The sequence below is a fragment of the Mercenaria mercenaria genome, chromosome 3 (genome assembly GCF_021730395.1).
Source record: "Mercenaria mercenaria strain notata chromosome 3, MADL_Memer_1, whole genome shotgun sequence".
In the NCBI taxonomy this organism is placed as follows: Eukaryota; Metazoa; Mollusca; class Bivalvia; order Venerida; family Veneridae; genus Mercenaria; species Mercenaria mercenaria.
Window position 1 is genome coordinate 33,752,042 of NC_069363.1, and position 144,179 is coordinate 33,896,220.

Sequence of the window (144,179 nt, forward strand, 5' to 3'; positions counted from 1 at the left end):
TGTGGGCATATACTTTCATGGGTTTGGCATAAATAGCTATATCTTACTGATAGGAAATCTAGGATTTCAGTTTTAAGCCCCTTGCTATTAAAAATGGGGGCTGGGGTGTATGACAATAATAGTTATGGACGGCGTTACCTGCCCTTGTGCAAGTGTTCTAGTTCTAATTGTACTCTAACCAGAAGTCAGAACCACAACCTCTTTGTTAATATTTACCTCAGCACCTTTGAGCCTCCAAATTACAGTTAAATGTTGTATCTATCTTAACGTTAGCCTATGTTATATATTGCGCTTGTGTCAAGGTACTTCTTAATCTCTTTTCAGAAACGCAATTATTCACTTTACCAGAAGCTGTTGTTAGATGAGGTGAGATAATTAAATTGTTAAAGAGCAGTAAAAACTGTTGCATTTACTTTATGAATTGAGGAAAAAACGCCTTTAAGATGTTTTGTTGCAGATTTTTAGACTCACAACTGAATTAAAAAGTCTGCGTCCAAGATATTTGACCATTTTCTTTGCATGAATTAGGAATTGTGGAGTTTTTTCTACAGTAGGGGAGTCCAGCAGTCTATCTTCTTGTCACTGCATTCTGGACTTACACTATCTTATTTACCAGTAGATCTGCCCTAACTTTTTTTTGTAAGCTGCACACTAAGAGTTCTAAAGTTTGAAAAAAAGCATGAAAAAGTTATACCTGTCTAAATATAGGTTGCTTCATAGATGAAGTGTTTTATAAATATTTCTAATACTCACAAGTCAGTAATTGTTGAGGGACATTTTAGTATGTGTATACATTTATTGAATGGCTTGCCAGTCAGCCAGTTTGGTATTCCAGCCAGCTGATTTGGTATTCCAGCCAGCTGATCTGGTATTTGTAAACAAATTAATAATGCAGATGTAATGTCTTGATCAAATTTTACCATCAAAGCTGCCTACTTTTTCAGGACAGTAATGTTGTCATCATTCAAAGAAATGCTATGAAACTTATCTCTGTCTCGGCTGACAGTTATCTGATCTCTTCATACCGGCAGTATTTACTGTCCCATTCCATGCAGTGTAAAAAATATTTATTGAATATTAAAGGGGCACATCTCCAGGTTTATATTAAACTTTTCAAGATTATTTAGACAAAATTTACTTTTATTATTAATTTTAGAAAAAAAGGAGAAACACGTTACTATGATATCATGGATTCTAGAAAGCATCTGTTTATTAAAGCTTGCATGTTACATGCAAAATATGTAGAAAAACATCACACACTAAGCTATGTTGTAAAATACATGAAATTTAGCTTTATTTTAAGTTAAACTAACAGAATGTAAGTAAGGCTGAATTTTGGTTTAGATGTTGCTGTGTACTCACTTTTCATATGATGTGTATCTACAATCTGCTCCTTTAACCCTTATCATGCTGGACACGATTGATTTTACTTTTGCGACCAGTGTAGATCATGATCTGCACTGTTTGCCATTCAGTCAATATCTTTTTAGTAAGCACCCGTTTTAACAGTTAATGGTACTGTCAAAATTGAAAGATGGATAAGTTCATTATAGAAATTTAGCAGGGTAAGGGTTAAAAATATATGCATATACATGACTTCTGATATAAACTGCCATAATTTTGATTCCATATTTTGTGCTGTTGACTAGTCTGTAGTTCAGCACTAAATTTTACTAGGCTCAAGTCAAACTCCAAGAAATTAGTGTGAACATTTATTTCTTATGTGATACAAGAAAAAACTTAATGGCTTGCTTAATGCTAGTCAATAGTCAAAACTATTGGCCTTGTGTTTGACTATTGACTAGCAAGCCATTAAGAGAATGTTATTATGTCTCCATATTGTTTTTGCCCTATCTGTCCGTCCGTACGTCACACTTCATTTCCGATCAATAACTGGAGAACCATTTGACCTAGAACCTTAAAACTTAATAGGGTGGTAGGACTGCTGGAGTAGACATCCCCTATTGTTTTTGGGGTCACTCTGTCAAAGGTCAAGGTCACAGGGGCCTGAACATTAAAAACCATTTCCGATCAATAACTTGAGAACCATTTGACCCAGAATGTTGAAACTTCATAGGATGATTGGTCATGCAAAGTAGATGGCCCCTATTGATTTTGGGGTCACTCTATTAAAGATCAAGGTCATAGGGGACTGAACATGGAAAACCATTTCCAGTCAGTAACTTGAGAACCACTTGACCCAGAATGTTGAAACTTCATAGGATGATTGGTCATGCAGAGTAGATGTCCACTATCGATTTTGTGGGTCAGTCTGTTGAAGGTCAGTGGCACAGGGGCCTGAACATTGAAAACCGTTTCCGATCAATAACTTGAGAACTGCTTGACCCAGAATGTTAAAAGTTCATAGGATGATTGGACATGCAGAGTAAATGACCACAGTTGATTTTAGGGTCACTCAGTTAAAGGTCACAGGGACCGGAACATGGAAAACCGTTTTCGGTCAGTAACTTGAGAACCACTTGACCCAGAATATTGAAACTTCATAGGATGATTGGTCATGCAGAGTAGATGACCCCTATCGGTTTTGGGGTCACTCTGTTAAAGGTCAAGGTCACAGGGGCCTGAACATGGAAAACCATTTCCGATCAATAACTTCAGAACCACTTTACCCAGAATGTTAAAACTTCATAGGATGATTGGACATACAGAGTAGATGACCACTATTGATTTTGGGGTCAGTCTCTTAAAGTTCAAGGTTACAGCAGACAGAAAATGGAAATTCATTTCTTGTCAATAATTTGAGAACCATTTGACCTAGAACCTTCAAACTTCATAGGGTGATAGGACTTACAGAGTAGATGCATGGCCCCTATTGTTTTTGGGGTCACTCCATCAAAGGTCAAGGTCACAGGGGGCTGAACATAGAAAACTCTTTGCAATCAATAACTTGAGAACCACCTGACCCAGAATGTTGAAACTGAATAGGATGATTTGACATGCAGAGTAGATGACCCCTATTGATTTTGAGGTCACTTGATCAAAGGTCAAGGTCACAGGAGCCTGAACAATAACTTGAGAACCGCTAGGCCCAGAATGTTGAAACTTAGTGGGATGACTGGACATGCCAAGTAAACGATCACTACTGCAGCCAACCATTCAGTGTCTCTTTGACTTTCGCTCCAGTCCCCTTTTGCCTTCTTGCCTATACAACTATGCATTGGGGGAGACATGCACTTTTTTACAAAAGCATCTTCTAGTTAACCCATTCAGTCTTCCTAAAGCATTGGTGATACAACTACAGTAGGGAACTACAACAGTAAATTGTGTAAAATGTAGTACTCGGTAGTTTCATAAAAATGTACTTTAATGCCATCTGTTCAAAATACTGGTAAATGTTAAAAGTGTGGAACTTGGTGTTGAGAATTATTTCAGATCTATAACTCAGTAAATATATGTCGAATATACCCGGTAGGCTGGTTATGTAGTACTAAGTTTGGACCATCAATTTATATATTTAGTCATGTACTGGTAATATGAATGGCTTGCCAGTCAGTAGTCAAAACTATTAACCTTCAGTCTGAGGTAGTCAAAACCATTGCTAGAGGTTAGAAGGACAGAGGTCCAATAGTTCTGATGGTTGACTAGCAAGCCATTCAATAAATGAGCCGCACCATGAGAAAACCAACATAGTGCGTTTGCGACCAGCATGCCTCCAGATCCGCAGTCTGATCAGGATCCATGCTGTTTGCTTTCAAAGCCTATTGCAATTAAGAGAAACCGTTAGTGAACAGCATAGATCCTGACCAGACTGCGCGGATGCGCAGGCTGGTCTGGATCCATGCTGGTTACAAACGCAATATGTTGGTTTTCTCATGGTGCGGCTCAAAAAGTTTTATTACATAACATCAGAAATGCATTTTCACAGTTTTAGCTAAATATGTATTGCATCTTGACCAGTCATGTAGCACAACTGCGGACCAGCAATTTATTTAGGTAGTTTTGTAATACATATTGTAATTGTAAGGCCTTCATTTTTTTTCAGGATGAAAATGATAACCCGTAAATTACTGATGAAGTGAAAACAGATCTGTGATAATCTGGTCAACTGTGTCTGTAATGAAATGTGAAATCAGTTAACATTATCTGTGAACGAAACCAGTTTGATGTGATTCTAGCTGTGAGGGAACATTTTACTCATACGTAACTACAGTGGAGACGTGTGATTTTAATTTTGAACTTTTTAACCATGAACTTCCGTGTTTCAGTTTTTGTTGCTACTTGTGTACAAGAGACCATATTCATTTAGAAAAACAGGTTATTTGAGCAGTATGTATACACATGTTATTGTTTAATATGGACCGGTGAGCCAATTACTTATCAAGACTACATTAACTTTCTGTTTACTGACATCTCTGTTTGAATGATGGATGTGTTCATGTAAGGCACCTTTGAACTATTTATCATGAAAAGGGTGCTATATAAATCTGGTATAATATAATACAGGGTGTCAAGTTACCTATATTTACCTATATTTTCCTATATTTTAGCCCTCTACCTATAATAACCTATAAAATCCTATATTTTGCCAAAATACCTATAAATACCTATAATCTGGAAATTTTGTTGTAAGCAAGGAATACAAAGGTCATTCAAACCATTAAAAAAGAAGTAATTCTATGATAATTGAGTTTATAAATATGCTTTTACCTTTTAGGCATTGAAATTTGTATTCCTTTCAGGTGTAGCGACCCTGCCCAGCCCAGCTTTAGGAAAGCTTTAAGTAATGGAAGTTCTTTTGTCAATTGGCCTCATAATGCCTGCTAATAAGAGTCAGTTTCGAGATAGGTGGCTATCAGAAGTAGATGGCAATGGACATGAACTGAAATTATGGTGTGTCAAGGGGAAGAGTGACTCTTATGGTCACTGTACATTGTGCAAAACTGACATAAAGTGTGATAATGCTGGACTGAGACAAATTCTTCAACATGCAAAAGGCACTCAACACAAGAAATTAAGTAAAGTTGCTTTCTCATCAACACAAGCTAAACTGAAATTTAAACCTCCAACAGCTGATGAAAACCCATGTTCAACTTCAGAAGGAACAGTCCATGGTAGCATTAGTGAATCACCAGCTTCCACCTCAAAGCAAAAGCAAATTTTAAGCTATTCATATGCTAAAGATGATGTTATTTCTGCTGAAGTATTGTGGGCAGCAAAATGTGCCTATTCTAATATAAGCTTTAGAGCCAATGATGGAATTGGAGAAACATTCAAAGCCATGTTTCATTGTCCAATAGCAGATGAATATGTTGTTAGCAATATGGCTTGGTTTGCCTAATTCCCTGTTAAACTGATTTGAGTACCAGTATTGGTAAAGTTTTGTCTGTTGGTGAATTAATAGTTTATTATGAAAGTAAGATATATGTTAAAATGTTATTTGTTTAAAATCATAAAAGTAGCCACTTTTTCTGTTCCTTTGTATTTTATGTTTAATAAAAGAGAGTGCTGGTAGGTGGTGGAGGAGGATAAAACACTTGTCTGACTTGTTTTCTTCATTATAAGCAACCTATATAATCCTATATTTCTGGCCCCCAAATACCTATATTTCAGGATCCTACCTATATTTTTGACTCCCAAAAGCACTTGACGCCCTGTATAATATGATATAATATATCGGTTATAACTAATAAACATGTGCTGCCATGTTTCTCTAAATGATAAGTATTGACACTAAGTTTAGTTTGAGTTGTATATTTATGTAATGCACTGAAGGTACGGTTGATAACTACTTATAGTTTAGGACAACATGTCAGTGAGCGAGTGGATATAATCACATTTGAGCCGCTCCATGAGAAAACCAACATAGTGTGTTTGCGACCAGCATAGATCCAGACCAGCCTGCACATCCACGCAGTCTGGTCAGGATCCATGCTGTTCATTTTCAAAGCTTATTGCAATTAGAGGAACTGTTAGCGAACAGCATGGATCCAGACCAGACTGCACAGATGCGCAGGCTGGTCTGGATCCATGCTGGTCGCAAACGCACTATGTTGGTTTTCTCATGGCACGGCTCATTTGTTATTTGATAATGATTGAACCATTTACTTAAATATTAAATGTATATTTTGATTTACTGATATCATTGTCAGACAGATTGCCATGTTCAACATATGTAGTATCAGATGATAAGCATGTTTGTATCTGTTTGCTCTTATGTCTCTGTACGCTAAATGATAAGTAATGTTTACCAGATATTTTACTATATATACATTCAGGGACTAAGAGTTGCCTAACTATAAATGATCTTACTAAATTTGAATAAATCCAGTATCTATATGCACAAATTAAGGAGTTAATATGTTCTTTTGTGGATTTATGTGAAGGTCACAGTTCAGAATAAATAATATTATTTTTGAGCAGTGTGATTGTTTATTTGTGTATGTTTCATTCATTGTCTACATGAGGTACAATTGTGAGTAAATGAAAGAGTTTACACATTATGTAGAAATATAAAAAAATAAAATATTTGACAGAATAAATGTAATTTGTTTGAAATTTGTTGAACTGGAAGTGAAATCAACTGAAGTTTTTATTGAAAAAAAAAAAACAGACAAATTTAAAAATGCCCTATCTATGCTTTTAGAAAATTTGATTGAAGAAGATTTTTGTTATACACCATATATTTATGAAATAAGCATTTTGAATAGAGGCATTAAGGTGGTAATTTGACTGTGCTAAATGAAGCATGAGGACTGCTCATGAAGCTTCAGCTTGGAAAAGTTTTATTCGGATATACAGAGATTCTTGTTGTCGCCGGATAATATCAAATATCCTCTTCAGTCATTGCATGTTAAAAGATAAACAAATTGACCAGTTTGTACAATGATAAAAGGATAAATTGAAATTTACGTTGCAACAGACCAACAGAGGTGACATTGACATAATTTAAAATGTTCATGTGGTGGTCACACTTAGCCCTAGAGCCGTAACCTGTCTAGTATAGTTTCTGTGGTAGAGCAGGTTGATGTTTGATATTTTCGTTAATAGCATTTCAGTAAAAATTTTGAAAAGTGCCTACTTTTGAGAAGAATAAAAGTCAATACTGATTTTAATGAAAAAATCTTTAATTTGATAAAAGTCAAAAGATTTTGGTAAAAATGTTGTTCATGAGTTTGTAGAGGACTTCAGAATGTAAAAACATGTAATTTTTATAAATGCACGCTCAGAATTTTAAATAAGGTTTGGTAATTACAGCACAAGCATCACTTGCACATGCGGCAATGGTCCACAAAAGAAACCACCATACCTGATCAGATTTAGTGAATACTAATAGGTGAATATAAAATACTTGAATATAGTATATGTTGCAGGAGTGAAATGATTGCCATATATTGATGAGGTATGTTTTAAAGCCCTTAAGTGTTTAGATGAAGGGGAAATAAACCAGTATATAATAAAGCTTAAGTTAATGGTTCAGCAGTTCCACCCATTCAAATCTTGATACTAGGTCATACAATTTCATTCAGTAGTTCTAAAGTTTTTGTACATGCACAAAATTAAATGTTGGGAATTGGTGTACAAAATGGGGAGATAAATTGAAAACTATTCATGGTATGATTATGGTTCTTGCATTTTGATAGTTATAATGTCTCCCATCACATAGTGGTGTGGGATATATATTGATTTACTGCTGTCTGTGTGTCCGTGTGTGTGTGTGTGTGTCCGTGTGTCTGTCTGTCACAAATCTTGTCCACGCTTTAAGTTAAACAGTTCTCATCTAATCTTCACCAAACTTTAACAAAATGTGTTTACCAATTAGTCCTTGGCCAAGCTGACAACTAGCCAAATTGCCCCAGGCACTTCAGAATTATGGCCCTTGAATTACCGAAAATCGCTCTGTACACACTTGTCCGCATTTTAAGTCAAACATTTCTCATCCGATCTTCACCAAACTTGAACAAAATGTTTGCCAATAAGTCCTCAGCCAAGTTCGATAACTAGCCAAATCGGCCCAGGCACTTCAGAATTGTGGCCTTTGAATTACTGAAAATCACTACACAGATTCCAGTGATACATGTATTGGTGCATTATTGACTCAGATACATAACTATTCAGATGATTAGGCAGTTGTGGGAGACATGTGCTTTTCTCAAAAGCAGCTCTAGTTGCTTTCCTGTACTTGCCATCTATCATTAGATCCACAGATACAGCGTATAATATGGGGGCTGTATTGGAGACATGCACGTTCATCCATTGGTTCATCCTCCATTTGTAATTTGTGTCCACTCCATATCTTACCCGCTGCAAAAATGTTCAGGAAACCTGCATTAATTATCAACCAGTATAAACCTAGATCCAAGATCAATGTCACACTTCGAGGTTTAAGGTTGAATAACTAAATACTTTATGTCTGCTTCATTATACTTTGTGCCTGCTTCATATTTTCTTAACCAATTTGAAAATTTTCAGAAAACTATCATCAAATATTTGCCTAATCAAATTGACATGTAAGGGCACAGCCGGTGACTAGGTCTAATGTCAAGGTCACACTTGGAGGTCAGTGGTCAAATAGCTTAACACTCAATCTCTCCTAAATGCCTTGGTTAATTTTCATAAAATTAATATTAAGTAGTAGCTGCTTCAAGTTGATACCAGAGCACATAACCAAGGGCATAAGGTCGAAGGTTAAGATCACACTTGAAGGTCAAAGGATGAATAGCTTCAGTTTGTGTCCACTTCATATTTTCTAATCCACAGAGAAATTCTTTTTAAAACTAGCATCGATTATTTACCTAATCAAGACAATATCAGGAGCACACTTTCAATGTCACTATACATCCATGAATCAGGTCACATTTCTAAGTTATTTGTAAGTTAAATGTCAAGATAGCCTGATCATTTGTCCACTCCAGATCTTCTAAACTACATGGAAGATATAAAACAAGTGCCAATGATTTATTTCATGTATAGAGCAGTCACTTAAGGAGGTAGGTTACCTTGTTACTAGGGTAAATTCAGATTAGTTGAACCGCAGCATTTTTTTGTATTTCGTGTAATATGAAGTTTTAACTGTTACAATCTCAATTTCGTTTGTCTCTGTCCCTTCAAGTTCAATTTTTATCCAGGTTTAAAGAACGTGACCCTCCAAAGGTATTTCATATTGAAAGAAGAAGGAAAATACGGATATTTAACACTTTTCAGTGTATTTTAGTTTCATTGATATCCGTAGAAGTCTGCATAATTGATAATTTTACTAGTATGCACGTTAGCTTTCAACTATAAACTTAAAATGTATATGTCGCGGGGCTCCTATTTCCATGGTAACGCATTTTCTCTCATTTTTAAACAACTAAGTATAAAAATAGGGGGTTTCGACGGCTTCAGTGCCATTCTCCATTCTGTTTATGACCAACATGGAATATTGGGTAATATTATTAGCAAAATACCAAGCACTTTACATGGTACCCTATTTTTCTTAAAGTTTAAAGTAACCATGGCAACAGAGATGTTTAAAATAGCTTATATCTTGCTTTTTGTCGTAATTTCTTTTAAAAATATTGAATAAGATTATCTTTCTAGTTTATGTAGCTTTAAAACATTATTTCTAACGTAAGTTATATTTTCGTGTTATTTGCATTTATTCAAACAAATTTCACAGCTTAGAATGCTTTATTAGCAGTACCCTCGTCTGGCATTTTTCATGGAAAAATCGTTCAGCATGCTGCTATTATTCTCATGTATATTGTTGAAATGAAAATAAAAAGCCGAAGCTGTGTTTTTTTAAATAGTCCAGTGTCAACGCTTTTGAATTTTACATTTAGATACATAGGTCATGGGCTTCATTTCCATGGTAACATCAATTCAATTCAAGAAACCACAATTTTCTACTGAAATTTGAACAATTTTAGATATTTGTTTTAGTATATAAGTAACAAATTATCAATGGAACCTGAAAAATAGGTATTACAAATCTAACTACTAGATTTTTTATTTGAAAATGGCCGTAACAAGTAACCTTTCACCCAACTATATTCCAAATAACATTGGTTACCATCATCCATTTTCTTACATTCCGCATAGCATTTCAATATAACTACATAAAAGAAGCAAAATGTTGCAGCGCAAAAGACTCATAAAAATATTTCAGCAAATAATGGTTATTTGAAAATAGTTAAAATAAAGAAAATGCACAGAATTACATACTTTCAAGATAAAAGCTATTAATTTTGCGCGGTAACTGACACGAAACGTCATGACGTCAATGACGTCATTTTAAGGCAACATTGTTTTGAAGCATTTCTGCGGCAATTTATTCATTATTTCTGCATTATTAAACCATAAAGCAGCAGATCGAAGACAGGTTCATGATTTGTTTTCAGCAAAATGAATATACAAACACATTTAGTTTGTTGTAAACGTCGTCGTAAATCGTCACGTTAGCTTCCGGTTGGACATGCGCACATACAAATATAAAGGTAACCTACCTCCTTAAGTCCAAGGTCAATGCCACTCTAGAAGGGCAAATGTCAAATAGCTTCATTTTATGTCCACTCCATAGTACCAGAATGGATAAGAATTGCATTATTGTAAACCACATCCAGGCAAATGTAGAGTGCACAACACTAGGTCCAAGATCAAATAGTTCAAATTTGTGCCTGCTCAATATCTTCTTGATCACAGGAAGGATTTTCATAATTAAAGCTCTCCTCAGTTGTTAACATTAATTGTCAAGATGGAATACAGAGGGCATAATCCAGGTCAGAAGGTTCAAGATCAAGGTCATACTTGAAAGTCCTGCTCACATTTTACTTTCCCTTTATCAAGGTGGTATCTGCATGATCTGGTTTACCAGTTATAACAATTTAGTTTCTTTAATTTTCCATTGGCAAAGTTACTGTTAAGACCAATACATGTTTTAAGAGGGAGATAATTAGGATAAGGTTCAAGGCAAAGTTACCCTTCTTGCTCGCTGCAAGCAGTCTTATTACTGTTTTATTGTCATTAGCTGAAATTTCTTTGAGTCGCAGACAGAGGAAACTGGAAAAAAGTAAGATAAAAAAATGGAAAATTTGAAAAAAATTCCATACACAGTAATTGTTTTTGTACTCTGCACACTTCCTTTCATTCTCACCTTTCAGTATGACAAGTTGCTTTAAATTTCTATCAGTTGTTGCGAAGTTATTGTCTAGAATTTTAAGTTCAAAAAGGGTTGTAATTTGAAAATTATTCAGTGTAGATTATGCTTCCTTTGCAGTGTAATTAGTTTTATGTTCCTCTCCAGAGAAGAGTCCAATATATACTTTTACTCATGCCTGTCACAACAACCTAGACAATTTCTTCTCTCTAAGCTACAGAGAAGAATAAAGAACGTTTCAGAACATCTCTATACATAGAGCGTGACGTCACACATTCCGTCTGTCAGTGCGACAGTATGAAAGCGCTACCATAGTGTACACAATGGCCAAACTTCATATGGCGGATGCTTACGTCAGTAGGTGACGGCTTTTGTTTTGAGGGTCAATAGGTCAAATTCACAGTGACCCTGAGACTGAAAATTATTTTTGCTGAATAACCATTGCGTCCTACTGTGTGAGTAGGTCATTATAAGTTGTTGTTGGTCTTTAAATTCAATGGAAGGGCGCGTACCTCTCTCTTATCTAGGATTTATACGTGCGCTAGAATCTGTATGATTATTTCGCACTGTCCATTTAAGGTTTATATTCCAACATGTGCGGTCGATTTATTTTGTTTATTCTCTTGGAATGTACTATTGCGGTTATAGTGGCGTCAAGAACTAACGTTAGTGCAGATGACTGTTCGACAAGACTGGAATATCTGGAGCGCGAGTTCGCCAAGTTAACAAGCATTGTCAAAAAACTAGGTGACGTAAGTCGACCTCAAGGTATAAACGCTTTCGTCTAATACTTGTTGACTTTATGGACGACAGGATTGTCGTACATAGGAATCATCAAAATTGGTGAAGCTGAAAGTGAAGATTCGGTTTCATTACACACTTCAATAGTTCTTCTGTAACAAAATCCACCAGAAGATTTTATGGAATGTTTTCAAACAAAATAAAAGCAGACTCGATTTAACTGAGTGTTCATGAGAGGTAATGAAAAGTCAACACCCCTCACACACCTACGCATCAACGAGTTCTTTACGGCTGACACACTGCACTGTGATAGTTAATTAAATCTAAAAAATATGAAAATGCGAAGTAATCGGAAATTTTATTTGATAGCACGCTGCAATTTCATAAGTATAACCCAAACACTCGATCAGAGAAACAGAAATAGGCCAATGGAACCTAAACGTACAGGAACAAGCAGGTCTATAGAGGGGCTGTTTTAGCCTTTACTTGGGATGTATTGGCAGCAGGAGGGGTCGTCATGGTGTGCATGGTGCAATCTTCTGTATGGTATACACACCAGTGCTTATCAGTAGTGATAAAATCGCGGAGTTGTATGGGGCTGTTGTAGGTAATCCAGAAAGAAGTAGTTGATCCCCCTGAAGAATCTTCATCATGCCTTTTCTCGCTTTCCAAAACACATATTTTGAGAGCCACCCCCTCTAACAGTTCGTCAGGTTACCGCCCGCCTGTTTAGCTCAGTAGGTAGAGCGTTGGTCTACGGATCGCGGGGTCTTGAGTTCGATCCTCGGGCGGGGCATATGTTCTCCGTGACTATTTGATAAACGACATTGTGTCTGAAATCATTAGTCCTCCACCGTTGATTCATGTGGGGAAGTTGGCAGTTACTTGCGGAGAACAAGTTTGTACTAGTACAGAATCCAGGAACACTGGTTACATTAACTGCCCGCCGTTACATGACTGAAATACTGTTAAAAACAGCGTTAAACCCAAAACAAACAAAATCGTCAGGCTACCGACAGCTGTACTCTAATACCGAAGAGTTGAATATGGACCTGTTGAAGTAAGATCCCGGATGAAGTAGTCCTGACCTACTTCTGTTGTTGTCATGTGCTTATACTGCAACGTGCACGCCCCTGAGAAATGAGAGAAGTTGGAAAATTCTGATGTTCCCTATAGGCTGGGCATAATTTAAAACGCATACTCGAATAGTTTAAAAGTCCCACCTCCTTGTCTGCTGTGGAATAAGCTAGTTAATAGTTTACCTTTGCAGCGAAGCCTTTATACAAATTACATTATCTTATTGTATGTGTGAATATTCTGTCTTAAAAATTTAGTGCGTTCGCGTGCGCGTATGAGAGAATATTTCTGTAATATACTTTCAGTGAAACGGGAAATAGAGAGACCAGTGGCGTTTACAGCATATATTGACGCCGATGTACATCATATGGGGATAAATCAACCAGTACCTTTTAACCAAGTGGTGTCTAATATCGGCGATGCATTCAGTGTGCATACGCACATCTTTACAGCACCAGTTACCGGAATTTATATATTCACAATTGTTATCGCTGAAATTTCCCAATCCGAAATGGTAGCTAGACTAGTACTGGACGGACAAAATATCGTAGATGCCATAACGAACCCAGTGGCTGCAGGTCATGATCAGCAAGGTGTTAACAAAAGTGCAGCTATCCAGGTGTAAACAATCTTTTTCACAGTAAAATACAGTAGTTAAGTTTTATTTGTAGTTTTTAACTGGATACACTTCATATATCATATGTATCTATGAATAAACTTTAACACTGAATAAAAGCTACAGATACGTTTCTTTAAGGTATATCGATCAGTACATATGCGTTTATTTCATGGACAAACACATCCCGGGCAATGTACTCGATATCTTTAGTTTTTGATAAATACAACATGATCATAATACCTAACGTAATGAATGTCATTTCACTGTACACATCGACACTATCAAAGTTATTTTTTTTAAATATAATATATAAACTAGGAAGTCTAGATTGAATTGACCTGTTACATCTGACAGGGTAATTTGACAAAAAGAAAAACAAATGTATGACTATTTTGCCAGCTTCGATTTGATTCCATCCTAATGGCAACTAGAACCGAAAATAGTATCATACCAACGCAATGAAACACAAACACTATAACGCAGTGTCCACCTAAAAGACTATCGAATTAAAGATTCCATCAGTCGCTGACTAGCCTCATCGGATGAATAAAACCTCAAGCCACAAGTTACCGCAACGCAATATTGAACAGGGCACAACCAAGGACGTAATACTATATGATACTTCTCCCAGATATTGTTCTGATCTCAGGTCGACCTACTCTGACAGAGAGCTGTCCTAAGTGTTTTAAGTTACGAAAAAGCCGCGCCTAATCACATGTCGGTCGATGGAATTTCATGGCCAAAATAAATTATCAAATGTATACCCTAAATTCCTATCAAGCATCGTGAATGTACACTTCACTATTACTATCTAAATAAAACACCAGGTCAACATCATTTAAATGAAACTCAACAAAACGACAAAAAGGCCGTTTTAGCGTCGATATCTGGCCTGACAGGCCACTTTCCCCTGAAGACGTGAACAAATTCCTGCCTATTCTGTCAACCAATTTAGGTTCGGTTTTCTATCACCAGTCACCTGTCTGACGCTCTGTCCCGAACCTTCCTCTGCAATATGTGTACCCAGATTGCAGTAGGCACAGGAAAAGCGTCACGGAGATAAGTCACCTCGGTCCGAATAATATCTTTGAGATCTAAGATCGAGGTATTACCCAAATTATTTCCACTTGGATTAAAATAACTACTATAGGAGGTAATGAAAATAACACCTGATTTTGTATGGGACGGTAGTACATCCAGCGCAGAATGCGCACATCCAACCATTCTATTTGCGTAGAGTTGCCTTGCACGTTCTTTCGACCCAGAAAGGAACTGTGTCGTTCAAGACCCAGTCATCGGGATATAAACAAAATTGTTTTATTTTAGATGAAATTGAGATGAAATAAGTTTGCGAAAACTTGAATTTTTTTATTGATATTTGACATGTTTAATACAGTTTATTAAGTAAATCGTATTCTCGCTTAAACTTTGTGCTCTGCATCACTGAATACTAATTTAATGATATTTTTGTATAAAAGTTATATTGTGCCTTGAAGATGGCCTAAAGAATGACAAAGACTTTTGCAATAAATGCATATACATGTACAAACCTGTATGAATATAAAAAACAAGAGTGCCAAAATGTCGCAATATACGCCCATCATATCAAATTATTTTTGACTTCTAAAATGCTCTAATTTAGCAGATAAGTTGTTAATTTTCACAATTGAGACTTATTAATTGTATAAGGAGCATTTCTTAACTGCTCCTTTCAGAGCTGTTCTAGATATTCGGAAATTGCATTGGAGAAAATAAAAAAAGATTCTGGAGTGTTTATTTTATTTACACACACAATGGAACTTTTGCAGGTTAACAAAGATCAATCTGTGTGGGTCGAGAACTACAATCGTGGTGACATCTCTGTGCACTCCCTTGATCTCTACAGATTTACCTCATTTTCTGGTGTGTTAGTTAAAGAGATATGATCAGTGTGGACGATGACGTAAATTGTATTTTGATCTATTTGAATAATATGCAACCGTTTTTATCGAGTTTACAACAGATATTGTGATCCCTATTTTCGTTCTAAATAAAGTAGATCACTGCTTTTTGTTGTGTTAATTTGGATGGAAATGGTCAATGTCTTTTTGTCTATTTGGTGTATTTACACTGTCTCGCCAAACACGTTGAGTCAAGGGCAAATGTAAGGTTGACATTCCACAAACACGTTTTACCATCGGGTTCTCTTTCCAAAGATTACTATGATGTTCCAAGGCGGTGTCCCTATTTTCAACTTATTGTCAGTACCATTTCATATGTTATACATGTTGCCTTCAATGCATGTAGGTAGTATTACCCCCACTCCCTGTCCCATGTCCCCCATTCTTCCCCTTTTAACCTCCACCCCCTAGCCCCAATTTTATATAGTTTTCATGTAATTCAAAATGTATTTTGTTGGTAGGCATTTGAAGCACTTCCTCTGCTTAATATCTTTAAAGTACGCTTTCCATTTGTGGCTCTGGCTTCCTTTGCTGTACTCATTATATTCCAAGGATTTTACTATTACCTTTTTGCTCTTCTTTTAATTTCATGCGATATACAAATGTATACCAAAAGGAACAAGAGAGAACGAGTTTTCTATTCAGTGGTTAGAAAAGGAGGTGATCTCGTGTTATTTTCTTGGGTTTTATCAAAACAGCCTTTATCGTACGCAAACAAATCTTCAGTTCTGTCTCATAAAAGTATTTACATAAAACCAAAGAAGTTCCAAACGCCTTTATTCCAGTTATAGTGTAATACAATTAAGAGGAAGTAGACATTTTAATACAAGAACAATAATTTGATTGAAAAATGTAAACTTGTATAATTTTGAAAATGTAAAATTCATTCGTTTTCTTTTCACATACAAAAATATAATAAACAGTGTATTATTTAATTTTGTAATTATTTTATAACATGTTATGTTTCATTTTGTGTTCTTACTTGGACGGCCAGCATTGTTACCATTAACCACATATATACCAAATACCAAAAATACCTTGCGGCAATACATTTATGATACTGTAAAAGCATAGGCAAATGAGCAGTATACAGGTAGGCATATAGTTACACTGCTGGCCGTCTAAGTAAGGACACAGAATGAAAAATAACATGTTACAAGGTAATTACAAAATTAAATATAACATTTAAAAACAAAATAATTACAAAAATGCATGCATGAACACAATTATGACTATCAACTGTCATGGACTATTGGCAGACAATTTGCAAAACGAATACTATTGGACTTCTGGATAAATAAAAATTGATATTGATATATACATCGCATACAAATCAAGATACAAGTATTTATATAGCGTCAAGAAAAGTCTTACAAAAAGTATTTACAACAGGAAGATCAGGCACTTTGTATTTGCCTACGACTTTAAAATGCCAGCAGTTAACACACAGTGAAACAATATTCCATTGTCAATAAATATTATTAAACTTAAAATATCGTGACAAGGTTTTCCCTTATTTTTTCCTTTTTTCCTTTTACAATTTGAAAATACCTTTATTAGTTTTGAATTTATCGTCAAAATGATTTTGATGGGGGTATTTTCCACTGTCGAGTTCAGCCATTTTTGACACTGATTTTCTTTTAAATAATCATGTTGCTAGTTATCGATAAAGCGAGTAAACTAGACAAATTATCATACGGCAGAAATATGACATCATACCTTATTTCTTAATGGATAATTATAAAACGTACATATTATTTCAAAGGTAGCACAAAAGCAACAAAAGAGGGCCATTATGGCCCTAGATCGCTCACCTGCTTGCTTGAAAAGTTTTGGTAGATATAACTATGCAGGGAAAATGTTTGTGAAAATATTTTGAAATAGTATATTTGTACAACCATCGTAAAAGGCCAGCAGTTTCTGACAAAAAGACTTTCTAAGGTTTCACTATATGCATATAGGGAAAAGTGACCTCGACACCTGGCGCCTCTCACCGATGTAGGTTCGAGCCTCACTCGGGGCGCTGAATTCTGGCTGGCTTACGGAAGGTCGGTGGTTCTACCCAGGTGCCCGCTAGTGATAAAAATAATGCACGGAGAGGCAACTGTCAATCAAAGCTGGAAAGTCGCCATATGACCTATAATTGTGTCGGTGCGGCGTTAAACCCTGCAAAAAAACCCCTGACCCCAGGTGGCCATGTTTTTGACGAATCAGAATAATTTGAACAATCTCCATAAAGGGTCACCAAAGGAACATTTGTGTAAAATTATTTTAAAATTTGACCTGCAGCTTTTGACAAGAAATCTCCAATATATACATACAGGAAAAAGTGGCGGCCATGTTTTTTGACGAATCGGAATAATTTGAAAATTCTTCGTACAGTGTCACACATGGACTATCTGTCTGGAACTATTTTAAAATTGGACCAGCAGTTTCATACACGAAGATTTTTAAAGAACCACTTTATACATATAGGGAAACTTTAAGTGACCACGTCCTCTGGCGGCCATGTTTTTGACGGATCGGAATTGTTTGAACAAACTTTGTACATGGTCACACAAGGACCATTTGTGTGAAATTATTTTAAAAATGACCTGCGGTTTCATGCAAAAAGAGCATTAGAGTTTCCAATATATACATATAAAGAAAAATGACCATGGCACGCCCCCTTGCGGCCATGTTTTAAACAAATCGGAACAATTTGAACACTCTTGATAGAGGGTTACATAAGGACAATTTGTGTGAAATTATTTTGAAATCAGACCAGCAGTTTAGGAAAATATGTTGTTTTAAGATTTTTCTGTTTTTAGCTTTGGTGGCCCCTATGTGCAACCACGCAGTACGGTTTGAGCAACTTTAGGAGAGAACCACCAAAGGAACATCCAGGCCATGCTCCATCAACTTCCATCGACTAATTTCAGAGGAGATGTTTTTAAAACAAAGTGTGGACGGACGACGGACGGTGAGTGATCACAGTAGCACACCCCGAGCATTTAGTGCTCAAGTGAGCTAAAAGATCTGGGTTTTATAATGAAAATTTCCCCGATTTATACAATGGAAAAATATATTTTTGCCATGAAGTTGACATTATTGCAAATATTTTGAGAAATCAGAAAGATCCTACCGCCACCCTTTGAAACCATGAGTATGATGATTGGTTTATATCTGGTTCTTGCAGAATCAAACCTTAATTTAAGAAAAATCGCGACGGTTTAGCTGGATAAGATAGTAACATTTTATTGACGCTAAACAAATGTAAAGTATAAAATACTTAAAGTATAAAATACTATCTGTATAGATCGTGAAATTCTTTTGCCACGCACACGTCAGTGGCTTGCCCATTTTAACGACTTCAGACCTTTGATAATTCGAAAAAGTCGTCTACATGTTATTAACTAATCATTTAATCTTTGGAGCATGATTGTAACCAAATCTGTCGTGTCTATGCTCTCGACTTTGAAGACAACCTTACTCCATTGCCTCGCAGGTGGTAGCGGAGTGCCATCTTGAGCCTTTAAACAAATGTTTTTTATGGCTAAAACTGGGAAGTCCATCTTTTTATACTGAACGATTCCTCCTATTTTGTGTTTGTAAACACACATCTTATTTGCACAGAATGTATTACCACCCATTATAATTTCGTTTGTCTTGTCCACATGTTTTGGCGTCAGTGAACGTTCCAGAACGATTTTCTCGCGGATATCAGCAACAACAATATGGTGCATGCCGCATATTTTCTTAACATCCTCCGAGCTACATATCAGAGTTCCACAGTTTCCGCAATGCAGGTTAACTATGTCATCTGTTGCAGCAGCTTGTCGTTGTCTACTCTGGGCCTCTCTTACTTCTTTTGCATACCTTTGCATCTGCAGAATTTCATCTTCCCAACTATTTCTATTTTGCTCCATGTACTTCTTTAAAACTGGAATTTACTCCTGCATAAGCGTTTCACACCTGGCATTGAATTTCTCCTTTTCAATGAGGTCTGAGCCTTCCTCCGTCAGAACATAATATTTACTATTTGGAGCTCGAGCTCGGCCTAGAAATAAAAGAATCAAACATGACTTAAAGACAGCTGTGGTAACTTTTTATATACCTCTGAAATGTTCGAAATACTAGTAATATTATTAGTTTAGATATTACAGAACGTGCATAGACACTCTTCTGATATATATTAACAACTTCGCCTACCTCAACCACAATTTTGACGAGCTCTAATGTCATATCAATTCAGGGGGCCTCCGTAGCCGAGTGGTAAATGTCGCTGACTTCAAATCACTTGCCCCTCACCGATGTTGGTTCGATTCTCACTCGGGGCATTGAAATCAATATGTGATGAAGCTATCCAACTGGCTTACGGACGGTGGTTCTACCCAAGTGCCCGCTTGTGATGAAATAATGCATGGAGGGGCACCCGGGGTCTTCATCCACCAGCAAAAGCTGGAAACACACCACATGACCTATAATTGTGTCGGCGCGAAGTTAAACCCAGCAAAACTAGCAAAACAAACATAATATTTTATTACAAAAAGATGATAATGATTGATACCATTTTTATTTTATTATTTTACATTAATAATCAATTTTTAATATATTTTTCGTTCACGTTCTGAGGTCATCGCTCTTGGAAAATGACAGTGTTGTGCAATTTATTTCGAAATATTACAAAAGTATATTTAAAATTAACCTTTTAACTGAGAAAGAGCTTTTCTATGAAGAACGGAAGCATAAGCAGTAATGCATCGGAGACGAACAACTATCATCCATATAATTTATTTAAAGCACGGTGAAGTTTCATTCATGTATAGTGGCCTTGACGTTTGAACTATTTTTGCACTAGTCTCATTCATTTGTGCTAAGCAACAATCAAATAATACTCTATAAAGTTCTGACCTGGACATGAACAACCGTTGCCACTATATAAAGTTTATGTAGGAAAAAATACCAAATCATTATTATTTATAGACAGCTATTTCGACGATAAAGTTCTCTGTTAGGAACACAAACATAAACACACCCGCACTCACGTGCACTCCAATATGGATAACACTACATATACTTACCATATGACATTGGCATAATAAAACCTGAACACAATTTGTGACATATTGTTACTACATATGTAATTTTACATACCTCTGCACTGAACCCTCGCCCGTTCATTTGTAACATGTTCGTATTTGATAACAAGATTGCATATCGCTATATCCAGGCCCTCTTCTGCAACAGTAGTTGCTAGGATTATTTTATGTCTCCCGTTCTTAAATAGTCCAAGTACATTTCTTTGTTTGTGTTTTGACATTCCTGTAAAATAAATACTAGTATCATACCTTGTTGGATTTGTACTAACTTCATTTGCATAAAGGAGATCTCTACAAATACTGCTCCATTGCAAAAGCTTAAATCAATATGTGATTTGCCGATCAAAGAAAATAGAACGATATACAAAACAGAAACAAATACTAGTATGCTAAAGCAAGGTTATAAAAACTTGTCATACCGCCTTCTCCAGTAGAAACTACTTTTCCCAAGTAAGCGTTTGCGTTCAGTTTCTTTAGCTCAACTGTTTCATGCATCCACAACTTCAAAGTCCTTGCAAGAGCTCGTGTCTTCACGAAAATAATTCCCCGAGCATTTTCATCACCTCTCATAGTCTCAAGAATAAGTTCCTTTAGTTTTAATAACTTGGGATTTTCCGGCTCATTCTTGTATGATCCTGACCTCAAATCTGAAAGTAGAAATGTTAATGCTATCTTCAAACATCCAGGTATAAGTAACTTGTAAACTCGAGTTATATTGTTTTGTTCAAATATCGCAAGACACCTGCGATAAGCTGTGGTTCAGAGTATACAGGGTAGATAATCAACCTTTCCTTCATCCCAATTCACAGAAAATAAAGCTAAAGTTTGACTATATATCAAAAGGAAAATGTCTATTTTACTCAAAACGTTAAGTTTTAAACAAAAACAGAAAGAAAAATTACCTGCCACTCTTATGTTGTCAATACATGACACCAATGCTTATTTTGCAAATATTTATAATGATAAAAATACATCAAAGTAACCAAACTTCCTAGCATATTTACTGTTAAACGAGAGAGTAAGATACAGTTTGTTCAAATCATTCAGCTTTTGAAATTTCTAAAGAAAACTTTTTACTCACTACTGCTTTTTACATATACTTACCTATTTAGTCGGGTATTATTATTTATTCTAACACGATCCCCAGCAATTGCTATATAAACATATAGCGAAATCGCCTATACATGAATCTACGATAAAATATGGTTGGCTGTTACATTTCACCCCCCTACGATTGTGACATAAGAGGTTTTACTTCAGTTCCATTACATACGAACTATTTAAGGGCCAAACGGTTGCAAACAGCATTTCAAAAACATAAATATGATACAAAGTCATACTGACTTATGTGTAGGACCGTAAAACACGTTCTGATCTCTACGAGCGAATTCAATTAGCTCAATTATGATTCAGTGGTGACGTCATAAATGTATGACATAAAGTATGACGTCATAATGATGTGACGTCATATAAAAGTTAAGCTCGTAACTGGTAACACAGGGTCAACCCGCCTAATTTGATGATTCTGTTCATAATTAGTTTGCGAGCTGTTAGATTACTAACTGATAAATACTTCTCAAAATTCTGATAAAAAAGAAACAAATATCTATACGTTCCATTGGCTATGCAACACTTTCCAACCATAGGGGGGAAATTGTAACAGCATATGACCCGAATGACGTACGCTGAAAATGTAGTACTGTAAAATGCGAATTAATTGCGGTGTTAGAATCGAAATAATAAATCTGTTCCAATAATTTTATCAATTAATAAAACATAGGCAGTCGTTTGGATGCGAATAATTAAATCACTCGTGCTACGCACTCGTGATTTAATTATTACGCATCCAAACTCCTGCCCATATTTTATTAACTGATAAAATATAGGAACAGATTTATTATTTCTTAAATAAGTAAAGGTTAGCATTTATTAAATGCAAACACATCTATTTAGCATCTATAGCCTAAAATCCACTATACCATGAGGCCCAGTATGCTAAGATTGAAGATCTCAGTATACAGAGGTCAGATATTTCAAATTCTAACATGACTCTGATTGTTTTCTAGTTAAACAAAGAAGGAAATCCAGCTCTGTATATTCTGCGATAAACAACGGTTGACGCGCGGACCGGTAAGAGAGCATTATGACGTCAGTTATGACGTCAAAATGCCGCATGACGTCCGACACATTACTCCTCGGGTAAATGAAGTCCAGCATAATATGTATTAAAATATTTCAATGGGCATGTCAGAATGAAAACAATCAAGGCCTTCTTGTGATTTATCGTCTAATTTACCACGGTTCATCGTTCAGATGCTTCAGTATTTAACCCAATTCCTACGCATCTGAACTCTGAACCGTGGTAAATCAGACGATAAACCACTCGAAGGCCTTGATTATTTGTTAAATATATATTGATGTATGTCTGTGTGAAATAGTTATACCATCATATAGTTGCAAGAGAAATTCGTCAGCTTCGTTGTTATAATCCGCTTGACGGCGCTTGTCAACAAATCGTTTGAGACTACTCAAAGCGTCCTTTATTCTTGCGTCGTTATATAACATAACTGCTATGTGGTATTGCTGCAAGAGGAAATAATTTTTGAATAAAGTATGCTGATACAATAATGCAGGTGATCGTATCTGCACAGGACTATGAATTTGACAAACCGATGGTTTAACGTACTTGTGACCGAGACAAAAGTTATTCGCCTAAATGAAAATTTCACAATGTGTTATGATTTTGCAAATGCAGTAAAACGAATTAAGTCTGATTAGTCCAAGTCCATAGAACCGATTGACCCATAACCACACGCACCAGGCATTACAGAAATTATAGATAGCTGAAAGGTGAGAGCCAATATATATATCATGATACTATCACATATGTAACGCCCGAAGAATATTAATCTAGATTCGAACAAGCAGTAATTTTTGAAAAATACGCACAATACTCACATCAAGATAACTCAAACATGGATGTAGTATTTGTCTTGCGTTATCAGATTTCAGAACAGAGAGACCATGTCTAAAACCGCTGAGCCAGGACTGAAATTGAGATTTCCCTACATTTCTCGTAGGCACTCTGCTAATTGTCTTCATATATTTGTCATCTTCTTCTAACTTGGTAACATCTGACAATGAACAAGCAAGACAATTTATAGTACTTAAAATATGGTTTTAAATGCAATTCTTCTTGTTTAAACACTACTGGAAAGCAAATATAATAAAAGAATGTTTTCCGCGTGTGAAAAAGAAATAAGCAATGGTCTTGAAACAATCATTAATTATTCACTTAGATTTCTTTTGTTCTATGTTGTAGTTTACGCATGACAATAATTTGTATTTAGGGTAAGCAATGCTTCTATAAACGTTTACTTCACGATACTCTATTTTTCATGAATAAAATATCTAAGCATTTGTACGTGGATTTTTCATCATGAATGTGTCAATTTTCTCCACTGCATCTAGAATGTCTTCAAAAAAACGTTCCGTCGCTCTCTTTGGAACAGCCACAATTTCTGAAATCATAATAAATTGAGATTTTTCAAAATATCAAATAATATTTCCATCGCGTTAAGCAAAGTTACATGTACAATTTGATTAATGTTTGATTAATGATGAATTTTCTGGCCCGAAACTATTAAAGCAAAACTTAATGTTACATGAATGAAGTATCGACAAACAGTGCATTGATTCATTTTATATTATTCAATGCATAACTGTTTTTTCATTTCTTACAAAGTTATATTTGTTACATTTTAGTTACCAATTTACAACAACAAATATTATTTATAGATTCTTACTCTCATCGGGGTTTTTTATAAATCCCTTCATTTCTGCTTTGTCGTCTTCATCATCAACAATGCACAACACCTCCGCATCCAGATTCGCAGCTATCTGCTTCATGTTTTCAAATGCTATATTTCTGTCCAGTTTGCCTCCAACACCTATAGACGCTGTTAGACCAACGATCTGAAATGTATTAATTGGAATGAATACTTACTAGGAATGTTTCATATGAAAGGACAGGTCACGGTTGTGGAGATCTTGAAAAAAACGAGCACATAAATGAAAGTGCCTATTCTCTATGCTGAAATCAATAATAAATATGGCGACTTTCCAGCTTTGGTGGTGGAGAGAGATGCCCTTCGTGCATTATTTTATCACGAGCGGGCACCTGGGTAGAATCACCGACCTTTCGTAAGCCAACTGGATGGCTTCCTCCATGAAGAATTCAACGCCCCGAGTGAGGCTCGAACCAACACCGGTGAGGAGCAAGTGATTTCAAGTCATCGACTTTAACCACTCGGCCACGGAGGCCCCTTGTGTAAAGGTAAATAATATTATTTCTTTCTATAACCTAAATTATGACTATATAAGAAGACGACAAGTACCAACCAAACATCTTTATGAAATATACGTCGTATATCATTTAATCTATATATACATGCCATACAATGGAAACGACTCTTAATTGTGAAAAAAAGGAAAAAGGTCTAGATGCTAACCTGCGGTTTAACAATAGCGTTTTTCAATCTTTGTTCAAAATAGTTGTCCATTATTTTCTTGTATGGGTGCTTTTTGTCAGTATGGTGACATTCGTCAAAAACAATGATGTCAAATACATCTAAGCTTCCGATATCTTTAGCTTTGAGATAATTCAGCAAAACCTGAGCTGTTACCACAAAAACGTCTCTTCTGAAAAAGGAAACAATTGTATTTCCAATATAGGACAAAAATGCAAACCGTAATTCTAATTTTTTGTAATCTATTTGTTGACATTCATTTCATGTTCACCACAAATAATCTTTTGTTGACCTTAGAAATGAAAATATTTCGGAGAAGTTTCAATACTGTAAGTGTTATATTACAATTTTAGCACTAGACCGAAAACCGACATATTTTACTTTTAGGACAGTTTGATGAATCGACAATATCTCGAATGCTTTTGCATTTTCCTAATGGCAAATTTTCTGGTATGTTATGACTACTGTTGTTAATCATTTGTTGCCAAGTGTATCGCCATTTTACGACAACATGTCAAGTGATATGCTTGGTGGCAGGTATGATTGCTTGATGATACTCCTGCGCGGAGGTTGGTTTATACATCTGTTCACAGGAGCTTATACTTACGTGTTGAAGTCTTGCCAACTTACAGAAATCTTTTATTTTATGTTTGCAGTGATAAAATGAGCTAATCAATTGTTCTACTCTTACAAGTATATATGCTGCGGAAATAAATGCACTAGCGCACAAGCGACTAACGCTTAGTGCGTTGTAATTAATACTGCGCTAACATAACATCCATTATAGTAATTATTTTTCCTATCAGAAATAAAGACAAACCTCTGTACATAGTCCTTCAGATACTGGTCTTTACTTTGTTGGACATCACCAGTTACAACCTTGGTGCGATAAGAAGGAAGTTCTTCTTCAAATACTTTGCCTTGCTGGAAAGCTAGGTCCTCTCTTTCCACAACAAATACAGCTTTACCCTTTTTCTTCTGTTCTTCACAACGCTTAAACATGGACTGTTATGTGGAGTGTGAAAAAATCATTAAATCTTTACTGAGTTTAAGAAAGTGCAATTATCAGTAAGTGCAACTATGTCTCTACAGTGAGTCTACGTATCTTCTCTTAGTTATAGAATGATCAAAACAAAATTCTTTTGGATTATTAAAATGAATACAAAACCAGCACAATTATGTAAGAGATATACTATGTAGACTGTTGAAATAAATGTAGTGTGAAAGATGTTTTTTTTTCTGTTAGGCAATACGAAATAGCATCAAAGCTGCAATCACCGTATTTGTTTTGCTAAAATCTGTAGAATACTGTAAACGCATAAATTATATTTTCGCGGGGTCAAAATTTCACGAATGTGAAATTCTGAGTATGTTCGCGAGGTTTATATTCACGAAATTGTAAAAATGGTATCCTGCTTGAATTAGAATTATACTAATGGTGAATATTTACGCGAGGATTAGTTTTCGTGAGATGTAGGGCCTCGCGAATATAGCGAAAATTAAACGCGAAAATTTCTGCTTTTACAGTACATGTTAAACAAGTAAACTCGCATCGCACAGATACATCTGGATACTGAACACTACAGTTTTCGAGTTTCCACCGCTGTTAAAAAATTAGTATTATTCAGGGCAATTTATTTTCAGTTTTCGCGCTAAAACATGTGCTTTGTAAATTTGTATGATAATAATCGTTGTAAACCAAAATAAGATTGCGATTTGTTTAAAGCCCTGCTCCGTGGCTATTCAAATTCTATTGTGTTTATGCAACCCATGATTATAGTAGGTAACAGTTAACGGCCACGCGCCACACTTTAGCACGCAAAACCTCAGGTATTTTATATAGAGTTTTATATAAAATGGATCTATTTTGACAGGCGTCACTGTTCTTAGTCAGGATTTTCATGCTTTTTCAGTGACAATTTAAGGTTAAAAGGTAGGACTGGAGCAGATCTTTAAATGTGTTTCCAGATGTTCCATACATAACAATGATTATTTTAAAATGAATTTGATTTTTTAATGACACTTCTTGGTTAAAACGGCGAAAAAACGGTCTTTTCGAAAATATCGTTGAAAGTAATTTGCCACGAGAAAATTATGTTCTTAATATAGATTTCGAATGATAACCTGACACTTGTGTACATAACAAAATACCAATGACACAACCAAAAACGGTAGGACGGCTTAAGTTTCCCTAGTTTAGTGATATAAAGGATACCTATTAAATGTGATTTAAGTGATCTTCATTTAATTTTTTACTTAAATTTATCCTTTATTTGACTTTTCCACGTACTTATAATCATCTAATTACCATCCTTTATCTACAGCCGACTTACACAACAGCCTCGAGGTGAATAATAAACCTTTTTTCAACTTGCTGGATAAACTTAAGTTCAAAAAGACAGTAACCTAATATTCTCTATTTACGCTGTATCACTGTGCCCGGTTTACATTAACTAAACAGTAACAAAAGTTATACTACTTACAAGAACAATTTGACATGCCACTTTTGTTTTACCGGAATTTGTAGGTGCCATGATTATTACATTTTCTCCTTCGCAGCCTTTCTTGGCCAGTTTCTTCTGATACCCACGAAGTTCTATTTCATGCTCTTCTGGATTTGTTATTTCATCTAAATCTTAAAGTAAATAAAAATATATCCAGACTGACTAGTAAGGCAATTCGTTTATACAGTTCAAGGCGGTTGCTACAACTATAAATCTGAAACTGTCAAATATACATGCTTGCAAGTTATGCTGGGAATGTTCCGTATGCTTGAAAAACAAACATATTGATATTTAAAACCAAAAATGATTTCTTAACTTGACTGGAATAATGAACAGGCTTTACCTGTTTCGATATTTTGTGCATAAATGTCATCAGAGTCATCGGCTTCCGATCCAGATTTATCTAGATCGTTAAAATCTAAATCAGCGTCCATATCATCTGCTTCGTCCGGCGATTCTTCATCTGTGTTTTCAACGGCTTCTATCTCTTTGTTACTTCGTCTGAATTGTTGCTTTAGTACAGTAACATCATCATCTTCTAGTCCAACATTTAACAACTGTGTGTTGTTGATTTCCTTCAGGTCGTTCTTAGCGATATTCATACTGTCTTCTTGTTCACATTGATCACCATGGCATTCTAAATTGCTGATTTTTAACTTTGTAATGTCTGCCTCAGTGTCAGGTGGAGGAGCATTTTCAATCTTCAAGCTGCTCGGAACCTCAAGGATGTCTGAAATAAGGAAATAAGAGCGCCAACATTAAATCGCCCCTATTGGATGTACGCACGTGTTGATATAAACTATACTGAGAAAAGGTTATGGTTAGGTTTAACATAGGTTTAAAAGTGTACAATCAATGGGTACGTACACTCAATGCGTGAGAATTAATGCTGACGGAAATAAAAGTTCAAATATATTAAAAAATGAATCATCGTTCAATAAAATAACATCTTTCTTTTTGTTCTGCCATTAGAGCGCTCTAAACAGACATGGATTACTGTTCTATCTTATCTAAAGAATCACTTTGATGCACTTTAATACACAACTTTTTCACTTCTATTTATTACAATGTCATAATTATTAAATAATCTTAGAAAAGTTGTCTACCCTTCAAGTGCGTTCTTTGAAAGTGGCCTTTCTTGATGAACTTTTGTCCTAGCGTTTTTACTTTAATTAAAGTTTTAACAAAACAACTTATCTTAAAGGTTGAAGGTATATAGTTTGAATTTCAACAAAAAATCTCTTGTTCAAAAAACATGAAACAAAGTAATATAATATGAATCATGAGTAAATATTATATTTAAGAGGGTAAGACAATAACACTAGACCAGACTGTCGATCTAAAAGTTTACCGTCTTGGACATGTTCTCTTATGTCGTCACGTGTTTCGTTTTCAAACGTGTCTTCTTCATTCGCTGAACTAAATCTCTTCTGGGCTTTAATTTCTGAAGGTAGACAAGAACGTGCCAGCAAAACGAGATGCATGACAGTGATTACTTTGTGATACCATAATCATTTATAGCATATAATGAAATATTTAGATTTTTAAATTATATATAGTAAATATATCTTATCATTAAATGATTTTTTTGCTATACATTTGCATAATAGCCGTTTCCAGTGCATTGCGTTGAAACTATATAACTGGGTTGTGGAAGGTCGTCTGTGATTTTACCACAGGTACAGTCGATGCATGAACTGATTCAAAAGATTCATAATGACATGGTTTACAGTGTGTTTCCAACATTTTTTCTTATGAACATGAAATATACCGTATGTGTTTAGTTAAATCCTATTTTCGATATTATTTTCATACATGGTTTTTAAAGGTTTGAATACTGAAAAACTTATTTGAACCTATTAAGAAATTCATGGCTTTTGATAACCTCCCATAATCGTTTTGTCTGTGTAAGTTCATATGCAGCATTGAAAGCAGTGCTTTTCTAACCATGTAATTATGCATACTGAACTTTATTTGCTGCTTTATCTGTTTTAACATAACATTGAAAGCCTTGTATGTAACTTTAAGGTCGAATATCTCCATGTGACCTGAATGGTGTTCGTGTGTCTGAACACGTAACACATCAAATAAGCATTTAAACTTGCGTTAAGTAAGATCGGTAACAAATCATTACTTTCAACCAGGTCTTGGTCCAGTCGTTCAGCAAGGTTTTCACAATCGATTTCGATCAATGACATGAGAAAGTATTTGAACCAATCTTCAACATGTCTATGTATATTTGTAACGATATTAAAAGCAGCTCTTGTTAGTCCAAAATTACGCTCATCCGCTCTCGCTTCTTCAGCTTCCTCTTCCGTAAGAACATTGTATTTTCTCAGGCAAAGAAGTAACTCGATTGGCTGAATCTCTCTGACGATCGATTGTGAGAAAAGTGTAATGATTTTCCTGTAGTTCTTATCGCATTTGACAACATCTCCCTGAAGCAGCTTGACAATTTTCGGGTAGTCTGGAAATGTTTTCAAAACAGTCAAAAAAAAAAAAAATAATGCAAACTACAAACTACAAAAATCAAATGTATTACAAGAATGTAATACGTGCCATTATATTTTCGTTGCGGCTGTATATATATATATATATAAAACATCATAATACACAGAATGTCGTTTAGTATTTCCCCAAAATCTCAATTTCAAAATGAAATTGTACATTGTATAATGTTTAACACCATATGTTTAAGCATTGTACGGATATACATGTTCCGCAAATAAGCCATGTTTATGTAATGAGTTTGCTGCCCAAAAGAAGACAAGGTTCAAAATAAAAGGTTGTAAATCAATGGTTACTTTACGACAGTAAATGAATTGCACTTACCCAGTTAAAAAAAAAGTAACATAACGTAAACTTTGTCAATTTGCAAAACAAATACATCAACAATTTGGTACCGAAATGATATAATTTGATTTAAAAAATGGAGAGTGTTAGAAATTTAACATGGAGATTGAGAAAAAAGCTCTAGACTGCATACCACAATATTTCTACAACGACAAAACAAAATTGTAATATGGGTTACGTTACAGCAACTTGGAAGCATGGATTACAAAATTTTCGCCCCCAGGCAGGGATACTGCTAAATTTGGTATCTCTAAGGCATTTACCATCTTGTAATGATTCTAATAAAGCTGTAAATATCCCCGGCAATTCCTTTTGCATCAGAATGTCAAAAGCCTTTCTTGTTGCACCAACTGGATTAGATTTCGCCAACTGACTGATCTCACGCCTTTGATCTGTAAATGCAATAATGATAAATGAAATGTCAGTTATGAAAATACAGGAAGAATGTCAAGATTTAGACAAAATGAGATAAAATTATCAGCCTGCTTGCCTTAGCAGTGATATATCTCGTTAATACACATGACCGGCCTTCAATACATGTTTTAAGTAGACATTTCAAATAACGACGAATGTAGAAATAGCTTGTGTCATAAACAAGGAAAGTAGCTCAGGATAGCAAATTTTAGTTATTTTTTTTTGTTTTGTGCTGGTACTGCAGTTTGTGCGGAGGACGCATGGCAAACATGACCATATGCGTTCAATTATCTATCTTAAAGTGAAATTTAGAATATTGCCGATTTATAAACATACCATCAGAGTAACAGTCAATGTGCTGCAACAGGTGGATAGCATCCACACATTCACAGATGTAAGAAAGATAAACCTCTAAGTTGTACTTTATATTCGCATCTCTTGACACACTATCCTCCTCCATTTCTGAGTTGGTTTTCTACAAAATATATTCAGTAACGTTACATACGTCCTGCGAACCCTGTTACATATGTGTTTCGAAACTACCTAAACATTTGTGCTTTTTAGCTCACCAGAGCACGAAGTGTTCAAGGTGGGCTATTGTGATCGGTTATTGTCTGGTATCTACCGTCGTCCGTTAACGTTTGACTTGTTAACACTCTAGAGGCCATACTTGTAATCCAATCTTTATGAAACTTGGTCAGAATGTTTGTCTTGATAATCTCTAGGTCAGGTTTGGAACTGGGTCATGTGGGTCAAAAACTAGGTCAGTAGGCTAGATCAAAGGAAAATCTTGTTAACACTCTAGAGTCCACAGTTTAAGTTGGAAACTCATGAGAATTCGTCAGCATGTTTGTCTTGATAACCTCTAAGTCAAATTTGAATCTCGGTTATGTGGGGTCAAAAACTAGGTCACGCGGTCAAATCAAAAGAAAAGCTTGATAACACTAGAGGCCACAGTTGTGACCCAATTTTTATAAAACTTCGTCAGAATGTTTGTCTAGGTTTTATAAAACTTCGTCAGAATGTTTGTCTAGGTCAGGTTTGAAACTGGGTTATGTGTAATCAAAAACTAGGTCAGTAGGCCAGATCAAAGGAAAATCTAGTTAAGTCCAATCTTTATAAAACTTAGTCAGAATGTTTGTATAGATGATCTCTATGTCAAGTTTGAAACTGAGTCATTTGGGGTCAAATACTAGGTCAGTAGGCCAGGTCAAAGGATATTCTTGTTAACACTCTAGAGTCCACAGTTTAAGTTTGGAACGCATGTGAATTGGTCAGCATATTTGTCTTGATGATCTCTAGGTCAAGTTCGAATCTGGGTCATGTGGGGTAAGGTGCTAGGTCACCCGGTCAAATCAAAGGAAAAACTTGTTAACAATCTAGAGGCCACAGTTGTGATCCAATCGTTATGAATCTTGGTCAGAATGTTTGACTTGAAGGTCTCTAGGTCAAGTTTGAAACTGGGTCATGTGAGGTCAAAAACTAGGTCAGAAGGCCAGATCAACTGTGGTGAGCGATATAGGGCCATCATGGCCCTCTTGTTTATTTCAGTGTCAATCGAATTTTGATACACCGGTGTCTAATTGTTGTTTGCATTTTGTGCAAACGTTTTCAATGCCATGATAGAGACAGAGATATTTGTAAACATGAATTGATTACTGTTCTTGGGTAAAATAGCCTTGACCAGATAATCGTTGTAGTATAGTTAAAATCTAATATAAACTTATCAACAGTAATTAATAACTCTTATCATTTTCAAGATTAGCATATGATGGTCCCCTTTCTCAAAATTTTAATTGCTGCTTCTGCAACCACTAGGGATATCTACAAATTAAATCAATTTAAAAAGTTCTAGTAACGAAGAAGTTCTTACCTATGTTTTTTTTTCCAAACACAATTTTTTTACCTGTATATACTTAATTACGTAATTGGTTCTTCTAGGGTAATTCCAGTTAGTAAAACTGGAATCCCCCAAAGGATTTCACTGTTATGCATATGAACATGTTCCCAATGCGATTTGCACTTACACGAAAATTATGTTCAAGATAGATCTATTCCAAGACTATAAAATTAATTATTTTATAGCTCTATATATGTAAGAAAATCGCGTTCCTTGCTTGTTATCAGAATCAAGTATATCAATATTTTGTTGAAGGTAATGATAGAGTAGATATCCAATGTAAAGGTTTTCATAACTGTGAAAACGTCTTATTTATCAAAAATGAAAACGAAAGTAGAAGTCAGTGGAAAAACTGATCAAGTTTGATCAATGACAAGAGTATTCTTGTTTGGAATGAATAAACAGTAGTTATGAATTGTACATATATTTCTGTCTGACTGCTATATCACCTGTAGGTGGGTTGGCTATTTTTGCAGAGGTAAGAGACTTATTTTCCAAAAATGACTTATACTAGTCCAAATAATTAGACGTAAAAATATTGACAGTTTACGTTTAACATTCAATATTTTGATATTTTTTACACTTTTACTATCAAGGCATTCTTCGACATAACATGGAAAATAAAAAAGTAAAAAATCTATTAAAACGAAAGTAAAATGTGATATGTGTGATGTCACATCTTATATTTAGGACTAGATACCTAGTAACGAATAAACAACGGAGCACTGGATTATAAGTATTGGTGTAACCACTGGAACGTCAAAGCTACAAAGTAACAGTACATTTTATATGACACAAGCTCTTGCTAGATAAATATCAAAGCACTAATTAACACTCTACTATTTTTAGCGCGTGGAAATACCCACTAGTGGTCAGGCAGTAAGTGTATCCGATATTATCATTATTTCTTACAAGACTAATGAAAAATCTTTATGTTATTTTTCATTTAGATATAGTTGTTGTTTTTTTCACTTTGTAATATCAGACTTCTTCACTTTTGCGTTTCGATCGATTTCCCTAACAATATTAGATTATTCATAGGTAAGCTTTTTTAACAGCTAAAATGAGGCTCGTTCGTTTTGGTTTGTTTAAGGTTAAGCGCCGTTTTTCATCCATTTGAAGAAATCCGTTTCTTGATATCAAAATATCAGTTACATTTCTTGATATATGAAGATTGATTTCTTGAGATCAAGAATTCATTTTCTGATATCAAGAAATGCTGTCCATTTTTGATATCAGTAAAAATAGAATTTTTTATATCAGGAAATGAATTTTTGATATAAAAAATCGAATTCTTGATATCAAAAAATCGTGTTATTTCTTGATTTCAAGAAATAGAATTATTGATATCAATAAATGATTTTCTGATATCAAAAAAATCGACCTCTTGATATCAAGAATCAAGCCTGTATTTATATAAATGTTTTTTAGAAAAGGCGGGAATTTTTTATATCAAGAAATACTGGCCACTTTTGAAAATCTAGAAATCGACTTTTTGATATCAAAAATCGAATTCTTGATATATAAAAGATGTTCATATTTCTAGATATCAACAAATTATTTCTTGATATCTAAAAATGATTTTCTGATATCAAAAATTAATTTCCTGATATCAAAAAATGGACAGCATTTGTTGATATCAAAAATGAATTCTTGATATCAAAAATGATTACTTGATATAAGAAATTCGATTTCTTGATATCAAGAGTCATTTGTTGATATCAAAAAATAATTCTTGATATCAAGAAATTGAATTTTTGATATCAAGAAATGTTTTTTATTATATCAAAAAATGCCTAGAAAATAGTAAAACGGCGCCCCGTAGAGAATGAAATGACTCCTGGCACACCGACGTCTATTATCAATCGTCACGGAGAACATACGCCTCGCTCGGGGATCGAACTCACGACCCCGCGATCCGAAGATATGAGCTAAGCGGGCGGACTAGGCTCGTATATGGTTCTTTGTGTAAGATGAAAGACAGAAATGGAAGTCTGTCTTGTGGAACACCTTTTCTTCATTTGTTTCTTTCCGCGCCATTGTGCACTCTGTTCATGATGATGGTCGCGCATGATGGGTGAAAATATCTGCCTCTGTTGGTCACTCAGCAGGCGATGTTGTGCAACTGGTAATTAAATTAGGATTTCACACACACATACCAGAGTTTTGGCCCTTAACTTAGTCAAAATATGCATAGAAGGGCATAAAAGATTGTGTCGTCTGCATCTCAAAATGTATTTGACTTAGAGTCGTAAAACATTACATGATTGTTATATAGCACTTGAAATTGTGCACCTGGTGTTCTGTTTTGGGATTCATTCAGCCAGACCAGGGTTATGGTTCTTGACTTTAGTGAAAAATACATATTAAGTGCTAAAACGTTTGTGTAAGTTGCATATATCTTATAATATATTTGACCTTCAGTCATGATGACACCATGTAGGAATATAATTGAGCATCTTAGTTTTGTTTTGGAGCTCACTCTGCAACACCAGAGTTATGGCCCTTCATTAATCAAATATTTACATTATGGGTTGTGCCACATGTATCTCAAAACATATTTTACCCGGAGTAATAAAACAATACAGGATTGTTGTACAGCATGTGCTGTGCATCTAGTGATCTGTTTGAAATTTCGCTGAGCCAGACCAGAGTTATATGGTCCCTGACTTAGTAAAATACGCATGAAGTGCTTAAAAGTTTATGTTATAGGCATGTTAAAAATATTTCATTTCGAGTCACGAAACCATTTACAGTAACTGGAAGGGGTGAGGATTGTATTGGAGGCACCAGTGTCCTACGGGCACACATCTAGACAAAAATAGAATTAACGAAAATATATAGCATAACCATATTTTAAGATATTTATCGCGACGACGAGAATATCTTTCTTTTGCAAAAAGAGGAAAGTGGCAGGAGGTATTGTTTGGAAACAGGAATGTATACACACATGTATCTGTTCCCGGGCTATGTGCTGAAAGCCACCTTTTAGTTTAGCAATTTACAGTTTTGCAGGTGTCTAAAGATACAGGACTCAAGATGAAATAAAGAGGTTTTAATTGTCCAAAGTTAACATTCAATTTTAGTTGTAAAAATGGTATTTTTTTTTGTATTTGTAAAATGTTTAGAAATTTAGGCATTGTTGATACTAACAATTTATAAGGTTGTACCAAAACTTTTGTGGACGAGCTAGAAAATAAGTTGCTAGTGATTAAAACTGATAATTGCAAGAAACCAATAACAAGGGGTAATTCAGTAAAAGGAAAGAAGAAATTTCAGACTTATTAATTAAGACTTGAAATTGCGTTTTATATGGTGTCAGAGTCACTCCGTGCTGTGGCAAAGTTTAGACGGTGTGTAGAACCAATAAAAAAAGAAACAGGAAGATATAGAAATGATTTATATCACTAATGATTAGGCAACACCGTGGATGGGAGCATATTTAAACTTTCTTTCCTCATAAAACTTATGTTTACCAAAAAATGTTTTTGGCTTATAGCCAAAGTATTTTTTTTATAATACAGTTTGCATGAAATAAAATATCCTTTCATTGAATAATGTGTATAAAATACTGGCAGTATTTTTTAGTTTCAGATAACTGTTTTGACGGTATAATGGAAAAGGGGGATTTCGAACCGAGTGAAAAGGAAACGGTTTGCCGTAAAGATACCAATCTTGATACGAACTATAAAAAGTCGATGGAGAAATCTGGCCTTGATTCATTACTAGATGACCGAGGCAGTTTGAAGATTAACAATGTACCACTATATAAATTAAGTACGAATAAAGAAGAACAGTTGACAAATAAATTCGGAGATGGGACTAATATTTGTTCATTAGAAATCAGCGAGCATGAGCGAAGTCGAAAACACAAAACTGAGATATCAGGTAAGTCGATAAAATGTGTATGTCTTTCACTGAGACATATTGAAATGGTTTTACTTTTTTACGTTATAATACGCAGTGGAAACACAGGCCAGTAATGTACTTAGAAGAACATATTTCGTGAGGAATGAAAAGTATATATTTATTTGATTTATTCTGTGGTAATTCAGTACTACAGAATATTTATTTAACAGTTTTACTCATTAAAGTTTATTGAACTGAACTACATATGGCCTGACATATTCTATTAGTCTGAAAACAGTCTGAAAATAATAAAAACATGTTCTGTAATTGGTTGCTTCAGGGAAAATCGTACAATATGACCGGGAATTTCTACTTGCGTGTAAAGACTCTCCGTTAACGAACGTCTTTCCAACAGAAGTTGAGCAATTTCCTGAAATTTTGATACCGATAAATCTACCGAGGCTTTTTGGTTTGTATAAGATCGTCATCATCATTCAGACAAACCACCTATAACTTTTGATCAGACATTATTACATTAATTGCATTATTCTACATTACACCTACTCCACTGCAGGAACCTGGGTCACTTTGCTTGGAAACACTTCAACAGTGTATAACACTACGCTTAGTCATTAAGCCATCATATTCTATATACTTTACATGTTGCTCAGGTGGCTTTGTCTAAAAGTTAAAGCATGCCTAACGTAATTCCATGCAACACCAGCAACTTTGTCTTTCAGTCAGACAAGTTTCACAAATAAAAAAAGACAGGCGTAAAGTTGTCATCCAGACAGAAATGTTAAATAAAGCGCGTGAAGGAGATATTGTTTTATTCCCCTGCATTTTTACTCATTGCCGTCTATCATTATCTGGACCTTTAGTAGAGTTAATATTAAAGTCCTAAATTAAGAGCAACGGACGAATAGAGACGCGCGTACGGGCTGCATTCATGTTTCCACATCTGACTGTCGCGGGGATTGGGGGAAGGAGAGAGGGGAACAATTTTGCTTCATACAGGAGTACCCAAAAAGCATATCTATACCTATAAACTTCAGCTCTTTCGCCGATAAGAATATTCCCAGAAAATTTAGACTAAGAAACGTACATGGCTATTTTTTCATCAATGACTTTACAATGCTAAATTTTCAAGTTTTCCCGTTTTGACAAAAATTTGCATGAATTTGTTTAACCCAAACTCTTTAAGCCATAGATAATTAAATTCTAAAATTGAAAAGTGGAAACTCACAGGTCGCTCAAAGCGACAAAAATGAAAAAGTTGAAGGCTCAGTTGAGTGAGTTTTTCATGGACGGTAGTTGAAATGCATGCTACCCTCCTTGCCGTCTAGAGCAGAACTCAACACTTGTACAGATTACAAGCACCAGAAACAATTGAGAGACAGCCTAAATTTCAGACGAAGAACGTTTATGAACGTTTATGAATCTGAACCCAGATATCACAACTTCCATCATCATATTAAATCATCGTCAGTATATCTTTTATCATGATCGGTATCACCAACACCATTATCATCATATTGTCTGTATAATTGAAAAATTCTAAACGGATAAAGACTTTCAATATAGCATAGAACTTAGAAAATGTAATTCAGTTGAGAAGCATAATAAGTAGATATTAAAAAGAAACTTAATAAAAGGAGTGTAATTATAAATTGAGAATTGTAATAAAAAAGTTGATAACACAATGTGAATTAAAAAGAGAAGTATATCTTTCATATTTTAGTAATCAAACAGGATTCTCTTATGTAGTCAAACATTCTGTCACAATAATTTTAAAATGCTAAATATAACCCATAGTATCCAACTATTCAGAGAGTGAAACATGGAATAAAGCAAGGAGAATGTCACCTAAATCAGCCGATACATCTAAGGACATGGCTCCACAACAATCCGAACTTCTGTATGGGAGTGATTTTGAAGGTTTTGCTGCTAGTACAGAGAATAATACGATAGATGCGGATACAGAGTTGCTCGACTTTGACTTTTTGCTGCAAAATAATGTCAGCACTGGCCAAAAGAGAGATAATGTCGATGTTAATGCTGCATTAAAAACTGACAATAATAGAACATGCTTTGATGGGTTATCTTCTGCTGGAGATTCTGAAAGAGACTTAGATGCAGAAATACTAGGCCAGAAATCAGCTATAGAACAATCTGAATGGGAAGGTATGTTGATAAATATGTACGTTAGAGACAAGATCATGATGTGAGAGCAGGCAATGTTGTACTAAAAAAATAATTATATCAAAAAATCTCTGTAAAGCTAACCTATAAAGCTTTGAATTGTAGTTCAACCTGTGATTTAGTTAGTCTGCGGACACATTGCAAACTAAAGCATAAAATGAAAAGACTCTTGATTGAATTATTCATGACAGTTTTTTAAAAATACATCATAGCGATGAAATTTCACCTATTAAAACTGTGATGTTGCAGGAATTGGGTATTTCATAGGACAAATTGGTTAAAAAAAAAACTCATCTTATTATTTGAATATATATTATTTAAACAACCAACTTATTGATACGTTCTCATATCGACCGCAAATTAATTTGATAATCAGTATCCAAGAATAAGCTGTTATGTAACTGCGGTTAATGCTTACCTTTATATGTGAAATATAGTGTTAGCTAATAGGCGTCGTTTTTTAACATTGCAGAGAAGGCGGCTGGCAACACTATGGTCTTAACTGGAGAACAGAATGACCTTGACGTCGAAGGAGGACAAACTAATCAAGAAGAGATGGACTTAAACATACCAACAGGTTTGTTAATATGATGAATAAGTGTACTGCAAAGACGTAGGAGCAGAGGAGAGGACCAGATGGTAGGTTACCCAATTCCAACTTTGAGAGTGGGGGCAACATTTGTTTTGGCCCTCCTCCTCTTCAGCTTTTTGGTCTACAAACTGATTAGTCACAGAAATAACTGTAGATGAAGAGAGAAAACGAGTTTGAGAGAGCATTTAGATGTACTGGTAAGAATTATATGTCATGCGCATTGTCAATTATAAGAAGAACATACATTTATAGTTGTCCAAAAATTTTCAGGGAAACTATCGATATGTTTGATTGGTCTCTTCTGCTTTTAAATTGTTCATATGCTACTGTACTGAAATGTAAAATTTTAACTCACACTGAATCCTTCAAACTAAAACACAGTGACTGCATTTGTAAAAGCACATGCGATATATGTTTCACATTGCAGTATTGGTCATTTTAGAAACAATGATAATTATCCATAAAATTGTACTTCTACATTTATTTCTAAAAACACGTGTACAAATATTTACGGACAGTATGCCTATAAATATTTGTACAAAAATACTTCTAATTGAAAAATCAAAATTTGCAGATGTTGATTATATCGACGCGGATGATGAGGACATTCCACTGAGAGAATATCAGAAAGAGTTGGCTAAAGAGGGTTCAGAAGGAGAAAATGTAATTGTACTGGCGCCTACAAACACTGGAAAGACCAGGGTGGCCTGTAGCATTATACAGGTTGGTACAACTAAACCATATTAAGTACTTATACCAGGGAAAACATTATTTTGCCCTATGTAGTCAACAATTACCAATTAGTTTTGTAACTTCTACATGTGAAAAAAATGCTTTCATTTCCAAACATTTTAAAAGATGTGTATTTAAAAGTTCACGATATTATTTCATTATATTTAAGTTCTAGTAAAGTGTTTTGATATCCCACATTTGAATTTCAATATTGACAATAAATACCTCATAGACCATTACTATTCACGGAATATGTACTGAATGTTCAAAAGAAGTAGGAAGTACTTTCTACAATGGTTACCATTTTTGGAAATATATATGTTGTCTTTTATCACATGTACTTCGAGCGTTCACATTCTGTTTTGTAGTAAATTTCAAACTTTGTAAGGTATGTTTCTAACTTATTTATATACTCCTAGTAATATAAAATGATTGTATTATGTCTATTTTAAAATATAGAAACAAGGAAGAATATCCAACAGGGAAAGCCACGTTCCAAAAACGCAGCCTCCCCAAACGCAAACCTAGCACGCTGACGCGTACACGACCAACACACACACACACACACACACACACACACACAAAGCAAACACACAAGGACAAAACAAACACATAATGGAACACAGTGGGGCACCGTCTTGGAACGAAGTATTTTGTAATTTTGACATCTCTACATTCACTTTCATTTTGAAAGTTTGCAGATGTTTGTGATTTATATGTTTTAAAATACTTTCATCACTCGGGGTACCTTGGGAAATATGTAAGACACAAAACAATTAACATAATGGAAAAATATTCTTTAAACAGAAGGTAAACACAATGTGATCTGTGGAATACGAAAGGCCTGTGAGATAAAATGTCCTAAAAAAACACATGAGGGGAAGTTTCAAAACACGTTAATTGAGCTTTAATTATGTCTCCCACCCACCCCCCTCCCTCCTGGGGAGACATATTGTTTTTGCCCTGTCCGTCCGTCCGTACATCACACTTCATTTCCGATCAATAACTGGAGAACCTTTTGACCTAGAACCTTCAAACTTCATAGGGTGACAGGACTTATGGAGTAGACGATCGCTATTGTTTTTGGGGTCACTCCGTCAAAGGTCAAGGGGTCTGAACATGGAAAACCATTTCCGATCAACAACCTGAAAGCCACTTGATCCAGAATGTTGAAACTTCATAGGATGACTGGTCATGCAGAGTAGATTATCCCTACTGATTTTGGGGTCACTGCGTAAAAGGTCAAGATCACGGGAGCCCGAATAAGGAAAACCATTTCCGGTCAGTAACTTGAGAACCACTTGACCCAGAATGTTGAAACTTCATAGAATGATTGGTCATGCAGAGTAGATGACCCCTATTGATTTTGGGGTCACTCTATTAAAGGTCAAGGTCACAGGGGCATGAATATGAAAAACCATTTCCGGTCAGTAACTTGAGAACCACTTGACCCAGAATGTTGAAACTTCATAGGATAATTGGTCATGCAGAGTAGATGACCCCTATGGAATTTGGGGCCACTCTATTAAAGGTCACTGGGGCCTGAACATGAAAAACCATTTCCGATCAATAACCTGAGAACCACTTGACCCAGAATGTTGAAACTTCATTGGATGATTGGACATGCAGAGTAGACGACCCCTATTTGGGGTCACTATGTTAAAGTTCAAGGTCACAGGAGTTTGAACATGGAAAACCGTTTCCGGTCAGTAACTTGAGAACCACCTGACCCAGAATGTTGAAACTTCATAGGATGATTGGTCATGCAGAGTAGATGATCCCTATCTATTTTAGGGTTACTTTATTAAAGGTCAAGGTCACAGGGGGCTGAACATGGAAAACCATTTCCGGTCAGTAACTTGAGAACCACTTGACCTAGAACCTTCGAACTTCATAGGGTGATAGGAATAACAGAGTAGGCGACCCCTATTGTTTTTGGGGGTCACTTCATCAAAGGTCAAGGTCACAGGGGACTGAACATAGAAAACTCTTTCCAATAAATGACCCCAAATGATTTTGGGGTCACTTGATCAAAGGTCAAGGTCACAGCAACCCGAACATGGAAAACCGTATCCAGTTCACAACTTGAGAACTACTAGGCCCAGAATGTTGAAACTTAAAGGGATGATTGGACATGCCAAATAGGTGATCCCTATTACAGCCAACCATCCGTGTCTCTTTAACTTTCGCTCTTCTCCCCTATTGACTTCTTGCATATACGACTATGCAGTGGGGGGAGACATGCGCATTTTTACAAAAGCATCTTCTAGTTAGAATTGAAAATCAATGAAAACAATTACATAAAGAGATTCTCACTTCTTTATTCCATAGGTCCATTTACGACGCCAAAGACGGTCAGAAAATATTGGTAAAGTCGTGTTTCTGGTAGAAAATGAGGCACTAGCATTGCAGCAAGGGAAAGTCTGTGCAGAACTGTTACCTGCCTACAGAACTAAGGTGATCAGTGGAAGCATGCAAAGGGACAAGAAACAGTTCTTGAAGGATTTCATTGATAAGTAATAACCTTTTTTATGAAAAAAGAAAAGAATGCAAAAATCATTTTTTATTATAAAAACATTTACTTTATGGAAGTATGCATTTTATAACGTTATTGTTAAGGATACATAAAATGTTGACTTAACACTCGTAAACTTGGCTGTATCAGGTTTAAGAGGCACACTAGTATGCATATATTCATTTCATCTCATATTATAACAATTTAGTATTGGCCTTTTTATTTGTCCTAAGATGGTCATATTGGACCAAGACCAAATACGATTGCCTGGGTCAATATGAAATGCCTTAATAAATTTTGTTATTCAGTTCGTACTTCCCCGGTCCGAGTAACTATTTAAAATGTTTGAATAACGTACTGACCTTGTTTTCTCGTATTGTCCCTGTTTTTGTTTTCATATTAGCCCTGGTTTTCTTATGTTGGCTGAGTTTCATTTGGCATTGGCTCGGTCTATTTCAAATGATATGCACAATGTTTCTAATTTTGTGTTCAATATTTCATAGCTGAATAATAATATACGTTTAAGTATGTCTATTACAATTCATCGTGTAATAATTAACCATTATGACTAAACATTTCTGGATTCCCACTTGTTTGCGAATATTTCTGATAATATTTTATGAACATAAAGATTAAAGGTTTTTATTTTCTCTAGATTGATAAAATCAACTGTATATAAAATAAGGAGACTATACTGAACTTGTTTAACAAAGACGATTGTTGTATGAATATATTTGGCTCTGCAGAGTGAATTAATAAATCATCATCAAAGATAACTTCTTATATTGAAACTTGTAGGTCTGAGAAATAAATTAGGAGATTAATTCTTAAATCATTTTCTCCACACTAGTCTTTTTTTCAAATTACATTTTCTATACCATTTTTATTGTACTATTGCATTATTCAAATGTTTTTGACTGTAAATCAATGTAATTTTCACAAACAGGAGGGATATTCTGGTTGTAACTGCCCAGGTGCTGCTAAATGCTCTTACACGAAGGGAAATAAATAGTTTGACAGCATTTTCTATGATTGTGTTTGATGAATGCCACCACACTGGTAATCTGCATAGTTTCAATGAAATAATGAGTAAATATATGGATCTGAAACTGAGGGACAATTTGGATGTTATCTCTTTACCGCAGGTATCAGAAATATTCATTGTCTTCAATTTTTCATTTATGTTTTGTAAGATCTCGTATCATTTAATTGAATTCTATGTTTTCGTGTAAAAATGATTCTACTTGTTATTCCCGTATTTGAGAAAATATTACTAGTAATGAACTCCAACAGGAGAAAAATACGACTGTATTAATTGTTCACAGATTATTTACCCGAGATACTGTGTGAAATTGTGCTTTGAACACTATAAAATGGTGTGTATACAATATTTTCAGCGTCTGCTTCTGGCATTTTTGCCAATTGTTTCAGAATTAAGTTAATAGGTAAAATAACATAAAAATCCTTTATAGTTGGTGTAATCAATATCTATTTGAATATCCTATCCCTTGGAATGATAGAGATGCCTGCCCGCTTAGCTCAGTAGGTAGAGCGTCGGTCTACGGATCGCGGGGTCGTGAGTTCGATCCTCGGGCGGGGCGTATGTTTTCCGTGACTATTTGATAAACGACATTGTGTCTGAAATCATTAGTCCTCCACCTCTGATTCATGTGGGGAAGTTGGCAGTTACTTGCGGAGAACAGGTTTGTACTGGTACAGAATCCAGGAACACTGGATAGGTTAACTGCCCGTCGTTACATGACTGAAATACTGTTGAAAAACGGCGTTAAACCTGGAAACTTGGAATGATAGAACGCAACTAAAAGGACGCTCGGTTTGACTGAGTTTGTTTGTGAGCGGGGTTATGAAAGGTGCAACAACAATCACGCCCGTTAACACCAATTTAATCTGAACTCTATTATAATAGAAAAATGAATGGTATCCATGATGCCGAAGAACCACCAATAACACCAGTTAAGTTTAAGATGTTAGTGAGTTTTCGTAACCTACAGTTTTAATTTAAATAATTCAAAATCCAAAATATTAAGAAATTTCCATTTTTTATGACCATACTTAGTCTTTTCAACATAGTCTTGCGGACGATCAGTATTTATTCATTTCATATATGCAAATACAGCGTTGAGTAGGAACCTTTGAGCTTGTTCATAACTCTTTCATCTTCCTGTGACTTTTTCTGTCTCGTGGACGCCTTGGAACTGCATACATATGATGATTTAGATCTGAAAGTCTGGGAGCCAAACATATTGCATGTTCAGGAACTTTCTAACTATCGTCATAAGTGGGACTGTCTTCAAAATAAACTCCTAAGGACCTCCTAATATTTAGCCGAACAAGCCTGCATCTAAAAGAGTGGATGGAAATGATGGTTCAGAGCCAAAGAACTATAAAATCGGGTCGAGTAATATAAACAGCTGTTAGTCTTAAATAAAATGTAATGTTTTTTGTTTAAACTGTTTGTATACATGGCTTCTGTGTAAGACATCTAATGTCCATCAGTTGGTCTTGTATTTCGATTTCGGGAAGAGCAAATCATATGGATATTTTAACTTTGTTATATGATTCCAAAATTTTCTCTGTATTTATTGTATACTTTATTAACTGTTTGTCCATATTAGTTATTTCCCCGAGGCATATCTTTCTTCTTTCAATCTGATGAAAAAACATCTTCTTCTGAACATTCAACCTGATAAGTTTGTAACTGAGATATAATATACGTAAACTAAGTAAGCTGAGGTTGTTTTAAAATGTAAAGTTTTTAAGAATTTTAGAATAATAAAACATTATATTTTTGCCCCTGTCCCTTAGAAGAAAATGTGGAATATTGTTTTCAATTATTGTATGGAAAAAGCTTGGCCTTCTGACTTCAGCTAATTGCTGTCAAAATAACACACTTTCTCTGGCAGACCATAACGAAGGCATTTGTTTGTTTGTCAGCTGTTATTAAATTGCTACATTTAATGATTTTATATGATGTATAAACACAAAAGCATCAAAAGTAAACAGAAAATGATTTTTTTAATATTTTGAAACAAATGTTCCCTGATATTTTAGCAGGTAAAACACCCAAATTGTTTGCCTATTTAAATACCGAATATCAGTCATTAATAAAAAGGCATCAAATACATGTATTTCCAACAAATGTGGGTCATTTTTACCAATTTTAAAAACATGTATTAATAAATAGATTTCATATAAAACTGTCATATTTCCTTTCCTTTTTGGTTGTTTGTAATTTCCGATGCCACTGTTGTAAAGAAAGTATCTCAGTTGTTCAAACGAAAATCTTGTTCCCTTAATTTCCAATGTTTTGTCTTTCAACAACTATCAGTACACTCTTCTCGGTGATTTTTCTTGTCCTTTCAATTTCCGATCCAAGGAGAAAGTTTATAATGAAGGTTGTTTTGTTAGGTAATTGGTCTAACAGCTTCTTTGGGTGTTCGAGGAAAAACAGATGCTTCTGCTGCTATTGACCACATGAAGGGCATTTTGGCTAACCTAGATGCAAAATATCTGTGTACAGTAAGACAAAATTTTGAGGAAATGAAGCTATATGAAAATAATCCAAAAGAAGGTAATACTTTGTTTTTATAATTGTTTTTATATATGATGAATCGAAGGTTTTGATTTGTCGCTCCACTTAACAGATTAAACTGCTTATTTTCTTTACGTGTTAAAGTTGTTTACCATTTGATGGAAAACAATTTTAGTTTCATATCACAATTGACAATACTATTTGTAAAACTGGAGTTATCTCATTACATTTGTATTTTTGGACTTGATATATTGCCACTTGTATGTAAGCATATTCGAAATATCGACTGCTTGCAGAAATAATTACCGCCAAAAACAGACAAGATGACCAGTTTAGAGAAGCCATTCTGCATGTTATGGATGATATAGACGAGTACATGAGAAATCATCACAGTAAGTTGATTTAGTTAATAGTAATAGCTCTTTACAGTCTCATAATTGCACCAAACAACATATTCATAATCAATATTAAAATAAAAATGTTGAATGACTGTAATTTGAAATGATCTTTTCTATGGAACATGCGTTATATAACCTCAATCATAGAGATTTAAGACATCAATCACAACGTTGCCTGTCAAAACATAATTTTCTAAATATTGAATAAGCACGATTCCATGTATAATCTGCTGGTATAGCATCGCACACGTGGTAAGTCTCTTAAAGTTTGGAGGTTAACACAAAAAGTTGTTAATTTTCCTTAGGATCGCACATGTTGAATAAGAATAATACTATTCAATGTACCCTAGTGACATATTTCTGCCAACTACATATTTTCTTATTTTTGTAGGGATTTATATAATAATGTCACATATCCAGTTACAAAGTGTATTTTTATGGGCTTTAAACACTGGCTCCCACTCTTTATTTACGGAGGTGAGCTGAAAAAAGAGCCAATGATACTTCCGAGACGGCGCTAATGACCGGAACTACACGAGAAATGTAAACAAAGACAGAGGGTGAGTTTATTTTTTACTGTCTGTAACAAATTTAAGTAAGGAACAATGTTATTCAACTCAGAATTGGTTTAACTTCTTATGTATGCAGGTCGATCTATAGGGCAAAGGCATTTTTTGAAAGTTGTGAAATAGGACCGAATTTAACCGAAAATGGACATATGTCTATGTATTTTGTCCTAATTCACAAAAGTCTCTGTCGTTTAAAAGAATGTGTCATAACTGTATAATCTACGTGATTTGTTGTCCGATTACTATCAAAAATACACATAGACGGTAGTAATCGGCCAACAAATCACGTAGATTATACAGTAATAAGACATTCTTTTAAACAACATCCCAACGACGACTTTGAAATCTCTGACTTATGCTAATTACATCCACTTTTAGGTTTAATTCGGTCCTATTCCACAACTTTCAAAAGTTCACACGTCAAGAAATGCTTTCGCCCTGCAGATCGACCTGCATACATAAGAAGTTTAACTAATTCTGAGTGAAATAACATTGTCCTTGTTTTGAATAAGGACTTACATTTGTTACAGAAAGTAAAAATATATACTCACCCTCTGTCTTTGATTACATTTCTCGTATAATTCCGGTCATTAGCGCCGTTTCGGAAGTATCACTGGCACTTTTTAGCTCACCTGAGCCAAAGGCTCATGGTTCAATGTCCGTCGTGCGTCGTCCGTCTAAGACGTGTGTCCGTCAACATTTTCTAAAAAAATCTTCTCCTTGAAAACTACTGGGCAGAATTTCACCAAACTTCGCAGGAATGATCCTTTGGTTGTCCCCTTTCAAAATTGTTCAAAGAATTTAATTCCATGCAGAACTATGGTTGCCATGGCAACCGAAAGGAAAACTTTTTAAAATCTTCTTGTCCGCAAGACTTAGAGCCTTGATATTTGGCATGTGACATCATCTTATGGTCCTCTATCAAGATTGTTCAAATTGTGCCCATGGGGTGAAAAGAGGCCCCGCCCCGAGGGTCACAAGTTTTACATGCCATGCCTTTTTGTTTCCATTACGTCTGTTAGAAATTCACCTGGAGGGGATTACTTTTATTTACACTGTCCCGTGTCTTTGGAACATGGTGGGGGTAAGAGTGAGGTTGGGTGCGCACCATAAACCGGTTTAAGCTCCCCAGAGGTGTTTTTGCCACTGAACGTTCCAAGGCGGTGCCCCACTGTGTTCCTTTGTTTGTTCCTTTTGTCCTCATGTGTTGGCTTTGTGTGTGTGTGTGTGTGTATATGTGTGTGTGTTTGTGGTGTGCACGTCTGCGTGCTGTGGGTTTCGTTTTGGGGAGACTGCGTTTTTGGTGCGTGGCATTTCCTGTTTGATATTTGTCTTTGTTTTTTACATAGACTTGTATAGGAAAAAAACTTCGTTTTGTCTAAAACCACAAGACCTAGACATTTGATATTTGATATGTAGCATTGCCTTGTGGTCCTCTACCAAAATTGTTCAAACTATTACCCTGGGGTGAAAAGAGGCCCCGCATCGGGGGTCCTCAAGTTTTACATAGACTTATATAAGAAAAAAACTTTAAAAATCTTCTTGTCTGAAACTGCAAGGCCTAGGCATTTGATATTTGGTGTGTTGCATTGCCTTGTGGTTCTCTACCAAAATTGTTCAAATTATTACCCTTGGGTGAAAAGAGGCCCTACCAGGGGTTCAAAAATTTAACATAGACTTATGTAGGGAAAAAATAAAAGTCTTCTTGTCTGAAAGTTCAAGGCCTAGGCTTTTGATATTTGGTATGTATCATCGCCTAGTGGACCTCTAACAGGATTGTTCAAATTATGCCCCTGGGGTGAAAAGAGGCCCCGCTCTGGTGGTCACCAGTTATATGAGTTATATAGGAAAAAATACTTCAAAAATTATCAGATCATATTTCCTGGACTGTTTAAATATATTTACCTGTTGTATCCAAGTGATTACGTGTCACCTTACTGTAACTTTGACCTACTGACCTACTTCCTTGTTTTTTTTTTTAGATACAGCCTTGATATTTGGATGACATGTACAGTTTTGCATACCGATCTTAAAACTGACTTTCAGTTACCATGAATGTGACCTACTGACCTACTTTCTAATATTTTAGCATCAGTTTGCCATTTTTAAAGCTTTAGCTAGGAAATTCGTTCAAGAAAACAACTCTACTCAGGTGAGCGATATAGGGCCATCATGGCCCTCTTGTTTCAACTCACCTCCATAAAGAGTGGGAGCCAGTGTTAACAGCCCGTGATTTTTATTGCAAGTGGATACAAGCTTCGTGATATCTCGATAATTATCCAAACATAACAAAACTGCATTTTTAAAATAGAACCCACTTCTGCTACTACTTATTCACGTAAATAAGTGGAATTGTGAAAGTTTCTCTGAAAGCAAGTTAGTTAGGAATACGGTAGTGCGAGACGAACTCGCATATTCGAACTCGCGAGAGTTAACTTAAACCATTCCTTATAATCATATCGTACCTGACCAGCGGCGGACTGACTAAGGAGGTAATAACAGTTTCCGAGCTTCTTGGATGGCAGTCGCCTACAGTACTTTCAAAACTCCACACACAAGTGTGCAATCACACACTTAAAATAACAATATTACAATATTTATTTGACTAGATCTATATGCGTCTCTTTTGATACCGGTGACCTATGATTTTTATTGCATTTTTTTTTTGTTTCTTAGATGGTTGTCCTTCAATATCCAAAGTTTGAAGAAATTCTGTTATTGGGAAAATTTTCGCAGCAAATTCTAGCATACGTCCTTAATTTATCAGCTTGAGTGTCATTTTCGTAAATAAAGTTGCATTAGACCGTGTTGTCAATTAAAAGGTTAGACAATTCATATAACCCGCTTACCTACTAAGAATCAAAGTACTGATAGAACAGAACTGATAGAAGGTGATTTATGTTAGTACGTGTATGAAAAGAATCCATTCCAAAAATGGCACAAGTTCTTACAGCGCTTTGATAGTTAGAAACCCAATACATATAGGATTTGATTAGGCTAACTATATCATCAATATGACACGGCGCCTTGGTGATATATAGAGGATATTTGTTTGTTTTGAGTGAATATGGAATATATCTCACTGAGAAGTGAGAAAAATTCAAATATTTTCACGAGCGCGTAGCGCGAGTGAAAATGTGAAAATTTTCTCACTTCGAGGTGAGATATATTCCATATTCACGAAAACAAACAAAGTTTCTTTTTATTTTATGCTCAATTACGTTGAGAAATGCATTTTGCAACTGTTTTAATCTCAGCGCGGGAAACAGACGCGCGTAAACAGACATGACGTCAGACGTGATGTGACGTTATGAAGACGCATGCAACAAAGTTCCATTTTGTTTTATATTTTGCTGCATAACGGTATGAAATTCTCTTTAAGTAAAATAATTTGAATCGAGAAATATACTATAAAGAACAAAACGCGACTATAATTTTCATCCTGTTTTAAGCAAATAATTTAAAATTCATACACAATGTTTGAGGGGGCGGAGCTCATATCTCTCACAGTGTGAAAATATAGATTTCATATTTTCACAGTGTGAGCGATGAGATATGAAAATATTTAACTGATAGAATACAGTATTTCATTAGTTAGCATAAAATAAATACAGATATGCATTCAAACCCCCCGTATTTGGCTGTAAAGTAAAAAGATGTGAAGTAAAGGCATGCAGCCGATAGTTATTCGTAGTAAATTACTGCGCCATTGGTATATATTCAAAGTATATTGAGCTATTTTTACTGAGCATAAGAACTTGTTATTTCGTGATCAAGTCCACGGCTGCCTCAAAGTTGGTGATATAGAATAGGCCAAATTTTCCGGTCTGTAACGATAATGAAGTCAGAGGTAAATTTTTCCGCATTGAACTACATTTTGCAGCGGATAGATACGAAATAGTTGTTAGACAGTCTGTTCCTGATTAGACTCTGCGCGGTTACACAGAGAAGGTGAGTTTGATACATCACCTTCCAAATATACTGCGTTCCGACACCGATGAAAGTAGCAATCAGTATTTTACTTTTTTGAAGGAAGTCATCTAAAGTTTTGGAATGTTTGTTTTTGAATAATCAGGCATGATGGAAGTCAAAGAAAAATATCATCTCAGCAAAATTATGTGCCAAATGTCATCGTCCAGGGGCACAGAACAATTTCTACAATGGCGTAGTGCATTTAAAGATGCGATAGCGAGAATCAGATCCGATGCCGCACGAAGAATGTTGAATCCGTGCAGGCTACATTTAGAAGTATGTACAGTATATTATCAGCACTAAGACAACTTGAAATTAATTGATTTAATATAAATATGTGGAACATACGTTACATATAGGATATATGTTTTGTCAACTAAAATCAAAGGAAATGATGTCACGAATATTGGTATACATGTATTTCAATGTCACATGCTGTGCATTTATGGTATTTTGAATAAATGTTTTCGTACAATGAAACAATATTTTACTTTTTTTATCTGAATATTTTATTGTGAAAGTAATAAGAGTACGATCTATGGAAACACGATGGTTCTGATAGGTGTGAGTGGGTGGGGTGTGTTTTCAGAGCCAGTCGAATAGAATCTGCTCATTATGGATGTGTGCAACCAGTTTCGAAATATAATTCAAACTCTTTGATAATGATGAAAATTTCAACAGAAGAACTTTGCTTTGTATGTTACTGAAGTCAGGGTGTAGAAGCCGTGTAATAAATTTTTACAGGAAATTTGCCATAAGTAGTTACACAATATTAAAGCAGTGAATTTTAAACGTTGCAATATTTCTTTATTCAGATTTAGCTTGTTCCTTCTTGACAACAATTGAACAATCTTGTTAACTAACGATACAGGTTTTGATATTTTGATACCTGCATTGTCAGTTAACGTTCTGTGGGGCATTGGTAACTATGTCCTGCTTCTTTAGGTATTAATATTTTAGCAAATGGATTGAAAATGCCGTATGCCAGAATTCGGCTGAACAAAATGCTGTAAAATACCATTTAAGATTTATCACCATGCTTCTCAGTCAGGTAAAATTGAAGCTTTACTTTTAAATTACATAAATAATTGAGGCTGTTTTGCATTAATAATATACTCCAAAAACAAAACAAACATGGTTGTTACTAGCTGTTTCTGTGAATATTGCAGGTCTACAACAAGGCACTGCTTATTCATGCAGATGCAAGAATTAAGGATGCTGAAGCTATTCTTGAAGAATTTATGGGTTCTGAGATGGAGATTGATCATAAAGATGAAACAGACAAATTGCTGATTAACCTTTATAAGAGTAAGTACGCATATGCTTTATTTTATCAGATAATATTATTATATTGAAACATTCCTAAATATATAACTGTCATGTGCTTACAGTAATAATCAAAACGGTATTCCTTTAAGAGCGATCCTATGGAAAATAGAATGAAAGGGTAGTGTCTGTATGTTGTGGACATTATCGGATATTTATCCACTTGTATATCGTTTAGTCATCCCGAAGGTCTAAAAATGATTATTTTATTTGCCAGGAAGAACATTTTCCTTCTGGCTTTATCGTTTCATTAAGAATGGCAATGCCCAAAGAACGAAACATATTACGTACACGAAAATACGAGACAGTTAACACATTTGGTCAAACACATGTTTTTGATATATAATCTCTATTTAAGACCTGAAAAGAAGAAATTTCAATGACGAGCCTGAAAATCCAAAGCTTCTAGAGATGCAGAAACTTCTAGTGAAAGATCTAGGCAATAATCAGGATGCTCGAGGCATTGTATTTGTTAAATCCCGCGAGCTTGCCAGGGCACTGATAAACTGGATGCACGAAGCAGAATCAATGAAGACATTAAATGCAAGAGAATTTGTTGGTCAGGTTGCATCAGCAGCACAAGGCGGTAAGGTGATCAATTATTAATGTTACAGTTGAACTCAATTTTTGGTTGGGTTTCGGGTTGGTTGGCATTAAATCTCCCGCATTGAGTGTACGCACGCATTGAACGTACACTATTAAACCTATGTTTAACCTAACCCTAACCTTTAGTCAATATATAGTACACTCAATACGTGCGTACATCCAACAGGGGCGATTTAATGTTGACGGTTTCGGGTTACACCAACACAATGTAGGCCAAATAGGTTCTTTAAACAAATCCAGCTTTTGATGGTTTAGGAAGACCCCATGTGCACCTCCAGGCATGAGCGGGTACCTGACTAGAATCACCGGCATTCCATAAGCTCGTTGGCTGGCTTCCTCTGATGAAGAATACTACTCTGCAAGTGAGGTTTCGAATTTACAACGGCGAGGGGCAAATGATACAAGGTTATAGACGGTGGCTCCATTGAGATCGTTTAGTATCCCATGAGTTTTGCCGAAAGAGCTTACACCTCACAATTCTGATTTCGGAAATGGCAAGACACCACGCAGTTAATCGATAATTACATTACTTGTAGAGTGTTTTATTTTTTCGTAAAAGTATAATTAACACTTTACGCCCTCGATCTAAAAATTCTGGGATGCATATACTGTTTGAACTGTCTGTCCGTCCGTCAGACTTCTTGTGTACTCAATTACCTCTACAGTTTCCATTAAACTGAAATGAAACTTGGAAACATCATCAGCAAGTGGACATGTACATCCTGTCGATACTTTTCTGTCCGATTCTTTTGGAGTTATGGCTCTTTGGGGTGGGGGAGTTTATAATGTTACAATACCTTCAGAATATTTTGTACAGTTTGCATCAAATTAAAATAAAATTTGGTGTACACCATGACATGGGTATGCGTATGTTTTGGGAACTTCCATGTGTGATCAATTTTGCTGCAGTTTCAAATATTACAACAACAAATGTAAAATAGAACATTGTGTACTCAGGTCATTTTTTTCAGTTAATATCCAGCTCAAATAATACATGATGTACATCATCAACATGTAGTGTGCGTTGGCATATTCTTGGAACACTAGGTGTCTGTTTCATTGTTTTCTGTAGGTATGGCCCTTTTGGACTTTGAAATACTACAACTACACGAGAACATTCTCTACTCAATTACTCCTTCAGTTTTACATCTAGTTAAACAAGTAATAGAAAGAGCATTGAAACTCGAGGGTAAACGATTTGTACGAGGGGGCGTAGCCCCCGAGTATAAATTGTTTAGCCGAGAGTTTTAATGTTCTTTCTGTTTTGTATCATAGCCTGCCATATATGGTAGTTGTAGGCGCTCCACATTGCCATATACAGCAGTTCAGTGTGTACTAAAATCCTTGCTTTACAAATGTGTAAAGCCCAGGTAAAATAAACCAATGCTAGAGCAGAAAATCAATAAAATACACTTCGCAGTCTACTGTTTCAGATACGCAGGCATACTTTTCTTTCCAACAGTGCGGTAACTAGCGTGCGGGTATTAAATACCTGCACACTTTTAGTTACCGCACTCTGTACTCAGAGTATACGAATTACCTGCACCAAATTTGTTAAGAAAAAACACCGAGCTATGATACAAATCTTGGTATACATCATCGACATGAAGCAAACATGCGCATATTGTCGTGAGTTCAGTGTCCAATTATTTATTCCGGAGTTATAATTCTTTTTCTTACTTTGAAATATTACAAATTATCCATCGGAACATTGTGTACTACACTCCACGTGGAACTTGGTTTACATCAGCAACAAAAAGTATCGGGACGTGGAACACCGGAGGGGCCAATAGGAATGCCCTCCGCCCGTCTGTCCGTCCGCAAATCTGGTTCCTGTAGTTATTCAAAAGTATTCAAGCAACGTTCATAAAACTTGGTATGTGAATAGAAGGCAATATGTATATTATGCATGTACATAACATATGCTTGTATGTCAAAGGTCAAGGTCACAAGTGAAGGTAAAGTAAGTTTTCTGCTCCATAACATTTATGTGCATTGATGGATTATTTTAATGCGATACACAAACGTCCCCTATGATGACCTAAGCTTATCAGTTAAAAATCAAGGCCACCAGTAGGGGACTTGCCATTGCAACATTCGGTCACTTGTTTTTTATGCGCCCGCTTTGGAAAATCGGGACATATAATGTGGTGGCACGTGCGTGCGTGCGTGTGTCCGTCCGTCTGTCAGTCATAATTCGTGTCCGGAACATAACTTTATAACCATTAAAAGTATTGAATACTTGGCATATAGGTAGATTGCAATAGCGCTTGAACCGGCTCTGTAGGCCAAAGATCAAGGTCACAAATTGAGCTCAAAGGCAATTGTCCATCATATTTCGTGTCTGGAGCATAACTAAATAACCATGCAAGGTATTAACTTCAAACTTGGCAAGTGAGTAGCTGGCGATGAGACGATGTGTAGAGCACATGACTCTGATCTGCTGGTCAAAGGTCAAGGTTCCAAATTGAACTCAAAGATCAGATTTGACCGTTTTATTTCGTGTACGAAGCATAACTTATTAACCATTTAAGTTATAGACTTCAAACTTGGGATGTAGGTAGACGATGATGAGACGATGCGCAGAGTGCATGCAGGGTGGTAGGTCAAAGGTCAAGGTCTTAGCAAGGTGAAATCTGCCATCATAGTTCATGTCCAGAGCATAACATAAAAGCTATTGAAGATATTTACTTGAAACTTGGAATATAGTCAGGTATTGATGCAGACTGCAACATTTTACATTGCAAGCCCCCGCACCTCCACTACCCCTGCCCTCACACCCCTTCCCATTTTTATCATTTAGTTTCTTGACCTTTAGTATTTTAGTATTCTGTCACCTGCTCCCCCATACCAACACCCTCCACCATTTTTTTTTCATTTAGCTTCATGCCCTTTAGTAGTCTAGTATTCTGTCACAACCCCCATCTACCACCCCAGCCATTAGTTTTTATTTAGTTTCTTGCCCTTTCGTGTCCTGTCATCACCATCGCGCGCGCGCGCACACACACACACACACACACGCACAGCCTGCTCCACCTCCCTTCCCATCCCTCACATGCCCCACCAAAACATCTTTAAATTTTGCTTTCGTCCTCCTCTGATATAATCCTGCAGGCGTATGCTTGGCGGTGCTGAGTTATGAACCTGTTGTGGATATATTTATTATTTTGTCAAGCATTTTCAGGAGGCATGTGCCATACAATGTCGACATCATTCTTGTTTTAATTATTAACTATCATTCCATTTTTCCAGAATTTTACCAACGTGTCTTTAAGGCATCTTAATCAAAACTTACTCATCTTATAGGTATGACAAAATTCGGACAGAAAGACGTGCTGGAATACTTCGAAAATGGACTTCACAAAGTTATTGTTGCTACATCTGTGGCGGATGAAGGTCTAGACATACCAAAATGTAACCTAGTGATCCGTTATGAGTACGTCACGAACGAAATTGTTAGACTACAGTCTAGAGGTAATTAGCATAAATAATTATTAAGGGACCCCCTTGGCCGAGTATTTAAGGTCGCTGACTTCAAATCACTTGCCTTTCACCGATGTGGGTGAGAGCCTCATTCAGGGCGTTGAAATCTTTATGGATGGCTGGCTTACAGAAGGTCGTTGGTTTTACCCAAGTGCCCGCCCGTGAAATAATAATACAGGGGCAGCTGGGGTCTTCCTCCACCTTCAAAACTGGAAAGTCTCCATATGACCTATAATGTAAATAAAATCTGTAAAAAGGTCCCTTGGAAGCATAGAATGCAACCAAAAAAGAATAATAACAGACTCGGTTTAATTGAGTCTGTTCATGAGAGGTAATAAATTGTGCAACACATCTCACGCCCCCTAGCACCGGCTTCTGCGGGACTATGTAACACATCTATTGAATGGACTCTATGATCCCAAAGGACCAGAAAATATAACAACACTGAATCCTAACCAAAACAAAAACAAAAGTATTAACGTAAACTCAGAGTGCTGATCAAGGTAAGTCAGCCTTTTGCGTATGAACAGCAACGCGATTTTAATTCTGCAATGTCACAATATATTCAACGGGAACTTTTCTTGATTTTCAAGGTGGTTAATCAGACTTTAGTCGGGACTTGTTTGAAATTTTAACAACTGATCAGTAACATTTGTTTATGTTCTCACGTTACATTGTCAAAGCGGAATTATAATAAAATTTGGTTTTCTTTTCCTGGTTATTTAACAAAGATAGCGTTATTTTAGCGTAAGATTAGATTTGATAATCATAATTTGCTTGAAGAGTAATATAAATATAAGAAATGTATTATGTTTATCAAAGCTTTGTATTGAAAAGTAAACATTTCGCCAAACTTTATTAGAAATGATTTTTTAACTGATATATAAAAACAACTTATTACCATATCCCTCCCTTTGCTTATATTGGTTATGCAACCAAGACAGACTAAAAATAGATTAATTTCGAAGCTACATGCTCTTTTAAAACTCGCCTTTTGTTTTAGATAAGGAAAAGGCCGCTTTTTAAATACATTTATGTTAAAGGCAGGCTATTGCAAATTTTCATAAAAAAAATAAAACGTTCATTTCTAACAGAAATCTAACTGTATGTAATGGGTGTTTTATAGAATATACGAAAACTGAAAAATATTGCTTAGATATGACTGATCACCTATAAAAAGAACAGAATTATTGAAATCACATACGTCTGATATCCTTTATTTTGAGAATAAAATTTCCTTCCGTTGATTTCAGGTCGAGCCAGAGCCAGAAATAGTAAGTATTATGTTTTGACAACAGAAGGTTCGTGGATAGTCGAGAAAGAAGAAAAGAATGCAATGCTTGAAAGGCTGATGGACGCTGTAGTCCCTGCACTTCAGCGTTACATTCACGAGAATCCAAATAAATGGGAAAAAGAACTAAGGGACATGCAAGAGCATCAAAAGTTGCTCGAAGATATGAAACAAGAACAACGTGTAGCAAATAGGTCTGATGACGATATGGAATTTAGGTGCCTTAATTGTTCACAATTTATTTGCATGTCCTCGGATATCCGTACAATTTTAGACTCTCATCATGTTGTTGTGAATGAAGAAGTAAATGACCGTTTGGTTTCTGTTCGAGGTCGTAACCCTGTACTCTTGAAAGATGACATTGAGTCACGTGGTTGTATTTTCTGTGCAGAATGCCAAAGGAAGCTTGGCGGTATATGTGAATACCGCCGTGTAGAGTTTCCTTTAATTGTAATAAAAAATTTCATGGTTGTCGACAAAAATGGTGACGGTGACAATTTCGGTCAGTGGAAAAAGGCAAATATTGACATACAACAGTTTAGCCTGGACGATTTTAAGCAAGTTGTAAGAATGAGAAGATGTATGCATGTGGAGGAGTAAGTTGAAGGGGACCACAAAATAGCCCTCTGTATACATTGCACGAACACTAATGAATCATATATCAACAGACCAGTATAGATGGATTTTTTTCTGTATATTTCATGTAACCTTATATACATTTTACCTATAAAGATCAGGTGGTTCCAACGTTGATTGATTTATAAATTTTACGCAGAACAGCAGCTGGACGAAATGACACATTTCCGATTTTGCAAGTATGATTTAAAGGAATTTCTGATGAAAATGACTGGAGCGCAATTGAATCCGTTTCTTAGCACATGTGTTTTAGCTGAGATCTGTACCTCTGTACCGCCCGACAAGGAAGGGCGATTTTTGTTAGTTCTTGAGAATATTGCAGTACATACTTATCGGACTCGATGTATTATTGAAAAATTTCATACTCTAAGAGCTACTTCTTAAGACAAAGCATATGTTTTTCATAGAATTATTCAGGTTTGCATCCATATGCATTGTCTGAAAACCTATCGCAATGCAGTTACAAGCGTGTTGCTTTTTGTGAGGAATAAGGCACGGTAAGTAAGAAACGGAACAGTATCAACTTGATCATTTTGCACACTTATTCTGCTTACAATTCACCACTCAAACATAATTTAAACCACGTCATCTTGTAAAGATATAGCCAGTGTTGATAAGGGGATCAGCTGCTGTTATAACAGCTGCTGTTATAACACCTGCTGTGTATGTATGCGCGTTCCAAGTCTAATCGTTAACGTGTTATGGCCCTGTAACGCAAGAAATAAAACAGGCTTTAGAGGAATGAACGTTTATAGCCATAATTTTCATTTATTGCTGAAGCCTTAATTTTCCACGTTTACGCTAAAATATCGTGTAACGCATGTTTAATTCCTGTAACAGCACCAGGAAAATACCTGTCCGAATCTCGAGATTCTTCAGATGTTTTAACACGAAAAAAAAACGTGCGTTATACATACTTTTTAAGAGCAATCTTAATTTGTATGGAAACGGTAGATGTATTTACCATTGCACTATGATGTCACTAACATTGTACACGCTATCATCCCTGTAAATATAGTAAGCTAATATTACATGTCCTGGTTAAATTAGCCGCGTCATGAGAAAACCAACATAGTACATTTGCGACCAGAATGGATCCAGACCAGCCTGCACATCCGCGCAGTCTGGACAGGATCCATGCTATTCGCTAACGGTTTCTCTAATTGCAATAGGCTTTGAAAGCGAACAGCATGGATCCTGATCTGGTCTGGATCCATGCTGGTCGCAAATGCTGTACGTTGGTTTGCTGAGGTGCGGCTCAGATGATGATTTGATGTGTTGAAAATTCTGTTATAGTCGGGACTGAAGCATGTAATTCGTTTTAATTAATTTAACATTATATAAATCAATGTGATATGTGTGATCTAAGTCGTCCTATCATTGTACCATTTTTTCCATGGCTGTGTTTTATATTATATTTACATTTGCATTTATTCTTATGATTATGTCTCTCCCCCATAAAATGGGGGAGACATATTGGTTTTGCCTTTGCCGTCCGTCTGTCTGTCTGTCCGTCCATCCGTCCGTCCGCATTAAGCTTGTCCGGCTTTCACAAGTCAAACTGCTGGCCGGATTTTAACGAAACTTCTCAGGAGTGATAAGTACCAACCCTAGTTGTGCATATCGCCGACACGTTCCACTTCGCTGCACAAAATGGCCGCCAGAGCTTAAAATAGAAAAATCTTGTCCGGCTTTCACAGGTCAAACTGCTGGCCGGATTTCAACGAAACTTCACAGGAGTGATAAGTATCAACCCTAGTTGTGTATGTCGCCGGCACGTTCCGCTTCGCTGCATAAAATGGCCGCCAGAGCAAAAAATAGAAAAATCATCTTGTCTGGCTTTCACAGGTCAAACTGCTGGCCGGATTTGAACGAAACTTCTCAGTAGTGATAAGTACCAACCCTAGTTGTGCATATCGCCGACACGTTTCGCTTCGCTGCACAAAATTGCCGCCAGAGCTAAAAATAGAAAAATCTTGTCCGGTTTTCACAGGTCAAACTGCTGGCTGGATTTCAACGAAACTTCAGAGGAGTGATCAGTACCAAGCCTAGTTGTGCATGTCGCTGGCACGTTCGGCTTCGCTGCATAAAATGGCCACCAGAGCTTAAAATAGAAAAATAGTGCCCGGCTTTCACACGTCAAACTGCTTGCTTGATTTCAACAAAACTTCATAGGAGTGATCAGTACCAACCCTTATTGTGCATTTTGCCGCCACGAGCCGCTTCGTGCACAAAATGGCCGCCAGAGCTAAAATAGAAAAATCTTGTCCGGCTTTCACAGGTCAAACTGCTGGCTGGATTTCATCGAAACTTCATATCAGTGATCTGTACCAAGCCTAGTTTTGCATATCGCCGACACGTCCAGCTGCACAAAATGGCTACTAGGGGTGGGGGGGGGGGGGGGAGACGTATGTTTTTGTGACAAAAACACCTTCTAGTTATCTTTAAAACTGTCGTTATTTTTTTCAAGCGTTCCATTTCATTTGTTTTATAGTTTATGCAATTTATATTAGACTTCAAATGCAAATGATAGTGCTAAAGAAAATAATATAAGCCATAATGAGTCTATACAACTGCTCTTCCTTCCCGTCAAGATTAGGGAAGCTAAAGCGCTGGCTGCTTTCAAAATGCCTGCTTAAAACCCACTCACTTTGTTCAACATTTTGCCAACAGACCGATATATTTTTATATCAGAGTGTAGAACAGTATTTTACCCTAAAGTTTGTTAAGTTTTTAAGACGTGTATATGTTTGTCTTATTTGGTTATATCTTTATTTTTTATATTCATGTAAATGTATTGTTAATGTTAAAAGGCAATTTCTTTTTGTCTCTTTTGATTTCGTATTTATTTGTGTTTTTGGAATTTATAATTAAAGCACTTTAGAAGGTATACGTGTGCATGAAAATAGTGGTGTATAAATATAGTAAAAGTATACATAATAATAATAATAACTCCATGATATTCCTTTTAAGTGATTTTGATATGATTTCGCGAGTGTTTGTACGATTTATACATCATAAGGACCCTATGGACCAAGTGTGAAGTATAAAACGCATAAACATCTTAAGTTTTTCCATCTTAAAAAATAAAGAAAATTCATCGAAGCTTTACAATGTACATGACAACAAGTGAATAAATGCTGCATAATTATAGACATTGAATATGAGTGCTCTTCCTGGACTTGCTAATTTATATTTAATGAGAAGGAAGTTGGTGATTATATGTTCATTGTACTAAAACTAAAAGAATAAAAAGTTCAGTGGAAGATACTGAAGTATTATGTTATTTGGGTAGATGGCAATTTTTCATGACATTGGCAAGCGTTTATTTACGTGCTCATACCGGTGCTGGTAGTTGAATTATTGTAAGTTTATCAACGATTGTATTTTATGTTAAATCAGTACATGAAATGTATTTACTTTAACCAGAATCTAATCCACCAATGGCGTTTGATTCAATGCTAAATGAGTATTTTCAAGTAAATTTAACAAATTTGACATTGTTCTCACTTTTTATAACTGCAGACGATCATACTGTAACACGATGCTTGTGATAAAAAGCTTCATTTTTACAAATAATTTAACAACAGGTCATTTATGTTTTAGTTATTTCCTTTCAAATTTATTCCTGATGATCGAGTTTCAAGAGTAAACTTGAGTTTTATTTTTGTTTGATCTAGTCTGTGATACCTTTTTTTACTTAAATATTATTTTTACATCAATAATGTTGCGTACATATATATATACCTTTAAAATGGATGTAAATAAAAAGAAATGTAATTTGCTCACGTATTTGATGTTTTTCAGAAGTTTAGTGGAAAATATTTGTAACTTTTGGCCAATTATAAAAAAAGTTATAATAAAGTTATCATAGTAACAGCAAAGGGAAGTTAATTCTTAATAGCACCTTCTCAATACGGTTAACATTTATGTCAAATTATTTTCAAATCCCTTGAAAAATGACAGAGTTATGGACCAACCTTTGACTTCTAAGTGTGACCTTGGCCTTGGATCTAGGGGTCTGGGTCTTGCGCATGACACGTCATCTCAATATAAGGAACATTTATGCCAAGTAATTCTTAAATCTCTTCATCGATGGCAGAGTTAAGGACCAGACAAGAAACAGACCGTGTTAACCTTTGATTTCTTAGTGTGACCTTGACCTTGGAGCTAGTGGTCTGGGTCTTGTGCGTGACACGTTGTCTCATTACGATGAACATTTATGCAAAGCTATTTCAAAATCCGTATATGGAGTTACAGCCTGGACAAGTTTACATCGACACATGGACAGAGGGACGGACGGACAGATGCATGCACGGACAGTGCGATTTTAATATACTTACGGGGCATAATAAAAACAATCAAGGTGGGTTTGTGGTTTGTCGTCTAATTTATCACAGTTTATCGTTCAGTTACTAAGATATTTTGCCATTCGGGCTAACACCCTCGTTGTTCAATTCCTGCACATCTAGACTCTGAACCGTGATAAATTAGACGACAAACCACTTAAAGGCCTTGCTTTTTTATAAATAACAAGAGCTGTCCGTAAGACAGCACGCTCGACTTTTCTCAGTGCTTGACTCTGAATTAGAGCTTTGCCAGTAAAAGGGGCTTAGCTCGATCAAATATATAATCAGAGTTATGGGGATTGTTTCTTCTGGTGTAGCCTTTGATATGATATTAAATAACTATTTTAAGTTTCAAGTCAATAGCTTTGAACACTGGCACCAGATCAGAAAGAAAATGCCTTCGTACGTGTTATACCCTACCCCTAGGTATTCTATAAGAACCATGGTCGTGAACGGGAAAATATACTAACCCATTTCAATCGCGTATTTCATACCTAAAACACGCAGTTCAGTAAATGTGTACTATTGATATTAAACAAGCGGTAATTTATCTTCCGTTGTGTACCGGTCACATTTCTTCAATACTTCTTATCTTAGAAAAACAACGTGTAGTTTACAGTTTTTTCAAAGGTACACAAAAAACTTGCTTGAACTTCCCTGGTGAAGTTCCGTTCTAGATTACAGACACACTCTGATTGGCTGATGTGAAAATGTATGTCAGACGTCATTTTACTACACGTGTACGCTAAAATGTTTATATCAGCATAAATGAGCAAAATGAATTAAATAAACAGAATAGATGTATACCAATGTATGATTTCAAATTCAAAATCATATACAAGATGAATTCCATTCATCATTTCGAGTCTTATCGTAAAACTGTGAATATATTGCATTCTGTTTTTGTTTGTTTACATTTCGTTTAACATGTGCACACTGCCGTGACCTCTAGACCGGATGTTCATTAGGGGAGTTCACGCAAGTTTTTTCTGTAACGTTGTCTAAAGCATAAAATATATGGAGCATCTCTGCAATATGGAATATTGCGACAATGTGACTGGTGCACGATGGAAGATAAATTATCGCTTGTTTAATATCAATAGTACACATTTACTGAACTGCGTGTTTTAGGTATGAAATACGCGATTGAAATGGGTTAGTATATTTTCCCGTTCATGACCATGGTTCTTATAGAATACCTAGGGGTAGGGTATAACATGTACAGAGGCATTTTCTTTCTGATCTGGCGCCAGTGGCTTTGAAAGTAACAGAGATATTGGACGTTTTATAAAACTTTAACCAAAAAATTCAAAGTTAAAAACGGGCATAGCTCAAATCAGAGTTATGAGGATTGTTTCTCTTTGTGTAGACTTCGATAGTAAATAACTTTTTTTAAGATCCAAGTCAAAAGCTTTGATAGTTACATAGATATTTGACTTTATCAAAACAAATAACTAAAAAAACACAGTTAAAAGAGGGCATAACTCTGTCAAAATTTAAATCAGAGTTATTGGGATTGTTTCTCCTGGTGTAGACTTTTATAGTAAATAACTATTTTTAAGATTCAAGTCAAAAGTGTTGATAGTAACAGACATATTTGACTTCATCAAAAACATTAACCAAACAATTCTAAGTTAAAAAGGGGCATGCTTTCGCAAAAATTCAAATTCAGAGTTATGAGGATTGTTTCTCCTGGTGTAGACTTTGATAATGAATAACTATTATAAGTTTCAAGTCAAAAGCTTTGATAGTAACAGAGATATTTGACTTATCAAAAACTTTAACCAACGCCCGGCGCCAATGCGAGTGCAATAGCTCTACATTTTCTCCGAAAAGTCGCTCTAAAAATCTAAAAGAATTATTTAACAATTTAAGGACGAGCCGCTAGGCGAATCCAAAATGGTTTTACCAGCAGGGTAAATATATCTCGTATTGTACAGTTCAATGTTAAATAACCTTTTTATTCTATATCGATTTTATTTTAGTTTAAATTAAAAATGATTCACTGAATATTGTACTTCTTCCTTTTCTGATTTCAAGACGCATAACCAAACTCTGTACATAGAGCGCATACTTCTGTAATCGCCCGATTTACATTCGGAACATTTTCATGCGTTTCGGGCTTTATCGTATGTTTAACATGGGACTTTTTGAAATAAGGAAAAAATACAGGTCTTTTGTAGGCACGTGCGTCCAATAAAGTAATATGAAATAAGGCACTGCCTCAATCGGGAATCAATCCGACTTCAACTCATCCCATTACATTTGAAAATAACTGTCTAATGAAGCACGGAAGGGCACATTTTTTAATTCGATAGTAAATAACTCATTCGGTATATCGCATGTTACCGTAGAGGGATCGGTCCCAATTTTCATCGCTACGCGTAGGATCGATTCCCTCAGTTTAAAGGTAGATTTTGGAATAAAAACAACACTGACCATATTGTATTGTATTACAGGTAATTTCCGCCTCTTGGATAGGCGCATCCTCCGGAGAGGTATATTTATTTATACGGGAAAACCGAAGGTTTCCGTCTATAGATAATGTGTTCGAATATATGTCAAAGTAAACCTATATAGGCTACCGTTCAACTTGGGAATATGTTCTATACCTTCACCGGTTTTGTTGTTGTTGTTCTATCCCATAATGCTACCGGACCTGCTGCCATGCTTGCGCAATAAATAATTTTCAGGACGACATTTGATAAAATAAAATTGCTTATGAACGAGCCGGCGCCGCATTATCAAAACAAATTATTCTATCGAGTTGAAAATTCGCGGTATCAATGGAAATCGGTGTTATTCGGGTTTCTTCATGTAACGAGTTTATGGATGATTCAAGCGGCACGCTTTTTGTTTCCAATATTGAATAATAATGTAGGCTACATTACAGCAGTGTTTGAATAACAAAATCATCGCTAATTTATTCTTTTTTAATGTAGAAAATCCAGTAATTTCAAAAATGTCAAAGTAAAACGAATTTAGACACGCTGCCCTAACAAAATTTATTTATATACATAATTTTACCATCAGATTGTGGCACAATTCATCGTGGTCCAGTGGATAACGTACTTGTTTTCCCAGCGCGAGGTCCGAGTTCGAATCTCGTAAGATGCTTGAAAATTATTTTTTTTAGCTTAGGCCCAATTTTTTTTTTTATTGATATTTATCACAATTTTGTGTATAGTTAACCAATGTTCTGCCTGTACATTTTGAACAAAAAATTCGAAGGCATGGGAAAGCATATATCGATATTGCTCATCTCCCCTCCCTTCCACAATTTTTCACGTACATTGCAACTACTTTCTCAAAAGTCAATTCATTGACTAGAGTTTTACACTTGAAAAAAATGTTGGCTATAAACTTGAGAGGCCCACTACGATCCCTATCAAGCTAAGAAATTAACCTTAATCATATTCAAAAACAAAAGGCCCCAGACTGTTAGGAGTTAGGTAAATTAAATTGGATTTCTTGAATTTCGACCAAGAGTGTTTGTGTTATATATAAAATTCTGGTCAAGAACTTTTTAGAATGAATTTGAAATAAGAATTTTACATGTAAATGGTTGTTTGTTTCCATATCGTCACATATACGAGTGTTTTTAACCCATAGCAGTGTATTAGTGGACCACAATTTGTCCTAAAAGAGTGTCATTTGACAAAAATGGCATTTAAAAGAATTGAAATAGTCAGTGTTTAGGATAGCAGGATTATGTAAGTTCCGGTATCTATACTACAAAAGAATATCAGAAGAACATGACGCGGGCTTAGCGCAAAACGGTTGTAACTCCTTCTTTATTTCATATAAGTTACAACCGTTTTGCGCTAAGCCCACGTTATTGAGGATGTTACGCAGACTTGATGTGTAATTTTTTTTTTGTCGTTTAAAAAAAAATCTAATTGTAACAAATGAACTGAAAAGGAACTGTGCATTCCCGGATTCAGAAATTGTATTAGAGAAACAGATTGACAGCAAAGGCATGATCGTTGAGGCGCATAGCGCCAAGTGTATACGTTTGTACCGAAGAGGGTATACTGAACAGTTTTTTCAATAAACATACGTATGTAACTGGTGGCCTACTGATACTGATGATAAACCCGGACAGATCATAAAGTCGACCAACAGGAATTATTCGATTGCAATCGGTTATTTATATAATTGAACACACCATCTAATAGCAACCACTTACAACACCAACTGGTGTAAACAAAACAAAATTGGTAATATTCTGTATAAATAAGTGACTTACATTTATCTGTATATTATAATATTTATCCAAAATTACTGGGGAAGAGAGTGTTTTTTACGCATGTTCACTGTCAACACATAAAGGCCTTACATCGGGTCACTTTTCATTATTTGATCCAGAGTGACTGTTGCAACATTTTTGGGAAAGTTTCAATATAACACTATGAGGAAATTTTTGTAAATGACAAAGTCGTCGAATTTAGCATCAGTCAACGTTCGTACAGTCCCCATTTTACATACCCCTTTCAGGCCCTCACTTCGTGTGAGTTTACTTACTAAATATAAATTTGAATTATGTAAAGTTTTCAGCAAATGTTAAGCATTATTTTGATACCAACCATTGATAACAATTTGCAGAAATAAAAAAGTTACAGGTAAAAAAAACCCCGTATTTTCTGTGCGGGTTTATCATCAGAACCAGTATGGGTGCATTTTGGGACTAGATCTAGATTCTGTGCACCCAAATATCACTATTATCTTTAACTCATGAACACTATTTTCCATTGTCTGTCTAGTCTTGACACATTTGAAGAAATGATTCGATCTACGTTCATTTAAACAAAACATTTTAAAACCTTTGTTACTTTTTATAACAAGGGCAAAACAATCAGGCTTACTGTCAAAACTGAAAGCCAAACTGAAAATATCAGAAAGAACAATTTATGCAGAAAAAAAAGAAAGAATCCGTATGACTAGGTTTTCCCGTAAGATAGGCAGCGCTTAATTTCATATTAGGGAATCGATCAAATCGGGATCGATCCCTCTACGGTAACATGCGATATATACCGAATGAGATATACTATCGAATTAAAAAATGTGGTCTTCCGGCACGTGCACAGAGCGTCTGACTTCGGATTTTCAGTAGTTGGAAGAATACGCTTTTCCTTGTGCATAATAAGCGTCCACATATCGTCCGAACCGCAACGTCTTCCACATCAGTACAAATATGGGCACTATTGTTTTTTTTTTCCAAAATCTACCTTCAAATTGATACAAATGCATATTTCTTGGCAAGCTGATGGACTGTAACGATTCCCGATTGAGGCATTGCCTTATTTCATATTATGAAATGTGCTCACTAGGTGCTTTAATTTACAAGTGCACACAACGTGTATATATTTGTACTGATGTGCAAGACGTTGCGGTTCGGACAAGTTAGATGGACGCTTATTACGCACAAGGAAAAAGCGTATTTTTCCAAAAAATCCTAAGTCAGACGCTTTGCGCACGTGTCGGAAGTACTCTTTTTTTAATTCGATAGTATATATGTCATTCGGTATATCGCATGTTATCGTAGAGGGAACGATCCCCTAATATATTGTACGGTCACGTGTTGCAAATGAACGTTCACGATTGGATAGATAAAATAGATATAGAATAAATGCATAAAATATTCAACATATTGTAAGAAGCATACTAGTTTTTATTTGGTTCGGATACGGTACACATATGTCTGACATACTTGTAGATATTTCACTGCGTAAACAGAAATAACTTAAAGCAAGTACTTGCATCTAATATGTTACTTTTTCCATTGTTTTTGTAGCTACCTCGACAAATATAATTATACTTATTTCATGTCTTTGTTAGCACAAATAATAAGTCTTTTTTCTATGTCAGCACACTATCCTTGTGGTCGTCTGCTGAGAAAGCTCTGGCGCGTTGTTTCTCGAAATCAAAATGTAAATGCGGGTGCTTGGGTAAAGTTGCCGGCGATCCGACAGGTGACGACGGCATGAACGGCGAGGACGACGCCGGCGATCCGACAGGAGACGATGACGAATCTTCCAATGTCGAAGATCTCTGCCGGCCAATCTGAAATATTTCAATCAGTGTTACCAGACATGTCTGTGGCGCAAGAGAAACTAGTGCAGATATTCAATGACTTAACTGTATACTAGACTCAATTTTCATCTTTGAAAATGTCAACAATTACTACATAAGTTTATGTAAACATGAAATTAACATGTTTATGTGTATTAACAATACTACGTATTCGGTTTTAAATGGTACATAATCAGTACATATATAGCTAAACACAGTGCAGATCTATGTGTACAACAACTACAAAAAACTGAAAGTATTTTTTTTAAATAATGAACTGTTATTGCATTGCATTCAATTATGAATGCAGCTCTATAATATAAATATATTTGATGAGAATTTTCTTCATATGAAGCAAAAACATAAAATTAAAATATCTTAATGATAGATATGAAATTGATATCTTTAAAGTGCACCACCAAGAATTTCAAACAGTATACTCATCGTGATCTCATTTTGAACATTTGCATTTATCATATTTTTGCCTGACTTCATTGTTAATCTATTGTTGGCCTTTTTTCAAGCATTTTCAGAAGGGACTTATTTTTAACGGAGGGCAGTACCATTAACTGTTAAAAGGGGTGCATACCAAAAAAAAAAACAAAAAAAAAAAACACACACTGACCGAATGATCTGCACTGGTCGCAAAGGCAGAATCAATTGTGTCAAGCAGGATAGAACATATAAGATATGCAAAAGACAAACTCTGACTTTGATCATCACATTTTCTTTGGACAAGAATTCTTATAATGCAAAGCCTGCATTTAACCCACATGGTCATTTCAGTAACTTCTTGAATATGTCTTGACATATAATATGCTATGAAAGCTTGTGAAGAATTATTACTGGCAAGAGAAAAAAACTCACAAGGTTGCTTGCAAGATGAAAACGTTCTTATGCCTACGGTTACAGTGTCACATACTTTTTATAACTATGCATACTTCATTGTACAACAATAAAAAATTCTCCGGAGGTTAACGACTTCATTTGTTTTTGTCAAGTTTATGCTTTCTTCCTGTCAAAATTACAGCTTTAAATGATTGCTAACATATCACTTGTCACAAGAGGGCGACAAAAAACCTCTCTTAAGCCTTCCATGTGGCACCTTATATTTCAACTCTAAACAGAAAATGTAAATAAAATCATCCAGCGGTAGGTATACATACATCTCCATTCTCGCAATCTGTTTTTCTTCAGTTTTTTTCTGTTTTTCTCTTTTCATGGTTTACTTATGAGCTATAATATTTATTGCATTTTTATTGTCCTTTCGATAAGCAAATTGATATTAATCTACATGTATTGCGTTTTAATATTTCACCAATCCTTTGAAAGTAAGATACTTCAGCTTGGTCGGGGGTATTTGAAGACCAAATGTTTCAATATTTTGCCTAATGAGAAACGCTTCGATCCATATTTTCAATTAAGATTCATTTTTGATAACAAGCTTTAATCAATATTGATTTTATCAAAATACCTGCTACGTTATAAAATTGTGTTACAGTAACTATTAAATGGACCCAAACGAACAAAATCTTCACTGAAAAAAGCGTTTCCATAGGAAAACTGGGACAAACCTCGTTAATCGGAATTACTCGGCTCGATCAGATTTAAACAAAAATAGCTTATTTTAAGTTTTGTTACACTGGTTTGAAATCTATAAATCAGCAGAACATAATGCAATAGGTTAAAAGTAATTAGACATAGATGAACAAATACTTGTGAAAAAGTCCGGCATTTGTACAGAGCTTCATATTTATGCGGCGATAGCGAGTGTATATTATATTCAATCCCGCCTGACTCACCCAAACCTCTTTATTCTCTTTGTATTTTCATTTAGTTCAAAAACATTAAATTTAGAGAAGTGCTTTTTTAAAGATATTCGGATGTTGAAAAAATCTTGGATGTTTTCCATATAATTTAAAAAAGAATACATACACTACAAAATGTTTATACTTTCAAAATGGTCAAGAGCAATGATCTGAACAGGGAAACAAAGGACTAACAATTAAGAGGTTTGAAGTTCGAGGTCCGGTTTTCTGTGACATAGTGACAACTTGACTAAAATTAATGTACGTTTAAAGTCGTTTGTAATCCACCTTTGATTCACTTGGAGAAGCTAGCAGTATAAAATCCAGGAAAGCAGCATTTGTAAATTTTGCGATTTTATCCTTTGTCATTATCATTTTTCTTACTGAGTGTTTCTAGAAGCATATTTTCTCAACAAGACAAGATGGAAAATGTTTCGGTGTATCCGCTTTAATATCAAGATGAAATCCTAGACTTGTTTAACATTAAATATTAAAGTTTTACCACAAGGTAGTTTTTAGGCCAAATTTAGGACTAAAGCTAATCCAAACTCTGGGCTTTCATAGATAACAATAACATCTTGCGTAACCGTGGTTTGAGACTGCCTATCGAATCATTTGCCATACGTGACCACTTTGCATTTACACCAAAAAGTTCTTATAACTACATATGACTGCAGGCTCGTGAAGCTAAATGAATGGATTTAATTGTAACTTAGGATTTTACAAACCATTTTTCAAGAGTAAAACTTCATGTGTTTTGACGTGATAAAAGATCTACCTGCAGTGGCTGTGATGCCCTCGGAACGTTCCACCAGTGCTGCTTAGGCAACTTACTGTTACAGGGATTCTTTTCAGGATGAAAATGTTGATTCGAACCCATTCTCTCTCTAAGCTCTTTTTTGTCCATTTTCTATTCAAACGGATTAAAAATGTTAAAAATAAATGTGTAAAATTGTGGATTATTATCAGACAAACAGACAGACAAACATGATATTATTGATTATACTCATAACATTACAATTAAATTACATAGCAACATAATCAAATGGAAGTACAGAAATACAACACATCATCTGGTTCTTTTATGAAAGGAGGTGTCTAGGGGTAAGGATACGTAATCTGATTCTAGAGGTACGAATCCGTTACCATAGGCAACCGTGTTATGGATTGTCTAGGAGTACGGACCTCCTTTTTTCCAGATATTGTGGGTTATTTACATTATTATGAAAGTTTTAAATGTCCACCATTTTAAAGCCTGTCTGAAAGCTGGCAGTTTATCCAAAACTGGTGCTTGGTTTTGATTGTTTACGAACATTACATTTTCAGGAGTTCTTTTATTGGATTAAATAGTAATGTTACGTGAGAATGCACAGATAACAGATTGCTAGAAATGAGACTAAATGGAACTGAAACACGCGAGACTATTTTGCTGAATAAATTTCTTACTAAGATCTACCATTTTTGGAAATGCTCAGTATTAACTTGGTTCAAATGATATACCGTTTTCTCTAAATTGAAATCTTAGATAGTTGCCATAGGTTAGAAAATTCGGTTAAGTCAGAAAGTATTATGAAATCTATTGTTTTAGATTAGGCTCAGAAATGACTTATACTGCTTGTGAAACATTGAAACTAGTGTTTTTCTATCCATGTAATTATGTAACAAGCAATTTATTGGAATTTCTGTAAACGATTTTGCTCTAAATGTCTACATATTTCTTTTCACCAACCGTTGAAGTTTTTTTCTTCAGATACTGTTTTTTGTTATCTTTGTTTTTTTTTTTACTGAAATCCAATATATGCTGTTATATGGTACATTGTATTTGAAACGAAAAGTCTTTCTGAAAATAAATCTGATAGATTCGCAGCTTACTTATCATAATCATGTTTTAAGAAAATGTCATACCTCTTTGGTTTTATCCAAATTAAATTGAAAGTTCCACAATCCAGCCTTAGTAATAGCTTAATACCGTAAGAGCCCGTTTTACGGTATATATGTCACCTGAGCGCGGTGAAACGGTGCATGAAGTTAAGGAAAAACTTCTAGTGTTGTGCGTATCTTTGCATGAATCATGCAGTTAACAACTTCCCTATCATTTATTATTATTATTATTATTATTATTATTATTATTATTATACCGCATTTATATAGCACTCTTTTCATGTACGTGTACACGTTCAAAAGTGCTTCACAGAAAAATTGCAAAAATACTAACAAATATGCATACAAAAATAATGCATTCCACATTAACAAAATTCATAAATGTAAAACGTATAGATTAAACAAGATAAACATAAATACATATTTAAAAGTATTTAAGTGACCCTAGGATAAAATACTGTTCTACGCTGTTTTATGAAGAAGAAGGGGAAAAAAGCATCAATGTATCGGTCTGTTAACAAAATATTGTACAAAGAAGTGGGTTTTTAGCAGGCTTTTGAAAGCAGCTAGCTTGTCAGCTTCCCTAATCTTGATGGGAAGGGAGTTCCAGAGCTTTGGAGCAGTGCACGAAAAGCTGCAAATAAACCTAAGATAAATTACGTCAATACTTTAATTAGGTTAGTCAGTATCTGGTCACTGAAACTTTAAGGAATGACAACTAACAGGAAACATGGAAAGACACTCGAAACATCCCACAAAGTACTGGTCGGAAAAACAGTTTAAAAGTAACCAACAATAGTTTCTAATATAAACATATTTAAACAGTATACATGTATATAGATATACGTGAATTTGGAAACGTATATAAGTGATAACTATTCGCGGTACATGCAGTGCAGTCTCTAAGTCTGCCATGTTTTTTTCCTTAAGAGTTTTCTTAACAAAAAATAAATGTCATATTCGACAGTGTCATTACAACAAAAAAAAAAAATATATCATCATCTTTACCTCTTTAGAAAAATCTAAGTGACATCTAAGCTATTGAGTGCAATTTAAATAAAGTGCATACACAATATATGTAGGCCTTAAGTAGCCTAAATGTTATAACATTTTGCATTCAAAGAAGTTGTACATGTGCGTGTTTGTGTGCGTGCGTGCATGCGCATGGGTGTGTGTGCGTGTGTGGGTGCCTGCGTTTACGGGTGCGTGTGCGTACGTGCGTGCGTGTGTACGTTTTCTTTTTATCTTACTATGAATAAACTTGGTTTTTCAAAAAAATGTTTTCTTAAACAAGAGTTCCCAAGCTCTAGATATCATTAGATATAAAGCGTAATTACAACACTCTTCATTATATGTTTTTCAGTGAATTATTGAAATTATATATAGAGAATGAAAATATCTGACTATTTTACAGTTCACTAGTTCGAATTATAAAATGGGTAAAACTTAATTAAAAGAACTGGACCTCAGATTTTGGCTAAAATGACCTTTCTTTAAATTGAAGTCTGGTCATATTATAAGCATTAGAACGTGAGTGTTTCTTTCTAAACTCTTTCAAAAATGTTTAATCAAGAAAAAAAAAACATGTTTTGGTCGAAAATCGAACCTGGGTTACCACAGCAATAAAAACGTTCTTATCATCTTAACCAGTACATCATGGAGGAATTCGTACTTAACGGTCATTTATATCAAGTTTAATGATTAAGGCAATTTCCTTCGGAACCCCGTGACAAACGCTTTTCCATTTTGGAGGGCAAATTAGTAAAAACAACTAATTCTCATGTGTTCCCAGAACATATAATTTGTCAGTAATTAAGTTTTAAAGCCTTCATAAGAACTATAGCAATCATTGCCTGATTTCTTAAAATTTTATTTTTACTTTGTTGTCGTTTGATCTGGAGATCAGTCCCTTTGAACCATTTAAAAGCCATGGAATATATTTTTTTTACATATAAGTTTAATCTTGCTATGCCAATGTTTTGAAATCACACTGAAACAAACAAAATAATTTTGTTTGTCCAACATCACGTAAAACTTGTGTGCTGGTCCAACGCACGTAAGACGTTCACTGTACTTTGTCGCATCATTCATCATCCTCATAAATTATGCGTAACACTGACGTTAAAGTATTTCAGCCATCAATCAAAAAGTTTACTTTCAATAGCCACGAATATTCAATTAGTTAAAAAAAAGTATCATATTAAATTTGATATCCATTGGGCATCTTTCACTGCAATAGTTTATTTTTCGATGTTGTTGTTGCTGTTTTTTTATGTTGTTTTGTTTTTGGTGCAGTACACACTTGTACGTTGCTTATATATGTACATGTAATAGGTGTGCTAACACCCAACCTATTTTATACATGTGTATACACATAAAAACTTGTTTGATTTTTATGTTCCTACATTATACACAAAAACTTGTTGATTTTATGCTAACATAGATACCACAAAGCAATTGTTTATGTTTTCAAAAATGAATTTGGTTCTGTTATATCTTCAAATCATTTTCTACTAAGATAAGCAAAACCACGCATTACTTGGCTTTTGTCGAAATAAATCGGCCAGAATCCGTACGCAGGCCTAGCAAGAGTAAGGTCCTAGACTAACTGCTGATGACCAGGTAATGTCTTTTCTTTAGGCGGAACAATGAATACTCATTAATTTTGCACCACTTCATGATTAAGTGGACCAATTTTTTCAGTTATAAAATAATAATACTTTTTTGAAAATCCTTCGTTTGTCATTGGATAAAAAAGATGTTTGAACTATAAGTAAAACATAAAATGAAATTTTGCATTATTATCCATCATAGACTGAAATGTAAACAGATGGCTGAAATACTAAATAAATAATACTAAAAATATGTTTGACTTTCAGTTTTCATGTACACTTTACCAAATATATATCAGAGCTTCATCTTTGGGCAGTTGTGCTTCACAGCCTTTTTGTTTATGTATAATATATCAAGGAATAAAAACTTCTGCGAAAATGGGTTCTTACGGCTTTGAACTGTTCATGAACTGTTCTAGAACATCAAGAATAGTTCTTGATCTTCATGAACATGTATACTTTAATTGTGCAAGAACACTGTTTAAGAGGAGTTAAAGAAACTTTTAAGAATTTATCGAATTCATAAATTGTTCTTTAGACTGTTCTTGAATGTTTTAAGGACTATTCTTGTACAGTGTGTGTTCTTAAAATGTTAGACTGTCGTTCTTGAAGTGATTCCAAGAACAGCTTGTGTATACTTTAAGAACTAAGTTATGTTCTTAGCATGTTCTTGAAGCAATTTCTAGAACAGTTTCAGAATAAATGTGGAACTTCAAAGTGTTCTCAAAATGTTCTTGGTGTATCCTTAAAGTAATCAATTATGGACAACTTCACCATAGTTTAAGAAATACAGTGTTCATTACACTTTTGTTAATGATTACAGTTTTCTGACGTGTTGTCACAACAAATTCAAAAGTAGTTATGGAACTGTACTATTCTCAAAATGTTCTTCTTGTGTTCTTGATGAAAAACAAAAAGCAATTAAGAATAGTTTTAGAACAATATCATAATAGTCATTCACCTTTTGTAACATGTAATTTCAAGAAATATTTGAGTAAAGATTTAGCAATGTTCTTCTGCTTCTTTTCTCAAAAATATACTAAGAGCAATAGAGTAAGATTGGCTTTATCCGACACCTTCTTAATACCGACACCTTTGCGATTTTGTATTATTGCTTATTTTTTAAGCCAATTCACTTCAAAACAGGCGCTATTTTTTCATTCGATTTTTTTTTTGTATTGTAAATTTCTGTCAAATAATTGCCCTTTTTCAGAAATCTACAAATCTGTTTCAGTTTTCTCAAAAACTTCAAATTAAATATTCTTCCTAATATCGACACCTTAATGGCTAGGTAAAATATTTAATGATTGAAAATTTCATTCTAAGAGAAAGTGCAATTATGAAAGCTTAGTTTTTAATAAAAAAAAACAACAACAACAAATGCCATGTGTAACTTCAATGATTTCAGTTCAGTAATACTGTGATAGGGAAATCTGATTCTTTCAAGCTTAGATAATTGTAATAATATATACTGTGGTGGCTACAAATGCAACCAGTGCTTTGCACGAGATAATCGTAGCGAAAGCAGTATATATGAAGGTGTTGGCTATATAGTGTACAAACTGGGCCGTATTAATGAATCTAAACACAAAAAAACAAGTGTATCTGCTTTATTAATGGACGTATAGGAAAAACTGCCCATGGTCAGTGTTTTGTGTGCTGCTGTGGAGGAGCTGCTGCTCAGGTCACTTCAGATCTAATCTGAGGTATTATCTTCGTTTAGCTAATTTTTAATTTGCTTATTGCAACTGTTTTGCCCGTCAGATTTTTATTCTAGTTTATCTTAAGCTATTCTTAGGCCCCTGGTCAAGAGCAGCAGATCTTTCACAGGTTTAACCTCATTAATGGTGCTGCTACATGCACTTCTATGCTATAACGTTGTGTCTTATTTTTACAGCTTTCTTACTAATGTTTGATTTGTTTATCTTTATTAAAGTCGGTTCAAAAGCGCTTGTGGCTTATGTTGTTCTGTTTTTCTGTCTTGTCGACTTGAAATAAAACTTATCTTATCTTATCTTATAATAACGCATCATACATACTGTTTATATCAACTGATTCTGTAATTTTCATATTTTTCAATGTTCAATAGTACTCACAATTATGTCTTAAGATTAAATTGTTTATAATAAATCAGAAGGAATTGAATAAGTACACTATAAACTACAAAACTATAAACTACAAACTAGAACTTGTCTTTCTATTCCGGGTCCCGATTCCAGGTTTTATTCCTCGCCTTTTGATTTTTTACCAATATTAACCAATCAGAATTTGTAGTGCAATATGCAACCAAGTGCGAGACTGCTTTGTGTAAAAATGGCTGACAAATAAGTCTTTTTTTTTTGGTAAATTAGATATGCCACCGAAAAAACCCGCACCAGTTAAAGCTGCTGCAGCCCGTGCGCCAGCGAAGCCTGCAGGCCGTGGGGCACCTGCTGCTCGGGGAGGTCAGGCCGGCAGGGGTGCACCAGCAGGGAGGGGAGGCCCAGCAAAGAAAGGAACAGCACCAGCACAAGGTTCGATATTATGTCAAGTATCATTGAAAATATCTTTGTATCAGACACGTTTATTTGCGTTTAATAGAGGCCAAGTAAGGGAATTTGGACCTTATAAAACATGGAAGTGTTTAGAGACATGGATCCTTACCTCCACATTCACTGAATTCAGATCCTAACTGTATTCATTATGAATACAGCTAAATTTAATTTCATTCAATTTTAGTCACAATTTTTCAACTGCAAGGTAAACCGATTTCACAGACTGACATTTACATTGGGTTTAAATATGTATTTGAAGCCTTCAAAGTTAGCGACACGATTTGTGCCACTGGATAAATACGCTAAGAAGGAAAACGTTCCGCATTGTTTTGAATGGTATAAGTGGGTTGTGCGTGGAGGGCATTATAGTCTAAATATATCAAAGTGCTCTTTGCACACAATTACTTGGGCTATATTAAAGCATATTTTTGTGGACAACACCTAAAATCTTAATCTAATTTGACCACTCTTTCACCTTTCACTGGAGCTAGATCATGTACGTTATTAAATTTTTGTTTTCCGCATGACCATACAATTAGCATGTAGATGAAAAGGAAGGTGCATATGCTGCAAAGAATTCCTTCTACTTGTGTTGATCAATCATGTCATAAACAAACTGTTAATTGATAAAAGATTAATACGCTTATCAGACCCTTATATGAAATTCATTTGAAATCTTATCAGACCCTTATATGAAATTCATTTGAAATCTGTGGTGGCATATTTAGGACATGTTTATGTTGTTGGTGTTCACATGATTTATGTAGCTGTCTTTTAGAGGTTATGTTGCCCTTCCATGTATGCCAGTAATTGTGGTGCAATAACAAAAATTTTGAAGTTTCATCCTGGTGACTTGGAGACAATGAAACATTGCCCCAAGACTAAATAAGATGTGCTACATAAATAGCACAGCTGTACATCTGTGCTATGCAAAGGCAAGGAGTGTATCTAATCTAAGGGATGAATAATTGCTAATTATTTGTGGCTAATAGTGTTTATGTCCATGAAAAATCTAATTTTGGTTGCTTTATAAGCCTGTTGCAAATCCCTGTCTACTTATTGTCCCTGGACAGTCAGGGGTGTAACTGTTACAAGTTATCGCAGTTTATAACCCATTTGAGTTATTGCTTAAACTTTCATAACTTGTTTCAGTTATCATAAAATATTACAAAGCCCTCCTGTGCCAATTCCTCATTTTGAATGAGACTAATGCAATTATTTCCTGAATCCTTGACCTTTTATCTTTCCAGCTATGCAGTAAAAAATTTTACGCAAGGCTGATAAAGTTTTACGCAAAAGTTTTAAAGCTATAAAACTCTTAATATCCCATTATGATTATCAGGTCATGCTCAGACTAAAAGAGAATTTGATTAACCACAGTTTACTACTAATTTCACTTTAAAGGTCACTTTGTGAGAACAGCAAAGACTTTTTTTGAATAACTTACCTGAGTTAACTATATTTTATAACTAATACAGATTATAAAATGCTTGAAAAAGTAACTGAAATAGGTTACATAACTTAAAACAGTTACACCCCTGACTGCTGGATGAATGAAGATTCAGGTAGAGTGTAACTCATCCAAACCGAACACCTTCAGAACCAAGGAAAAAGCTCGGTTTTGAGGCATTTTTGGGATTGGAAGGTCCAGTTTGAAAGAAATGTGCAGAAAAGAAAGAAAACAATGTATTTAATGTCAAATGTTCCGTATTATAATTATAATAATAATAATAATAAAATAAAGTCTTTATTTGGGACTGTCAGTATATGAAAACAGAGTCAGTTAGTCATGGTAGCCCGAACTACATAAGCAGATAATGGTTATAACAAATGACAATTTGTTCAGTCCTTCTACTAAGCACAGTTCTAAAAAGTCTCAAAATATACCAGCAAAGGGTTAGTAACTACAAGATGCTGTAAACTTTGGGTTCCCCAATATTTATTATTTCAACTGAAGCATATATTTATCAGTAAAACAAGATTATAAAGGATACTACATACATTATAGATTTGATATAATATTGTAATATAAATAATAATGTAATATAAATTTCAATTTATCCCATTATTTGTATTGGATGATATTGCTATTTTTCAGGAGCAAAGAAAGGTCCAGCAGCACCGGAGAAACCTAAGGAAAAGGTGTGGACAGAAAAGGATGATGCAGCTAGAAAGATACAGACAAAGTTTAGGCAGTACAGGGCTAAAAAAGTCTTGGAGAAAAAGAAGAAAGAAAAACAAGACTATAATGATTTAATGGACAAATTGGAGAAAGAGGTTATTTTATATAATTTTTGCTCCATAGACTCTGAGTTGTTTTGTCATTTTGAAATATTAACAGCTTTTTTATACCCCTGTTAAAGCCGTTAAGGAAGGTGTATACTTTAGTCACCATGATGTTGGTTCCATCTGTCCATGCACATGTGATAACTCTTGAAAGGATGGATGAATTGTGTTAATTTTTTCGGGTATAAGATTGAGGACAATTTTTATTACAGTCCATTAGTTTTTGTCTGAGTAATGGCTCCTTTATGATTTAAAATTCAGTAAATTGATAATGTCAATATGTGATGTAACTTTTGAAATGCTAATGAAAGGATTGATTTTTTTTATTTGAAAGACAGGTACATGATTATAAAATACAGGCAAAGTTTGACTTCATAAACAAGTTCACCAATTTTTGCCAAGTTATGGCCCTTTTCAGCTTACATTTTGTTGTCCATTCAATAACTCTTCAGCAGATGAATGGATTCAATACATTATTTTCCTGTTATTACCTTTTACACAGTCATGTAATTTTGAAAATCAGGTTCTTTACAGACATTTTAAAGCTGTAAACATAGCCTTTATTTTATAGACTGCAAGAAAGCAATGTTATTGGCGTATACTTCAGTCTAGTCCAATACGCCAGCAGTTCTGGTTTATCATTTTTTGTGAAGCAAGTTTTACAGGAAACCTCCCAGATACATGTAGATAATTTTACATAAAGGTTGTATCTTAAAGGCTTGAAAAACGTGTATAACTGGTGAAAGACTTTAATTTCACATAACACATAATACTAGGTATACAGTAGTGAATGTTTAATATTTTTGCTTGTCTGAAAAAATAATCTATGAGGTATTGTCAATACTTGATCGTCGGCATTGGTTAAAATGTTTGTTCAGGTCCACCTAAAATTTCTCAAACACTGAAAGAGCTACAGCTTTGAAACAATGCACACTTGTTATGTTTATCATCATTAGGGGACATTGTAGTTCAAGAACCATAACTCTGATCTTCATTTTGTCAGAAATATGGCCCTTTTTGTATTTAGAAAATCTGAATTATAACTCTTTCCAGCACTTGCAGACGAGCAATGGGTGACCCTTATACTGTTGGAGTGGAATTTAGTCATGACATCAGTTCAAAATCTAGGAAAGATTCATTTAGCATAGTTAAAGGGACTGGCCTCCAGAGACTTTCGTCAACAACAGAAAAATTGTTTTTAGATATCTGGAAATAAATGCTGTATTTCTTAAGAAGACTTTAAAACTTAATTACAGATAAACTATATGTCACGGAAACACATGAGAATTTGCTGCTTTTACTACTTTTTACAATGAAAATCAAAAAGCATTGGTAACGCTTTACTCCCGGTAAACTGTCTAAATTATAAATATCTATATTTAGAAGTCATAATTATCTAATTCCGCTATAGCTCTACTGGTTATGACGACGGAAAATGTCCAGGGTTCGATTCCCGAAGCCGTCATCTTTTTTTCTTGATTTGGAATTTTAAAAATATTTTAGAAACAAAAACTCATATTCTAATGTTCATTATATAACCAAACTTCAATTTGAAAGAAAAATTATTCTTTAGCCAAATCTGGAGGTCATTGCCTTTAACATAAGCTTCAATAATTTTCTTTACAGTGTAAATTTAATCTCTTTACCCTACACAAGTCTACATATCCCACTCTTTGTCTTGTTTACATTTTAGGCTTTTGTCAAGCTTGTGCAGATTGAACAAGAAAAAGCAGAAAAACAAAGACAGAAAGAAGAAGATGAAAGAAGAAGAAAGAGGGAAGAAAAACAAAGAATGAAAAGAATGTTAGAAGCTGCTTTTGACGGAGATGTTGAGGAAATGACACTGGTTTTAAAAGAGGTAAAACAATTGAGCTGCGCCATGAGAAAACCAACATAGTGCATTTGCGACCAGCATGGATCCAGACCAGCCTGTTCGCTAACGGTTTCTCTGATTGCAATAGGGTTTGAAAGCGAACAACATGGATTCTGACCAGACTGCGCGGATGTGCAGGCTGGTCTGGAACCATGTTGGTCGCAAATGCACTATGTTGGTTTTCTCATGGCGCCGCTCAGTTTATGCTTCCCTTACAAAAGGAAAAGGCCTGCTGTGTACTCTTGCTGTGTACATACAGCGTATATGATGCGTACATGATGTGTACTGAAATCACGGGCTTTAAATAGTACGCTGGATATACACCGCACATACACCGATAGTACGTTTGTAGTACACTTTTGACATGCAAATGAGCTCTGCGGCGTACTACTTGCTGCGTACATGCTGTGGACTACATAGTACACAGGATGTACGTTTGAGGAATTTAGTATGCGGGAAATAGTACGCAGCATGTACGCGGCACATACACTTTTCACATGCAAATGAGCCTGCGGTGTACTACCCCTGTGGCGTACATGCTGTGTACTCCTGGCCTGAGTCCTGCGGCGTACATGCTGTGTACTCCTGCTGCATACATGCTGTGTACTCTTGTGGCAAAACTGCTGTGATAATGTAAATTCCTTACCCCACCAACTTTCATATGCAAATGCTGATCATTTGGACAAAAAAAAACAGAAAAAAGATAACTGACATGCATCAATAAGTATTTACCCTTACCAAAATAATGTAGATTGATGTTATCAAATAAATTAGTATGCTTTTCTTCATCCACTTTTCAATGAAATAAATCAATTTTTGTAGCATGTAATTTGGTAAACATTTGAAGAAAATGGCGTAACTGCATCAAGGGGAAACAACTTTAATGCAACTAAATATAAGTGTTATGATTTATTATAGACGATGTGTGCGTAGTATGTATTTATTTTGATTAAAATCCATCTGAGAACAAACTAGGACTGGAATTATATAAGCATTTATACACTTTTACGTCCGTAAAAAGTAGCGCACCAAAAAATTTTGGATTGATTTTTTCCAATGGGGCGAGGGCAATTAGCCAAAAACGTTCTGAAAATATACGAGCGGCAAATCTGATGAACAACTTTTTAATTTGGTGAGGCCTAAATGAGTTAACATAATGAGCATTAAAGCCTTTATAAAGTATTCAAATAACAGTGAGAGCTATTAATTCTTCTCATTCGGGCGCTGTTGATTATCTTGGTAATTATTTCATGTATTACAAAATGTAAAGCAACGAAGTTCAAATAAGGCTTTTCAATTATCCAAGTTAGAAAGCTCCAGGATTAATTCAAAATGAAAAAGAATATATTTTTACACTGCATGCAAGGTGCAGCTCAGAAATCACTAAGATGTAAGCTTCACAAATGAACATTGCAAATAGTTTGGCAAATTTTCATTGTTCAGAATACCAGTAATCTGAACTTTTCTATGCTATTAAGATAAAAGTTACTCGGAAATCAAGTTCTTGCTTCCAAAAAAAAAAATGTACAAATCCTTCCTGCATGAAGTGTACTTCAGACTTTTACCTAAAAAAAATTCAAAGTATAAACACCAAAAGAAAATGAACAAGTCCCTCCCGCGTATATGAAGTTTACTTCAGACTTCAACTTATAAAAAAAAAACTAAGTATAAATGCCAAAAGAAATTGTACAAGTCTTTCCCGCGTATATGAAGTGTACTGCACAAATTTCAAAGTATCTGCGGTGTACATGCAGTGTACATTTTTCTTGTACAAGTCCCTCCTGCGTACATGCAGTGTACTCCTTAAATTTTCAGAGTCTGTGCTGCGTACTTGAAGTGTACTAGTGACCTTCTGGGTACATGCTGTGTACTCGTCGAAATAGTACGCGGCATGTACGTGGCATGCGGTGTATGTATAATGTACTCCTCTGGCGTACTACTGTGTTCGCGGCATATACACAGCAAATACACAGCATGTACGCCACAGAGGCTTGCTTCTGTAAGGGTTCTTATATGCTGGTAGGGAACATGAATGGTTTGGATGTCAGTATGGAAAATTGAGTTTCAGATTTAAATATATATTTTTTGTAAAGTATCCTTCAGGTTGATGTATCAGAATTTATTTAGTGTCTGTGTTTACCATACCAGTAATGATTTCTTAATAAAGTGAATAGAATCTGTAGTTTTTATTATAATCATTCTAAAATGAATCAAATACTGTAACTGAAATGTTCATCTGTAGGTAGAGAGGTTGTAACTAGTATTTAATCAGTTATATTTTCTCATCTTTTCACTTGCATAAACGACATATAGTCACATTTATCTTTGCATTTTGTATTTCTATGGACATTATTTTAAAATTACTAAAGCGTTTGAATTAAAAACAGTTTTGAAACTACAATTGTACTAAGAATTTGATTTTTGCTAAATATGGCTGAATTAGTTAAACTTTGTTGGCACATTTTGTTTTGTGATGTAGGTTGTTGCAGCAGATGATAAATATGGTGTTGGTAAGGATGATGTTATAGGACGAGCACTGAGGGCCAAACACATCATGAATGTTGTAGAATGTGAAGACGCCAATGAAAATACGCCTATATCAGAAGCTGCAAGTAAGGTCACATAATTTTTTGGGGGAATTGTTAAAGTTTGTCTGGGTTCTGGTGTCCATTTGTAAATTACAGACTCCTTTAAAGAAACAAAAATATCTTTTCCCTTTTTGGACTTACTGGTATATAAAATGGGGATAACTACTCTGTCTGGAGGTTCAGAGTCACCTATGAGCCAGTGTTCCTAATACCTTAGTAATTCTTTGCAGTAGAATGTAATAGTTACAAAAATTTTTGTTATGATTAAAAAATCTTTTAATGGAAAGCAAAGTCATACGTAATATTGAAGGTAAGATACCCACATGGCATGGAGGTGATACCTCCATGGCTGATATGTTACGGTTGTTTACTTTGAATCGCTTGTCCTTCTCCACTACGGGTTGGAAACCCTGCTTTAGTTGTAGAAAGTTTCTGCCCTGGCCTTTGTGTAATATCCAGAAATGTACTTTGGGTCTCCCTCCACCAGTTGCCATACAACCTAAATTGTGTTTGTATGATTCAAACACATGAATTAATAACTACTGTGAAATCATTAATATTCATGGGGGACTAACTTTCGTGGTTGAGTCAATCCACGAAATTTAATTGCAACGAACAAGTAAAATTCCCATTCATTTTATGTTCAAAATGTGAAATCTGCAAATTCATATCCCCGCGAAATTGCTGTTTTGGCCCAAACCACGAAATTTACTGCCCACGAAATTAAATTATTTTACAGTATTACACAGTTAATATTTAGGATTCTTGCTTTCCTTGTTGAAATTACCTTTGACTTTTCATGATGCTCCGTGGAGAAAGAGAAGAAAACATTAGAGTTAGCACCAACTGTCTAGTTATGGTTGTGTGCTCTTAACATAAACAAACAGTTGTGTTTTATGGATGCGGACATTTTGTCAAAATGAATAGCAAGATCAAAATTATGAAAATGTTATATACAAGGCTATGACAGTAATTAAGATATGACACCACTTATAACAAATTAATATATGTTTTCATTTTGTATCTTGAGTCACCAGTTAATAACTACAATAAAATCTTTCATGAATTTGATAAAAATGCTGACTGAGAAAGTAATTTCTATATTGTAAGGTGGTGGTCACACTGAGGCAATCAGGTTTTTACTGGAGAGAGGAGCCGACCCTAACAAGATAGGACAATTCATGAGGACCCCACTATACAGAGCTGCTTTTGCTGGACATCTCGAGGCTTGTGAGGTAAGGTATAGTCCATAGTAAAGAGAATTGTAGCGTATAATTATGATACTGGCCGCATGTGGTTTTATGTTTGAACCTAAGAATTTTACTATCTACGGCAAACATAGCTCACACTATTGCAACAGGTATATCAGGGATATAATTTTAGTCACATGTTGAACTCACAAGGTTGAATCTCAGAATTGTGCGGACTTGGAGAGCAGCAGAATATACACAACAGACTTCAGGAAAGTTGGAAAAAATGGCCGGACACTTGGTCCAGCAACGCCCTAAAAATCTGCCAGACCGAAAAAATCTACCGGACCGAAAAAAAAAAAGTCAGTGCACTGCATATGTTGTTTTTGGTCATTATATTCCAGTCAGGTGTGTGATTTTTAGCTCACCTGTCACAGAGTGACAAGGTGAGCTTTTGTGATCGCACAGTGTCCATCGTCTGTGCGTGCGTCCATAAACTTTTGCTTGTGACCACTCTAGAGGTCACATTTTTCATGGGATCTTTATGAAAGTTGGTCAGAATGTTCATCTTCATAATATCTAGGTCAAGTTTGAAACTGGGTCATGTGCGGTTCAAAACTAGGTCAGTAGGTCTAAAAATAGAAAAACCTTGTGACCTCTCTAGAGGTCATACTTTTCAATGGATCTTCATGAAAATTGGTCAGAATGTTCACCTTGATGATATCTAGGTCAAGTTCGAAAGTGGGTCATGTGCCTTCAAAAACTAAGTCAGTAGGTTAAATAATAAAAAAAAACCTTGTGACCTCTCTGGAGGCCATATTTTTCCTGGGATCTGTATGAAAGTTGGTCTGATTGTTCATCTTAATGATATCTAGGTCAAGTTCTAAACTGGGTCAACTGCGGTCAAAAACTAGGTCAGTAGGTCTAAAAATAGAAAAACCTTGTGACCTCTCTAGAGGCCATACTTTTGAATGGATCTTCATGAAAATTGGTCAGAATGTTCACCTTGATGATATCTAAATAAACTTTGAAACTGGGTCACGTGCCATCAAAAACTAGGTCAGTAGGTCAAATAATAAAAAAACCTTGTGACCTCCCTAGAGGTCATATTTTTCATGGGATCTGTATGAAAGTTGGTCTGAATGTTCATCTTGATGATACCTAGGTCAGCTTTGAAACTGGGTCAGCTGCGATCAAAAACTAGGTCATTAGGTCAAATAATAGAAAAACCTTGTGACCTCTCTAAAGGTCATATTTTTCAATGGATCTTCATGAAAATTGGTCAGAATTTTTATCTTGATGATATTTAGGTCAAGTTCAAAACTGGGTCACATGAGCTTGAAAACTAGGTCACTATGTCAAATAATAGAAAAACGACGTCATACTCAGTTCAAAACTGGGTCATGTGGGGACAGGTGAGCGATTCAGGACCATCATGGTCATCTTGTTAGTCCATTACTCGTTAAATGTATGGTCAACCTTTTTTAAATTTTTGTACATTTTTTCTTTTCACTATGAATGTTGAGCTTAAATTTACGTTTCTTTCCCTGTTCTGCCACGGCATATGTTAGTAATGCCATTTTGATGTGTTGTCCGACATGTTGCGGTTCTCAGGGTAAAATAAATGCTGGTCAGTTGGACCACATCCGGATTTAATAACGGCGGTCTGCATCAAAATTTTCCAGTCATGTCAGTCGGACCGGCGACTATTAGCAAGACTTCACAAGATTTTCCTATTTAGTGGAAGGGAAATGACTCAGTAAAGTGCAATCTTTTCAAAGGACTGTAAGATAAAAAATAATTGGATGAAATGTTTGTTTTCTTGTTTTATTTTTAGCTCATCTGATTTTTTGAAAAAAAATGATGAGTTATTGTCATCACTTGAGCGGTTATCGGCGTCGGCGTCAGCGTCGGCGTTGCTTGGTTAAGTTTTATGTTTAGGTCAGCTTTTTTCCTAAACTATCAAAGCTATTGCTTTGAAACTTGGAATACTTGTTCACCATCATAAGCTGACCCTGTATAGCAAGAAACATAACTCCATCTTGCATTTTGCAAGATTTATGGCCCCTTTTGTACTTAGAAAATATCAGATTTCTTGGTTAAGTTTTATGTTTAGGTCAACTTTTCTCCTAAACTATCAAAGCTATTGCTTTGAAACTTGGAATACTTGTTCACCATCATAAGCAGACCCTGTACACCAAGAAAAATAACTCCATCTTGCTTTTTGCAAGAATTATTGCCCCTTTTGGACTTAGAAAATCAGATTTCTTGGTTAAATTTTATGTTTAGGTCAACTTTTATCCTAAACTATCAAAGCTATTACTTTAAAACTTGCAACAGTTTTTCACCATCATAAGTGGACCCTGTACAGCAAGAAACATAACTCCATCCTGCTTTTTGCAAGAATGATGGCCCCTTTTGGACTTAGAAAAATCATTTTCTTGGTTGAATATTATGTTTAAGTCAACTTTTCTCATAAACTATCAAAGCTATTGCTTTAAAACTTGCAACAGTTTTTCACCATCATAAGTGGACACTTTACATCAAGAAACATAACTTTATCCTGCTTTTTGCAAGAATGATGGCCCTTTTTAGACTTAGAAAATCATGGGTAGGACAATATTTCTATTATACAAAAAAAATCAGATGAGCGTCAGCACCCGCAAGGCGGTGCTCTTGTTTATATGTTGTGATACAGTTGAAGCATTAATTTTTTTATGATAAAAAGTGTCATACTGGAATTTCCTTGTCATAAGTAATCACAGAACAAGTCCATACAGCAGTCAGACGTACACTTACGACTTGCTGTGAAATCATTTTACCCCACAAATTGAAGATACTGGTAATAGGGGTGTCTAAAGGAGTCATCTGACGGTTTGTGGCACAAACTACTGATAGACTTTTAAAATGATTTAAATGAAACATCATACATCTGAACACATTAGAGTGTAGGTGTGTGAAACTTTTTTTTCAGGGTTGGTCAGAGGATTGCAAACTTTTTTTGTTCTTGGACTTGGCAAAATTTTGTAATTCAGCATTATTTGTTCATGGGACTTACACTACTTTCATACTTTCAGTGGGAGTCCATTGAAAATTCATGCACATGATCACACTGATATTAAGATGCTGGTGATATACTTTATCTTGGAGTTCACAAGTTTGTGGAAAAAACTACTTCCACAGTATTAATCCTCAGCCTGCTGGCAGCAAGAGATTCTGCCTTTGCGACCAGTGCAGACCAAGACTAGCCTGCACATCCGTGCAGTCTATGATGGTCTGCATTGTTTGCCATTCAATAGCTTTTTGGTATGCACCCCTTTTAACAGTTAATGGTACTGCCCAAATTGAAAGATTGACAAGTTCATTATAGAAATTTAGCAGGGTAAGGGTTAAAGGGATATCTGTGATACATTACATACATGATATTAGAGTAAAATTTGTGGTTTAGTGGACGGAAGTTGGAGGCACCCATACTCCCATTTCCAAAGATGTTTTTGAGGCAAACTACTTCCTTAAAGGAACTCAAATGAAGCTTCATGCATTAGATCACCATGAAGTATTTACTTGTATGGCAATTTTTTTTTCTATGATGAGCACTGGTGTGGGCACCCTGTACTTATAAAATTTAAGGTCAGTTTAAGTATTGCAGAGTTATGCTATGTGCCCTTGGACTTTCTTTCATCTGAAAAATCTGTATTTGGGGTATTAATCACATGTAGCAGTAGCTCTAGCTTCATTTCAATTGCTTGATATTTTTAAAGTTTTGGCAATAACTGCTATTTTATTGGGACATAGGTGTTAAATTTATATTAAAGCATTGCTGTATAAAAAATATGGTAACAGGTATGAGACTTCCTTTTCAGATGTTGCTACAGAATGGTGCTGATCCAAGAGTCTATGCATCTGATGGACAGACACCTGAACAGGTAAATCTTTTTACTTATATCTGCCAGCCTGCCTGGCAAGCTCTGTTAACAGTGATTTGGATGAAATGTCCGTAAATGTCTATTCCTAGTCGGATAACACATCTCAGTTACTTTGGACAAATACAAATGGCTCTCATGGTGAAAAGTTCTTATTTACTAAAGAAGCCTCTATTGCCTTATGGTTAAGGTTGCTGGCTTAGAATCACTTGTCCCTCACCACTGTGGGTTCAAAAGCTTGCTTGGGCTGTTGAATTCTTCATGTTAGGATGCCCTCAAGCTGGCTGATGGAAGGACAGGTGCCCGTCCATGCCCAAAATAATGACTGTAGGGGCAAATATATAATTAAGTTTATATAGTTCGAAAATATTGAATTCTGTAAAAGTTTTAAACTTTATGACTATTGTCTTATATACAGGCATAGCATCACTGCTAAAATGTTCTACCAAATTTAGAATCGTCTCCATGTGACACATTTTAGTAGATAGAAAAAACAATATTCCAGTTATTAAAGGCGATAAGCAAAATTTAACAACAGGTAAAACAACTGGCAAAAATATATGAACAACAAAGTTAAAGTATTTTCAATACTGTCAGTGTAAAGGAAAGCTACCATTTAGGGCACAGTGATGTTATCTGATCCCCTTTCAGACAAAGTTCTTAATTTTCATAGTCTGGTTTTAGATTGAGATATTTTTTACAATTGATAGATAGCATCTGTAGCAGCGATTGCTGAGTTGATGCAGAACTGGGATATAGCACAGACAGAATCTCTGCTGGAGAAACTGGAGGCAGACAAAGAGAGAAGAAAGGAGATGGACAGACAGAAACGAGAGGCAGAAACTAGCAAGTATGTATCTGTCAAAGATTCATTGTAGAAATTTGACATTTTTGTAGTGGCTCTTTTAGCCACTGGTCAATCTGATTAAAATTATCTCCTATTAATGCTATGCACATTGGATCTGAGGACAGGCTATTTAGACACTCATTCACTAATCAGAGCGTTGCTTTCAATATTTTGAAAGTGAAAGAAGAAGTTTAAAAAAATCTATAGTTATCGATACGTGATTATCATGTACGGATTTATAATTCTAATAAGTAAGCTTATATAAACACATGAGAATTAGTTGTTTTTCCTATTTTTTCCATTTAAAATTGAAAAGCGTTTGTAAGGGATACCGGAGGTAAACTGCCTTAATCATAAATGTTTAACCATCGATGCTTATGTGTTCCTCTGTGGTGTATTGGTCAAGTATGCAGAACAATATTTATTACTGCAGTGGCCCGGGTTCGATTCCCGACTCTGTCATGTTTTTTTATTTCACATTTTTTAAAGATAGTTTAGAAACAAAATATCATGTTTTTATGTTCATAATATGATGAAACTTCTATTTTAAAGAAAAATTATTTAGCCAGAATCCAGTCCTATCCCTTTTAGCCAAACACTTGTTGAAAAGAGTCTTCTGATTGGTTCAAATAAAAATAGATTGGTGGAAATAAAAATAGCAGTATTGGAATTCAATTATAAAGAAAGATGAATTTGAACAGGCTGTCTTCAGATCTAACTTTTAGGATGATTGAGAGCTTTAGTCAGATTGAGCCACTGGTAGTTTGTTTGTTTGTTTTGGGTTTAACGCTGTTTTTCAACAGTATTTCAGTCATGTACCAGTACAAACCAGTTTTCCACAAGTAACTGCCAACTTCCCCACATGAATCAGAGGTTAAGGACTAATGATTTCAGACACAGTGTCATTTATCAAATAGTCCAGGTACAAATTATTACAGAAAATTTCATTTGCCAAAAGCCGCAGTAACTAAATTTTGCTTTGATCAAATTTCAGACTAGAAGATGTTGTAAAGGAGGTACAAGAGGAATATAATATCATGGAAAAAAGGGTAAACTATTGTTTCTTATTTTTCAATGCTATAACTGCCAATAAACATGTCTTTTTGTAATGAAGTAGCTTTGTCTTGTTTTTTCTGTTTCATCATTATCAAGTTTCCTCTTCTGTTGGGACATACAAATTGTCTGTTGAGGCAAAATGGTGGGTTATTTTGCCCATTCTCTTCTTCATAACTATTATATAATTAGACACATAGGACTCATTTCATTGTATTGCTTAGTGGTTTAGACACATCACTAGTTATTTTACTTGTTTTTTCCAGTTTTGTGAGATACAGTTATAAATTCAGTATGGTGTTAAAATTTCATTATGACAATAAATACATTAAAAAGGTTAAAATGATCTTAAACAAATTACTATATTAAAAAAGAAACCTAACTAATTATGTGGTTTGATTTTTTCCATTACAGTTTCAACATGCATACTGTGAGCTACAGAAGAGAATATATGAACATGATGCAGGACCTTCAATGGGATTTGACAAGCCTGAAATCACACTGCAGGTAGGTCAGACAAACAGGGCAGATTGCTTAAATGGCGAGTAAAATTCACAAAGGACTGTTTGAATTGAGAAACTATGTTTAAACTTTTTTTGAATAGCAATTTTGTGACACTGTCTTTTTAGCAAACAAAAGAAGTAAAAATTCAGCAGTATCCAAATTCTGAATGTCAAAAATATACTTTGTCAGCAAGAAAAATATGTTATAAATTAGACATTTTAATTTGGTAACTGGTGATTTATTGAAAAACAAAATGATGTAGTATATTACCTAGATGCCCCATTACAAACTTAGAGTAAAGTATGTCAGCATCAGACCCCCCCCCCCCCCCCCCCCCCCCCCCTTCCCCCACTTCCACACCCCCCGAAAAAATGCAAGTTATACAGATTTTGGAAAATATTTAAATTTTGTAGTAATAATATAAAATGAGTTTTCTCCCTTGCACTGTAAATTTCTGTGTGTAACAGTGAACCAGAAAAATGTAATATATCAAAGTACATGACTCCTATATGTTAAGATAAAAAAAATGGTAATTATGTTACCTTTCAGAGAGCAGGGTTAATATTATTTGGATAAAAAAAATCAATTAAAAAATCATTAAACATAAAAGGATCAATGTATGTCATTATTAAAGCTATAAGCAGTGTAGACTATTAGACCAGTTTATGTTAATTGAAAGTGTATATATAATTCAGGCTATACAAGATCAGGAATGTGAGGTGGAGGTGTTGAAGATTGACCTAGATAAAGCTAGAAACAAACTGGCCATGGCCAAACTCAAACTCAGGGAACAACAGAAAGGGGGAGAAGGTACTAGGATACATTATCAAACTAAGAAAGACAACCCTTCAGACCTTACAAATATCAAATGTCTCTAAGAGTTACATTTCTTTGACAATATTTATAGAAATATTTGGGTCAGAATATATACAAAATGTGTGAGACTTGACAGGTGTGTAATTTACAGAAACTATAATGTCATATTTCATAAAATCTTTCCATTTTACAGAAAACCTTATCTGAATTTTCATTTTGGAAGGAAAGTTTGTGTTGTCATGAAAAATTATAAAGGATATTCATGAAACTGGAATGTTTACCAGGTTAAAGTAAAGTTTGAAAACATAGAAATACCAACCCATTTGTAAGGTTAAAAGGAAAAGGTTACAATGATCAAATACTGAAAACAGTTCTACATCCCAAAACTGTGACTTAGCTATACATTTTCAGTAACAGCTTCAAATGGGCCATAACCTGAACATAAAATAGTAATAGCTGGATGATGTAACTCTGTTTATTTAACCAAAAGTGATATTTTGTCAGTATATTATAAGGTCATTTGTGTTACTTACGACCCATGTTTTGGTCATTTTTAGAAATATCTACTGAAGAAAAATGTTGTATCTGCCACTTACAACCTTTTAAGATTGCATATTACATATTATGTGACTTTAGAAACAACAGTTACATAGTAAATAAGCTGTATGTAGCAGATAAGACCTTCATTATAGACAATTGTAAAGTGGCTTGATAAATATATGACATTTGGTACTCACAGTGAATACTTAATACCTATAGCTATGAGGTTTTAGTATGGTTTAGAACAATTACATTGAGGAATTTATGAAGTGGAATACACATTTTTTCTGTTTTATCAGAAGTACTCAGCAGTATCACAAACAAAATTGTATTTATGTACATCTCATGTTTGTTTGGTATGGATTACCATGCCTTTTAAAGGCTGTTGAATGATTACTTTATATTCAAAATGTTGGAATCATATCCATATGCACAACTGCTGGACCATTTTTTTTTCTTTTGAACAGATATGGATGAGGATGACCTGCCTGGCCTCAGGGTTTCAATAAGGGAACTGGATGATGTCCTTATGAGAGATGTGGGAAATAGAATCAGTGACTCTGGCAAGTAAGTGGCAAGAGGCCCTCATGAATGATTAGGAAAATAATATCAGAGACTCTGGAATGTTTGTATAGTGGGTGATGCGGGATGGTGGTAGAGGTCTGGAGTATTTTGTTTAATGGAGTGAAATGATCTTCCTGGACTTTTGATTACAAATAGAAATGATTTTAAGGTATATCGGAAATAGAGTCACAAACACTAGCAGTAAATATCAGACCTCCAGCTAGAAGTTTTGGGGTTGAGGATTGATGAAAAATTAACAGCTACATTGTTGATCAGTTAATTATATTGAATTTCTTGTTTGTAATACTAATTCTGTGCAGTTAAACCCTTGTTAGAGGTTTGATTGGCACTTTGTTCTGGTAATCTCATTGAATATATGGTGTTTAAAACTAGCATTTTATGCTACCTATGAAGAGTGATGCCCTACGGTACTGGTTTGGTAATTTCTTTTCACAGTTAAGCATTACTCCAATATGAATGCTTTTGTTAGAACAGTTTTAAAGTAAGATGTATGTTTCAGGTGGCCTTTGATTATAGATCCAAATGCTCAAGCTGCGACTTTCTTGCGATACCGAGATACAAACTACATTAACACCCTCAGTCCTGCCCAGATGGAGCCCGAGAAAATACGCATGTCTGTACTTGGGGCTGTCAGGTCAGTGTATCTGTCATATACAGTATTTATGATTTACAGTCAAATTTTGTTCCACCAGTGAATGTTTCTTTGAGTTTTAAGTTGATGTTTTGGTGTTATCATTTAAGTGGACTACATGATATGTTTCATATATTTTTGATACGTGATGTATATCATATATTGCTTATGAGCAAATAAATATTAACATTTCATTTAACATATGCAAATTTTAATTGTGAGATTCAGATAGATCTATAGGACAGTAGTCATTAAAAATGTACCGTAGAGCACAAGTGGACCGACTTTATTTGAAGAATAAGCAACATATGAGACTGGGCATCTCTGTCATTTGCCATTGTTGCAGAAACACACAACCTTTTAAAAATATTAAAACAGTATAATTTTAAAATTGCATTTAGATATGATAGATTAAGCAAAACTTAAGCAATTTAACTGGTGAATGTTATTGGAGCACAGAATAAGCTATAAATGATATGTATTTCTCTGCCTTATTCCTTTAACTCCAGAAATGGACCGTAAAAAGCTAGCTGAATCGTGTTGCAAAATCACCTCAATAAAAGTCTTAATGCCAAACAGTCAGTCTCTCAGCCAGAAATGTGTTCTCCTTTCATTAAGAAAGCTATCAAAGTTAAAGGAGAGTTCAGGGCTATAATTTGTTTTTACAAGTTCCAAAGTTTAATCAAAGCACTGAGAGGACTGATGTGGGCAGCGGTTGACAGCTTTTGGTAATGGGCATGAACAGTTAGCTTAAGTCTGGTGATTTTAGTTAAACTACTTTTGATTCATAAGCATTTTCAATCTTTCTTTTACCAAAATCAAGGGGTAAAACTTTGCTTTTACTGTGTCAAAGGGGATAAAATAATATATGAGCAAAGCTTGTGTGCTTATTAAAAATTTTGTGAGGTTTGGTAAATTTTGCTCACCTTTTTTGAATTATAACTGTTTTTTAAACAAATCAATGGGAAACACCCTGCTTTTACCGGAACAAGATGAATAACAGTAAATGTGAGCAAAGGTCATCGACTAATTGATAATTATGTGTTATTTGGAGATTCTAGTTATAACAAGAGCTTGTAGAACACTTGCATGACTTAACTGACAAGGAACAGAAATTTTTTGGTCACTGCGTACTGGACAATTAACGTATTGATCTTAAATCAATAATCATGGGTCATTTACCAGTCTTAAATGACCTCCGTATCAAATGTAATCTTAGACCAAAGCATAATCTAGTTTTCTGGCAAAAAAGTTCTATTGTCAATGTGATATTGACCTTTGACCTACTGAACATTTGCTGGTCCTGACAAATCTCCCGATTTCATGATCCTAGGCCGAAGAGTTCTCCAGTTATCATCCGGAAACTGATTTGTCTACATACCAACCAACATCCATCATCAAACATTAATATTTACAATATACCCCTCCTACTTCGAATGAGGACAATTAAATTTCAAATTAGAAGATGCCAATGTCTCCCTAGTCCCCCAATGCATTGTCGTACTAGGCAAGAAGTCAATAGAGGATAGGAGCAAAAGACAAAGAGACACTAATGTTTGGCTGCAATAGAGATCATCTACTTGGCATGTCCAATCTACCTATGAAGTAAAAAAATTCTTGGTCAAATGGTTCTCAAGTAAACCGTGTTCCATGTTCAGGCCCCTGTGACCTTGATCTTTGATCGAGTGAGTCCAAAATCTACAGGGGTCACCTACTCCGCATGTCCAATCATCCTATAAGTTTCAACATTCTGGGTCAAGTGATTCTCAAATTAGTGATCCAGAAAGAGTTTTTCCATCTTCATGCCTCTGTGACCTATCCCTTAAGTCAAGTGACCCCAGAACATTAAGGGTCATCAACTTTGTAATTCCTATCATCGTGATTGAATGTTCTGTCTCAAATGATTCTAAAGTTATTGGTTGGAAACTGTTTTCATATGACCTTAACTTTTGATCAAGTGATTCAAAAATCAATAGGGTCATCTACTCTACATGTCCAATCATCCTATGAAGTTTCAACATTCTAGGTCAAGTGGTCCTCAAGTTATTGATCAGAAACGGGTTTTCCATGTTCAGGCCCCTGTGACATTGACAGGTGATTTTTTTTCCAAATGAGATCTCATCTTGGTAAAAGCAGGCTATGAATATATTATACATAAATTACATAGATAAAAGACACTTCAAAATAGTTCTTTAACTAAAAACAACCATAAAAGAATATTTACAATGAAATTAAATGTTTCATTCAATTTTAAAACAACCAAAACAACTACTACTATCTCCAGTATCAGCACACATCATGATCTTCGGGTTGCATTTAGTCAATTTTCAGCTGTAGATTAATATAATATGCCTCATAATCATGCCAATATGCATGTTTTAGTGTTGTTATATTTTCTGGTCCTTTGGGATCATGGAGTCCATTCAACATATGTGTAATAAAGTTCTGCATAAGCAGGCGCTAGGGGCACATTTCATTACCTCTCATGAACAGACTCAATGAAACCGAGTCTAGCTGCTATTATTCTTCTTGGCTGCATTCTATGCATCCAGAGGATCTTTTTACGAATTTTGTTGTTCAAATTCAAATATTAAAAACTGGAATTTTTCCAACTTTATTTGAATGATCTCAAATTATTTCATTGCAGTTTTCCAAATCCCGCTATTGTATAATTATCCAAGAAAAAATCGTACGCCAGAACGTGAATATTTGGGGACGAAAACACCGCAAATCTACCGGCGATTAAAAAGGCGAATTTGTTAAAAATAATGTTTCTTTCGAATTAATTATACTCTTTAATGATATGTCAATCACAAACGCCAGCTGGAATGTAATATATTAAATCAAATTAAAGTGCATACGATCGTATTTTTGGGAAACAGGTACGAATTTTTCGCCCCCTCCAGTACGACTGCAATTATTTTCCTAAGTTGTGCAAATAAAAATTATCTACGTAAATATTATGAAATGATCGTATCTTTCTCTATGAAAAATAAATAGGCTAACATCTCTTCTGTTGATTTCATGCAATATATCTTTCCATAAACCCATTTCTATGCTCCAAAGTTCAACGGATGCTTGGGTGCAATTTTATCCGAAAATAGAACGCACGCCGTGCTAGTTAGATGTTTTCTGATCATGTGACCAAAACAAGCTCTTTGGTGTTGTTATGATAATAAAATTTCAATTAACTTTTCTAGCAGGAACTAAGTTTTAAATTAAAACGGTCACTAAAGACGCAACTTGGTTTTAATACCGATTATAGATGTACGCGGATGGTGCTGAAGTAGCCTACTATAGGCTGATCACTACCAAATAGAATGTAAGCCTCCGCAGGTCTAGTCACAAGTAGTCCAAATATAAATAGTACTAATCTTTTTTCCTTTCCTAGTGCATTTTCTCGGCAGCAACGTGCTTACTTTTACCCTACCGCGTTTCAGTATGTATCACTTTGCATTCTAATGAAATCGGCATGTTCCTATCGCATGCTAGATAAAAATGGCGGCGTAAGAATTTAATGTCACGAAAAGAGAAATTGAAAGAAGCGAAAAGTAGTAATTTCAGCGGGTTGTATTTAACGAACTGTAGTTTTCTTATATAAAAGTTAACACCCCCTTTTCTTTTTGTTTTTCTAAAGTAGCGATCTAGTTCTTTATGGGAATATAAGTCTCTGAAAATCTGATATGCTAGAAAATGTCGAAACACCGTTATGAAGTGAGTGGATTTTATATGAAATAAAGAACAGCTGGATTTAGTGGTGTTCAGCCTATAAGGGGCAATACATGTTATTTTCTGCCCTCGAAAATGAATGGAAATGCCATTAATCTATTCTTTATGATGTAAAACGGTAACAAATGGCTGAAAACGCTTCAATTTCTTGTGTTTTTGGAATTTAGATCGAATTTTCGACCAGGTGGCACTATTTTGGTTCGTTTTAGGACCTAGTAAATGTCTTCTCTCGCATTTTAGCACTTCAGTTGTCTAAATAATATTGAAATTAGCATGTTTCTGAATGAAAATGACAAACATCAGAACGATTAAATGGATGTTAAATGTAAATTCCACGAATAAGGTAAAATTAATTGAAATATTGCTTGCACAGGGCTAATATTTGCATATTTTGGGGATGGGGGTGACCTGTAATGAATTGTCATTTCTCTATATTTTCTCAATATTTTGCACCAAAACAAAGCAGAATCATTGTGAAATAGGCGTACCTTGAGAATGAATGCAAATTCATGGAAAAATCAAACAAAATATTTCTCTTATAGGCTGATCACTACCAAAGAGAATGTAAGCCTCCGCAGGTCTAGTCACAAGTAGTCCAAATATAAATAGTACTAATCTTTTTTCCTTTCCTAGTGCATTTTCTCGCAGCAACGTGCTTACTTTTACCCTACCGCGTTTCAGTATGTATCACTTTGCATTCTAATGAAATCGGCATGTTCCTATCGCATGCTAGATAAAAATGGCGGCGTAAGAATTTAATGTCACGAAAAGAGAAATTGAAAGAAGCGAAAAGTAGTAATTTCAGCGGGTTGTATTTAACGAACTGTAGTTTTCTTATATAAAAGTTAACACCCCCTTTTCTTTTTGTTTTTCTAAAGTAGCGATCTAGTTCTTTATGGGAATATAAGTCTCTGAAAATCTGATATGCTAGAAAATGTCGAAACACCGTTATGAAGTGAGTGGATTTTATATGAAATAAAGAACAGCTGGATTTAGTGGTGTTCAGCCTATACTACATTTTCATAGGTTATTTATAGTTTATTTTGGTCATGTGATGAAGAATTGTTTTGGTCATGTGATCAAAGCAAGCATGCTCATTTTCATACACGTTGTTTTTGTTATAAAATATAGATTACGGCAAATTTGTACTTAAGCAGTGCATTTTTAGCTCGACTATTTGAAGAATAGTCTAGCTATTCTACTCACCCTGGCGTCGGCGTCGGCGTCACACCTTGGTTAAGTTTTTGCATGCAAGTACATACAGCTATCATTTAAAGGCATATAGCTTTGAAACTTATTTATTCTTTTTCTAGGTCAATTACCAACCTCACTGGGTCAAGTTCCATAACTCTAACATGTATTTTGAGCAAATTATGCCCCCTTTTGGACTTAGAAAATTTTGGTTAAAGTTTTACATGCAAGTTACTATCTCCAAAACTAATGCAGATATTGAATTGAAACTTCACATGTGTCTTCGGGGTTATAAAACAAGTTGATAGCACCAAGCCCCATAACTCTGACCTTCATTTTGACCAAATTATGCCCCCTTTTGGACTTAGAAAATTCTGGTTAAAGTTTTGCGTGCAAGTACATACAGCTATTACTAAAAGGCATATAGATTGGAAACTTACTTTTTCTTTTTCTAGATCAATTACTTACCTCACTGGGTCAAGTCCCATAACTCTGACATGTATTTTGGCCAAATTATGCCCCCTTTTGGACTTAGAAAATCCTGGTTAAAGTTTTACATGCAAGTTACTATCTCCAAAACTAATGCAGATATTGAATTGAAACTTCACATGTGTCTTCGGGGTTATAAAACTAGTCGATAGCACCAAGTCCCATAACTCTGACCTTCATTTTGGCCAAATTATGCCCCCTTTTGGACTTAGAAAATTCTGGTTAAAGTTTTGCATGCAAGTACATACAGCGATTACTAAAAGACATATAGATTGGAAACTTTTTTCTTTTTCTAGATCAATTACCTACCTCACTGGGTCAAGTCCCACATGTGTCTTCGGGGTTATAAAACAAGTTGATAGCACCAAGCCCCATAACTCTGACCTTCATTTTGACCAAATTATGCCCCCTTTTGGACTTAGAAAACCCTGGTTAAAGTTTTACATGCAAGTTACTATGTCCAAAACTAATTCAGATATTAAATTGAAACTTCACATGTGTCCTTGGGGTTATAAAACTAGTTGATAGAATCAAGTTCCATAACTCTGACTTGTATTTTGGGCAAATTAAGCTCCCTTTTGGACTTAGAAAATTCTGGTTAAAGTTTTGCGTGCAAGTACATACAGCTATTACCAAAAGGCATATAGCTTTGAAACTTATTTATTCTTTTTCAAGGTCAATTACAAACCTCACTGGGTCAAGTTCCATAACTCTTAACATGTATTTTGAGCAAATTATGCCCCCTTTTGGACTTAGAAAATTCTGGTTAAAGTTTACATGCAAGTTACTATTTCCAAAACTAATGCAGATATTGAATTGAAACTTAACATGTTTCTTCGGGGTTATAAAACTAGTTGATAGCATCAAGTCCCATAACTCTGATATGCATTTTGGTCAAATTATGTCCCCTTTCGAACTTAAAACTCTTTTGATATTCAACATTTTGGGTAATGATTTCCTGCTTCTGTGACAATATTTCGAATAGTCGAGCTTGGCTGTCTTATGGACAGCTCTTGTTTGATAAAGTTGAATCTCAGAAGCTTTCTGAAAGTTAAACAGACTTGAATTACGTAAAATTTATGGAGGACATGGAACTACTTGTTCTTCGGTTTCGGATAAGCATTTTGACTGTAAATTTGTGGTATGGTAAATCTGTGGTCACGCCTCGCTGCCCACAAAAATCAGTTTGGAGAGCAGTCTCAGAACTCTTATATCTGATTGGTTGATTCTAAAATAAAAAGACCAATAGAAGTCTTTTATGCAGGGACTGGTTGCCAAAGTCAGTTCTATTCAGAGTCTATAAGATAACAGTTTTTGCTGATTACTATTTCAGAGAATTTTTGAGAATGCTTTTAAATAAGTAACATACTGGTAGTGTGTCTTATCAATTAACATGTTTCAAGTGAAGTATTGAAACATTATTAAGCAGTGAAATATATCTGGTAAGTTCACATCGAAACAAATATTGGATGCCAGATTTTTTTTTCAGTGGTGCAGAAGTACAAAGTGGGTAGAATTTTGCTAAAATGATTTCATAAGTCATGAGATAAAGAGAAAAATTGTTATATAAGATCAAAATATTTTGCACTTTTGAAAACCAGACTTTACATTTAAAATAAATTGCATCACATGTTAAAACAGTTGAACAGGGGCCTTTGTGTTTAAGGTCTCTGACTCGACCCACTTGCCCATCACTGTAGTAAATTTGAAACTTTACACAGAGTGTAGAATTCTTCCATGTCCTTTCTTATATAAGGTCGATGGTTTCAACTTAAGTGCCGGCCAATGTCTGAAATAATGCTCAGAGAGGCACCTGAGATCTTCCTCCCACATCTGAAAGGGGAAAATCACCATATGACTTATAATTATGTCAGGGTGACATTAAACAAAACAAAAAATACACGAAAGAACAAGCTGTGAACCATTTTTCAATCTTACACTAAAACAAAGAAAAGTCCTCTGTAGATAATTATGTCAGGTTGACATTAAACAAAAAAAAAAAATACACAAAAGAACAATCTGTGAACCATTTTTACACCCGTCTCTGAAAGAGCGGTATTATGTGAACACCCGTGTTGGGCGGGCAGGTTGGCCGTCGGCATCCAAAAGCATGTCCACTCTTAAGTTGAACAGTTTTCATTCGATCTTCACCAAACTTGCTGACAATGTTTGTTGGCATAATATCTCGGCCAAGTTCAATAGCCACCCAAATCGCCGCAAGTACTCTAGGATTATGGCCCTTGAATTACTTGAAAAACTCCCAATTTAGGCATGTCCGCTCTCTAAGTCAAACAGTTTTCATCCGATCTTCACCAAACTTGCTGACAATGTTTGTGGGCATAATATCTCGGCCAAGTTCGATAACCACCTAAACTGCTCCAGGCTTTCTTGGATTATGGCCCTTGAATTACTATAAAAATGCCAATTTAGCCTTGTCTGCCCGCCAAGTCAAACAGTTTTCATCCGATCTACCTACCTGGTTCGATAAAATCGCCCCAGGCACTCTTGGATTATGGCCCTCGAATTTATGTAACTGAATATTTAGATGAGCGTATTTTGTGACAATCTGGCACTCTTGTTAGCTCTTTGAGAAAAAAAAGATGAGTTATTGTCATCACTTGACCGGCTTCATCGTTGACATTGGCGTTGGTGGTGCCTGGTTAATTTTTATGTTTAGGTCAGCTTTTCTCCTAAACTATCAAAGCTATTGCTTTAAAACTTGCAACACTTGTTCATTATCAATAGCTGACTCTGTACAGCAAGAAACATAACTCCATCCTGCTTTTTGCAAGAATTATGGCCCCTTTTGGACTTAGAAATTATCAGATTTCTTGGCTAAGTTTTGCGTTTAGGTCAACGTTTCTCCTTAAAGGTGAAAGCTATTGCTTTAAAACTTGGAGCATTTATTTGACATTAAAAGCTGACTCTGCACAGCAAGTACTGTAATTCTACATTGCTTTCTGCAAGAATTATGGCCCCTTTTGTGTTTAGGTCAGCTCTTCTCCTAAACTATCAAAGCTATTGCTTTAAATCTTGCAACACTTGTTCACCATCAAAAGCTGTCTCTGTACAGCATAAAAACATAAATCCATGCTGCTTTTTGCTAGAATTATGGCCCCTTTTGGACTTAGAAAATATTATACAGAGACAAAAAAAATCAGATGAGAGTCGCGTATCTGCACCCGCACGGTGGTGCTCTTGTTCAATCTTACACTACAACAAAGAAAAGTCCTCTATAGATATATATATATGTCTTTTTCTAGGTATGGTAAACCCTTAGTAATAGATATGATGGAAGTGGATATGTTCCATGCAGTGGAGAGAAGATTTGAGGAGGTGATGGAGGGACTTCTTAATGCAATCATGGACAAGTCCATCATGCAGGAACAAGTGTATGTTTTCATTATATTTGTTTTGTAACTTTCAATTTATTTGTTTTGAAAAAGAAATGGAATATTTTCATAGGTTTATTTAGGGATAATACACGTTTTTTTGTGCATTAACATCTGCATAAGCCCACGGGATTGTGACCGATATGGAAGATCAAGGTCACAAACATATCCCAAGGGCTTCTGCAGACGTTAATACACAAAACAAACGTGTATTGTCGCTATTCTTGCATAAAAAACATTACACGAAGACTAAATGCATTGTTTTCATATGTGATGATTTTAGAATTCCGGTACATTTTTTAATTACCATTCTGTTGTTCTTGGAAATGGTAAACATGTTTTAAATATCCATAACCAGGGCCCAGAAATCAACAACACTTCCAAAAGCATGTAATGAAGGTTTTTAACCATTTTTTTTAATCTGTCATTATTACAAACATAAAATTACCCATATTTTTACATATCACTTAAAAATTTGGTAAACAGGAACACAATTTCAAAAGTAATAACTTTATATTTGAATTATTTTGAGTACGAACACATTTAGAGTACGGATGAGTACGAACGTAGTGACAAGCTTTCAAATGTTTTATCCGAATTCTTCGCGAAATTAGATAAAAACATTCCAACTGATACTTACAAAAATCATTAAAATGATTCCTAAAAACAAACAATTCCCTTACAGAAGCAAGCCTCTGTGGCGTACATGCTGTGTATTTGCTGTGTATATGCCGTGAACACAGTAGTACGCCAGAGGAGTACATTATACATACCCCGCATGCCGCGTACATGCCGCGTACTATTTCGACGAGTACACAGCATGTACCCAGGAGGTCACTAGTACACTTCAAGTACGCAGCACAGACTCTGAAAATTTAAGGAGTACACTGCATGTACGCAGGAGGGACTTGTACAAGAAAAATGTACACTGCATGTACACCGCAGATACTTTGAAATTTGTGCAGTACACTTCATATACGCGGGAAAGACTTGTACAATTTCTTTTGGCATTTATACTTAGTTTTTTTTTTATAAGTTGAAGTCTGAAGTAAACTTCATATACACGGGAGGGACTTGTTCATTTTCTTTTGGTGTTTATACTTTGAATTTTTTTTAGGTAAAAGTCTGAAGTACACTTCATGCAGGAAGGATTTGTACATTTTTTTTTTTGGAAGCAAGAACTTGATTTCCGAGTAACTTTTATCTTAATAGCATAGAAAAGTTCAGATTACTGGTATTCTGAACAATGAAAATTTGCCAAACTATTTGCAATGTTCATTTGTGAAGCTTACATCTTAGTGATTTCTGAGCTGCACCTTGCATGCAGTGTAAAAATATATTCTTTTTCATTTTGAATTAATCCTGGAGCTTTCTAACTTGGATAATTGAAAAGCCTTATTTGAACTTCGTTGCATTACATTTTGTAATACATGAAATAATTACCAAGATAATCAACAGCGCCCGAATGAGAAGAATTAATAGCTCTCACTGTTATTTGAATACTTTATAAAGGCTTTAATGCTCATTATGTTAACTCATTTAGGCCTCACCAAATTAAAAAGTTGTTCATCAGATTTGCCGCTCGTATATTTTCAGAACGTTTTTGGCTAATTGCCCTCGCCCCATTGGAAAAAATCAATCCAAAATTTTTTGGTGCGCTACTTTTTACGGACATAAAAGTGTATAAATGCTTATATAATTCCAGTCCTAGTTTGTTCTCAGATGGATTTTAATCAAAATAAATACATACCATGCACACATCGTCTATAATAAATCATAACACTTATATTTAGTTGCATTAAAGTTGTTTCCCCTTGATGCAGTTACGCCATTTTCTTCAAATGTTTACCAAATTACATGCTACAAAAATTGATTTATTTCATTGAAAAGTGGATGAAGAAAAGCATACTAATTTATTTGATAACATCAATCTACATTATTTTGGTAAGGGTAAATACTTATTGATGCATGTCAGTTATCTTTTTTCTGTTTTTTTTTTGTCCAAATGATCAGCATTTGCATATGAAAGTTGGTGGGGTAAGGAATTCACATTATCACAGCAGTTTTGCCACAAGAGTACACAGCATGTATGCAGCAGGAGTACACAGCATGTACGCCGCAGGACTCGGGCCAGGAGTACACAGCATGTACGCCACAGGGGTAGTACACCGCAGGCTCATTTGCATGTGAAAAGTGTATGTGCCGCGTACATGCTGCGTACTATTTCCCGCATACTAAATTCCTCAAGCGTACATCCTGTGTACTATGTAGTCCACAGCATGTACGCAGCAAGTAGTACGCCGCAGAGCTCATTTGCATGTCAAAAGTGTACTACAAACGTACTATCGGTGTATGTGCGGTGTATATCCAGCGTACTATTTAAAGCCCTTGATTTCAGTACACATCATGTACGCATCATATACGCTGTATGTACACAGCAAGAGTACGCAGCAGGCCTTTTTCTTTTGTAAGGGTTGTGCAAGTTACACGCAGTTCTTATAAATACATTCATGGTTATCAACCAAAAATGAATCGACTCCGACTTCTAAAAGGGGTGTAAACAAGGGGTGGAGCGAGTACGTACAGTTTTGGGGGTAGTGCGTTTGGTTTTGGTAACTGATACAGCAAAACATAATATGGATTAGATTGCATCTTTTATGCTACAAAAAGAAAATATTATGGAAGAATCAAGACGCAGATACCAGATGTCAGTCTGCGCAGAAATACATATACATCCCTGACAATGCATTTCAAAAATAAAAATCATGTATTAATTGCACATGAATTGCCTTGTTTGCACACGCTTTTTAATACATGGGCGGATCCAATGAAAAAAGTAGTTTTTATGCAAGAATGAGATTTATTTCATGCAAGATAGAATTTGAAAGGTCTAAAAATAAAGGTTAGAATAGTGCACAAATAATTTGTTTCGACATTGTGCTCCAGAATATGTCATTTTAAATCACTTTGGTCTATCACACAAATGTAGGTAAGGTTAAATGTTTCTTAAAATTAAAGCTTTTGATGTGGCTTCAAATATTTTCAGCTATTCAGTTATGTTAATATTGAAATGTAAAACACAGCAGTAATATATTTATTCATATACTGCAATATAAATCAAATATTCAAAATATTAAAAGTTCACATGTCTCCTAATTTACAGTATCATATACTGAAATATTGAATGCATTTTCTTGATAATTTTCATCACCTCCGGAGTTTTTGAAAAAATTTAAAAGGTATTGTCATCACTTGATTTTTTGGCATCAGCATTAGAGTTGGTTAATACTATGCTCTTATATAATGACTTGCCAGTCAGTAGTTGAAACTACTGCCAGAGGTCTGACATCAGAAATTAATTTTTCACAATTTAATTTTTAGCTTGACTATTCAAGGAATGGTCCGAGCTATTCTGCTCACCCTGACATCAGCTTCGGTGTCACACCTTGGTTAAAGTTTTACATGCAAGTACGTATAGCTATCATTTAAAGGAACATAGATTTGAAACTTATTTTTTCTATTTCTAGGTCAATTACCAACCGCATTGGGTCAAGTCCTATAAGTCTGACATGTATTTTGACCAAATTATGCCCCCTTTTGGACTTAGAAAATCCTGGTTAAAGTTTTGCATGCAAGTTACTATCTCCAAAACTAATTCAGATATTGAATTGAAACTTCACATTTTGTCTTCGGGCTTATAAAACTAGGTGATAGCATCAAGTCTCACAACTCTGACATACATTTTAGCAAAATTATGCCCCCTTTTGGATTTAGAAAACCCTGGTTAAAGTTTTGCATGCAAGTACATAGCTACTCCTTAAAGGCATATAGCTTTGAAACTTAAGTTTTTCCTTTCCTTTGTCAATAACCAACCTCACAGGATCAAGTCACATAACTTTGACATGTATTTTTTGCAAATTATGCCCCCTTTTGGGCTTAGAAAATTCTGGTTAAAGTTTTGCATGCAAGTTACTATCTCAAAAACTAATGCAAATGTTGAATTCAAACTTCACATGTTTCTCTGGGTTTATAAATCTAGGTCATAGCATCAAGTCCCATAACTCTGACTTGTAATTTGCAAAATTATATTCCCTTTTGAACTTAAAAACTTCTGGTTAAAGTTTGGCATGCAAGTTACTATCTCCAAAACTAATGCAGATACTGGATTGAAACTCTATAGATATTTTAACATTTAGGGTAATATTCCTGTTTTTGGGACAACAATTTGAATAGTCGAGCATTGGCTTTCTTATGCACAGCTTTTGTTATCGCCCTTTGTCCGTTGTCCGTCCCTTGTCATCTGTCCACAATTTCTTGTGAACACGATAGAAACCACCTTTTGCCATCAATTTTAATTAAACTTGCACACAACTTGTATTGGCATAATATCTCGGTTCCTTTCGAAAACTGGCCAAATCCCATTATTGGTTCCAGAGTTATGGCCCCTTAAAGGGCCAAAATTTGCTAATTTGGCATTTGAACACAACAGAGACCACATTTTGCTATCAATTTTAATCAGACTTGCACACAACTTGAGTTGGCATGATATCTCAGTTCCTTTCAAAAACTGGTCAGATCCCATCATGGTTTCCAGAGATATGGCCCCTTAAAGGGCCAAAATTTGCTATTTTGGCCTTTGCAGCCATATAGAGATTTCATTTATGGTTTGATTTGATACAACTTGCAAAAAATATTTAACAACAATAGATCTTGGATTCCATGATGAATCCGTCAGATCCAATCATTGGTTCCAGAGTTACGGCCCCTGATTGACCCCTGAAAGAGCCAAAATTTGTTAATTTTTACCTTGTGTACACATTAGAAGTGATATTTTACATTCAATTTTAACCACACTTACACACAACAATAAGATCTCAGTTCCCTTCGAAAACCAGCTAGATTCCTACATGGGTTCTAGAGTTACTGCCCCTCAAAGGGGCAAAATTTTCTATTTTGGCTCTTTCAGCCATATAGAGTTTTCATTTATGCTTTGGTTTGATACAGACTTGCACAGAATGTTTATCTTGATGATCTCTAGGCCAAGCTTGAAATTGGGTCATGTGGGGTCAAAAACTAGGTCACCATGTCAAATTAAAGGAAAAGCTTGTTAACACCCTAGAGGTCACTTTTCTGATCGTAACTTCATGAAACTTGGTCAGAATGTTTGTCTTAATGATTCCTTTGCCAGATTCAAAACTGGGTCATATGAGGTCAAAAACTAGGTCATCCGGTCAAATCAAAGGAAAAGCTTGTTAACACTTATTGAGGCCACATTTATGGCCCTAACCTCACAAAACTGGGTAAGAATGTTTATCTTGATGATTCCTAGGCCAAGTTTGAAACTGGGTCATGTGGGGTCAAAAACTAGGTCACCACTCAAATCAAAGGAAAGGCTTGTTAACACTGTAGAGGCCAAATTTATGACCCTATCTTCATGAAACTAGGTCAGAATGTTTATCTTGATGATTTCAATGCCAGGTTTAACAGGTGAGCGATATAGGGTCATCATGACCCTCTTGTTGAATTTTTGATTGCTTAGCCCAGTGAACATGTATTGAACAAGGTTTGCACAGATTTTGGAAAGTCTTCTGATTGATGCAAGTCCTTGAGAACTCCTTTAAAATAAGTAAAATGCTGAAAAACTTGAAAAAATACAGAAATGTTGAGAAACACTGCTTGAATTTCAACACAAAACAGTAACTATAACTCTATAGCAATAACAGACAAACATTGACAGCCTTAGATAACTATCATGTTATGTCTCCTGTATGAAGTCAGGGAGACATATTGATTTAGTGATGTCCATCTGTTTATCAGCCTGTCAGTCTGTCTGTATGTCACAAAGTTTTTCAGAAACTCCTCTGACACTTATGTGGATTTATACCAAATTTCACAAAAATGATCATTGCTAAGTTGTGCATATCATCAAGTGATTTGTGAAAGACAGAGTTGTACATATCACTGGCATGTTCCTGTTGAATGATTTTCAGTGGAGTGACATGACCCTTGATTTTTCAAATTCTGTGATGTCTGTGCCACATCTGTACCACAGATTTGAATTCCAGCATTCCAACAACCTTCACAGGAGTGATCAGTGCCAAACTTAGTTATGTATATCTTGGAATTTTATGGTTCAGTGACTTTCAGTGGAGTTATGGCCCTTAATTTGCTGCATTTACAAGGTCTGCTTATTAAGTGGTGGGAGGCATACATTTTTCATTACAAACAATCTCTAGCTAACATATTTTGTGTTATGTCTATAAACAATATCACCTGTCTATCAGATGTTTGTATACCAGTTCATTCAGGACCATCTATTACCTTGATACTATTAATATTTCAAGGGGCAAAGGAAATTCATTGTAATGTGGATAGTCTGAGGATGTTCCCCTCAGTTCAACAAAACATCTTATGTAACACGCACTTGGAATTCCGGTACTCTTATTAAAATTTCAACCTTTCTAATTACAGATAATGAGCAATATTTCTATCATAACAAACATATATCACAAAAACATAATCTCATATTTTACTTTGACAGTACAAGGTTTTTCATTGATGTATATGTTTAAGTGCAAGTCTTCCATCAGGTGAAGTATTTATACAGTACAGTTAGATAAATAGTCCATGTTGTACTGACAGTTGATCTGGAGTTTTAGTGCAATCCTTATTCAGCTTTTATCAGCTGTCCCTATTGTTGCAAATTGACGTGGGTTTTACTTTTTCTGAGTGCTCTTAAATTGTTAATATAAATATGCAAGAAGCATTGTAATGAACTTATGTAGACAAAATAGTATAGATGACAATTCAAGGGCTTTCGTCATTTAAGATATCAACAGAAATGTGATTTATTTTCATACCTGTAGTTTAACATTGATCTTCATTATAAAGAAAACACTGTCATCCCTCAAAGGTCGGGCAGTGTTCTTGCCTTTATCAGGGCACTTTCAGTAGTTTTGTGCATTTGCCAGATAGACATGTAATAAATAATTGTTAACCCCGATAATGCACCAATTATGTGTGTTCATAGTTGATTACAGTAAGTAATGTATTAAACAGTACAGTAAGCCACTTCCATTAAGAAACCACTCACATGAAGAGACCACTTTTTCAGTTCCTTTTCTTGTTGTTGAAGAACATGTTATGTTGCTTTAAGAAACTGTTTGTGTTATTTAGAGAACACTTTGCCCTTCTCATAGGTAGTCATACATTACATAGATCTCATTCAGTTTCTAATACATAATCAAGAGTGTATATCAATATACAACACTTTAAATCCAGGCTGTAAATGTGTTCTCTTCCCTGTGTAGAATTTTTTTTTAGCTCACCTGAGCACGAAGTGCTCAAAGGTGAGCTTTAGTGATCACCCTGTGTCCGGCGTCCGTCGTCGTCCGTCGTCCGTCCGTCCGTCCGTCCGTCCGTCGTCAACAATTTGACTGTTAACACTCTAGAGGTCACATTTTTGACCCAATCTTAATGAAACTTGGTCAGAATGTTACCCTCAATAAAATCTTGGACGAGTTCGATATTGGGTCATCTGGGGTCAAAAACTAGGTCATCAGGTCAAATCAAAGGAAAAGCTTGTTAACACTCTAGAGGTCACATTTTTGGCCCAATCTTAATGAAACTTGGTCAGAATGTTACCCTCAATAAAATCTTGGACGAGTTCGATATTAAGTCATCTGGGTCAAAAACTAGGTCATCAGGTCAAATCAAAGGAAAAGCTTGTTAACACTCTAAGGTCACAATTTTGGCCCAATCTTAATGAAACTTGGTCAGGATGTTACCCTCAATAAAATCTTGGACGAGTTCGATATTGGGTCATCTGGGGTCAAAAACTAGGTCACCAGGTCAAATCAAAGAAAAAGCTTGTTAACACTCTAGAGGTCACATTTTTGGCCCAATCTTAATGAAACTTGGTCAGAATGTTACCCTTAATAAAATCTTGGACGAGTTCGATATTTGGTTATCTGGGATCATAAACTAGGTCACCAGGTCAAATCAAAGGAAAAGCTTGTTAACACTGTTGAAGCCGCATTTATAACTGTATCTTCATGAAACTTGGTCAGATTGTTAATATTGATGATCTTAAGGTCCAGTTTGAATCTGGGTCATGTAGGATAAAAAACTAGGTCACCAAGCCAAATCAAATGAAAAGCTAGTTTACACTAGAGGCCACATTTATGACCATACCTTAATGAAACTTGGTCAAATCTTGATGATCTATAGCTCAAGTTCAAATCTGGGTTAGGTGGGGTCAAAAACTAGGTCACTAGGTCATATCAAAGGAAAAGCTTGTTAACACTCTAGAGGCCACATTTATGACTATATCTTCATGAAACTTAGTCAGAATGTTAAACTTGATAATCTTTAGGGCAATTTTGAATCTGGATCATGTCGGGTCAAAAACTAGGTCACCGGGGCAAATCAAAGGAAAAGCTAATTAACACTGTAGAGCCACGTTTATGACCATATCTTAATGAAACTTGGTCAGAATGTTAATCTTGATAATCTTTAGGTCAAGTTTAAATCTGGGTCAGATGGAGTCAAAAACTAGGTCACTAGGTCATATCAAAGGAAAAGCTTGTTAACACTCTAGAGGCCACATTTTTGACTATATCTTCATGAAACTTAGTCAGAATGTTAAACTTGATGGTCTTTAGTTCAAGTTCGAATCTGGGTCATGTCGGGTCAAAAACTAGGTCACGGGGTCAAATAAAAGGAATAGTTAGTTAACACTTTAGAGGCCACATTTATGACCATATCTTAATGAAACTTGGTCAGAATGTTAATCTTGATGATCTATAGGTCAAGTTTAAATCTGGGTCAGGTGTGTTAAAAAACTAGGTCACTAGGTCAAATCAAAGGAAAAGCTTGTTAAGACTCTAGAGGCCAGATTTATGACTGTATCTTCATGAAACTTAATCAGAATGTTAATCTTGATGATCTTTAGGTCAAGTTCGAATCTGGGTCATGTGGGGGCAAAAACTAGGTCACCGGGTCAAATCAAAGGAAAAGCTAGTTAACACTTTAGAGGCTACATTTATGACCATATCTTAATGAAACTTGGTCAGAATGTTGATCTTGATGATCTTTAGGTCAATAGGTCAGGTGAGCGATACAGGGCCTTCATGGCCCTCTTGTTGAAATCCTTTTCTACTTGCAGTTGTGGGTATTTATGCGGTCTCCCTTTCATTATAGTGTATGTGCTTTATTCATTACATTTATTTACACTAGTAAAAACAACTAGAAATACAAATACAGATGATGAGTAGTGAAGCAGGCTTTTGTTAAATTTCATATGCCTGCTTTGAAAAAAATATGACATATTACAAAACAGCATTGTCTGTCAGTTCACCCATGGCCATCTGTCCATACATCCATCAACTTTTTTTGTTTTCATAAGTATGAAAGTATAATAGCTTTGGCTTTCAAACTTCACATGATGACAAAGCACTATTTGAAGAGAATCCCAATTATGGATCAATCAATAGTCAAAGTTCAAAGTTTCAGTGACCTGGAGACTGGAAATGGTTTCAGGACTCTTTAAGTCATAAAGTATAAAAGCTACAGATTTCAGAGGTATAACTGAGACTAGGTACATGTACCATTAGAGGAAGATACCTGATTTTAGGGTCAGTTGTTCAAAGTTCAAGGTCACATTGATCTAGCTTAATTTCTTGATTTTCTTTTGTTTCTATGTTCTAAATAACAAAGTATATCAGCTACAGCTTTCAAACTTTACTTGGTGACTAGCACCACTTGGGGAGGATGCCTATATCGTTTGTAATGTCAGTAGGTCAGGTCACAATAACAGGGAGATTGAAGGTAAGTTTTAAAGTATCTACAGATTTTGAAACATTATACAATGACTTAGTACCACTAGAGGAAAATTTCTATTGATTTTGGGCTCAAAGGTCAAGGTCACAGGGACCTTACTTAATTTCTGGTATTTTTTGTTTGGGCTCTAAGTCAGAAAGTTTAATAGCTATAAGGATGTCAAAACTTTATACAATGACTAAGTACCACTTGAGGAAGATCCCCTTCTGATTTTGAGTTCAATGGCTACAGGCCAAGGTCACAGGGATACCCCACCCCCCAACCACCACCTGAGCCAGAGACTCATGGTGAGCTTTTGTGACCGCTCAATGTCTGTTGTGTGTCTGTCAACATTTTCTAAAAAACTCTTCTTGAAAACCAAAGGGCAGACTTACACCAAACTTCATAGGAATGATGCTTGGGTGGTCCCCTTTCAACATTGTTCAAAGAATTGATTCCATGCAGAACTGTGGTTGGCATGGCAACCAAAAGGAAAAACTTTAAAAATCTTCTTTTCCAAAACCACAGGGCCTAGGGCTTTGATACCTGGTATGTGGCATCATCTAGTGGTCCCCTACAAAGATTGTTCAAATTATCCCCCTTTTGTATCTTCATAATAGTGAATAAGACTGGAGAGGTTTTATACATGTATTCTGGTTAACGTACATATCAGGAATGATCATACAAACATTACAAAACAGGATGTGACGTAACGTCACCACGCTAGCTTGACGTCCATTATATCGCGCATTACGCTATTATTTTAGATAGATATTACACCCCCTAAGGTCAAATATGGCCTCGCCACATGAAACCACAAGACCTAGGTTTTTGATATTTGGTATGATGTGTTGCCTAGTAGTCCTCTACCAAAATTGTTCAAATTATGCCCCTAGAGTTAAAAGAGCCCCCCCACCTTCTCCCCCTCTGGGTCACTTAGTTATTATATGAGTTATATAGGAAAATTTACTTAAAAAATTATCTGATCCTATTTCCAAGACTGTCCAAGACTGTTTAATTATAATTACCTGATGACCCCAAGTAATATGACTTCACTTGACTGTGACATTGACCTGCTGACCTACTTTCTTGTTTTTTAAGATACAGCCTTGAAATTTGGTTGACATACACAGTTTTGCACACTGATCGTAAAACTGAATTTCACTGACCATGAATGTGACCTACTGACGTTCTTAACATTTTAGCATCAGTTTGACATTTGAAACATGTGGCTCATATTACTCAGGTGAGTGATCCAGGGTCATCATGGCCCTATTATTTTACTTTTGCTACTGTTTCTTGATATTGTATCTTAGTGTGCACTCACTCTTACCACACCCCTAAGCTATTGTTGCTTTAATTCCATTTTTACTGCCATATCCCATTCTGCTTGTGAACAGGCACACTATTATGCTCCAGTAGGCGGAGCTCTTGTAAATAGTTTAAAGTTAAAACTTTAGTAGCAAAAATTATTCTGTACTTGCATATAATGCTGATTCAATGTTTGGGGTTAATTCAGTTATTTTTTGTCAATTAGCAATTTCACATAGATCCTTGATTCAGTAAAGTATTACTTACATATGAATGAAGCAGATACATCATTTATTGATTTATTAATTGACACATGTACTGATCATGACACTTGTATGCTTTGATAAACCTGTTTTGAAAAAGGATGTATTAATACTAATAACAAGCATTAATTTGTTTAATGCATTAGTGAAACTCATTGAATGAAAGAACAATTGTTGAACACAGATGTTTGCGGTCTTTGATGAAATTGTCAATGTATACATAAAACACTATTTCAGTCATTTTAAAATTGATCCAAAATGAGAATTAATGTCTTCAGATACAGTTACCAGGATATGGGCATGTTAAAATTTAATGAAAAAGTAAAAAACAATTAATTTAAACTGAAATTATGCAAAAACATGATGATGATGATACTTTTATTGCATGATTCCTTATATAATCACTGGTCCGTAGTCTTTGCTATATGACCAGTCTATATTCATTAATGTTTACTTGTCTGATAAGTCTACATCAAATTGTGAAAATTTTAATTTCTGATGTCATGTAATAAACCACTTATTGAATGGTTTGCTTGTTAGTAGTCAGAACTATTGGTCCTCGATCATTTGGACCCTTCACAGTAGTCAGAACTATTGGTCCTCGATCCTTTGGACCCTTCACAGTAGACAGAACTATTGGTCCTCGATCCTTTGGACCCTTCACAGTAGTCAGAACTATTGGTCCTCGATCCTTTGGACCCTTCACAGTAGTCAGAACTATTGGTCCTCGATCCTTTGGACCCTTCACAGTAGTCAGAACTATTGGTCCTCAATCCTTTGGACCCTTCACAGTAGTCAGAACTATTGGTCCTCGATCCTTTGGACCCTTCACAGTAGTCAGAACTATTGGTCCTCGATCATTTGAACCCTTCACAGTAGTCAGAACTATTGGTCCTTGATCATTTGGACCCTTCAAAGTAGGTGTCTAATGACTGGCAAGCCATTCAGTAAGTGCATAATAATTTCAATAATTATTAACATTTGGTTCCATAAATTAAATCTGCTGAGCTAACTTAGTGCAAGGCCACAGGTTCAAGCCCACAGGTTATGATGGCATATCCATAAATTGAATATGAATTTGGGCATTTCCAGGAAGTTAATACAATTGACATTGATTGAGCAGAAAGCTTGCTTCCACTCAAGCTAAAATATATTTTGAATAAATTAAACTAAGGTAAAAGTTAAGTATGCTAGACAAGGTGTTCTCTATGACCATACGTGTTTTCAATAAGAAGTGATAATCAGTCTGATTCATTTCCGGAACCATGTTCAAACACGTGGTAAAGCATGCTGCATCACAATAAAAACTGGTTATAATGACAAAATTGTGCTATCATTTCCTTGAGTACCTCTCAGGATTTGAAGCACATTGACAGTTCTAGTTATTAAAACTCCATTTTAAATCAAAATATTTGAAAAAAAATTGTAATAAAAGAATGTGAAGTATATTTAAAGTATTTGAGATAGATGTTAACCATTTTAGGCATCTATACATGGATTCTAATGAAAGAATGTTAACTATTTTAGGTACTTGAAGCTTCTGAAAGAGACAGATCCACCAGAGTACCACAAGAACAAGTTCAACGATCTGCGCACGGCCAGCTTCAAACTTTACATTATAACTAAAAACAAATTTCCGGCAGAGGAACTTCTTGACAGGACATATCCAATCAGAGTACATGTTCCAATCACTTAATCATATCCCAGGTCCTCATAGTTAACAAATAAGTTTGCATACCATAGAATCATCTCATTTTGCATTTTCGTATCCATGGATTTCAAGTTTTGAAGATAAAATGTATGGACATTTTATGTGTTCATTGGAAACTATTTCATGGATTGATTATTCCCCCCTTCCTGGTCGATACTTATGGTTTTAGTTGTTTTATTATTGAAGGACAAGCAATAGCAATCCAAGGTTATAGTAAAAGAAAACTGTAAAAAATGAAATTACTCTGTTGTGAGAAAGTGCAAAAAAAACATCAGTTTTTGATTGGAAGTAAATGATTTTCAGAACATCTAAATGAATTAGTTGTTGGAAGCAGTTTGCAAAAAGCTTTGCCACACTTCTCTTTACATTAAACAATGTATTTATTAATTAAGGATAGTCATTTACCCACATACTGCCAAAATTACTGTTTGATTTTTAAACTTGTTGTAAATAATATTGTGATATCCTTTTTTAAACCCTATCCCTATCCAACAATTTATGGTAGGTTGGGATACCAGAAACAAACAATTTTTTGTATGCCTGCTCTTCTTTATGTTTGTATGCTCCATTTGTTTTCATGTGTATCTCAGTAATTTTGTCTTCCACAGATCTACATGTTACATTAATTTAAATTGCTGCCATTCTGATCTATATAAAAGAGTGAATGATGGTCTTCGCATGCTGTAAGTCATTTATTTGAACTGTCTTCAGCTTACTTTATCTCCTAATAATAAAAAATGAAGATAAAACTATGAAAATTAATTTCCAATGTCATGTACAGTAATAAAATAGTATCTAAATGTGATTTTTTTACTATTATTAAGTTTTACGTAAAAAATTATCTATGCCAGTTTATACTGCATAAACGGCGCTCCATAAATGCGATTAGCCAATCATATGTCTGTAAAAAATCATGTGAAATCGCCCAGTCTCCATGTGCTACACTACTTGTTGCATTCCAATAAAACGCTTATTGAATGGCTTGCAGGTCAGTAGTCAGAAGTTTTTTTCCTCCTGGTGCTTCGGGCGATAGTTTTGACTATTGTCAGATAAGTCATTGAGTAAGTGTATACTGTTCTACAACTACAAGTCAGCTGCAAGGTTGGCTCAACAGGCAGACCATGTGACTGTTATCTAAACATTGTGTGTTAATTTCCCAGGCAAGAGGCATGTTCAGACTGACATCGTTACTGAACACAGTGTGTCTGAAGTTACTCTTTCTCCACCATTGATTCTCTGATTAGTTTACGGGTTGCATGTAACTTCCGTAGAATAAGTCAGTACTGTTACAGAATACAGGACACCGGTTTATAGATAACATTACTGAAATACTGATGACAAAATATCCTTAATTAAACCAGAATTCAAACAAACAATCCCATTTAAGTTACATTCCACTAGCTGCCAAAGTAGGATGTTCAGACAGCCTTTAAGTCATTTGAAAAGTCATAAATGAATGAATACCATATCATTTGATATTTTAAGTGAGAGTTGTAAACTGTATTCATTTGTTATACATGATATTTTTCTATTGCATTTTGTTTAACTTTGAAAATTCTAGTTACAGTACTATGGACTTTCACAATTTTTACAGCCCAGATAGGATACTACTATAGTTTAAGAATTTGCAGACATTTAATATTGGTAAGTTGGTACAGATCAGCAAAAAGCAGGCATTTTTAAAACTATTTTTCATGTGTTGCGAAGTCATTGTATAAAAATGCACTAAAATCCTGTTAATGTAATCCACTGTGATAAGTATTGTTATGCATATATAACTATTTAGTTTCATTTTTTTTTCATTTACAAAGACATAATGCAAATTTCTGTGATAAGGTATTTACACACTAAGATTTTTTGTGTTTACTTTTTTAATGCAAATCTTATTATTTTGTACTAATAAAATGTGAATTTCCCTAGAACTTGTTGTTCTCATTTAATCAAATAATGTCCTGAGCTTGATTGAAATTTGACATATTTCCTCCTACAGTCTGATCTTCCTAATCCATAACTGTGATTTTTCATGAATTGCAGCTTTAGTATACAAGACTTTTCATCATTCTAAATGTCCCAGAGGGTGGTAGTAGGATCTTTAGCAATAAATAATACAAATTTTATTGCCAGAAATGTATTTTTGCCATTGCTAAGAGTGGCTGAAATCATAGTTTTACATTTTTTATTGCGTAGAAATTTATATAACAATCCATTCACACAGTCAAAACTGAATTTAAAAAAAACAACATTGATATAAAAACTGGCAGAAATACCCCGATCAGTCATTTTTGATTATTATCAAAATATAAAAAGAAATCTTATTACCAACCTCGGAGTTCTCTAGAATGTTGTACAATATCAATGGATAAGCCTTGCATTTTAAAAAGTCTGGGAAAACCCAATTTTAATCATATACATTGATAACTATATAAAAAGAAACTTACTGTAAATAGTGGCCCATCATTCTGGCCTATTAGAGGTTTGTCAAAATCAGTAACCATAGTATAGAATTTTGGACCATCAGCATGAATAACTGCTGCATTTCCTTTTTAGCTCGACTATTCAAAGACTAGTCTAGCTATTCTACTCACCCTGGCGTCGGCGTCTGCTTCACACCTTGGTTAAAGTTTTGCGTGCAAGTACATATAGCTATCATTTAAAGGCATATAGCTTTGAAACTTATTTTTTCTTTATCTAGGTCAATTACCAACCTCACTGAAATAAGTCCCATAACTCTGACATGCATTTTGTCCAAATTATGCCCCTTTTGGACTTGGAAAATCCTGGTTAAAGTTTTACATGCAAGTTACTATCTCCAAAACTAATGCAGATATTAAATTGAAACTTCACATGTGTCTTTGGGGTTATAAAACTAGGTGATAGCATCAAGTCCCATAACTCGACATGTATTTTGGCCAAATTATGCCCCCTTTTGGACTTGAAAAGTCCTGGTTAGTTTTGCGTGCAAGTACATATAGCTATTACTTAAAGGCATATAGATTTTAAACTTATTTTTTCTTTTTTAGGTCAATAACCAACCTCATTGGATTAAGTTACATAACTCTGACATTTATTTTGGCCAAATTATGCCCCCTTTTGGACTTAGTAACTTCAACCAGGATTTTCTATCTCCAAAACTAATGCAGATTTTGAATTGAAACTTCATATGTGTCTTTGGGGTTATGAAACTAGGTGATAGCATCAAGTCCCATAACTCTGACATTTATTTTGGCCAAATTATGCCCCCTTTTGGACTTAGAAGATCCTGGTTAAAGTTTTACATGCAAGTTACTATCTCCAAAACTAATGCAAGATATTGAATTGAAACTTCACATGCGCCTTCGGGGTTATGTAACTAGGTGAAAGCATCAAGTCCCATAACTCTGACATGTATTTTGGCCAAATTATGCCCCCTTTTGGACTTAGAAAATCCTGGTTAAAGTTTTGCATGCAAGTACATATAGCTATTACTTAAAGGCATATAGATTTGAAACTTATTTTTTCTTTTTTAGGTCAATAACCAACCTCACTGGATCAAGTCCCATAACTCTGACATGCATTTTGCCAAATTATGCCCCCTTTTGGACTTAGAAAATCCTGGATAAAGTTTTGTGTGCAAGTACATATAGCCATTACTTAAAGGCATATAGATTTGAAACATGCAAGTACATATAGCTATCATTTAAAGGCATATAGCTTTGAAACTTATTTTTTTCTTTTTCTAGGTCAATTACCAACCGCAGTGGGTCAAGTCCCATAACTTTGACATGTATTTTGGGCAGATTATGCCCCCTTTTGGACTTAGAAAATCCTGGTTAAAGTTTTGTGTGCGAGTTACTATATGCAAAACAAATGCAGATATTAAATTGAAACTTCACAAGAGTCTTTGGGGTTATAAAACTAGCTGATTGCATCAAGTCCCATAACTCTGACGTGCATTTTGGCCAAATCATGTCCCTTTTCAACTTAAAATGTCTGGTTAAAGTTTTGCATGCAAGTTACTATCTCCAAAGCTAACGCAGATACTGGATTGAAACACTATAGATATTTTAACATTTAGGGTAATATTCTTGCTTCTGGGACAACAATTCGAATAGTTGAGCACTGGCTGCCTTATGGACAGCTCTTGTTCTTTTTTGCACCAAAAAACTATATTTTGTTACTAGACTATAGTTGTTATAAAGGGAAACGACTTTTCTGATTAAACTAGATAGTTATTGCCTCCCTTTAAACAGTACTTGTCATGTTACAGTTCACTGGGTTTGTGGGAAAATTGTTATTAGCTACAATACGCTCCTTCAAAGGTAGCGCACTATAGGTAAAAAATAAACCTGCTGGTTTGAGCTGTGTTGAGTCAATGAGTTATAGAGGGCAGCGAGGTCTTGGTAATGTATTACCAGCTGAATTCTCATACCTATCGTGTTGCAAGGTTCTCTTTGTGGTGGGGTATATTAGACCTTTCCCATCTCAAAGCAGGAAAAGCAATAGTCTTGACTAAAACCTCTTAATACATGCTGTTAACTGAAATTATTTTGTTTTGAAAATTATGTATGCTCTTATAGTCAAAACTATCCCATTTTGATTTTGGGATTAACCTTTAAGAAATAGTACTTAGACATAATATACTTACTGAAAATGAAATGACTATATACTATGTAACTGTTAGCCTGGCTCCCTGGCTGCACGGTTATATTTTATATAATACTGCAAGCAAAACAAGAAAATCTTTAGCCTCTAAAATAGCACATTTTATCTGATGACTTAACCATACATGTTCGGAGCCAGGGGTAATAAAAAAGTCAATGAAGAAACAACCTGCTGGAGTTACTTCCCTCTTAATGAATAAACATATATATGTAGAACAAACATAGGGACGGGAGCCAGTCTGTGTAACTGTACTCATTAGTGAAGGTTCAACTTTTAACGTGCTATCTTATTTTATTTATTTTTTTGGAACATGATTATGAAAATTTGGGTCATTCTTATAAGATATATTTATGGTTTTATGTACTAGCTTTTTAATACTTTAGGCCGTGTCTCAAATTGTTGAAAGAAATGAATTATACTGTCAGTTTCGAGTATGAGTTCTAAATCCCAATAAGTTACACAATCATGTATTTCGAAATAGCTGCGGATACGAGGGCTTTATCTCAGTTGCAGAGGCACGTGTAGAACAAATCACACAAGTTTCCTTTCTTAGTATCGAAAGGTGTCCGTAATATAGTGCAGCAAATCTACAAAGGTGGCCTTAGGGTCGCAATGGCCTATAACAGGCATGACTTCGCTATCTAAATAGAAACTCTACAATAGTGTATAATTTTAAACAAGTACGAAATATATTCATGTAGTTTGGAGTATTCTGGCGACAGACTAACCATTTGTTCCAAAATTAATACTGCTTATGTAAAGGCATTTGCGAACCTATAAACATTTCTGTAACGTGCAAAGGCTTGCATCAATTACGATATCTTAAATTATATAACATTGTATTATGCCAACGAAATCGCGTGTCTCGAGAAAATTTCGTGCAAATCCTGTTGTTTTTTTTTTTACTACAAGACATGAAGAAATCATAATATATATTATTACCGCAGTAGGGACTGATATTTGCAAGGCTCGACAGAACTTTAGTACAGCATGTACATTATTATAATGCGTATCACCTGCTCGTTGTTCTGACATACGACGCGTGCCGACCACAAGTGTCGGCAGGTGCTGACACGATTGTTATTTTGAAAAGTGAGTGTAGACTTTTTTCACCTTGAGCACTATTAAATTAAGAAATTGGCATAATTGTACATTTAAGTATAATTTTAGCGAATGCGCATGCGTGTCTTCAGCTCTACATATCTTTCAAATCGCCCAGTGATCAGTGAAATCATATAGATATAATATAATATTTTGAAAAAAAAAAAACAACTCAGTTTAATATTTCTTTGCCTCCAACATTTGAATGCAGTCTGTGATATCCAGACAGAAATTCATTCCCGCCGCGCTTGTTACATACATGTAGGCATACCATTTGAATGCAGTCTGTGATATCCAGACAGAAATTCATTACCGCCGCGCTTGTCACATACATGTAGGCATACCATGATATCCAGAAAGAAATTCATTCCCGCCACGCTTGTCACATACATGTAGGCATAGTATTTGAATGCAGTCTGTGATATCCAGACAGAAATTCATTCCCGCCGCGCTTGTCACATACATGTAGGCATACCATTTGAATGCAGTCTGTGATAATCCAGACAGAAATTCATTCCCGCCGCGCTTGTCACATACATGTAGGCATACCAACTGAATGCAGTCTGTGATATCCAGACAGAAATTCATTCCCGCCGCGCTTGTCACATACATGTAGGCATACCAATTGAATGCAGTCTATGATATCCAGACAGAAATTCATTCCCGCCGCGCTTGTCACATACATGTAGGCATACCATTGTTGTAAATTTAGCAGCTAGTCTTATTAAAGTTGATTTATTAATTGATTCTACTGATGTGAAACTTTGGCCTCTGCTACTAGAGATGTCATTCACCAGTTACCCTCATAAATTGCTTGGGACTGGAGTGTGTTTCATTTTGTATCATTTTATCTGGGTATGTTGTCATCATGTACTATCGTAAACATGTCTGATCTGTTAGAGTTAGAGGTGGTTCCATATTTGGGATGGTACCATCAGTCAACGGTTATCCTCATAAATATTAGGGGTAATCTTTGTCTTTCATCACTATGATACACTCCAAATATGGGAGGGTACCTGCTTTTGTATATAAACCTAGGTCAGAACTTGGGAGGGGGGATTCTTTACTTTTGGCTCGGACTTTGAAAATGTGAGATCATAGAAACAAGAAATGAAATACTTTACAGTTATAATCATAAGTGACTTTAGACCAGATGAATGAGAGAATTATAATTTTGACAACATTATTTCCATCATTTAGACTATTTATCCATCACATAATAAACTGATGTAGTAAACTGGATTTTAAGTGTATTTTATCTATGGAGTATAAACACCCTCACCCGAACCTACGTTTTTCAACACTGGTGGCAGCGACGGAAATGGACTTATACACGTGCTTATAAGAAATTTGGACATATATTTCTATTCAAATATTTGTGGTGACAATTAAGTGATAATTATGGGACCTAAAAAGCAACACGAAAAAGATTCTGTCACAACTGAAGACGATGATAGTCATGAACAATTATTAGCTGAAGTTGAACTTTTAAGACAAAAACTTAAATCGGCAGAAGTTGATAACTTGACCTTAAGTGAGAGACTACGCAAAAATGAACAGGAAAGTACTTTACAAAGAGATGAATTAGTACGCAGTTACCAACAACGAATCAATGACATTTCTATGGAAAAAGACAATCAGATAAGAAATTTAGTCAATGAAAGGGACACAGCTTCGAATGAAAACAGCAATACATCAAGGCAGCAAAATCAACAGAGAGGCCGTGATAAATACGAGGTTCCTCTACCAAGGCAAATTATCTTTGATGGCAAATCATCCTGGGAGAGTTTCATTCACCCATTTGAAGCTATGGTTGATGCGTGCAAGTGGGACAATAGTGAACGTTTGTTCCGCCTTAAGAACAGTTTACGGGGTGATGCTGCGGAATACGCTTTCAAGCAGCTGGGAGCTGACGAATTGTCAAGTTATGCGAAGATAAAATCATCTATGGCGATGCGATTTCAGGAAAAGCGCTCCACTTCCTCCTATCTGGCTGAGTTAGAAAACCGGAAATACAATAGGGAAAAAGAATCGTTGGCTGAATATGTGGCAGAGGTTAAGAGGTTGGTAATAAAAGGTTACCCCACAGCAAACAACGAGCGAGGAAACGATAAACCTTCGGCACTTTCTTAAGGGACTTAAAGATTCTCAGGCAGCTTTGTTCATTGGGATGCAGGACCCAAAAACTATCGATCAGGCACGAGAAATTGCTCGACAACTATTCCAGCATCAGAGATGACGTGAGAGAGGCAAGAATTAGGAACATTGACACGGGCAGGGAACCTTATGTAACAGAAGCAAGACTGCAAGAATTTGGTAGGGATCTGAAATCCAACATAGGCAAAAAGATTGATCATCTCGCGAACCAGCTGAATGTTAAAAGTAGTAGATCAGCCTCGGATCGTAAAGTAAATCAGCGCCCAAGAAAAGATGTGCAGTGTTTTAGATGCCAGCAGTTTGGTCACTATGCGGACGAGTGTAAGGCAAACCTTCAGGAAGGTAACAAGTCGAAAAACTAGCTTCGACCAAGCCTAACGGCCCAGACTTGGTCAATAACAGTGAAGTCGAATTTAAGACTATTAAGTGTAGGAGTGCTAATACGGATGGTGTTTCCATTATATTGCCTGTAAATATTTTTCAAACTGTGCGCGCGAACTTAGTCATAGATACTGGTGCCTGTACTACGATTTTTTCTACTGCATTATATCATAGAATACCAGAGGATGTGCGACCTGAGTTGTGTAAAGTTGACCCTTCAATACGTCTTGAAGTTGCGGATGACGGTTTATTAGCCATAGATGGACAATGTGAATTTTCATTTAGTGTATCAGGTCAAACTTTTAATTACACTGTATTAATTGCACCTATTCATGAAGATGGACTAATTGGATTAGACTTCTTGTACGTAAATGATTACCAACTTAGTGCTAAAAAGGGATTAAAATTGAATGGGAAAATATGTAGAACTCTAGTTGAAAAAGTTCCCTTGAGGGCAGTCAGAGTGACCACAAGGTCAAGAGTAACAATTCCAGCGAATTCAGAAACAATAATACCTGGGGAAGCTATAAATTTCGGTGCAATTAATTCATCATTGGGCATCATTTACCCTTCAGAGAATAAACAACCGGCTAACAATGTTTTGATGGGAAGTGTGCTCATTGCTCCAAAGAGAATTCAGGGTGATTCAATTCCCATTAGACTAGTTAACACCTCTAATCGAAAAGTGAAATTATCGAAGGGGTCATTATTGGGATATTTACATGAAACTACACAGGAGGATTTATTGAGAGAAAATGTAGATTTAAATGACTGTGAAATATTGGACAATAATATCAAAACAAGTGAAAATGACATTAAGTATGACATGACTACATGGAGTAGTGGGTTAAAGGACCTGTACCATAGATCCTCTGCAAATCTCAATGAGTCACAAAAAGAAGCATTGAAGTGTCTATTGGAGAAACATAAAAATGCTTTTTCCAGTTCCTCCACAGATTTAGGGCGTACTTCATTAGTGCGACATACAATTGAGGTGGCAGAAAATGTTCGACCTGTAAAAATACCACCTAGACGGGTGCCAAAAGCGTTCGAAGGCCAAGAAGAAAAAATTATTCAACAACAACTTGAAATGGGAATAATTGAAGAAAGTAAGAGCCCATGGTCTGCACCTTTATGCTTTGTAAGGAAAAAGGACCCGCAGGCAGGAGTGCGTGTCGTTGTGGATTATAGGGGTTTAAATGATCTAAGTAAAAAATGTGCCTATCCATTGCCGAGAATTGACAGTTGTTTAGAAAGTTTGGGAGGAAATAATTATTACAGTTCATTAGATCTTTTGTCAGGATTTTACCAGATAGAACTGGATGAGAGAGATCGTGAAAAGACTGCATTTGGCACCAGCAGGGGCGGTCTGTATCAATACGTTACTATGCCACAGGGCCTTACAGGGGCTCCACATACATTTCAGCGGTGTATGGAATTAGTGTTTAAGAACTTACAATGGCGGACAATGATTATTTACATGGATGATATTTGTACTTTTGCCGAAACGTTTGATCAGGCATTGTTTAGGTTAGATAAAATTTTAACCAGATTGGAGGAAAATAACTTGAAATTAAAACCAAGCAAGTGCAATCTACTCCAAAAGCGCATAAATATATTAGGTCACACAATTGACAGTTCTGGAATACGTCCTTCAGAAGAGAAAGTTAAAGCTGTGAAAGAATGGCCTGTGCCGCGGAATTTAACCGAACTCAGAAGTTTTTTTAGGTTTTTGTAGTTATTACAGACGTTTTATCAAGGGATTTAGTGCTAGGGCGTCACCACTTAATCGCTTAACAGAGGCCGGTCGAGCGTTTATCTGGGGACCAGAACAGGATAGTGCTTTTATGGACTTAAAAACTGCATTGACAGGCGAAGAAGTGTTAGCATATCCAAAAGAGGAAGGCTTATTCATAGTGGATACTGATAGTAGCAATTTCTCGTGCGGGGGTTGCTTGTCGCAAATGCAATGGTCAGATACAGTTCAGGATTATGTTGAAAAACCAATTATGTTTGCGAGTAAATCATTTGACAAAACACAACGACGTTATTGTGCCACAAGAAGAGAACTGTTGGGCGTAGTGACATTTATAACCCAGTTTAGACACTTTCTGTTGGGTAGAGAATTTTTATTAAGGACTGACTGTTCAAGTTTAAAGGTGGTTAATGTCGTTTAAGTCACCTACTGATCAAATGGCGCGCTGGCTAGAGGTTTTGTCACAGTATAACTTTAAAATCGAACATCGTAGTGGGAAAAAGCATATCAATGCTGATAGCCTGTCCAGAATTCCATGTGAACCAGAGGAGTGTCAGTGCTATGATGGGAATACAATACTTGAAAGTTTACCATGTAAGGGGTGTCAGACTTGTTTGAAGAAACACGATTCCTGGTCAGATTTTGCACAATTCAATGACGTTGTTCCATTATTCGATAAAAACTTGAATATTGGGAATCAGAGTAGGCCAGTCATATTACGAGTGAAGGCTCAGAATAGTGGATTTTGGAGCAGTATTTTTGTGCTCATGCAGCTGCAAATCATGAAGTTGATAGGTTGTTTCAATACACTTTTCCATGGATTAAAACAGACTGGGAAGTACTTCCGAAATCGCGTTCAACGACTTCGATTCCATAATAGTCTGGATTTAAATGGTGTACAAAGTGGAAATAGCTTCAACTTTGGTGACAATAACGAGGAGGTGTTGAACAAGGACGTAAATGCTATACTGGATGAACATGTTGCATTATCCGAGGATGCAGCGCAAACATCTAACTTAGGTTGTCTCAAACAGTTTAAACACAGTTAATTGTTCACCTGTCAAAATGGCCAAATTACAGAGAGCAGACCCAGATTTAGGAATTGTGATACAGTGGCTTGAAGAAAACAGACGACCCCTGAGAGATAAGGTAGCAGGGAATTCACAAGTGTGCGGAATTATTGGCTAAATTATGACCTGTTAACTCTGATTGATGGAGTGTTATTTAAAAAGTACATTGTCAGTGCAAAGGACCATCGGCTTTTGATGATAGTGCCAAGAGTACTATATAAGGAACTTTTGATATCTTTCATGATTCAATTACTGGAGCACATTTAGGAATTTCAAAGACATATTCAAAATTACATCTCAAATATCACTGGTATAAAATGAAGGAATACGTCCAGTTGCATATCAAAAGTTGTGAAAAGTGTGCATTCCGAAAAAGGCCGAAAAACATACCGAGGGCACCATAACAGAGTACACAGTCGGCAATCCTATGGATCGTATACAAACAGACATAATGGGACCACTTAATGAGACAGAATCCGGAAATCGGTACATTATCGTGGTCATTGACGGATTTACCAAGTGGGCTGAGTGTTATGCAACCAGAGATCAGCTAGCAAGTACCGTTGCTCATAAGATTGTATATGAATTTTTGTCCAGATATGGTATGTGTTTGGACATACATTCTGATCAAGGGACAAATTACCAATCCAAGTTGTTCAGTGAAGTCTGTCGGATTTTGGAAATTAATCAAACTAGGACTAGTGGATATAGGCCAATGGCAAATGGTGGACCAGAGAGATTCAATCAAGTTTTGCAAAATATGATATCTACTTATGTAAACTCCAATCAAACAAACTGGGATGAAAATCTTAATTTAATCACCTCCGCATACAGAGGATGTGTCCACCAGGCGACCGGATTCACGCCAAATTATTTAATGATGGGACGCGAAGCTATTATCCCGGTTGACGTTTCACTTGGCTGCATTTTAGAGAATAAAATAAGTTCAGTGGACTATGCCATTCAACTACAAGAGAAGTTAACAGAGGCGCATCATATAGCACGAACTAATTTGCAAAAGAATGCTGTCAGACAGAAGCGTGATTATGACACCCGGATTTCAAAAACACATTTAGTAAAGGACAGTTAGTTTTGTGCTTAGAGAAGTCTAGACATAAAGGAATCAGCAAGAAAATTGACCCTAATATTTGGAAGGGGCCTGATGTTATTACAAGGAAGATCACAGACCTTTTGTATGAGATAAGACTTTCCCCAAATGGCAAATCAAGAATAGTGCATCATGACAGATTGAAACCGTTTCATGGAAATAAAACGACCCATTGGCAATCAAACATGGTGAAGTCTAAGGAAAATAACCATAAATCAAAAATGAAAGGGTTCCAGCAAACTTCCAAACCCTGCCCGGACAGTACCAGTCAACAAGTGAGGAGAAGTTCTAGGAACAGGACCCAATACAGACCATACCAACATGGTGCACAATAGTTATAAATATTAAAAGTGTTAATTGTTTTGGATTAAGTTCATATTCCTTCTGGATTTTAAGTGCTAACTAATATTCGTCCTGGATTATAAGTGTGTACTTATTCATTTCATTATTCTTTGTATGGATTTAATTAGTGGCTGCAATGGTAATAATAATCCCATTCAGCACAAGTGTATTCAAATGGATTAAATATTCTTTGTATGGATTTAATTAGTGGCTGCATTGGTAATAATAATCCCATTCAGCCTTGGTGTATCGAAATGGATTTATTTGTGGGCTTCATTTTCAGATATGAAAATTTGTGCCATTTATTAAAATCATATGTTGTATAATTAGATGCTCTTGGCACACAGGACTTAAAACTTTGGTAGAGACGACTACCATAGCCATATAAAATCCAACATTGTGCCTTTTCCCTTTTTTTTCTATTAATTTAAATAAATTAAAGGCACCAGGACTTACATTAGTAAATGGTAAAGACGACTACCATATCAATGAAACTAATCAAAATTGTGCCTATTTCTATCATCATACTGTGTTAATGTTAAAATAAATAAAGGCACCAGGACTTAGTGTGAGTGAAATAAACATTGTGTGAAAGTGCTTACAAAAATATATTCACCTTATAGATGAACTGAATTCAACACTGGATTTTATTTTACATGTGTTTTACTAGGACAGTTGGCGATTTTTTTTTTACACTTTTAATGTTTCATACATACATTAGTATAATAGTCATTTTACATGTATACTACTTTGAGAAGTATTTAGTCACATAGTTCTTCCGAACTATAATCATGAGTTTTATTAAAACACAAAGTATAGCATGTTTGCTACTATTCATGACACTTAATCATTTATATTGAGGAGCAATTTCAGTGATAATATAGTTTAGGTATTCATATTCTTATGTACCTTCTTCATAGTATTTGAGAGCAAGAGTCTGGCTCAGTAGTCACTTATATTTTAATGTTAAAACTTAATTGGGGACAATTAAGAAGCTAAGGGTGGGGGAGTGTTGTAAATTTAGCAGCTAGTCTTATTAAAGTTGATTTATTAATTGATTCTACTGATGTGAAACTTTGGCCTCTGCTACTAGAGATGTCATTCACCAGTTACCCTCATAAATTGCTTGGGACTGGAGTGTGTTTCATTTTGTATCATTTTATCTGGGTATGTTGTCATCATGTACTATCGTAAACATGTCTGATCTGTTAGAGTTAGAGGTGGTTCCATATTTGGGATGGTACCATCAGTCAACGGTTATCCTCATAAATATTAGGGGTAATCTTTGTCATTCATCACTATGATACACTCCAAATATGGGAGGGTACCTGCTTTTGTATATAAACCTAGGTCAGAACTTGGGAGGGGGGATTCTTTACTTTTGGCTCGGACTTTGAAAATGTGAGATCATAGAAACAAGAAATGAAATACTTTACAGTTATAATCATAAGTGACTTTAGACCAGATGAATGAGAGAATTATAATTTTGACAACATTATTTCCATCATTTAGACTATTTATCCATCACATAATAAACTGATGTAGTAAACTGGATTTTAAGTGTATTTTATCTATGGAGTATAAACACCCTCACCCGAACCTACGTTTTTCAACACCATGATATCCAGACAGAAATTCATTCCCGCCGCGCTTGTCACATACATGTAGGCATACCATTTGAATGCAATATGTGACATCCAGACAGAAATTAATTCCCGCCGTGCTTGTCACATACATGTAGGCATACCATTAGAATGCAGTCTTTGATATCCAGACAGAAATTCATTCCCGCCGCGCTTGTCACATACATGTAGGCATACCATTTGAATGCAATATGTGATATCCAGACAGAAATTCATTCCCGCCGCGCTTGTCACATACATGTAGGCATACCAATTGAATGCAGTCTGTGATATCCAGACAGAAATTCATTCCCGCCGCGCTTGTCACATACATGTAGGCATACCATTTGAATGCAATATGTGACATCCAGACAGAAATTCATTCCCGCCGTGCTTGTCACATACATGTAGGCATACCAATTGAATGCAATATGTGACATCCAGACAGAAATTCATTCCCGCCACGCTTGTCACATACATGTAGGCATACCAATCAACAACCACCCCCGCCCCTCGAAGTCAGTGTAAACATTGGGCTTGCTGGATCATATTCTTTCAAATCCGAAACGTCATCGCATGTTCATTTTTTTCCCAAAGTAGAAAAAGGTCGATAAGTTTGTATTTAATATGTTATTGAAAACTGCTGTAATAAAAAGCAAATCCCCTTGTAACAGTGAAAAACGCAAACGAAACCCGTCAACGTGAGATATGTAATGTTTTTACCTGAATCCCTATACCGATTTCCGGTCCATAGTTTGTGCTTTATAATTCATCTTTAAATCTTGCTGGCTAAAGTAAAGAAAATGAAGAAAAAATATGAAAGTTTATTTCTAATATCATGTAATAACACACTTACTGACCACGGACCTCAGCCAATAGTTTTGACTATTGACCGGGAAGCCATTCAATGTGTATTATTTACACTTGGTCCATTGTAGACAAATACTTGACATGCCATTTGCGTCTTGTTATTTTAAATTCCCTAGTCGACGTATTTTTCAGCGAAACATACCTGGCTTCATTGTCTGAAACACCTTTTCGAAAATACAAGCTGTCAGTTAGTTTAGATTTTAGATTTACTTTTCCTTCAATGTTAATGCTTTAATAAAGTGGTTATGTTGCATTCGTCCTAACAAGTCTTAGCAAAAATGATATTTTCTCGAATCAAAACTGTTAGTGTCTATTTTACCAACGTTGGCGCAAAGAATCATTGTCACAACCAAAATGCTCTCGAAATTATAATACTTGTTTGTTTTTTTCAGATTACACTATGTTTACGAAAAATATTTATTAGCAAATGGCATAAATAATTATATTACGTGATTCGCTTCCACTTGTTTACAGTTAGGATAGGCACCAGCTGGTCCCACAAATAACTCTGAAGTTGACAGCCTGTTAGTGGGCGCTATTTATACGTGTATAGCAGTACTACACTGGTTTCTCAAGGCGAGGCGGGGTGACGCTGCTGGGCAGGGGTAAAAGTAAGCGACCCAATGAGTATCTGCTACTCCAACCGCATGGCAACTTTGATTATAAATATTTTACTCTGAAACAAATGTATACAAACGTAACATAACACGTCATTCCGCATTTGTACCTTACTGCATAATTATATTAATATCGAACCAGCGTTTATTCTCAGAATGTCTGGTTACTATCCTATATAAAGTACAAAGAGTCTGGAAATAGAATCTAGGATTACAATTTCCTTGGAGACAAACACGCTGGGTTTATTTATGGAAATTCTCACGACGCTCATGGAAGTTTATTGAGAATGAGGCGGAATATTGGGAAAATACAAAAAAAAGTAGAATAGAGAAAATACGTTGCTGCTCGGGTCTTTCGCTTTTGTCGGCCGTTGAAATGGCAAATACCACCATCATGTTTCGAGGTGCAAAAGGGCGTGGACCTTAGTTCCCCCATGCAATTTTCTACAATGTCTTTTTTATAGGGTCTTTTTGTGGTTCTTGTAGGAAACATTGGTGATCAATCAATATATGTGCAAAAGTATTGCAAACTTAGCATACCCTTTACTGTGAAGCGTGAAAGGTCAATTTTTAAATAACTATATTTGGATGTTGAGGTTGTTGCGAAACTAGTGTACCGTGTCTTAACATCATCAGTCATATTTATGATGTTTAACAGTCTTTATTTTCGTTTGAATCGTTTATATAAATGTAGCAACATCTGCTACTTTTTAAATTCAAAACGTGTATGTGGATGTGGTAACATATGTAAGCATTAAACGAGCAGCAGTCCCACTAACCTTTGACAGGTGAGCAAAAATGGCACGCGTCCGTTGTCTAAACTTTGAAAATGGCACGCGCCACCTTGGTGACGAGAAAAAACGATAAAATTTTGATACAGATAAAGTAAAGTTTATAAAAATTCATGTTTAATGTTGCGTTGAAATATTTGATGTTAAGTGAGAATTCAACAGCTGTGTACATATATTAAAAATACAAGGCATATGGTCACCAATTTTATATTGATACGTACTGTTTTTACAGGGCCTAAATCTATTAGATCTAGATATATCTAAAACAGGCTTATAAATTAGAATGATAGCAACAGGCCTACTCAGTCATGACTTAATTAATATTATTAAAACCAGCGCAGAAACCTTTTGGAAATTGAAAAGATCAGAAAAATATACATGTATAGAAATCATAGGTAATGTAAGTTATATGTAGATCTATGCTATAATCATAAACTTTGCTGGAGCTCGTGTAGGCCTATAGACTCGACAGTGAGATGGGCATATCTGTCGGTAAGCCTAAAACAACTTACCCAGCCGGTACACGCCATCGATATCTATCATTGACCTCAAATTGTGTGAAACTGAAAGGATCACTGTTACTGAGAATGGCGAGTCTATCGGCAGTCTGATAAAAGATACCTACCTATAGCCCTTTTACTGGGGTCAGCATGAATTATCGGCAATGATCATCGACTCTTGTCGCTTATGTAATATGTAGCCTTAATTTTGATTTTATTAGTTTGCGGCAGAGAATCATCAAATTTCTCTCTTTATTTTCTACTTATCAAGTAGATCTAAACATTAATGATAAAGTAGCAAATTCAGTATGATATTCATAAATGGAAACAAAATATTTAAACCATATTCTAGAATAAATACTTATATAGTTGTGCCGAAACAATTCATTTTATAACTAACTGCATATTAAATTACTTGAATAACCTGCAACCGCAAACATCCTCTTGTGAAGTTTTCAAATATATTGGATATTATTTATGATGATGATAAGCATGTGTTAAATAACAGCACATCCTACTTCCATACTGATTAGAGCGAAATAGGTTATGTGACATTTCTTTTGCTTCCACCCAATGCAAAGGAGACCGTGCGGCGTAGTTCTTATTTATTGCAAAAACGGACGTGAGGTCATATTGGGTTGGATTCTAAGTAGAAAGTCCTTATCGGTTACGAACAGCGTATGATTCACGGAATTAAATCAGGATATTGAAGGCGTAAAAAATGTTTAATAAATGCATTGTATTGCACGACAAAATTAAATTTTCAAATAATTTTTTTATCCATACGATCAGCCGTGCTTTAATCAGCAACTCACTTGGGACAATACAGTTCTCTTTGTTATATTACCACAACTAGAACAATTTGACCTCTTTCTCTAAATGATTACATGACCAATATTGTAGAATGCGTCAGCCTTTAATTTTAGAGTAATTTAAGCACACACAGTGTTAGCAAACTAGCCACAACCAATTTTAGATCCACTGTCAGTATAGCAACCGCAAAACATCGAGGGCGATCTAATAAGGCCTCTTTGCAACCTGTCACCATTTCGCTTTGTCCCGGCTACCCGTCCACTTAGCAGCAGGTGGCAGACGCTTCCGTTCCGCGTATAACTGTAAATGAAAATCTAAATTCCTTCAAAACACAATAAGGTAGCAGCGAAAACCACTATTCAGCAATTATCAAATCACCTTTGCCATAAAAGAACGGTACATCTCTTTGTATTCTGGTAACGCTATACCGGGCGCGTGCCCATCTGTCGCATGCCATAAAACCAACGGCCAATCACTCTCAGATATCAAAATATTATCGAATCAATTTTCAGATATAAGAGACTTCTATATCGGCAAATATTGATTTTAAACGCGTCTTCTCCTTAAACCTGTAAATATTGCTAATTCTATTGTCCACAAAAGGGGTGTTAAACGCTATATATGCCACTCGTGTCCTGTTCGGTCATTCTACGTTGATTTTAATCAAATTAATAATTATGAATCGGCGGAACACACTTAGCAGTGTACATTGATGCATAACATATTTTTCTTTAGTTCTCAGTCGCATTAATTTGTTTGAATGGTTTCCAAGACAGGTGCTTACTTAAATATACTTCAAACTGTCGTATGTTTAAAGTCACATTTTTAATTGTATGATTTGTAAAACTGTTTAATATTACTGAATTTTACTATATAATTACTTCTCTATCGAATCTTATCAAAAATTTAATTATCTAATTACCTGTCAAATAAAATACAAATCATAAACTATATATATATAGATTTTCAAATATATAGGGCACTGACGAGCTCAGACGACTATTTTTTTTTTTATTTCATTACAAAATTTAAATTGCACATTAATGGTACATTGACCATAAACAGGTTAACCATTAAACTGTGTCAATTCGTATCTGATCAATGTATTCGCTAAATAAGTTTCTTCCGTAATATTGAACAACTTCGTAGTTGGTTGACTGTCACATCGGCCATTGACATCTCGCGGCTTGTTTGCAGGCTACAGAAAAACAACAGAACAGATCTTTATCAATAATAACGCAATTCCTGACAGTCTGATACCATAATAATAAGTAAACATAAATAATACATTATTTTGTGTATTGATATCAGCAAAAATTAATACTTGATTTCTCGATCAGCTGCGGAAAATCATGCAAACATTTATCTACTGCTGATTTTGTATGTAAATGCATAATTAATTATATTTCAAACAATTCCATTACCACAAATATGGCTATTTTGACAATGTCTGTCGCTTTTCCCTACTGTTGCTATGCAGGCATCTTGTTCATCCAAAATTTGACGTTGACCCGAATTCAAGGAAAATAAATTCCTTTACCATATAATATTATTCATATTTATTGAAAACCTCATTTAAATGATTGCTAACTGAAGATTCTGCAATTGATCGAGGACCATAGCACATCAGAGGAAAAAATAAATTGATGTAGGCCTATCAATGTATGAGTTAGCGAAATATTTAATACTTATTTATTATATGTGTAGTATCTAGGAATGTTCAATATCAAAATGTTATGCACTTTTTTTTGGTTCACTCCCACATCTATGACCTTGTTTTTCTCCAATTTCTTAAGAACTGCGAGCACACTGTACTTTTATACTCACCAAGCCTGGGGCGTCCGGTGCAAAACGTGCACTGCAAATGTTAACCCATGCACTGTTTGCAAATGATTATCCCTTCAGTATTGGATGCCCGGGATTACTTTCTGTATATATTATCTTTAAAAACACCTCGAATGCAGAATTATTTTCGTGACATCAGCTTTTTTGTCCTTCCAATACAAAGAAAAAGCTCAGACAAAGCGGACAAAAATGCTTAGTGTATCGAACCACATGACTGAACAGTTGAGCGAAGCAGCCAATCAGAAGCGGAGATCCGGGAAAACTAGGCCTGGTTATAAATAATTTGTATCGTACCAGCTGATCATAGTACGTTATCGGCTCGTAAAGAGAACGGACGCATCGTGTCGAAGTCAGAAAGTGTTTAAACAAAGGCATTGTGTTTCTTATCTTGGATAAAATTGTTTATTATGACATATACAGAACATATTCTGAAAATGGATGAAAGTAAAACGTAAGTTTACAACTTTTTCATTTATTCTGCATCTTAAATGGCCTTTAACCGTTTGCAATATGTTTGCTTTTCTTTATCAAGTTTGTGCAAACTTGCATGTTCCATTGGCTTAGTTACTGCGTAATGCATCTCATTCATTTGAGAGAAATCAATCCTTTCATATTTTCTGTCAATATATTCTGTTGAACGCATCATTCGTGCAACTATTTACGTAACCCCTTGATAGTTCCAACGTGGCAGAAACTGCATCTACAATATTGCGTCATATTTTACGCCAACCTCTACAAAATACAACATCATTATCAGTGATATTGCAATGGTGGTCATGGATGCACTCGTAAAATATGTTGCATCAGATATTATAGACCTCCTTTATCAGGGGCTGAGATAACCCCAGCTGTGAACCTCACCTTAATTAATGTCAGTACTGTTGTTTCTGCTGATGAGGAAGATGTTTATGTGATGTGATGTGATGATCATAGGCATTTGTTTGGTCAATAATGATGTTAATATATATTATAAAAACATGTATATACAGTCCAGGGTCCCAGCACCCATTTACTAGATTGATTAAGATACATATATGATTCTGTTTCTTTGCACAATATGTTACTGACAGTGTTTTTGCACTAACTGAACTGGATAAAAAGTATAAACGTTACATCACTAACATATATCTGCACTGGATAAATTCCTCAAAACTGATTACATCGCAATGAGTATGCACTAAATTTAAGCTTTTGATAAAAAATCGAAATAAATCTCTTGACACCAATAATGTTAAACTGTTTTGTGTGCTTGCATTAGATAAATCGTTCTCAAAATTGATTATATCTCCGGTGCACTTAAGTTTTCACTTTGCAAAACATGTGACAGATGTTTCAATACTTGCTGATCAGTTACTACCACGTGGTGAACGGTCCATTAAATCTGAACTTGTCGGATCATGTTGTTGCTCGCATTGACCTTATCGGGGGAGTCGCTGCAGAAATATTGAAACCAGATAGGGAGTGCTGTAACAAAGACTTTAAACCTCTTAACAAAAAAATCATCTCAGATACTCTGTACTACCGTTGTACATTTCATACGCTTTGATCATCAACGCTTTGATCAAATGAATCATTACTTTGTTTAGGATATACAGATCGTAAAACTCCTAGATGATTAACCCGTCACACTATCGTGACCTCGTACATTGTGTCTATTTGGTCGTCTGCAGGTGAATCATGAGCTTTGCCTTTGATTTTGAAGTGCACGATCAGACATTGCTTAAATTACTCCGTTTGTAGAAAGGTATTTCAAACTTGAGATTCTTGTGGTATTAACACTTGAAATGTCGTGCATTTCGTTTTTGAAACTTTTGTGATTTTCATGTAGGCTGAGTATGAAAACGGTTTTTTTGCCTGACATGTTGCATGGATTAATCCTAGTGCGTATTGCCAAGTGGTTTTGTTTCGTGGAAAATAAATGACATGTGCCGGTATTGTAGATGCAGCTGCTGTAGCTATAAAATACGCCTTATAGTCATGTATATATCACAAGATAGTAACCGTCATAAATTTTCTCACGTCTTTTGCCAAAAGAAGCACTTGAGTAGCAAAAACTCTAGAATTAGATTTTTGTTGTTTTGAAACAAAAATTCTCATGTGACTATCTAAACGGTTGTACTTTCACCTCATGCGGAAATTCGTGGGGTTAGATTGAAGGTTGTAAGATATAATTGAAGTTGAATGAAATACTAAGTTGCAATTTTCTAAAGATGCACATTTTCCCACAATATTCTCATAATTTCATTCGTTAAGCAAAGAAGAATTTAGTTCCGTTGTCGTATGTTATTTCATAAATTTTACCAAAAATATTTTCCTTGTTAAAATATTGCCCGTTTCCTGGTATCAGGAATTTTTCTCCTGTTACTTTTAAAGTCCGCATTTCATCATATGAGACCTTTCTATTTTCCTTGAAGTGTTTCCGTATTTGCCACACTTTATCATTTGGCAGCTAAGTTATATATTAATGTGGCACGCGCATAATATTATGGTTTAAGTGATAAATTACAAAGCATATCAATCTTTCTAAATATAGCGTCTCTATTTTCGAATCGAGTTGCCTTATTTGAACAAGTGTTAACACCGAACAAAAATACTGTCGCTAACTAAATGCGAAATGACTGTGACATTGTGCAAAGGAAATCATGACCAGTTGAAATAAAAATAATTAGTTGTAAATTGGTGTAAGCTATTTTAATCTGTTATTAATAATAACGCTAATTAAATAATTATATTTCATGTCTTCTTTCAGAAAGCCGCCTTCCACTATAGGTAAAGCAGTAAAACACGTGTTAGTTCAGGCCATGGAACAGAATCGGGTCAATTACGGGGTGTTCGAGTGTGTGGATATACTAGAAAGGTAGGTCAACAAAATGCTTGTTTGTTGCAGCAACAAATCACAAGATATTTGACTTATTGTTGCTGCACCTATCGTTCATAAGCTGTTTACGAAAATTCGAGAAAAAAAAAATCTTTTTCCAGTTTTATGAAATTTATGAAATATGAAAGAAACATACAGGAGAGAAGCTGTTGATGAGATTGGGCGTTTTACCAGTTGATAGCAAACTAGGTGTTATATCATATGATACAACATACACATCACGTGTTCATGTTTACTACTTTAATATATACTGTCTAGTAGTTAGGCCTACATACTGTTCGTGATAGTACACCACGCAATTATTTATTGATTGCGTATAAATAACAGTTTGAAACCTGTAGCTATTTTCCTAAGGGAAAATTTTCTTATTATTCTGGGAAAATATGTAACATTTGGATCGGGCACATTGCCAGCATACATCTGCACGTTCAAACCTGTCTTTGTTCTATGTGCATGTTGTTTAACAGAGGGTTTATACCATGCCTTTGTTCTTTATGGATGATATATAGGTTATTTAAGAATAACACAACCATAAAACTTGAAAGCATGTTTCCCTATGAATAAAACATGGTAGACTACAAGTTTGTCTTAAACACTTAACAGGAGTTTATTATTATATGGGTGAATTGCAAAAGAACAATGACTGGTTGATTTGAATGAATGCTTCCCAGAAATCTTAATCAGCAGATACAATTTGTACATTCTTTATTGTAAGACTGTGTTTGCAGATTCAGATATTTTTCCTTTACCTTTTTTAATCCTACTTTTTTCGTTTCTTTACAGAGATACAGAGCGAGTAATGGTAGTGATACTTCCTGATACCAAGGTCAAGGACGCCGCTCTGAGAATACAGCACACTCTAATTGAGGCATTCTGTCGTGAAAATGAGGTCAAGGTTCTTAAGGTCAGTATTGCATTTGTGTATTTATTATGGTACGGTATTGGTATACAGCTTTGCGTCAGATTCGGACCTTTGTCAGTGCTTAGTCATCTATAATAAGGGGATCCTAAAGTATATTTTGAAGAAATGTGAAACTCGTAGAATTGATATCTCCAGATGTTTGGGCTTGTTCGGAGATAACTTACTTTTTCCTGCATGTTTTGGACATTTGCCAATATTCGTGACAAACCGTAAAACAAAGGAGGTAAACTTAACCTTAGTTCCGGGTTTGATTAAATGATAAAACGGTTGATTTATTTGAGACACTTCTTAAAACGAAACAATATGCCTTAAATAAAACAATAGACCGATGCAAATTATCAAACAATAATAGATGCGCATTTATGATACCTTTGTATATAGGTTAATTGATAACAAAAAAGGACTTCTCTTTTTTTCGAAAACTTAACCACAGTTAAATTTGAATCATGATTTATTCATGAAAAATTATTTTCTAATTTATACATTGGTGATATTATTTATAATAATATCCAGTCAAGACAATAAACCACTTGTAAAAAATATAGCGCTAATTCATTACAAACAACAATTATAAGAAGAACTATTTCCAGAAAGAAGGCTATTTATAACAACATTAACATAATTTTGACTGTAAACATGCTATTAAATGTTATAATCAAAATGTAATTAATATTTTGTCAGGTTGATTGCGCCACAAAAATTTCCACCATATTTACGTCAACCGCTTCTAAGGAACAAAAAGAAAGATCGTTTGCAACCGATTTCAGCTGCATTCTAGTCAAGAATCCGGATATTCTCAGTAAAGACGATGAGTTCGTGACGGATTACTGCGAGAACTTCATGCTAGGTGGACTGGTACCCCACGGCTGTGTTGAAATACCAGTCTGAAACCGTACAACATCGCCTCGTGAGCAGGGGTCTAGCTTTACATAGGTAGGTGCTAACTAATGTTTACATAATTTTCAGTGAATGGATGACTGAATTTCAAACTTGGGCTCCAGGTTTCAGAACCATTATAACTTTCTCAGAGTTCTTTGATAATATTTGTAAAATCCTCCAGCAATACTGGTAATATTTTGCCTTGAAGTATGCAAACAGGCATGGTTTACATACGCTTTTGTTTGATTTTCAGGGCTGTGAATAAATCACATTTTCAGCGAGACATCGCAGAAGTACATCAGTAATGGCGATTTTGGTCGAGACACTTGACGTAGATAGGTTGACATACTGGTCAGAGACAGAAATGCAAAGGCGCACAGCACGATATGAGATCACGCGAGATAAGGAACGACGACAGACCGGTTCTTCAGCTACAAAAAGGACCGGTACCCATCAGTAATGCATTTGTGGATGTTCGATGCTGCTAGGCCTTAGGAGGATCATGTGAATGAACAGGAATATTGAAAGGTGCGTTTGTACACTCCATATGTATCCTATTATTTACAGTACAATCCTTATCAGTTGTTATTTATCATCAGTAAAAAACAAAACGAATAATAATTGTGAGAAAATTGAAGGCGAAAAGCGAGGAAGTTAAAATTGCATTTATATAGGAACCGCAGCGTCTTTTAAGGGCCCACAAAATCTTAAGAAAAAGTACGCCTGTTTAAGGTTTAGTGAAAAGACCATATTTGTTGGTCATATATTTGTTGGAAAAACTGTAAATGTCAAACGAATTTGACCTTCAAAGGGTTTATTTGTGATTGAATTTGGTTATTGCAGGGAGACAAAAACATCGAAGTTTATCTGGCTATTGGAAAAGCGAAACCGAATGAACGGAACTGAATGGCAGAATAGGAAGGAATTAAATGTCAAGGAAGGATTTTTTTCTGGTGATTGACATAAACACGGAAGCGAGTAGGAGGGGAATTTAGACGGGTGGCAATTCACAAAGGACAAGCGACCTTAACTTAATTGGAATTTACGCTGACATTTTATGACATTCAGAGAGAAATGTGATTTAATTTGACTATCATGATTTCATGCATGTAATGAGGCAATGTAATTATAGTAAACAACATATGTTACAGTTTATCAGTTGAATACCATTTTGACTGACATATGTTGTTGATACTTGTATGTTGAGAAAAGTTTTTATGTTGTTTTATGTTCTACTTTGAAGGAGATGATGAAAAAAAGCGTTTGAAATTTTTGTTAAAGACACTGTAAACAAGTATTATAATAGCACTGTTGTTATTTATAATGTATACGGTTTATGTGTAATATATTTTGACGACGCACATCAATAAACATAAAATGAATAAACTGTTGTTGTTTTCAGTTTCTTATAGAGTGAAATGTTAATCCATTAACCCTTATCATGCTGAATACGACTGATTCTACCTTTGCGACCAGTGTAGATTATGATCAGCCTGCACATCCGTGCAGTCTGATCATGATCTGCACTGTTCGCCATTCAGTCAGTATCTTTTTAGTAAGCACCCCTTTTAACAGTTAATGGTACATATACTGCCAAAATTGAAAGATGGATAAGTTCATTATAGAAATAGAGCAGGGTAAGGGTGAACTAGCCTCGGCTAAAAGTCTGCCATTGTGACTACCTCTCATCTATTTCTTTACGAACCCTTTGTAAAGTGAGAAGCAGGCGACATGTTTTTGACAAAACAAAGACTTCGGGTAGCGAAGTAACTTAACATTCCATCTCTTTGTTAAATTTTATAATTCTATGTTTAGAAAAAAGCCTTTACACAACTTTCGACTAAATAAGGTCTACATGGGACAATATCTAAAGTTTAGAAGGAATTAAACTTCAACAAAATATGTCATGTTCTAATCTACAGTGTCTTGTTTATGCCTGGAGATATATTGTTTTTGTTCCGGTCGTCTGTCTGTCCAATGCAAGCACATTTCCACACTACCTACTTTCTTGAGGGATTTCAAATACTTGTATCTGTCATAAAGAGAGCGCAACTTTCAATGCTAAGTTCATATGACGAGGTGAGGCAGTGTTTAATGTCTGCTCCATAGAGAATTTTCACATGTTAGCTCAAATATTTATCATAATGCGGCAAAATGCCAACGTTGACAATATCGTTCGGCAAGGTGAAAGGTCAAAAGCCAGTATTTCGTCACCTTCGTTATGAGTCGGTGCGTAAAATGCTTCTTTAAGCCTTGCCAATTAACGGTAAAAATCGCACATAAAAGGGAAAGACAATGTTAGTCTTATGTTAATTCCGTCTACTAGGATTTCTTAAATCATTTAAAGAAGTGAAAGAATTTTCAAAATCGGCTTAAAATGAGAAAGTCCTGAGCATTTAAATATTTGATCAAAATGACAGGCATTTTGTTTCCATGGCAACAAAAACAAAATGGCGGCTTTATCAAACCTCTAGATACATTTGAACTGTATTTGCTTATTTCTGTAAAACAATTACTCTACCTTTTTCAAGCTAAAAAGAAAGCAATTGCCATGTTTCCATAAGGTTATTTGCTGACAAAAGAATTCAGCAGTGTGTAAATGACGTCATAACCACCTCCATGATCAGCCATTTTTGTCGAGCCCGCTTGCGGAAGCGAAAACATAGTTGTCCAAATGGCTGTTCGGTGTATATGCGCGCGTCCATGCGTGCGTCCGTCCGTCCGGATTTGTTTGTCCGGACCATAACTTTGACGTGCATGAAACATCTTGTTTTTATTTGGCATGAATGTTAACCTCAGTGAGACGGAGGGTCGTGCGCAAACCCCAGGTTCCTATATTAAAGGTCAAGGTCACAGTTGGAGGTCAAAGGTCATGTCAGATCTTGTCCGGTCCATAACTTTGACATGCATTGAGGAATCTTGTTTATATTTGGCATGAATGTTAACCTCAGTGAGGCGGAGTGTCATGCGCAAATCTCAGGTTCCTATCTCAAAGGCCAAGGTCACAGTTGGAGGTCAAAGGTCATGTCAGGTCTTATCCGGTCCATAACTTTGACATGCATTGAGGAATCTTGTTTATACTTGGTACGAATGTTAACCTCAGTTCCGCAAACCCCGGGTTCCTATCTCAAAGGTCAAGGTCACAATTGGAGGTCAAAGGTCATGTCAGATCTTGTCCGGCCCATAACTTGGACATGCACTGAGGAATCTTGTTTATATTTGGCATGAATGTTTAACTCAATGAGACAGACTCAATCTCAAAGGTCAAGGTCACAGTTATTGGTCAATGGGTGGGCTCGACATGCCCGTAGACATCAAGTCTTCAAATTCAAACTGTCATATCTTTTTTGCAATAGTGGTCCAATTTTAATACTTTCAGTGTTATGAAAGGATTGAGGATGGCTTTCATATA

The 144,179-nt window shown here is 35.4% G+C and overlaps 4 protein-coding genes and 1 long non-coding RNA gene across 8 annotated transcripts; 3 read left to right on the plus strand and 2 right to left on the minus strand.

Annotated features, from left to right (window-relative positions):
* Window positions 1–16,279: 16,279 nt before the first annotated feature.
* LOC123525132 (ATP-dependent RNA helicase DHX58-like) lies at window positions 16,280–32,950 on the minus strand. The gene is made up of 16 exons (XM_045303902.2): window positions 32,727–32,950; window positions 31,190–31,328; window positions 30,703–30,831; window positions 29,721–30,053; window positions 28,938–29,030; window positions 27,930–28,316; window positions 27,566–27,717; window positions 25,903–26,087; window positions 25,065–25,254; window positions 24,360–24,528; window positions 23,979–24,074; window positions 23,512–23,687; window positions 22,998–23,136; window positions 20,973–21,200; window positions 20,609–20,776; window positions 16,280–19,511 (listed from the first exon to the last, which is right to left on the minus strand). The coding sequence occupies exons 2-16, from the start codon at window positions 31,311–31,313 to the stop codon at window positions 19,402–19,404; spliced, it is 2,679 nt and encodes an 892-aa protein (XP_045159837.2). The 5' UTR covers window positions 31,314–31,328; window positions 32,727–32,950; the 3' UTR covers window positions 16,280–19,401.
* Window positions 32,951–33,081: 131 nt separating this feature from the next.
* On the plus strand, window positions 33,082–62,361 carry LOC123525133 (ATP-dependent RNA helicase DHX58-like). 4 transcript variants are annotated; one of them, XM_053538146.1, is made up of 15 exons: window positions 33,082–33,231; window positions 36,342–36,641; window positions 36,943–37,071; window positions 38,418–38,786; window positions 39,277–39,381; window positions 39,971–40,119; window positions 42,460–42,644; window positions 43,590–43,788; window positions 46,073–46,235; window positions 46,493–46,588; window positions 51,239–51,411; window positions 52,305–52,443; window positions 52,820–53,047; window positions 56,374–56,541; window positions 57,804–62,361. In XM_053538146.1, exons 2-15 carry the CDS (start codon window positions 36,368–36,370, stop codon window positions 58,439–58,441), a joined length of 3,015 nt encoding a protein of 1,004 aa, XP_053394121.1. In that variant the 5' UTR covers window positions 33,082–33,231; window positions 36,342–36,367; the 3' UTR covers window positions 58,442–62,361. The 4 variants fall into 4 exon arrangements, with proteins under 4 accessions (XP_053394121.1, XP_053394123.1, XP_053394124.1 ...); XM_053538148.1 differs by having other exon boundaries at window positions 38,433–38,786; XM_053538147.1 differs by lacking the exon at window positions 33,082–33,231 and adding an exon at window positions 33,299–33,632.
* A 6,102-nt stretch (window positions 62,362–68,463) lies between these two features.
* On the minus strand, window positions 68,464–73,610 carry LOC123525131 (uncharacterized). The gene is made up of 3 exons (XR_006681403.2): window positions 72,612–73,610; window positions 71,485–71,616; window positions 68,464–68,889 (listed from the first exon to the last, which is right to left on the minus strand). It is a non-coding gene; the product is annotated as an uncharacterized LOC123525131 (long non-coding RNA).
* A 3,873-nt stretch (window positions 73,611–77,483) lies between these two features.
* LOC123525130 (IQ motif and ankyrin repeat domain-containing protein 1-like) lies at window positions 77,484–118,396 on the plus strand. The gene is made up of 14 exons (XM_045303900.2): window positions 77,484–77,712; window positions 79,832–80,010; window positions 81,713–81,877; window positions 84,372–84,504; window positions 85,591–85,715; window positions 89,534–89,596; window positions 90,304–90,443; window positions 91,435–91,489; window positions 91,908–92,000; window positions 92,693–92,807; window positions 93,821–93,920; window positions 94,438–94,572; window positions 103,242–103,370; window positions 116,291–118,396. Exons 1-14 carry the CDS (start codon window positions 77,553–77,555, stop codon window positions 116,457–116,459), a joined length of 1,761 nt encoding a protein of 586 aa, XP_045159835.2. The 5' UTR covers window positions 77,484–77,552; the 3' UTR covers window positions 116,460–118,396.
* A 17,983-nt stretch (window positions 118,397–136,379) lies between these two features.
* Window positions 136,380–142,153, plus strand: LOC123525128 (growth arrest and DNA damage-inducible protein GADD45 alpha-like). Its single transcript, XM_045303896.2, has 6 exons — window positions 136,380–136,539; window positions 138,838–138,945; window positions 139,750–139,870; window positions 140,570–140,821; window positions 141,021–141,295; window positions 141,611–142,153. The coding sequence occupies exons 1-4, from the start codon at window positions 136,496–136,498 to the stop codon at window positions 140,774–140,776; spliced, it is 480 nt and encodes a 159-aa protein (XP_045159831.1). The 5' UTR covers window positions 136,380–136,495; the 3' UTR covers window positions 140,777–140,821; window positions 141,021–141,295; window positions 141,611–142,153.
* Window positions 142,154–144,179: the final 2,026 nt, after the last annotated feature.

Excerpts from the sequence above, each read along its gene's own strand:
- LOC123525133 (XM_053538146.1), top strand. The coding sequence starts at position 36,368 with ATGGAAAAGGGGGATTTCGAACCGAGTGAAAAGGAAACGGTTTGCCGT. Across the intron at positions 40,120-42,459 it reads TGGCCTGTAGCATTATACAG|GTCCATTTACGACGCCAAAG; the intron begins GTTGGTACAACT and ends TTTATTCCATAG. Across the intron at positions 43,789-46,072 it reads ATGTTATCTCTTTACCGCAG|GTAATTGGTCTAACAGCTTC; the intron begins GTATCAGAAATA and ends TTGTTTTGTTAG.
- LOC123525130 (XM_045303900.2), top strand. The coding sequence starts at position 77,553 with ATGCCACCGAAAAAACCCGCACCAGTTAAAGCTGCTGCAGCCCGTGCG. Across the intron at positions 81,878-84,371 it reads TGACACTGGTTTTAAAAGAG|GTTGTTGCAGCAGATGATAA; the intron begins GTAAAACAATTG and ends TTTGTGATGTAG. Across the intron at positions 94,573-103,241 it reads TCTGTACTTGGGGCTGTCAG|GTATGGTAAACCCTTAGTAA; the intron begins GTCAGTGTATCT and ends GTCTTTTTCTAG.
- LOC123525132 (XM_045303902.2), bottom strand. The coding sequence starts at position 31,313 with ATGGAGGAGGATAGTGTGTCAAGAGATGCGAATATAAAGTACAACTTA. Across the intron at positions 27,718-27,929 it reads TGCACAAAATATCGAAACAG|ATTTAGATGAAATAACAAAT; the intron begins GTAAAGCCTGTT and ends ATTTACTTTAAG. Across the intron at positions 26,088-27,565 it reads TGGCATGTCAAATTGTTCTT|TCCATGTTTAAGCGTTGTGA; the intron begins GTAAGTAGTATA and ends TCCACATAACAG.
- LOC123525128 (XM_045303896.2), top strand. The coding sequence starts at position 136,496 with ATGACATATACAGAACATATTCTGAAAATGGATGAAAGTAAAAC. Across the intron at positions 136,540-138,837 it reads AAAATGGATGAAAGTAAAAC|AAAGCCGCCTTCCACTATAG; the intron begins GTAAGTTTACAA and ends GTCTTCTTTCAG. Across the intron at positions 139,871-140,569 it reads ATGAGGTCAAGGTTCTTAAG|GTTGATTGCGCCACAAAAAT; the intron begins GTCAGTATTGCA and ends ATATTTTGTCAG.